At 46.1% G+C, this 104782-nt stretch overlaps 3 protein-coding genes across 6 annotated transcripts; 2 read left to right on the top strand and 1 right to left on the bottom strand.

Annotated features, from left to right (window-relative positions):
- Nucleotides 1-6160: 6160 nt before the first annotated feature.
- Nucleotides 6161-19625, bottom strand: EMP3 (epithelial membrane protein 3 (MAM blood group)). Of its 3 annotated transcripts, none has more exons than XM_063137451.1 (5): nucleotides 19361-19625; nucleotides 14120-14212; nucleotides 9068-9170; nucleotides 8487-8627; nucleotides 6161-6980 (listed from the first exon to the last, which is right to left on the bottom strand). In XM_063137451.1, the coding sequence occupies exons 2-5, from the start codon at nucleotides 14195-14197 to the stop codon at nucleotides 6811-6813; spliced, it is 492 nt and encodes a 163-aa protein (XP_062993521.1). In that variant the 5' UTR covers nucleotides 14198-14212; nucleotides 19361-19625; the 3' UTR covers nucleotides 6161-6810. The 3 variants fall into 3 exon arrangements, with proteins under 3 accessions (XP_062993521.1, XP_062993524.1, XP_062993522.1); XM_063137454.1 differs by lacking the exon at nucleotides 19361-19625 and adding an exon at nucleotides 17668-17691; XM_063137452.1 differs by lacking the exon at nucleotides 19361-19625 and adding an exon at nucleotides 14903-14964.
- Nucleotides 19626-25338: 5713 nt separating this feature from the next.
- ODAD1 (outer dynein arm docking complex subunit 1) lies at nucleotides 25339-58772 on the top strand. Of its 2 annotated transcripts, none has more exons than XM_063137439.1 (15): nucleotides 25339-25466; nucleotides 28204-28286; nucleotides 32168-32261; nucleotides 34221-34410; nucleotides 34889-35011; nucleotides 35114-35227; nucleotides 36080-36147; nucleotides 37725-37912; nucleotides 40263-40388; nucleotides 40784-40866; nucleotides 41837-42005; nucleotides 43985-44148; nucleotides 44815-44918; nucleotides 55415-55493; nucleotides 57130-58772. In XM_063137439.1, the coding sequence occupies exons 2-15, from the start codon at nucleotides 28220-28222 to the stop codon at nucleotides 57235-57237; spliced, it is 1677 nt and encodes a 558-aa protein (XP_062993509.1). In that variant the 5' UTR covers nucleotides 25339-25466; nucleotides 28204-28219; the 3' UTR covers nucleotides 57238-58772. The 2 variants fall into 2 exon arrangements, with proteins under 2 accessions (XP_062993509.1, XP_062993508.1); XM_063137438.1 differs by having other exon boundaries at nucleotides 32162-32261.
- A 6719-nt stretch (nucleotides 58773-65491) lies between these two features.
- Nucleotides 65492-78321, top strand: MYADM (myeloid associated differentiation marker). Its single transcript, XM_063137661.1, has 2 exons — nucleotides 65492-65616; nucleotides 75338-78321. Exon 2 carries the CDS (start codon nucleotides 75349-75351, stop codon nucleotides 76252-76254), a length of 906 nt encoding a protein of 301 aa, XP_062993731.1. The 5' UTR covers nucleotides 65492-65616; nucleotides 75338-75348; the 3' UTR covers nucleotides 76255-78321.
- The last annotated feature ends 26461 nt before the right edge of the window (nucleotides 78322-104782 follow it).

Here is a 104782-nt window from a genome sequence, read left to right as displayed (position 1 = left end):
GTATATAAAAGCTGAAGAGGGTTCCTGTACCCTCAAATGTTTATTGTAAGGGGAAAACGTCGGCGACATGCAGCTTCTGTTACTACAGTGGGTGATTTTAAAATAATAATAACCCGATGCTGCTGTTATACAGTGTTAAGTTGTGCTGCTTTGCATGTTTCTAACAGCTGGTGTTACTATTTATATTTTGAACATTGCTTTGGGTATAATTGTTTTTATAGAAAAGCAGGCTTCATAGTGAATGCCTGAAATACTGTGTTATCTGTACAGCACCATGTACATTGATGGTGCTATATAAATAATAATAATAATAATAATAATAATAATAATAATAATAACCCCAGCACCTCCCTAAGTGCATCCCTGGATACTGTAGTTCTTAAACAACAGGGAACTATTTCATTGCCTATTCTTGTAGGCCCTCTGGCCCTCTAAGTACCACGAGTACTTGAACCCGTAGCCATTAAGGGGGTGGGGTGGGGGTCAAAACACATTCTATTTAAATTCCAGGGGGGAGGATCTGTTGCCCTTCAAATGGACTCCCAACATCCATCAACCCCAGCCAGCATGGCCAGTAGTCAGGGATGAAGGGAGTTGTAGTCCAACACCATCTGGAAAGACACCGGTTGCCCGCTCCTGCTTTCAGTTAAGACTGCTTAAGGTCTGTTGCATGAAGCTTCTTTTTATAATGGAGACGGGCTGAAATTGAATGAACCCTGCAGAAATTTAACAAGGGATAGATTCAGGTAAGCTGCCTCCTGAGCTCCAATAACTCTGCCACTGTCAGCCACCAGAACTGAGTTGTCCGGACATGCTATGTTCACAGTACTCTCCAATGCCAGAGCAACCAAGATCGGGCCAGCATTCAACATTATGATTATGATTATTATCGCTGCACACATGTAGACCCCACAGCAAACACACCAACCGCGTCCAGTATTTGCTTTTCTTCTCTGCCCCCTCTAATACCTTATTTAAAGCAGAAGGTGTCTCTATTTCCCTCTTGCTCTTTGTCCATGTCTCCTAAGTCCACCTACTGCTCCCTCCACCATTAGCAGGAACTGAGCCCCAACCCCTTTATTATGCATTTAACCATCCCCTATGGTGACATTTGGCTGGAAGCCTTGAATTCTGTATGGGGCTTTTCAGTTGGGAAGGAGGAAGCTAGAAGTTTCAGTTCCTGCATCTGCTTAATTCAACCCTCCCCAAGTCAAGACACAAGTCTTTGCTGCTGCTTATTGACAGCACTGTTGGGTTTTGGTGATGTCCCATTTCAACTTCCTTGGAAATAGAAGGTGGAAGGAGAGGCATCTGAAAACTGGCCATATTGACTGGACAGCATTGCTGTTATCCCCTCCTATTATTGATTGATTGCATTTCTATTTCTATACCAACCAATAACTGAAGCTCTCTGAGTGGTTCACAAAAATCAAACTCATAAGTACAATTTAAAGTATAAAACTTAAAACACAATGTAAAAAAAATCCCACAATAGAAAAGTACACCCACAATAAAACTGAGCAGCAATGCAAAGGTTTAAAATACAGATTTTAAACAGGAAAGTTAAAAGACTAAAATAACAAAATGTTAAAATTCTGGGGAAATAAAAAGGTCGTCACCTGGTGTTAACAGAGTATAACGTAGGTACCAGGCGAACCTCTGATCCTAAACAGTGGGAGATCAGAGATAATCACATGTTCTTTCCTCATCAAGGCAAGGATGAATGGGAGAGTTTAAAATTCAGAAGGAAAACAGCCCCGCTCTTAAGGTTGACTGCTCATTTTTAAAATATTTTCAAAACTGCCTTGAGGACTAGAAGCGTGACTCCCAACAATGGTTGATGTTCTGCACCAGATGGATACCTGCTCAACAGCAACATTTTGTGCTTGAAGGAGACACACAGCACGCCCCCTACTGGTGTTTCTACTTTCTTCTCAATTTAATACAGTCCCCGTCCCCTCTTTCTCCAATTGTGTTCCCTCACTGGTACTGTTGCTTATACTGGTACAAGAAGGCATGCCTCCTAAGCAGCTGGTGGGCATTTAAATTCAGATTTCAATGAGATTAAATATGCGCTCATTCACATGCCCAAACCTGTGCATCACCAGATGGCAAATTAGCACCTTTAACAGGCCTTTAAGGAAAGGAAAGGAACCTCTCGTGCAAGCACTGAGTCATTACTGACTCTTGGAGGGATGCCAGCTTTCGCTGATGTTTTCTTGGCAGGCCTTATAGCGGGGTGGTTTGCCGTTGCCTTCCCTGGCCGTTATAACCTTTCCCCCAGCTAGCTGGGTACTCATTTTACCGACCTCGGGAGGATGGAAGGCAGAGTCGACCCGAGCCGGCTGCCTGAAACCAGCTTCCGCCGGGATCGAACTCATGCCGTGGGGAGAGTTTCAGCTGCAGAAACTGTTGCTTTACCACTCCCCCACAATCTGGAAGAGGCTACACCTAGAGGACCGGTGTGGTGTTTAGACTGGCATACCAAGACCACAGAAAAGCAGGTTCATAATGTATTTATTGCATTTATATCCCTCCTTTTTTCCTCCAAAGAACCCAAGATGGTGTACATAAGCCTCCTCTCCGTTTTATCCTCACAACAACAACCCTGTGAGGTGGGTTGGGCTGAGAGTTTGTGACTGGCCCAAAGTCACCCAGTGGGTTTCCATGGCCAAGTGGGGACTAAAACCCAGTTCTCCCGCCTCCCAGTCCAACACTGTAGTCACCACACCACAATCCCAACTTAGCCATGATGCTCACTTGTGGCCGATCAGAGAGCCACCATCGACACTGGGTTTTGGAGGACCGTTAGTCAGTGCACCTTTAATACCGCCCCTCCCTCAGTGAGTCTACCTCCTCACTACCATTGTCAGCAGTTGCTATTGTTTTCCTCAAAAGTTCTACCATTTTCTTGCTTGACAGGCAGAAAGCCAGTGAGCAAGTAGGCCGTGGCATCTGCTGCTGCTGCTCCTCCTCCTCCTCACCACCACTGTCTGGCCAGAATAAGAGGCAGGTGAACAAGCAGGTTGCCATGGTGAAGAGGAGGAGCAACTCCAGGGGGCTCTTGTCAGTGGGCCCCTGATGGAGTGTGGGCTCTGAGCAAGTGGCCAACCATGCCTACCCTTGATGCCGGCCCCAACCCTCTGTCTCCAGCTTAATCCACGTCACAGCTTGTGGTGAGAATATTTTCCTATCCACACAGCTTGTGGATAGGGAGACCTGCAGGTAGGGAGGCGTTTTTCTCCTTCTGCAATACTACTAGAACCCGGGGCGATCCCGTGAAGCTGATTGGTAGGAGATTCAGGACAGAGTAAAAGAAGTCCTTCTTCACACAGCACATATTAAACTATGGAATTCACCACCACAAGATGTGGTGATGGCCACCAATATGGATGGCTTTAAAAGGGGTTTGGATAAATTCCTGGAGAAGGCTATCAATAGCTACTAGCCCTGATGGCTATGTGCTACCTCCAGTATCCGAGGCAGTAAGCCTGTGTGCACCAGTTGCTGGGGAACATGGGTGGGAGTGTGCTTCTGCACCATGTCCTGCTTTGTTAGTTCCCTGACTGACAGCTGGTTGGCCACTACACCAGACTTTCCCCTGGGATCGTCCCAGTGCATCCAAATGACACACAGGGGATCCCAGGAGCAGGCAGAGATGATCCCTCCATTTAATCCTTAGGTGTAGAAAGGGCCTGTGTGAACAGAGTACTGGACTAGATGGACCCTTGGTCTTGATCCAGCGTGGCTTTTCTTATGTTCTTATTTACAGTGGCGCAGGAAGCTTGTATGAAGGGTGAGATCAAAATGTAATAATAATGCAGGTAGTTGGGGGCGAGGAAGGGCCGAATGAAAACCAGCAATTGGGAGTGTGGCTGGCAGAGATGCTAAGAACTTTTTTTTTTTTTTGCCAGGGGGAAGCGTTTTTTATTACTGTGGTTAGGATGTGGGGCTGGACCATCCCTACCCTCACTTGAGCAGAGTGAGGTGACTGCCTCGCAGCAAATGAGAGAAAGAGTGAAGTTTTGAAGGACAATGCTGTGTGAGCTCTGAACCCCCTTGTGCCCATAGATGCAGTGGTGGACCCTGTCCTGCCGCAAGTGATTCAACTGCCAGTCCGGTGGGCTTTTGTCCATGGACTGGGTCGAAGCGCCATCTTGTCCTTCGCTTCAGGCAGCAAAACGTCTTGGGCCAGCTTCGAGTTGTGGGGTGCTGTGAATTTAGCACAGCATGCATGTCCATGCCCAGCCAACCGATACCATTTGCAAACAGATTATTGTGAAGGTGCTGCAAGTCAGGGGTGGGCAACCTCATTGGTCTGAGGGCTGAATGCCCCTCCCCTGGATCATACTGGTAGTCTGGATGATGTAAAGGGGATGGGTATCCACCCCAAAAGCCCCACCCCCTCCCATGAGCCTGCAAATTTTTCCTTTGTGTGTACAGACAGAGACACAGGGAAAGGAACTTGTTCGGTGCTTGCAGGACCTGAGTTGGGCACAGCGCCGCCCCAGTTTGTGATCAGAGATAGCAAAGCTGTGCCCCTTCATGCCATTTGCCCTCCCGCTGAGAAGGCAGGAAGGAATCTCGTTATCTCCAATCACAGATCAGAGATAACATGGAGATTCTTCTTCAACTCCTCCCCAAGTCCCTGGTAGTCTCCGGGCTGGGGGGGGGGCAGAGCTTGGGGAGGGGCCTACAGAGGTGCTGAACCCTCTGAAGGATAAATTAGGAGCCTCCAGGTGTTGGATTATGCCGTAAACCAGAGGTTTTCCACCCCTGCCGCAAGTCTTCAGTGCCCTGTGTGGAGACTGCTGGAACTCCAAATTGCTTGGGGAACAGGAGAGCATAAAGTATAGGAGGCCAAGGCATGAAGGAAAACATGGCTCTGTTGAATTCTGATTATTACTATGTTTTATTCTTAAAATGCATATAAAATATAAAAAGGCCAGGTCGGGAAGATGAAAGGGGACTTTGGGGAAGTTGGCACATACAGTACAGAACGGTTACAGAAACGTTGTAGAAGGTACTGGGTTTCGATACTTGCAAGCAAGCTGCCCGGTAAGGCTATTGCAGGAATAAAATCAAAGTCAATTGCCCTTGTGTGCATAATTTCTAGGACAGACGGTGCCCAACTGGGCACCTTCTGGATGTATTGGACTGCACCTGTCATCATCCCCAGCCAGCATGGTCAGGGATGATGGGAGTTGTAATCCCAACTCATCCAGAGGATGCCAAGCTGGGCATAGCTGTACTAGGAGGTAGGCAGGGAAGATATATCACCCCCAGCTTTAGAAGTGGGGTGGACATATTAGCTTCATCCTCCCACCCTCTGCCACCATTTTTGGAAGTTCAGAGTCGCCATAAACTCATAGTTCGATGGGAGGGAGGGACTACTGCTTTAAAATGGTTGATAGTCGTGGAGGCAAAGAGGTAAGGGGTTATTGATGGTGATCATCCACATCTGAGTTCCTTGATTTAAAAAATAAAAAACAAAACTCATGCTTACAGGACCATTCCAAGCATTACGCAGAGGCAAACCTGGGTTTGCCACTGAGGGTTCACGCAACAGTGAGTTACAGCTAATTGTGGCTCCCTGATCAGTGAACATGATTAGCAAATGCTGTTGTCCCATTTACACTTGACACGTTTAGGCTGCCCCTTCAGATATCTTGGGTGAACACCTAAAAAACGTATTATTATTTTAAAGTGCTTGCAATATCACATGTAAAAATGTCGTTACATTGCAGGGTTGAAATTCAGGGGAATCTTGAATTTTGTACATAATTTCAAGGACAACATTTGAGCTGTGCTCCCGTCACATCTTCTGGTTACCTAATATAACGCTCCAGTGGTGAGGAAGCAAGAGATAGTTTTAGATGTTCAGTTCATGAAAAACTTTTCTGAATAAACAAAGGAATTGTACATGTGCAACTTTCCAATTTCTGCCAATTTTGTTCTTAAAACCTCAAAAGGTTTCTGGACTTCCAATTGAAATTTATTAGGATTCTCCCTGCCCCCCTGCCATTGATATTTTAGATTCCAAGCTGCAAATGATTAAAACGTTCCAAGTCATACAAACATGTTAAGAAATAGATTAGTCAAACTTCAATTTTTAAAATGAGTTTTTAAAAAACACGCCGGGGGGGGGGGGGGAAACCAGCTTCTTTTTTTGCAAACTGGAGTTTTAATTTGGGGTTCTGTTTTGCCAAATCTGAAAATACAGAAATATTTTAGAAATAAACCAGTCAACCCACATGTTTTTCTTTAATAATAATAATAATAAAAAGCATTAAAATAAAGGTTGGTTTCTACAAAGAAAACATTGTTGACCACACTATAGAATATCAAAACATCTGAGATTATTATTTAAAAAAAAACCTAGAGGGGATGTGTGACTCCCCATTTTGGAAACGTAATTCTATTTGCACATGTATATAATTTTTTTAAAACAACCATTTCTAGCTGGGAAACCTAGACATATTCCCTGAATAGGCTTGTACCCTGGAATCATGACATATCATTTTGCCAGCAAAAAATTCATATGCTTAGTGCATGATAATATCTCAGAGGCCAAGGAAAAGCTCTGTGTAAGATGACACACCTTTAACTTGCCGAATCATGTGTAGTACATGATAACATGCAAAGGAGAGGTGATGTCCTCACAATGCAATAACCCCAATGTATCAAGCCACGCATCGTAGTTTGTGCCCATGATGGCCTTCGGAAACAGCAAAGAGTTAATACATAGCTAAATTCAGAGGAGAACAGGCCCCCTTTTTAGGGCAAATAGAGAGATCTCTTAGCTGAGGGTCACTCCTTTTTCCGAAGGTGGATGTAAATGATTCCGCTGATAAGAGCCAAGGGAAAGGAGAGCCACGCCAGCACAAAACAATAGCCAAAGTTGCCCCCCGGCATTCGCCCCTGCTGGAAGACATCCACTTGGGTGGTGTAGATCACGGAAGCTGTGAACACGGAGAGAGCTGGGAAGAGACCCAAACAGAAGAAATTAGCAGTGAGTCCGTCTTGCTGTCCAACGCTGCTTCAGCAGGCATCCTCGGAGCTGCTACATCCCATGACCCTTTGCAACATTATGCAAGATCCTGGGGCGCAAATCTCACCAGTACCAACACTGACATCGGCAGTGTGCATTCCCGCGTTCTTTATGACAGGGGCGCACAACCTTTCTGGCCCCCAGGGCCAAATCGAGTTTTGCCAGGAGTTCTGGGACGTGCACGTGTGGGCGTGCAGAGAAGCGCACATATACACACATACCGGCATGGGGCGGGAAACCCACACACATGTAAAGGGGAGAGGCAGAGACGCATGTATGCACACACCTGCTTTGGGGATGTTGGGGAAGGGAGGGAACTGAAGCGGTACCCTTAAGCAGTGGTAAAGCAGTGATCCTGGCTGGCTGTGGGTTGCTGGGGAAAGGAGATGCCTGCAACCTTCTCCCTTCCCGGCACCCCTGATGTAGGAAGGGATATCCCATCACTCATCCCTTGCTTATAGGGATAGGAAGGGCTGCCGTCATGACAGATGTAGGATGTGTGTGTGTGTCTGGTGGGCTGCCAGAAAAGGCTTGACGGGCCACAAACCGCTCATGGGCTGCACTTTCTGCACCCCTGCTTTATGACATAAAGGAGGATGGAATATAGAATCTTCCAGATTTTCCTGGTAGAGGCACCCTAAAAGTAATCATAGACTAGGTAAATTACTGTGACTGTGGCATGTGGTATACCTGGATGGCAAGGATGCAGAACCACCTGCCAGGGGGGCAAACCTCCTCTGCCAGGATTCCCCAAATGGCCACGCCCCTTTCCCCTGCCCCCATCCCCTTTCTCCCAACCACTTGAGTGTTTGGTTCCCCCCCCCCCTGCCACCCCCTTCTCTCTTGTTTGGTTCCCCGGCTTTCGTACTGTTTCCTCCCCTCCCTCCCGCCCCATTCTAACAGGTTGAAGTACTTCTCCTAAGACTTGGTTACTGCCCTTATATTGTAATATTTCCGCCACGGCTTTTGCCTTTGGACCTGCCCACTAGTGGAACGCAGCCCCTGAGAACTCTGAAATGGCGTTCGGCCCTCAGGCTGAAGAGGCTCTGCACCCTTGCTCTATGGCTTTCTATGTCTCCTCCCCCGTTTCTTCCTCACAAGGGCAGTTCGGATATTGTCTGTTTTTGTTTGTTTTTTATGGTTTAAAATGTTGTATATTTGTTTTTAATGTTCACTGTTTTTAACTTTTGTAAACCGCCCAGAGAGCTTCGGCTATGGGGTGGTATAGAAATGTAATAAATAAATAAATAAATAAATAATTACACTCCACCATAACTATTTTACCTCATGCCAAACTCATAGTTCCCCCTAACCCCAAGATTACGCCCCCTTTCTGGCTCCTACTCTCCGTCTCTCCCTGTGAGATGTTTAAACGTTCCACCACGAGGGACTTAAACCGGATTCTGAACAGAGAATCACCACAACAAGCCCTTACCAGTAAGTATCTGGCATATTCCAGTGGCGTAGAAGAGGCTTCCCCGCTTCATGGTATAGAGCTGCCACATGAAGATAATGAAGGCGAAGCTGGAGAAGAGAAGGCTTAGAACCATGAAGGCCTGGACTGCACGCAGCCACGCTGTGGAGGATCGGATTCAAACAAGAACAACAAGGTTAAGAGTCAGGACGAGACTCGTGTAAATCACGGGTGGGGAACTGTTAGGTCTGTAGGCCAAATCCAGACATCCTGGGGTGTCAGGATGACCATGGCCCCATCCCCTGCCTCTATGCCTTTCCCCCGGCTCCTGATAGTTTGTGGGTTTCCCAAGTTTCCCCCCAGAGTTACTGGCAGTAAGAGAATTAAAATATGATCTTTTTAGTGGTTTGGGCTCCTTTTGCCTTTGGTCCTGCCTGTCACTGGGACTCAGCCCCTGAGGGCTTCTTCAAAATTGAATCCAGCTGTCAGGCTGGAAGAGGTTCCGCACCAGTGGTGTAAACGCAGGCACACCTGTAGTAGGGACTAGGAGTTAATGCGGGGTTTATTCCCACGAGACGTATAGGAGCATCTTGGATACTCACCACTTTCAGAAACTGTGTGGCAGACCCATCCCTTGGTGGTGTTGTCCATCAAGCAGTCATACCAGATGTTAACTGTTTGCTGATCAGGCAGAACCCACCAAGACTGGAGTGGAGGGGAGGAGAGAAGAGGTAGGAGAGAGTTACACGAGAGATTTCGAGGCTGGAAAGCCTAGAAGGGCTCTTGAGCTGTTTTACCTCCTGGCTACAAATAGTCAGGGTATCTGTCTCATTCACATAATGCATTTTTAGTGTACACCAATTAATAATAATACTTAGCATCGATACAGCGCTTTTTAGAGTGTTCATAGCACCACAGAGGCATTATCCTGTTGCAGTCCTTACAACAACCTTGTAAGGTAGGTCAGCAGGGGCTGAGGCTGAGAGAAAGGGAGAGGCCTAAGTTCAGCTTAAAGAATTCATGGCAGGGGTGAGATGCGAATTGAAGACTTTCTGATATGTAGCTCAAGTCTGTTAGCCTCTATGCTACACCATCATTTATTTATTACATTTTTATACCGTCCAATAGCCAAAGCTCTCTGGGTGGTTCACAAAAATTAAAACCATAATAAAACTAACAGTTTAAAAACACACATACAAAATACAGTATAAAAAGCACAACCAGATAAAACCACGCAGCAAAAATTGATATAAGATTAAAATACAGAGTTAGAACAGTAAAATTTAAATTTAAGTTAAAATTAAGTGTTAAAATACTGAGAGAATAAAAAGGTCTTCAGCTGGCGACGAAAGGAGTACAGTGTATGCACCAGGAGGACCTTTCTGGGGAGCTCATTCCACAGCCGGGGTGCCACAGCAGAGAAAGCCCTCCTCCTAGTAGGGCTTGTGTTTTGCATTGCTTTTTGAACTTTTGAGTACTGAGTTCTGGTTCCACACAGGTGCTGGCCATGTAGCTGGTTTATTAAACAGGGTTCTATAAAGATCTCTGACAGGGTCCCTAACACAGGCCTGAGGCAGGGTGTCTCCTGGTTCAAGGAAAGGGCAGGAGGGAGGAGGCGCTGTACTTATGGGGAGGGTGCAGAGCTAACTCAGGGGGGCGTGTTCGAAATATCACAGGGGTAAAAGAAGCCATTGTGTGTTCTCCCCCTGCTCCGATTTGCATGATTACCTGCAATGCAGCACAGGTTGCCGTAACATCCAAACTTGGTGCGCTGCATGGCGGGCGGGCGGGCGGGCGGGCGGGCTTCTTACCACCGCCACAACCCCTACTATAAGCCATGGGTTGTAGTGTGGGTAAAAAGTCACCCCTGCCATGTTGAGTTCAGACATCACAGCAACCCATGCTGCACCGCGTGTAATTAGGCAAATAGCGGTCATGCATGTGTGGGGACAAGGGGAGAAGCCATAATGGCTTCTTTTATACCTGTGATTGTGTGAACTGGTCCACATGATCAAAACCTGGTTCATACAATCAAAACAAGCCATGGCGTTTAAGCCGCCATGGTATATGCCAGGTGTCATTAGCCTGATCACCTCCTGGGTGTGGCTTGTTATGTTATCCAAACTATGGCAACATGGCTTGTTTGAAAGGGGAAGAACCCTTAAATAACTCATGGCCTGTTGTTGGGTTATTTGAGGGATTCCACCTTAAACGAGGCACACTGCCCATGTCCGGATGACATGACAAAGCCATGCCTGAGCGGCTAATGGTGCCTGACACGTGCCACCGATTTAAACAGGTTACCGTGGCTTGTTTGATCGTGTGAACTGGCCCACCGTACCTAAATTCATCTTGGCAGCTAATCGTACTTCGCTTCTTTACGAAGTATTATTATGTCCATATTGCCAATGGGGAACTGAGGTGGAGAAGAGACGGCTTGCCTGACGCTGCCCAGTGAGTTGATGGCCAAGGTGAGATGCCAGGCACCTGGTCAGAGCTCTGCCTTTTAGCCTAAAATAATATAATGTATGAATTGGCCCTCAGAGTGGAACTTCACTTTATGCTGGCAACATGTTTCTCAATTATCAGTCATGCAGAGCTGACAAAAAAGAGAGAAACCAGCGAGTGGAAGGGTAAACATTTTAAACCTTTTCTCCATTCATTGATTCTCTTCTACAACTTCTTTCCTCCATCCCTTTCTTCTAAAATTGGATTCATTTCTAGTCCTGGGTGGGTGGAAAACATGGGGGGGGGGCAATAGCAAAGAGGAAGGGCCACAGGGGAGAGTTTACAGCAGGGGTGCAGAAACTTCTGAGGTCCCCATATGGCCCCACCCACTTTCTCCCAACCACCAATCATTTGGTTTTCCCCTCACTCTAAAATGTTGAAATGCTTCTGCTAAGATTTACTTACTGGCAATAAGAGATTTATTTATTTATTTATTTATTTATTTATTTATTTATTATTTATATCCCGCCTTTTTTCCTCCAAGGAACCCAAGGCGGCGTACATAATCCTCCTCCTCTCCATTTTATCCTCACAACAACCACCCTGTGAGGTAGGTTGGGCTGAGTGTCTGTGACTGGCCCAAAGTCACCCAGTGGGTTTAAGCTACAATATGCCGGTACTTTATGTATTTGGGCCCCACCCCTTTTGCCTCTGACTCCACCCCCTTTGCCTCTGACTCCACCCACCACTGGAATACAGTCCCTGAGGGATTCTCTGAAATAGAATTCAGCCATTGGGCTGAAAGACATTCAACATGCCTGGTTTACAGGTAATAGGAAGCATTAAGCACCCTGGCCAACAGATTTTCCTCTGACCCTAGATAAATTTTATGAAGCAAAAATGGGTACAGTGCAATATTTGGGGGCAATGTTTTCCTCATAACATATTGTTCTAGGCCCAGATACACACTAAAACATTGAAGAATTTCGATACATTTTGGTTTTAACTGTTGCTTGCGGGGTGAGGAGGGAATGTTAAGTATGGTGTCAAATCTGAAGCATTAACTGAATAAAAAAATAATAAATGTAAATTGTCTGTGCAAAGCGGAAGCAAAATTCATGCTTACGGTATAGCCCATAACTTATGTTAATAGGCATGCTGTTCCATTTTCATTTTCAGCAAGCTGTCAGCTTGCAGGGAAGGACTTGTCAGCGCTTAATGAAGACAAGGAGTGTACCCAGACAGGGATGCCAAGTAAATTACATATTTGCCCCCAGCACAGACTCAAGATGCCGCCTCTGGCACAGTTATCCATTCAAAACCAACCCCCAAAAACACCTTTCTTAAGTTGGGAAAGGGAGAGTCAAAAAGATTCCAAGGCTAAGGTTGCCAGATTGGATCGCAAAAATAAATTTATGACTTGAAGCTTTGTCTTAGGACCAGTACGAAGCAGTAGGGAACAGAAATCAATCCTCAGAGTAAAAAATAGATGGTAAAGAAAATTGCCTCCAATTTCTTGCCTAAAGTGTCTTAGGGTGTTTCATACTTCACGTCAGAGACCATCTCGTCTCGCCTGACAAAAAAAGAGGTTTGTTCATTATCTATTGGGAGAGCTCTCCCAAATGATAAACATTATGCCTGGAAAGGAAAAGATACTCCTTATTTGGAAGACGGCTGCCTCTGATGAAAAGTATGATATATGTGAAATGTGTGAGCCAAGAATTCCAGAACTTCTGTGAACAGTTTTCTTTAGCACCTTCCGAAGTTTGCCTCCTTTTTTTTTTACATGGTGGTGGGGAGGGAACAGTATGAAGCAGTCCAAGGCCTCATCTTGTGCCCTGGCCTGGTGGTTGAGGATGAAAGCAGGAAGGTCTAGTATCTGTATTTTCAGGGTGTTCTCTGTTCTCATGGGACTTGTCTATACGGCTTCTTTACCCTGACCTAAATGCGCATATTTGTGTTTTAGGTTACATGATGCAGCTGTCCATTCTCCTCAGCGCTGGATTTTAACTGCAGTAATGCGCATATTTGCATTCACGATTTACCACGACCTTTAGATCGGGTCCAAGTTTGCACTGCATTATGGCTGTGTGTTTTGGGGGGAGTTATGTTGGATTTTGACATGTGGGTGGAGCTTTGAGGGTAGGATAATGTGATTGGCCCGTTTCCCAATTTTGCACCAATCCGCTGCCTCCTTTGTTCGCGTCGATTTTAGTTTGAAGTCTATCTGCAGAGCTCTGCAGAGAAAGCTTCTTAAAACAAATTCATTCATATATATATATATATATATATATATATATATATATATATATATATATATATAATTTCTGGACCACCCAATATGCGAAGCTCTCTGGGCGGTTCACAAAAAGAAAGAGAGGGAAACGGGCAGCCAGATGATGAGACGTGTTCTGCTGCCTCCTTCCTTTCCCTCTGTAGCCTCGTCCGTCCTCCCCCACCCCCCGCCCCACTCCCAGTTCGTGGAGGCTGTTTCTTTGAATTTCCTTACGAGGAGCAATGGGAACAAACAGGAAACAGGCTGCCAGCCTCCTTCCTTTCCCTCTGTAGCCTCGTCCCACCCCCACTCCCGCTCGGTTTGTATGTTATATTAGTTTGCAGAGCTTTGCAGATAAGATTTATAGCTTTGTTGGCTTCTACTATTTATCGTCGTATATGGGACAATGTGATAATGCGCATGTGCGCATTAATAACTCATAATAATAATAATAATAATTCAGGAAATAAATCGCTGTTGCTGCTGCAGTGTGACGCTCTTTACCTACATTTGAATCAATGAAAACTTGGGTTTTTATTTAATGATGAGCTATCCCACTGTCGTATAGACGAGGGCATGACCAGGTCCAGGAGCTAGTACTATCTGAGATGGGAGGGCTCTGTAACAATTTGGCATCACACTGCTAGGTGAAAGATCCCTTTGAGACAGGTAGGCCGCCTTTCTCAAATGGGCCTGAGGTAACGAGGCAATCAAAAGTATATGACAAACACAGAAAGATGGGATGCTTCTTTTTCTTGCAAGTGAAACAGCAAGTAAAATTATTCACCGCACGTTGATTCACAATTTAGTAGGCCCAAAGAACATAGCTTCTGGGGGCCAGATCTGGCTCACAAGTCACTAGCTGAATGATCCTGAAACAAGAAGGTTCAAACAGGTGGGGCTGTGAGCTCAAACTTCTGGGCTCTCTCACCTTGTCCAATGTGGCTACGAAGAGTAAGATGAGGATGAGGACATGGAGAGCAGTGACTGCGAAGAGGAGGAAACTCATCCTGTCTCCTGAATGCTGGGGAGAGAAGGGAAGGCAATATTAAACATGCAAAGGAAACCCTTTGTTTTCCTCACTTAAGGTGCTTCCAGACGAGGCTTTTATGGCACCATCACTCACTCTACTTCATTCACAGAATTTTATGGGGGAATCCAAATGTCGTCAACTTCCACTCCTAGCCCTCCTGTGTTTTCCCACTGTTCTTCCATGTCTTTCCATACCATGGAAAATCCATTAAGAAAAAAAAGACGGAATTGCTGCACGATGCCTTCTGGATTGTTTTAGTGCTAGGAGCACTTTGTCTGAAACACCCATAATCTCAGAGCTCGGATTTACAAAATGCTTATTCTTTAACAAGGTGGTCTCCAAACCTATGTCTCCCACTTTTGTCTTCAACCAGAAATTCTTCCAAACCCCAGTCTAAGCAACAAGACACCACTGTCCTCCTGGAGAATGTAGGTCCCCTGGTTTCCAGCCGTTTCCCTGCCTCTGAAGCGTAAATCCCACATCCATCCCCAAATATCCTGACTTCCAGCAGCCCCCTCTCCCCTACCACAGCTCATGATCTGACTTAGAGAACCCAGGAGTCCTGTGCTTCAGAGACCCCCCCTGTTCTATCTCATTAATAACTATGTCCCTCCCAGAGGACCCCCGAGTCCCAAATCTTAAGTATATATCAAATATTTCTGTCCAAACCGTTACTCAGACCTCACTGAGTTTGTTCCAAATTGTCCCGGGATGTCCGGATCTCCAAGCCCCTCCTTGGACTCGACGTATTCCCTCCCACCTCCACACCAGAGAAGCCAGGATCTGGGCTCATCCACCCAGTTCACATTCCTGTGGGTTTAAGTCTTGCTTAATATGATCCAGATGTTGCAGAGTCATGTGAGCCCTGGGCAAGCCAGGGGTGGAGGAAGCAACAGCCGGGCTGCGTTGCCGCCACCACTGCCACCTCCCTCTCAGTCCTATACAGGAGGCCCCTCAAGTGGCCTGTCAAAAGAGCGAAGACGGAATCTGGGTGGTATAAAAAAAAAACTGAACTGCAGCCAAAGGCAAAAGACAAAAGAAAGTTGCAGTCCAGGAATATGGGGCCAACCCCCCCCCCCCCAAATCTTTACAGTTTCTCACTGGACTTTTCTGCCCGCCTTAATTTCTAAAATTAAAAAAGAAGAAGTGTCACAGGACTGAATCTCCCCTCATCGTGGAGTGGGGTGTGGCTACACAGCAGTCAAAGAAATAGATGTTGTTGCTCAGAGAGTCTTCGGGTTCTTTCACAGCAAACTCAAGTTTGCCACTACATATAAAATTGACAGGGAAGCTCAGCCAATTCTGCCTCTCCAAGGAGGATCCCTGTGTGATGTATGTGCTTGCAAATACATGTTTGTTGTATCCACATTAGCAATTTAAGATGTACACACAGCACACACACACACACACAGAGAGATATGCATATATATTTTGGGTTGGTCCAGATTGAAGCTTGGTCAAGCTTCAATATATTTCCATAATTGAAATTCTTTAATTCTTTAACTGCGCTGACAGAAGAGGACTTCCCCACCCTCTCCTTCCCAGGGCAGCTTCTCCAGGACCCTAAAAATCCTACACAGAAAGTCAGCAGACCCTGCTGATTTGGGTGTGCTGTGGTGAAGAGGAGACCCCCAGAAATAAGGTGGAGGGCAGTTCCAGGATGAAACTCAAGTGTACACATAAAAAAACCACATATGTGACAGCCCAATGTTTCATAGGCAAGCCCTGGCAATGAAACAGGTGCTGGGCCAAATCCTGGCTCAGATTAAGCCCTAACCATAGAATAGTAGAACTGGAAGGGGGCCTATAAGGCCGTTGAGTCCAACCCCCTGCAGGAAACCACCTTAAAGCATCCTTGACAGATGGCTGTCCAACTGCCTCTCGAATGCCTCTAGTGTGGGAGAGCCCACTACCTCCCTAGATCATTGGTTCCATTTTAGTACTACTCTAACAGTCTGGAAGTTTTTCCTGAGGTCCAGCCAGAATCTGGCTTCCTGTAACTTCAGCCCATTATTCCGTATCCGGCATTCTGGGATGATTGAGAAGAGATCTTGACCCTCCTCTATGTGACAACCTTTCAAGTATTTGAAGAGTGCTTCTCTTCTCAAGGCTAAACATGCCCAGTTCTGGCTGTTCTTTTTCTGGAAGATCCATTGAGTCTTTCATCCTCTTGAAAAAGATCTTATCTCAGGAAACTCAAGAATCTTGGCTCCCAGCTCTTCCAGAATCAACCCATTAAACCCCACTCTTCTCCCAGAGGATCCAAGAGTCCTTGATCTACTTAGCCTTCCCCAACCTGTTGCCCTCCAGATATATTGGGCTATCACTCCCAGCATCTCTGACCATTGGATATGCTGACTGGGGCTGATGGGAATTGCAGTCCAAAATATATAGAGGGCAACAAGCTTGGGAAGGCTGAATCTTATGCTCCTAACTGACAAGACTCATTCTGTCTAACTCAAGGCCATTCCTAGCCCTAAGAAACTAGGAACCCAGTTCACTCACAAGATGTGGGGGAGGGGGGGGAGAAGAAAGCCAACCCTTTCATTTTATTTTAGAATAATAAGGATAACCAACAAGATGGGCTCATAAGCTAAAAGATGACATAAGATATACCAATTCTGAGAAGCAGGGCTGCTATATTTGGGACTCTTATCATTCACCATGTGGTTGGTGTTCACTCTGTTCTGCTTCCTCTACAGTGCTCCAAATGCTGGTTATTATTAGTAATAGTTTGGGTGGTTTCATTTCCTTAAGGCCCTATGTATGTTTAGACAGAAAAAAGTCCTACAATTCCCAGCATGCCCTGGCTGGGGTATGCTGGGAATTGTAAGACCTTTTTTCTGTCTAACCATGCATAGGATTGCACCCCACATTTGTAAAATGCCCTGACCTGGAGTTGTGTGGGGCTACAACTCCTATCAGCCTCAGCCTGCACAGTCACATACCTTGCTGGCTGGGGGTGATAGGAGTTGTAGTCCAAAACATTTGGAGGGTGCCAGGTTGCAGAAGACTGGGCTAGGCAACCTAAAATTATATATGATTATTTCTGTTTCACATGAACAACATTTGGAAGTGATGCATTCCAGAGTAAAAAAGCATCCCCTCTCCTGTGAAATTATCCCCCTCCTTTCCATGAAGCTTCTTGACACTGACAATTAGCACCCTGCTCCTGTGCAAAAAGGGCCAAGAGGCTGCACGGATAGGCGATGTAAGCTGTGAAAGGGGTTGAGCTGCCGGATCAAAGCAGAGCTCAGTCACGAGATACTGCAAGGAGACTTAAAACAGCATAATTTTAAGCTAACATTCAGAAAACTTGGTGGAACTCAGAAAGCAACCTGCTTTCTGAGTTCTACCAAGTTTTCTGAATGTTAGCTTAAAATTATGCTGTTTTAAGTCTCCTTGCACTGCAGCCTTCCAGCACAATCCTGCACACGGATATTTACTGAGCAGTGTCTGGACTGGATCCACACTTCGGCGCGTAAGGCTAGGCTGGCGCAAGGGAACATCCCTGCCCCCTCCACCCCCGCACAAAAATACTATGCAGAGGAGCAAGCGAGGTAAGCTGTGGTGTAGGGGTAAAGGAGGAGGGATTCCCTGAAAACCGGGTAGAGGCATCTTCCGTGGGCAGAGCTCTACTCACGGAAGATGCCTCCGCCCAAATTCCAGGGAATCCCTCCTCTCCTTCTCCCCCTCCCCCGCTCAGCCTTTCCCATTCAGCAAGGCCACCTGTAACGGTATGTGTGCGGGGTGGGGGAGGGCTCCTGCGCAGAGGGGTGGGCGGGGAAGCCTGCTTCCGCCAGCTCAGTCACAACACGACTAAATCTGGATCCAGCCCTCCTGCGTTCAATGGGATTAACTTCTAAATACATGCGCACAGAATAGCAGCTCTATGCATTTTAACTGAAGGCATTAAAAATAATAATCTTAAACGTATTTTAGCTGCATCACTCAAGGGCTCTTCAAAAGCCTTTCAGCCCCTTCATTTCTGCCACGTGTGAATGTTGCCAATGGGCGTGAGGGTGGGGGGAGTTATACACAACAGACGAGACAAGGAATGGACGGTCTAGCCAAAAGCAGGTTTGACTTTTGCCTCATTTGTGAAAAACACCCTCAAAATGTATCTGGGGATTGACTTTTGTCAGCTGGGTAAGGGACGCCGGGTATGATAAAGGGGCTTGAGCTACATCTGGAGAAGAGGATGGCACCCCAGGAGGCACAGAGCCTATGAGGCAGGCTTTTCCAACCAGGGCCCTTTTAGATGTCTTAGATGACGACTTCCATCATCCCCAGCCAACAGGGGCCGGAGGTGCCCCCAGTTGGGTTAGGCAGCTGCTATAACGTTTCACTCAGTTTCCCCAGTGCGACTTCTGTGGGGTGGGGTCAGCATCTAAAGATCTGAGAAGTCCTCTTACTCCTGGGAACCCTGCTATTGAAGGCAGTGCTCTGTTGGGGAAAAGGGGTGCGGAGGAGGCCTGCCCCCTCCCCTCCCTGATCCCCCCAGCTCCTGTTTTAGAAGACTGTTGGGTGTGTGTGTCACGATTTGGCTACAAATGGGGGTGGGTTTGGATTTCATCAGAGGGGGCCCCCTACCCGCCCCCCGCCATAATTTGAGAACCCAGTGAAGGGTTGAGGGGGACGCCATAATTTGAGAACTCAGTGAGGGGGTTGTCCTATACATATATATAGTGCTAATATTAGCCAAACCTGGGAAGCAGTGAAAAAGCACAGCTTGAGAAAGCTGGCTGCGATCGGGGTCTGGGAAGCAGGAATGCTGGATTGTCTTGGAGGGAAATGGATTATCGGGGGGGGGGGGGCGATTGGGGAGAGAATGTGGGGTCTATTGGGTTAGGGCAGAAGGAGGGGCTGGCGAGCTGATAAAGCGATGGATTCGCTGCTTCTCTTCTTCGCCCCCCCCTCGCCCCAACAGCCTGATGCGTCAAACTGACGCCTCTCTCTCTCAAGCCTTCTTCTCTCCCCCAGGAAACCTGGCTGTCAGCTCTCCCAAATCTTGCTGAGCTTCGCTACAGGATCCCAGCACTCTGCTCTCAACCCCCCCAGGTTTCCCTTCCTAATCGCGCCCTCGGGGAACCCAGGAGTTCTGGCACGCGCCTCCCCCTCCCCGCTTTGGACGGATACCTGCTGGAAGTGGTGAGGGAGGATATGGCTGGGGTGCAGGCGATCTCCCTGCTCCTGAAGTTTCCTCTTCTGTCTCTCTCCCCCCACCTTCTTTCCTCCTCCTCGTCTTCTTCTTCCCTTTCCTTTTTTTAAACCAATTTAGTTGATCCACATCGCACCGCGCTCACCCAGGAGCCCTGCCCTTGGCATCTGGCCACGTGGGTGGGACCAGAGAGCGCGTGGCTGGCCTGATGCCCCAAAGAACGGAGGTGGGGGAAAGCTAGGTTTGTCATCGGGGAGAGGCCCGGCGGCGGCTTCGTGCACAGGATGGCGCGCCCCTCCTCCAGCTTGGCGTGTGCTCGCCTCTCTTTCTCGCCCCTTTGCTTCCTGGCAAGGCGCCACCCGCGCTTTCACAGCTGCACGGAAGGCAGAAACTTCAGACTTCCCCATGGTTTCGACTCCATGCCACAAAAACAAACAAAACTTCACCTGTCGGATTTCTGCCTGCTTATCTCAAGACACAGAAACACTGGCAGCAAAGCGGGGGTGAAAAGGATAAGCCCTAAGGTTGTTTCCCACGTTAGTCCTACTTACATGTTTATTATTTATTATGTTTCTATACCGCCCCATAGCTGAAGCTCTCAGGGCGGCTTACAAAAGTTAAAAACCATTAAAATACATTATACAAAGTGTAAAACCGTTTGCATAAAAACATTTAAATAGGTGACACATACACAGACTACAGATGTCTAAAGCAATTTTAAACAAACAACCATAAGAAATTCAGGACTTGATTTAAAAAATCATGATACGCTGCCAAATGCCTGGGAGAAAAGAAAGGTCTTAACCCGGCACCAAAAGGATAACAATGTAAGTGCTAGGCAGGCTTATCTGGGAGATCATTCCATAATTCAGGGGCTACCACCAAGAAGGCCCTCTCCCTTGTTGCTGCCTTCCAGAGCCTCCTTTGAAGGAGGCATGAGGAGGAGCTGGGTGGAAGAGAACATACCATACCTCCATCTGCTCCAGCATCCCGTTTCTGACAGAGGCAAGGCAGTTGCTTCTAAGAAGCTCATAACAGAGCATGAAGGCAAGAGCTTTCTCCTACTGTGGCCATCCAGGAAGTGGTACTAAGTGGCAAACTGCCTGTGAATATGAACGTTCCATTTAGCCACCATGTCTAATATGACCAGTTATGGGGCCCTAACTACATCTTGCGGCAGTGAATTTGATAAATTAATTCAGGTGCTTCCAGTAGGAGGGCTGCTAGGGCTACCAATCAGAAGACATTATGCAGCAATTCTGTCTATTCGTTTTCCTTAATAGATTTTCTACAGTAAGGAAAAAGATAAAGTGGTGGGAAAACACTGGAAAGATACGAGTCCAGCAAGGCGATGACCTCTAGATCCCCCATAAAATTCTGTGAATAAGGCAGGGTGATGGCAGAATAAAAGCCTCGTCTAGAAGCACGCTTGGACATTGAATAAAGAAGTGTTTTATTTAATCTGTCCTGAATTTAGGGCTATTTCATTTCATTGGGTGGTCCCAAGTTCTTGTATTCCTAGAACAACTTAAAATGCACCGGAAATGGAATTCCAGCAGAGCAGCAAGGGTTAAATTTAAATCAAGGCTCAACCACAGTTCATTCCCAGAACCTGAGTCCAATGATGGGGCCCCAAGCCCCAAAAGTCATAATTAAAAAGAGAGTGCCCCTACGTACATGTTGAGGGCCTTTCCCTCACCACTGGACCATCCTACCCAGACCCCACACTTCTGTGTCTCAAATTAACAACTTTTACAGGGGTGCACCAAAAGCAGGTGAGAGACACGAAAACTCTTTTATTGTCATGTGTGCTGCTGAGTGAAGAAGATGAGATAAAAGCTGCAGTCCTAAAATTGTAGGGAGAAAGCCCTATTTTATTCCTTCTGATTAAACATGCATAGGATTGTGCTGTGAGCCATTGTACACTGCCAAAAAATTCTTGGAGGCAGAAGACCAGATACAAATATGACAAATATTTATTTAGATTTCCTAGACTGCATATTTGCTATCGGGCTGTCTAAAGATTGGTAAAAAAAGAAGAAGATTTTATCCACTCTTTTAGTTCATGCTTGTGGATGAATTTGAAATTCATAGTTAAACTATGCGCATAGTTAAAAAATGGAATTTGCTACCACAAGACGTAGTGATGGCCAAAAATTTGGATGGCTTTAAAAGGGGGTTAGACAAATTCATGGAGGAGGAAGCTATCAAAGGCTACTAGTCCTGATGGCTATAAGCTGCCTCCCATATCAGGGGCAGTATGCCCATCGGCATCTTTGCATACCTTTACCAAGGTGTCTTCTTCTGGGCCCTCTTTTATCGTGCACTTAGGGGGCTCGAGGAACTGCTGTAGGAAGGGGGGCAGGGAAGTCCATTTCAGCCAGTGCAGTTGATCCAGCTTAAATCTGGATATAAACTGTTAACTGTGCTATTTACTTATTTGATTTCTATCATGCCTTTCCATCCAGAAGAATCCTAAAGGTGGCTTACATAAAAATTAAGTCTGTTTCCATCCATTTGGACACTTTAATAATATCTGACATTTTAAAAATATCCATCTTAACTTTCTACCGAGTAGGCAATCAAGACGGTTGTGAGTAAGGAACTACAGTGTGGCTGGTAGCTGCAACAGAATAATTAACCTGGAGTACAAGGGTGTGATTGTGTGTATGGTTTTTGTGAGAGAAGTGAGAAGTATTGAGAAAGTATTTCTTCACAAGAGAAGAAACCGAAAACTGAGTGCTGGATTAACTGAGTTCTCTTTGTAAGTATTTATTTATCCAGAAAGTAAAGACAAGCTCAAGGGCAGAAATGGAAATCGAAGTGTGGGTTTAAAAATAGTCTCAGAAGGATTCCTGCTAATTGCTAGCCTTACACTGGCAGCATAAGATGGTAGAATCCAGATGTGGACTGTACCACATCTGGCTACATGTGGGAGATACCATTTTTATGAATCCTCCACAATGACCAAACACCTCCCTGCAAGTAAAGAACAAGTACCTCAGGAAGAAACAGTCTAGCTCAGCCTGCTTCCTCCTATGCTATTTTTCTACTTGCAGGGATTTTTTTTCCAAACATAGCAGTAAAAATGTGATCCACCAGCTGCAGCCTGAAGTAATACAGGCCATTCTACATTTCAGGGCAGTTTATTTATTTATTTTTATTTATTTATTAATTACATTTCTATACCGCCCAATAGCCGGAGCTCTCCGGGCAGTTCACAAAAATTAAAACATTCAAAGTACAAAACAACAGTATAAAACCATAATATAAAATACAATATAAAAGCTCAACCAGATAAAAACAGCAGCAATGCAAAATTACAAATTTAAAACACCAAGTTAAAATTTATTTATAGACTGTTAAAATGCTGGGAGAATAAAAAGGTCTTCACCTGGCATCTAAAAGCATATAATGTAGGTGCCAAGCGAACCTCCTTAGGGAACTCATTCCACAGCCGGGGTGCCACAGCAGAGAAGGCCCTCCTCCTGGTAGCCACCAGGAGGAGGTGGCTACCAGGAGGTGGCTATCACTTCATTCTTCTGCATGTGTAGACTAGGTGTACCACAGTGCTCATCAAATGTTACCCCTAATTTCAACTGATCCCCTAAACAAAGCAGTTACTCCAAATTACCAAACCCAAACCTAATGTCTGAACACACAAAAAAGCCATGTCCAAAATAAACCAGAGCTTCAGATTTAGTCTCATTATAATAATGAGACTAAAAATTAGCATTGTGAGATTGATATGATGACAAATATATTTTGCTGCTTAACCTAAACCTAAAGGATTTACATTTAAAGTCATTTTAAAAACAATAAAGATACCATTTCATCATACTTTTTTAGAACCAAGGTTCAGACTTACCTCAGATTTCTGCTGAACCAGGGTTGAGCAATGGGAGCAAAAGGTCAGCAGATGAGATGTGCTACTCTGTACTCTGTCACCATAATTCAATCATACAACCTTTTAGGTCAACGTTGCAGGAGATGTATATACAAAGGATCTTTTATTTTAAAAGTCAAGGAGTTTATAAAGGACTGCCTCAGGGCCACAATACTGTAAGCTTGAGAACTTTCAATGTCATGAGCTTCCCCACAGCAGATCTCCCCGTTTAGGGACTCCAGTGCTCTATTCTATAACATACCCAGCTATATCCGCAGTCAAAAATTGCCCTCCTATGTTAAACTGATTCTGGAGGGCAGGCACAGGAAAAGGCTTGCTTATAAAGTTATGGGTGCAACTGTTATATCACCTCCTTGCTTTTAAAATGGCATGCATTTTCCTCAATTTTAATAATCCCCCCTTGCAACAGTGTGGATTAGAAACTATGTTTTAAGTTCAACCACCACTATTTTCTCCTTCCATAACAATGACGCCTGGAAACAAAAATGGAATCCAACTTTCTCTCAGGACTGTATCAAGAAGACTATATCTATCTACTATCTGAGATTTATATCTTGCCTTTGGAGTCTCAAGACACCTTCACCACAATAATATACCATTATAACACCATAATATTCTATGTAGGAATGGAAGGCAACGAAAGAGATGTCAGTGTAGTATATTTTGTCTGTCAAGATGAAAATCTAAATTTTTGGTCACTTCTCAAAATTTCCACTCAAAATCAAGGGCGGGGGGGCGGCTGGTGCTAAATCCCCCCTTCTCTATAGTATTCTTCCTGCCCCATTCACAGCCTATCATCTTTCCCTCTTGCAGCGCCCCATAAGCTCCCCCGCCTTGCTAGCTTCTTTTCTGCAAACCGTTTCCATGGTAACCATCGGCAATGGGACAAACTGAGAGAGGGATGTGGTTTTGCATGAGGCTTTCGTGATGGAAAGTTGCCATGGCAACGCTCCCGCGTCGTCGTTGTCGTTGTCGTCGTCCTCCACACACCCCTCCTTCTCTCGGCAGCTACGAAGACTCGCACTGCGCATGAACATAGAACTGACCGGGAAGGGTGGGGGGAGAAGAGAGGCTTGGAAGGGAGGGGGAAGGAAGGAACTGTTAGGCTCGCACATGCGCAGTGGTAATGCAGGCCTGTAAGTTAAGGGGAAGAGCTTACTGGAAGGGGTGGGGCTTAGGGGCTGCTGGGATCCTCAGTTGTGGTCTGAATAGCACAAGAGAGGTGGTGCTTTGGGGGCAGTTGTGAGTTGGTAGGACCTGTGAGCACACTCATGGTCACCTGACTGTGCAGGGCTTCAGTGTGGCCTTCCAGGACCCTGTGGGTTGACATGTTAAAAGGACTTTGGCATGACTTGTAGAGGCTGTGGTGTGCCTGAGCCCCAGGACGGTGTGGCTACTTGGGGCTTTGGCATGACCTGCCAGGACCTTGGGGGGCCAGGTGAGCTGGTTCGGCATTGGCATGAGGTGCAGAGCCACATGACCGCATAAGACTTTGGTGAGGTCAGGATTTGAGATCGCCTGCCAGGACTTTGGGATTAGTGTGAGCCCCCAAAGGTCTATTTGGGCCCTTGGTGCTGCTAAACTTTATGTGCCCTCCTGGGATCTTCCTTTGCCCAAACCATCTGACCCCCGTTTTCCAGCTTCGGCCCTCTGACTATCCCAGGCTGCTTCCAGATGAGATTTTCTACCGCGCAATCACTCGGTCTCATTCACAGAACCTTACAGGGAATCCAGACAACGTTGCCTTCCACTCGCAACCCTCTTCTGTTTTCCCACCACTTCTTCCCATTTTTATTTCCAGTACACAAATATCAGTTGAGGAGGGGAAAGTGCACCATGTCTTTTGATTGGTAATGCTAGCAGCTGCCTGTCTAGAAGCATCTCTGTTTTAACTGGCTTCTTAGGTTACCCTCTTGGAGAACCCAGGGGTCCCCCCTAATGCCTCTCTGTTGTGTGTAACCCGCTCTCGTTTTACTCCCTCCCTCCCCCGTCATCTTTCATCAGGATTGGTGGAGAGTGGATGCATTTCTTAGAGATGGTTGCTAACAACTGAGTTGACAAAGGCAACGGGTGATGTTGGCAAGAGAGGCCAGGAGGTTGCACCAGAGCATACCAAAAACGGACTGCCTAAACACTAATTGTATATCTGCCATAGCGATTCTCCAGTAGAGAGCAAGGTACTTTTAGTTTTTGCTTTTGTGGGGGCTGATCTAATTTAGGTTGTAGAAACTGATAAAGCTGAAGTTTTAAAAGATTTGGATATCAAGAGTTTTGCAGAAGGCTTGGGATGAGTTTGTGTAGAAAGTTTTTGGGGGCTGTAGTGAATGCATGGAGAAGGTTGTGGTTTAGAAGGAGAGGCATGGGTGCAAGTTTGCGGCAATAATTTAGGGATGGAATGAATTCTAATCTAATCTGCATGGCCCTTGGTGCCCAGCTAATGTCCTTCAGACGTTTACTATGGGGATGAAAGTCTTTGAAGATGTGGGACATTTATTTTTTATTTAAAAAAACAAAACATGTCTGTCTGCTAGGCACCAAGTTTTTCTTTTTTGGAAAGGGCGGTAGGACTAAGAAGTTAAAGTACTGATTTTTAAACTGTAGTCTTTGAACTACCTATGGACCTAGGTGGCCTTTCAGGTGGTCCATTAGACTGCAATGAAAGTAGGAAAGGAAAATGCTATGTTCAAACCACTTTTCAAGTTAAATCTTTAAACATGAAATGAAAAGTGGCTTGTTTCTTCAGCCACACAGTCAACCAGTTGAATTGTCAGAAACTGCCAGCTACATGTGTGATTTTTCAGCTAATCAAATGAACCTATTAGGAGATTTGAGCATGTTCTGTTTTGCTAAGACATTTACCAGTCAAGATAGCACTTTTCACAGCAGATTATTAGCTGACAGCTGTTGCATATGGTAGCTATAAAGTTTGAGAACCTTTTGAACAGGCAGTTCATCAACATCACATGGAGAATCTGTCAATCCTTGCATTGAGCAGCATTGCAAAAAAGAAAAGAAAAAAAGACTGGGTTCAGACAACACGATAACCAATGCTGGTTTAAATAGTCAATGGTTGGTTATTTAACCCACTATGCATTATCGTGTTGTGTGGAGGGAGGTTTTTTTTAACCAACAGTTGGTTATTTGGCCAAAATAACCATTGCAAATAACCAGTGCTGTGCAGAGTTGGCTATTTGAACCACCAATAATTATCGTGTTATGTGGAGGGGCACCGCTGGCTATTTCCTCAGTCACCATTGGTTATTTCGTCAGCCACAGAGTTGCAAGGCAAGAGCAGTCAAAGTGATGGCTGCCACTCTAGTCCAGCTGGCAGGATAGATTTTCAGCAGCAATGGCTGATGGGATACTAGAGGGAGGATTGAGGGGGGAAAGAGGGCGGGGGATGAGTCAGTCTACTCAGCATGGATTAATAGTCAACTCAATGCTGATCTTAATCCACACCACGGTTGATTATTACCATGTTGTGTGGAGAGTACCCCCTAGATAAACAACTGTTGAGCTGATTATTACCCCACCATTGACTATCATGTTGTCTGAATGCACAAGTTTCTAGTCCACAACATTTTTACTCTACCATCTGCCCACACTTAATTATCTTTTCACTGCTGCTGGCTTTTATCTTGCTCACTGCTTTGGTTTTATTACGTTTTAAACTACATTTTATTATGTTATTGTATTTTATAGTTTTAAGCTGCCCACAGGGCTTTTGCTAATGGGCAGCATAGAAATAAATAAGATGTGATGCTGACATGAAGACAGATGGGTGATTTCTAACCTTTGTAAAGCTACCCCTTCCTATTCACCTAGAGGTAATTGTTAGCCATCACAGGCAACCAGGGCAATTGTTATATTTACAAGCCTGGGCTGTTGAACATCATGGCTACCTGAGATGTCTTTCAAGAGACTGTCAATGGAAGAAGACGTGGTCTTTAATGCAACAAATAAAAGGAGTCAGTCATATAGCAAAGTGTACAGATTGCTGGGTTGGAATAAGGATTAGAAGCATTCAGCTGACTCCTTTTAGAATGTCAGAAACTGACATTCATCCCTTACAATAACCATTTCCCCAAATGTGTGCACTAAATAAGTCAGTTTCTGGGAGGAAAAGTTGAGGTTGTCATCTCATTCTTTTGTGTTTAAAATTTTCTTATTTACATTTTGACTTGCTTTTCCTTCTGGAACAGCCTTCCTCAACCTGGGGCACGCCAGATGTGTTGGACTGCATCTCCCAGAATGCCCCTGCCAGCTGTAGCTTAGGGCAGTGCACACAGGCCTCTTTCCCTGCTTTCTCCCCCTGTTCTTTTATACTCGCAACAAGCCTGTATGGTAGGTTAGGCTAAGAGATAGTGGGACTGTTCACTATCTGTTCACACAACTGTTCACACAACACACTAACCTACATTCAGTGATTGAGTGTGGGTTGTTGTTGAACCGTGAGTTAGTGTGTTGTCTGAACCCAGACCATTTTCTACAGGGTAGCTTATTAACCATGCAGTGTGGTTTGTTAACTATGCTGAAAATCCAACAACAAACCATGTATTCTCAGGGTGGCTTGTTTGAGAAAAATAAGCCACACTGCAGGGTTAACAAGCTACCCTGTGAAAAATAGCCTGGGTTCAGACACCAGCTTAACCCATGGTTCAACAAACAACCCACGGTTTAGCCACTGAGTGTGGGTTAGTATGTTGGGTGAAACCAGTTAGTGACTGGGCTGAGGTTACACTGAGAAATTTCATGACCAAGCAGAATTCGAGCTCAGGTCTCCCTGATCACAATCTCAAGATTTTATCCACAACATCACTCTGACTTTCTTGAAGCAGTTATTTCAGAAAGTGACACAAGGATTCTCACCTACTAGTTTTTCCCCTCTCTCTGTTTTCTGATTCTTTCCATCAGCACAAAGGAACTGAAGATGCCGTTCTTCAAATCTGCCTCAAGCCTCCGCTCAGATAGCAGTGATGTTGACTTGGACGGCCTCGGTAACTTCCTAGGGAGGGAGGGAAAAGGGATATTGCTTTAGGGACATTCACATTGCCAGAATCCACATCTGGGAAGAACAGCGGCTTGGGAAACTTATAATACAAGAGCCTCCGGATGGAGCTTGTGGTATGATCCCAGTGCCCACTTTCTGTATTCCACTTTGTACTTAGAATAGAAAACACACACACACACACACATACAGAGGATTGGACCAACTTTATCTAGTCCAGCTTTCTAACTGATAGCCAGATGCATCTGGAAGCTCACAGGCATAGCATGAAGTTCATGGCTTTTATTTGGCCCTCAGGTTCTGGCGTTCAGTGGTCCGAACTGCCTCTGAACATGGAACTATCACATTTAGCTGTTGTAGCTAATGCCTGGATTTGGTGAGAGTCTGTGGTAGTTTTGCCTAGCTCACTGTGATGTGGTTTCCTCCAATGAGACTGTTCTGGGCTAGAATCAAAGTGTCTACAGTTATATGGTTTTAGCATCTGCCGCTTTCTTCCACAGTTGTAAAAGCCATCATTCCTCTGCCTCAAACTTTGAGAGTGTTTCTGTTGTTTTGCAGAATAGTTACACTTCTGAAATTTAGGTTTAGTAACGGCTTCCCAGAATCAGTGTGTATTTTTATGCGTTGCCATCACGTGGGTATTCCACGGAGGGCGAGGCAAACTTTATTGTGGTAAGAGAACTTCCTGCGGCACCTCTCAGGCTAAATCTGCCTTAAAATACCCGTGTCATCAATTCAGTTGTACACCTTGAGAGTTTTGTAAAGTTATTTTGCAGGAAGTATTGCTGTGGTCTCGCTCCAGATGTGCTAATGTGGGAAGTTACGAAGCCAGCAGCAAGAGAAATTCTGGTCGAGAACATTTGTGCTGAATCTCTGCAGTGAAATGCATTTAACTAAATCAGACTCTCACTGAATCTAGGCCCAGTTGATGCAAACTGGAGGGCACAGGCCACACTGCAAAACTGACTGCACAAAATAAAAATAGAGCTAAGAGGTTTTTGGCTTCTTTGACAAATCCAATCCAACTTTTCCCTCAATTTTTGCCAGGAAGTGTTTGGGGGATATTTCTCAAGCCAAGCTAAAATGCTGCTAAGGGAGGCAGCTTTTGAAAGAGAACAGACAATCAAGAAACAAGGCCTTTGTCTCCAAAGAATGGGGCCAAAGAGACAGAGGCGCTTTGGCTATTTTCCGCATGCTTTGGTTAGCTTTTATGTGTTACTCTCTGAACCAGGCCTCTTCAGTGAATACTGGCTTTGAAATACAGCAGGGCCTGAATTAAAATTGCTGAGGTACAAATTGTCCAAATCCTTGCTAGCATACGGGGGACACATGCTGGTATGAGTCAGTAGCTCGGTGAGGATCCAAGGAGTGAGTCATTAAGTCTACTGGGACTGAGAAAATGTGGTAGTCCAGAAACTATTATAGAGCTGGAAAAAGTGCAGAAAAGGGCAACTAAAATGATTAAGGGGCTGGAGCATCTCTCCTACGAGGGAAGGTTACATCAACTGGGATTGTTTAGCTTGGAAAAAAGGAGGCTAAGGAGAGACATGATAGAGGTGTACAAACTTATGCATGGTATGAAGAATGGGGATAGGGAGACATTTTTCTCCCGCTCTCAAAATACTAGAACCCATTGGGGTCATCCCATGAAGCTGATGGGTGGGGGATCCAGGACAAATGAAAGGAAGTCCTTCTTCACACAGTGCATAGTTAAACTGTGGAACTCACTACCACAAGATGTAGTGATGGCCACCAGTCTGGATGGCTTTAAAAGGGGGTTGGATAAGTTCCTGGAGGCAAAGGCTATCAATGGCTACTAGCCCTGATGGCTGTGTGCTATCTCCAGTATTCGAGGCAATAAGCCTGTGTGCACCGGTTGCTGGGGAACATGGGTGGGAGGGTGCTGCCCACCCATGTTCCCGGCTGACGGCTGGTTGGCCACTGTGTGAACGGAGTGCCGGGCTAGATGGACCCTTGGTCTGATCCAGCATGGCTCTTCTTATGTTCTAATCTAAACCAAACGAACGGATGTCTGTTGCCAAGGACAGGAGTCCATGAGACAAGATGGAAGCAAGTTTAGGTGGGGAAAAGAAGGGAATGTCCAGACAGTAGCTTTGTGCCTTCTTGGTTTGGTGCTGTAGCACATGATCAGTAATTCAGAAAGCGTCCTGGGGAAAGTCAGGTATCATCCAATGGGATAAGGGAGCCAGGTCAAAGTTTTGATTCGCGCCCATGATGCCCGTCATCTGCGACGCTCTTCAGGCTTCCCTGTTCCCTCTGAGCTAGCTGCAGTCCTCACAGCAGCTGGGGAGAAATGGATTTTCCCAGCAACAGTATACAACAGTGAGCTATCGCTGTGGTAATGCAAACTATTTTGGCCTGGCTGAGTGGGCAATTAAGACCCATTAGCTTTATACTGCCCTTTGCCAGCTCCCTATTCTATCACTGTTGGCTGATCCTAAGAAACCCAGTATTATGCTATGTACTGCTGCTCTTTGGTTGTGTGTGTGTGTGTGTGTGTGTGTGTGTTGTGTATGTAATATATATATATATATAGCGAAAGAGAGAGAGAATGAATGTGTGTGTGTATTCTAGACATGCGCACAACACACACAGACATAGATCAATGCAGCTGCCTGCAGTTTTGGACTCTCCTTCAGGGCATGCCTGTAGGGGCATGATGAGCATCTGCACTTCAAAATGAATCACCTAGGGTGACCACATGAAAAGGAGGACAAGGCTCCTGTACCTTTAACTGTTGCGATGAAGAGGGAATCGCACCAAGTGCTGCATGCATACCAATGGCACCTGCTGAAATCCCCTTTTCTCTACAACTGTTAAAGATACAGGAGCCCTGTCCTCCTTTCCCTATGGTCACCCTAATCACTACCCCACTGGATATTGCTACCTCCTTGGCTGGCTCCTCTCTGAATGTGGGAAACCCAGCTGTGTCAGGTTAGCACACTTCTCCTGTTCCTCTCACAGTCAGTCTCTGGCAGCTGCCCTGACTGGCTGGCATCTGCATAGGCTAAATCACCCTACATGGTTGGGTTGCCTGGACTGGGAACACCGATTTCCCGCAAACTGCCCAAGACCTGGGTGCCACTTTAGACCAGGGGCGAGGAGCATCCTACAATATCTGGAGGGCTATAGTAGGCTCCACACACAGCCCTGCTCTAGCCACAGAAAACTGGACCGAAGGATGGCCTAGTCCAGAAACTTGGCCAAAGAAACCTATGATTTGGCTTCTACCCAGAGGTCAGAGGCGATGACAGGCTGGAGAAAGCCAAATAGTTCCCTCCCACCCCACCCTAGAACTGGAGGCTGTTTAAGAAGGGATGTTGTTCGTCACGTGTCCACTCAGCCTGCTTTCACCTCTGGCAAACTGGTTTTCGGGGACGGGGATGTTGCATCTTTGCAAAAAAAGAAAAAACCTGCACAACCTGTTTGATCAGAGGCGACCGCGGCACGAAAGAGAGATGTGCGCGTGCGTCGTGGGAACTGAAGCGTCTTCCCTACTCCCTTTGGGCTCTCTTAAAAACAAATGTCTGTCTCCTCCCTAGTGGTCAATTGGTGTTTATTACACAAACGGAATACCACTGGTGTCTGTTAAGTGGCCCTTGATTGTGTGCCACATACAATGGGAAGTTCCCTTCTTTCCTGGACGGTTGACTGTGATGGTCTCTACCGCAGTTTTTGCTGCAAGCGTGTTGGATGGGGTGTTCATCAGGGCCTCACACTCTGTCCTTCTGAGAAGAGGAAAAGCCCCCAGCTACAAGGCTGCCATGGTGGTCTTTCAAATCACCTTTCCCCCCCTCTGTCTCCCCAACCACCTTTGTTGACACTGCCTTTGTGTTCCACCAGTCGAAGGCGAGTTGGCCAAGCTCCAGCGCCAGTTCCGTCTCTTAGAAGGCAACCGCCATGCCTACGCCTTGGAATCCCGCGAAACCATCCGCAGACAGATGTACGTATTCTCCTGACACCCTTCACCAAAAATCTGCCTCCCTGGAAATTCGTCTTAAAGCACACGAAATGTGTGTGCTGGGGGGCGGCGGCGGGAGAAGATACATTTTCCTCCTTCGTTACACCATAAAGTTATAGTCTTACTGTCTTGCCTTTTACACCGGAAATAAACATAAGGGCATTGGTTCGGGTCCAGGTTATTTGAAAGAACGTATTCTCCCTTATGAGCCTGCCCGTGCTTTGAGATCTTCTGGAGAGGCCCTTCTTTCAGTCCCACCTTCTTCACAGGCACGCTTGGTGGGAACATGGGAGAGGGCCTTCTCGGTGGCTGCTCCGGTGCTCTGGAACTCTCTTCCTGGGGAAGCTAGGCTGGCTCCCTCCTTGATGGGCTTTCGGAAGCAGGCTAAAACTTTTTTGTTCCAGCAGGCCTTTGGAGAATAATCCAGCCCTCCATCTATGTTAATGTCTTATAATTTTGTTGTGTATTTTTTAATTGTTTATGGTTTTGTTTCCCTCCCCCCCCCCATGTATATTTTAAACTTTGTAAGGCCGCCTTGAGGCCCAGCATTGGGCAAAAGGCGGGATACAAATAAATATAATAATAATAATAATAATAATAATAATAATAATAATAATTGAGAGTGGTTTGGGAAAGACTTCACTTCTCTTGGTGTATGCGTGCGTTTCTTTTTGTCTTGCTCCAAAACTTTGTCCGACAAGTTTTGGAAACCATGCAAAAACCTGCCCAAAAGGTTCTTTTTAACCAGAGGCAGGAATCACAGACACACATACCAGAAGCAGTGATCCGTCTTTCAAATTGCCTTCAAATCTCTGCTGGGGGAAGGCAACAACACCCTGCTGTCTGTCTCCAGCCTTAATTTGCTTCAATTGGCTCAGTTCTCACCTTCTAGTTTTCACTCCCACCACAATTTCATGGGCACCTGGAATGCATCGCATTGACGAGTGGTATCTCCTGGCCATCTTTCTTGGCTCAGAGGTGGGGGCTGGTGCATATCCTTTGAATTCCATCTCTTGTTCTGAAATTCTCAGTTTGGGATTTGGCGAGGGTCTGGATATTGTTCCTCCTGCGGCAAGGAGACAGTTTTTAACTGAATATTGAGCAGGCCATCCATTTCCTCTCCCTCCTCTCCCCCCCCCCCCCCCCCCGGTAGCATGCTGGTGTTGCTCTTGACATAACACAAGTGCTCATGGCAACGGATAATGCTCCTGGCAATACACAGTTGGTCACCCCAGATGCACATGGAGTTGGGTGTGCATCGCAGCTGCCTTGCTTCAACGTGGGTGGCCATACGCCTCATCTCACCCTCTTGTTTTGCACATGAACCTGCATGTACAAGATGTCTGCAATTCAGTGCGCTTGCACACTGAGGCGGTTTCAGATGTGACATCCACGATTCTGTGCATCCAAGCCCTTATGGACCCTTCAATCCACTCCATCCCCTGAGAATCCAGGGCTCCAATCTTCTTTCTTCTTCTGGTCTATGCCACATAACGTTACTTGCCACCCGGAAAACCCTGAAGTCCTGGCCTTCTACCCTGACCCACAAACTTGCCTCCCCCCCCCCATACACACTTCGTAGGGAAATTAGGATTTTTTTGTTGCCAACCTTGCTTGTTTCACAGTGACAAAAGACTTGCACAGACTTGCAGACCCGGAAACAATTGGGCCCTGGCGTAGGGATTTCTTAATCCTCTTCCAGTGAACTGTTCAAGCCTGATTCTGTAGGGTCTGCCCTAATCCCCCCCTCCAGCCATCTCACCCCAGGCACCAGGCACCCCTGTAGCTGCGCTTCTAAAAAAGCGCCTCTGAGCTGGCACTGCCACCAATCCCAATCAAAACTCACCACTGCCATGACGCGCCCATCCCTGCCCGCCTGGCAGCATCCCGCCGTGTCATCCTGCCGCCCCTGAGAGCCTCCGAACCTCTTCTCTCGGGCAGAGCGGAGGTGAAACGCCTGGAGAAGGAGAACGAAGACCTGCTGCGCAGACAAGCGGTGGCCGAGGGCCGCGCCAACCTGAGGCAGGAAAAGCTCAGGGGCGACACACTCCGCTCCTTGCTGGGGCAGCGGGACGAAGTGAAGGAGCAGATCGTCCAGGAGAAAGAGCGGATAGCCCAGCTCGATAAAGAGGTGTGGAGAAGAGGGCTGGGAACCAAGATGCTTGGGGTGTTGAAAGGCAAAGTGGGTTGAAGCCCTGGGATTGGGATTGGGAGCCAAGGCCCCCTGAGGCTTTCTGGAAGGGGGGTGGGGCATCACAGGAAAGAAAAGCACAATGGCAAGTGAGGGCCTGGCAGCAGAATGGCAAGTGAGGGCCTGGCAGCAGAATAAAAACATCTAAGAATTATTGTCTCTTCCCCCCCCCCCCACATGCTTTCTTTTCCATATCCTGGTAAAACGAAATTGGAAATTGTTGGAAGAGAATCTGAGAGGGAAAGCAGGGTCTTCTAGATCCGAAATGGGGACACAGTTGGCAGCTAGAGCTCCAGGGTCAAATTTGTAATCCGTTAGGGCAGGAAATGGAGAACCAGGATTCTTCAGTCCTGCCCCCAATAATAGCTTTTCATATCAAGCCAGCTCCCCTCCCCTGCCCCCATGTCTTCTCTGACAGATCCAGACCTGGCAGAAACGTCTGGCCAACCGGAGACAGGTGACGGGCAGCGAGACCCTGATCCAGGAACAGAATGTCCACTTGTTGAGGAGGATACAGACTGTCGAGAACCAGCTAGATAAGGTAAAAATAAATAAAAATGGTTGTGAGTACCCAGGCTTGCTGAAACTAGGACTCCTGGGTTGTTTCCAAAAAGTGGGTTGTCACTCCACTTTTTATTTCCAGGCCTCCTCAGAATTCAATTCTCAGCTCGTCGTCAATTCACAGCTACGTGAGGATCTTGAAATTCTCCAGGTTGGACATGATCGCTTTGAACAGATTTACAAGAACCTGGAGAAGGTAGGTTCACACGGGGGGAAACCAGAGAGAGATGGTCAGGTGGGATTGGCCAGCAGAGTTTCTGAGAGAGACTGGAGTCACGATATCAGCAAATGAAGGTTCTGTTACAGAACTCTGGGATCTGGTTGCTTGGTGAGAACTCCAGCACAGAATGGAAGGATGTGATTGGCCGTTGAGGGTGGTGTTATAAAATCAAGCCTTTTTATAGGCCGAGAGAGTATCATGAATCTAAAATCAATCATGCAATGTGGGAAGATGTTTTTCTTGATAAATCTATGAATGTGAATTGGCCAGCTAGATTCTGACACAGAAATTATAATGCCGCTGCTGTATTTATATGCTGCTAAACTCAAGAGTGTCCGCTCAAAGGCCACTGAGCTGATCCACAAATCTGCAGACGTGCTAAACGGGACCCTGTTGATTCAAGTGATTTGTTCATAATTGGCCAGACTTTAAAAACAAACAAACTCCATACTGCTAAATTGGACAGGGCAGACGGGTTGTCTGAATCTGCAATTTTCCATGCCGTTGCAAACCACCCGTATGCATGAGCTGGGGGATTGCTTCAATCCAAGCCAAGGGGAAGTTAAAAAACAACAACAACCCTCTTGAATGAATGACCGATGTGACCGATTGAATACTTGCAGGTTCATGTGGGGTTGGGCGGAGAAGAGGTGAGGAGGAGAATGTTTGAATGGACTCTCTGCTGTGGAGTGAGTGATGGTGGTTTGGAGAGAAAGGAAGGGCGGTGATTGGGCTACAAAAAGCAGAACAGAACTTTGTGAACAGGATGGGGAGGATGTGTTGTAATAAGGATCTGAAGGCTTCCTCTTTCTCTCTCTCATTCCTCAGGAGCTGCTGGACACCCGCAAAGCTGTAGGAGCCGTTATCAGCACATCCTCCGCAGCCTACGATGCAAGGTTGGGGGAACAGGGGACCTTGCGCTGGGCATGGGGGCCCCAGATGCTGCCTGATGTTGCTGAGACCTCACTCACTCTTCTGGCTCCCCTTAATTCTGGATTGTTTCCTAAATGCCCTGCTGGCCCCACAGAAGCATTGTGGGCAGCACTCCTCCACCCAAGTCTTAACTTCCAACCTTGGCTCTGGCCTGTGGCTGCGTCTCTCCTGCATGTGGCAGAATGAATGTTCTGCTTCGAGGATACCCAAATTCCATGCCAAGAAACGCGGAATACTGCACGCAGTATACATTTACGCAAACTTAATTTCGTGTGCTTATTTTTGCATTGCTACCTTTGCTAAGGGTAGGCAGGGCCAAGGAGCTGCCCGGAGCGCTCAAGACCACTCCATGATCTCCCAAATCATAAAGTCTCCCCTTTAGCGACAGAGTCCCCCCCCAGACATCACTCATGGACATTTCTGCAAACATAAGGACTAGAAACTTGATTTAAGTATTCTCAGTATGCTCTTTTTTTGTTGTTATTTTGCCCAGTTGCACATTTGGTGCTCCCCTCCTCCCCCATGGGATGACTCACACGAGTTCACAAAACCCACCCGGTAAAATGGAGCAGCTAGGCTTTTGGATTCCTAGTTCTTTAGAAGTGGATTGGGATTTCATTTGACTTGAACACGTTCTCAGTGGAGGAGTGTGGTTCAGTCGCTTTGAAGAATGACACGTGTGGCAGCCTGGCTTTGGTTCTGAACAGGTGAGACGGTGTCCGGCCCTTGGTCTGTCTAGCACAGTGCTGTCTTCTTCCACCCAGTTAGGACTCTTTTCCACTCCTGCTAGTCGTAAGAACAGAAGAAGAAGAGCCACGCTGGATCAGACCAAGGCTCCATCTAGTTCAGCCTTCCTCAACCTGGGGCGCTCCAGATGTGTTGGACTACAACTCCCAGAATGCCCCAGCCAGCTCTGCTGGCTGGGGCATTCTGGGAGATGCAGTCCAACACATCTGGAGCACCCCAGGTTGAGGAAGGCTGATCTAGTTCATCTCTCTGTTCACACAGTGGCCGACCATGAACCCACAAGCAATAGCACCCTCTTGCCCATGTTCCCCAGCAACTGGTGTATATGATACTGGAGGTAGTTAGGAGCCTTTTCACTTGATATTGGGATTGAACTGGAGACCTTCCGGATGCAAGCTGTGCGCTCCGCCACCGAACAGTGGCTCTTTCCCATAACAGCTTCTACTTATATTGAACCATCTACTAGCTCTATATTTCCTATTCTGACTTGCAGCAGCTCCCCAAGGCCCCGGGTGTCAGTCCTGGTACCTGAGATCCCAACTGGAAATTAAACTTGGGACCCTTCTGCATGCAAAGCATGTGCTCGACCCAGTGAGATGAGGCATTCTCCAAATGCCGGGGTGAACTTTGAACCCAGGACCTGCAGCTTACAGCTGCCATAGATTTCCAGGGGGAAATGGAAGGAGTGCGGCTTGGAGTGTGGAGAAAAGTTTAGAATTGGGAATCCTGGTTTCTCTCTCTCTCTCTCTCTCTCTCTCTCTCTCTCATATTGCCTGTACTGGGGTAACTGCAGGGATGAGGCCCAGACCCGCCTGAGCCAGCTGAGGGACAAGGCAGAGAAGGATGTACGACAGTACGAATCCGAGACGAAAGAGCTGGACCGGATTCTAGAGAATGACCGCCGTATGACAGAGTTCATCGCCATCAAGCTGCAGGAGAGGACGCTCACCGAGGAGGCGTTGCAGGCCAAGAAAAAGAAAGGTACACGGATGGCGGGGGTGCGATGGGGAGCCAGCAGGCCCTTTGCCTTTGGCAGGGGAATGTCTCTCGTGGCTGAGAGCGGGGGAGACTTGAGCCAGGACTGCTGGCTCCTCCGGGAGGAACTTCATGATTTCAAGCCCAGGAGATTCTGGGAGCTCACATGCCCAGATCCTGTGTAACGAATCCCTTTTAAGTAATCATAGAATAGTAGAGTTGAAAGGGGCCTATAAGGCCATCGTGTCCAACCCCCTGCTCAACACAGGAATTCACCTTAAAGCCTACCTGGCAGATGGCTATCCAGCTGCCTCTTGAAAGCCTCAAGTGTGGAAGAGCCCACAACATCCCTAGGTCATTGGTTCCATTGTCGTACTGCTCTAACAGTCAGGACATTTTTCCTGATGTCCAGCCGGAATCTGGCTTCCTGTAACTTGAGCCCATTATTCCGTGTTCTGCACTCTGGGAGGATCGAGAAGAGATCCTGGCCCTCCTCTATGTGACAACCTTTCAAGTACTTGAGTGCTATCATGTCTCCCCTTTAAATTATCTCACTAGCTATTCTCCAATACGTTTTAATTAACCCTTTTGTACTCCTAATACAAGTAGCCAAAGGAGAGGGCTGCAGCCCAGTTAAAACCTTTTGAATTGATCACGGCATGCGTGTTCTGTCTATGAACTCTTGATTGAAATTTGCCTGTGGCAGGGCTTACAGCCGGTCTGCCACTGTGCAGGCACAATGCTGGAGTAGGTGGACCCTTGGTCTGATCCAGCGTGGCTCTTCTTACATTCTCTTCCAGCCCGGGGACTGAGTTCCATTTCAGAGAAGTTCTCGTGTGTGTGTGTGGGGGGGGGGCATTCCAGTGGTGGGTGGGGCTGAAGGTCAATGGGGTGGAGCCCACAACACCAACCTGTTTTCGCTTAAAGCAGTTACTGCTAGTAATTCGGCCTTAGGAGGGGCATTTCAACCTTTTTGAATGGGGGGAAAACTTCACAGAAGCCAGGAAACCACTAACCAAGAGGTGGTTGTAGGAAAAGGCTTAGGGCCCAGTCAGGGGAATCCATAGGCATAGAGCCAGATTTGGCCCCCAGGTCTGAAGCTCAACACCCTTGGCGTATGGCTAAAAACAATATTTCTGAAGCAAGAAGCATATTTCATTTGCTTCTAGCGGTGATGGGTGCATGTTTTCGTAGGCATTGCTTTAGAAAATGCCTCTCCTCCCTCTCCAGCCCCCTCTACCCTCATGTGAGAGAAAAGGCCGAGGGCCTCTTCAAAGACGAGGCTCACCATCTGTGGGTTGTGTCAAAAAATAAATGCTAGTATTAAATATTAATAATGATCAAGCTTGGCTGCCCGATGAATTGTGGGGGCACCTTTTGAATGGCTTTGGCTGGTTTGCCAACTGGAGCCGTTCCTGGGCAAAAGGATAGTTTGGCTACAGCGATCTGCCCTCTGGAAACCTCCCGACTGGATTACTAGGGTCGTGCACTATACACGGATCCACCCTTGAAGATGACGCGGAAGCTTCGGGCAGTTCAGAATTCAGCTGTTTTAGCCAGCTGGACCCACGTTATACCAATCCTTAAGGAACTGCACCGGTTGCCGAGTTCAACTGAAGGTGTTGGTGCTTACCTTTAAAGCCCTAAATGGCTTGGGACCCAAATTCTCCTTCTGTACCATCCTGCCTGTATATTAAGATCTTCACAGGAGGCCCTTCTCTGAGGAATATCAATCAGTGAAGTACGCTGTGCTTGTACAAAGGAGAAGAGCATATATATATATATATATATATATAATTATTTTTTATCAAATAAAGCAATAAGACAACTTGGGAATGCATTGACTACCATCTGTCACCAACGAGGAGAGGGCCTTTTCTGTGGTGTCACCCAGACTTTGAAACTCTCTCTCTAAGGAACCGAAACCAACGTTTCAAATATTTTTGCGGCAGGTTCTTACTTGCCAAAGCATTTAAAATTGGTTTTTATTGCCTCTGTCTTATGTTTTACGGCTGTGTTGCCTCCGCGCTTTATGAAGGGTGATGATATATGGTCTTGATTATATTATTGTATGCTGCCCTGGAATCCGTTAGGATGAAAGGCGTTTTCAACATTAAAAAAATAAAATAGTTGGTTAAAAGTTGGGTTTTTTTTTCTTCAATCAGTTGATCTAATCATACACTGCAGCTTTGCTGAAGAAAGATGAAAAGTATGGGGTTGTCTTTGCACTCGTTTTAAAGCATGAAAACGGATTCACATGATTTTGAATACAGCATAGTTGGGAATAACATGGGAAGGAAGTGTGAGGTTGTGGGAGGTATTGGGGCTCCTAGACGCTCTTGCTTCCTCCCCTCAGAGGAAGAGCGCAAAAGGAAAGACCCTGAGGAGGAGCTGATTGAATCGTACAGCTGCGCCTTGAATAAAATCCTGGAGCAAACCGGCTCAGCAGACCTGGATGTCTCATTGGAGAAATACGTTAAAGGTAATGTACATGGCAGGGGCCTGCTTGGAGGAAGGGACTATACCTCTTGAGAGCAGGGATGAGGAACCTTTTCCCTGCTGAGGGCCCTAATAGGTTACCTTGGTCAAAACCTATCAGGGTCCATATTCCTGGTGGGGCTTCTGGAGTGGACATGGCTTCTGGACTGGGCTGGGATCCACATGAAACTAGGCCGAGGCCTGCCTGTGGCCTTCCAGCCGCCAGTTCCCCACCACAGCTCTAGAATGTAGTTGGGTCTGCTTGACTCAAGGAGAGCATCACAGAATGGGAACTGGGTCTTTCTCCTCCAGGGCCTTGAACCAATTTGGGCACTGGCTGGTTCAGGCGATTGGATGTGAATCGAAATAGGCCACTGACTCTTTTCTTTCCCACCTCAGATGAGGAATGGAACTTTGCTCAATTCAACTATGTGAATGAGCAAAACAGTCAGAAGGAGCTGCTATGGGACCAAATCATTGAGGTGAGTGAAGAGGATCAGAGGACCTTTGCTTGTTCATTTTTCTTTCTTTTCTTTTTTTTTAAGAGTGGAGGCCGTTTTTGTGTGTGCAGCTGCCCCTGTGGCATCAGCACACACACAAAAAACCAGCATACAGTTTCTGCAACTAGGAAAACGGGCCTCTGTGTTGGGGAAGGAGCAGGGCAGGGCAAGGTGGAGCAGACAGTAGATTTGATCATTGAAATATATGCTTATTAGCTGAACTGTGCCACTTTGTGCAGAATGCATGTCAGCCTGATGGCAGAATTTGACCTAACTCTTAGGCTTCCCCCACCTCCGGATGAGGCACATCAACCCAGGAAAATGAGCTTTGTCAAGGATTTCAAGGAGGGGGACAAATGGATGCCATGCTTTTTACTTGGGGCATTAGGTTAGCATATGGCAAATCGTAGCTTTCATGTAAAAACAAAACACCATGTTACTAGCCCTTAAGGCAGTGAAGTCATGCATAGGCAATGCCTGAGAAGGCCGTCCAGCAGACATGGGTTGGGGCACTCCATGTGATCTTCCCATCTTCCTAATCATGACTTTGACCTGAAAACTTCTCCCTAGTTTTGTTCCTTGGCCGTACTCTCAGACGTCTGCAGTTGTTGCGAAAACGGGGGATGGCTGCTGCGTCCCGCTGAACGAAGCCAAAGTTGACTTCCCAGTTCCTTATTCATCAGATTCATGCAGAAGCAGACTGCATCAGGAACTGCCCTTTCCACACCTCCGCTCCTCAAATTGCACGCGCCCGCTATGGGGACTCTGCCCTCTTTCAAGATGTCCCCGCTGGGTCTGACCCGAAGTGCGGCTTTTGTGCAAGCTCCTGCTGACCTCCTGGAGGAAGTTCCAGGGCCCATAGAATGGGGGGGGGGGGCAGCACACACACACCCCTTTCTCTCTCACACACATCCTTGCCTTCTTTACCCATCCTTGCCCTCTTTACTTCCAGCTGCGCCGTGAGATAGAGGAGGCTCAAAAGCAGGACAGCCAGAAGGAGGCGGAGCAGTTGTCGCAGCTACAGGAGGCCGAAGCGCAGGATGAGGCTGCTGTGCAAGAGGCGAACCAGGCGGAGCTGACACTGAAGGGCCTCTGCAAAATTTGGGAGCAGCTCAAAAACGGTAAGCAAAGCAGCAAGAGAAGAGGTTTCCCTCCCCCAGGAAAGGCACCATCACGGAAACCTCGACAGCTGAGAAGGGAGAGCCACAAACACGTTCCGAAGCGGTTTTCCTCCGCAACCTTGAGGTCTAGGGACTTGTTGTCTTAAAGTGAAAGCTGAGATTCTTAGGATGCCTCATTCCATGACAGAAGTTGAGGTTTCACAGCAAACTTGCAGATGTGGGGGGGGGGGGAATCCGACAGCACATCTTGAATGGCTGGCCAGCGCTCTTCAGATGGTGGGATGTCCCCTGAGCTACCGTCCTGGGGTGGGCGGGCCTTGACTTACGCTATGCCATGCCTCTTCCGCTGACTGTGAATGCTGGTGCCCAAACCCTGTCCATGCCATACTGTTGGGTTCACCGTAAGACAGGGGTGGGTAACTTTGACCCTCCAGATGTTTTTGCCTGCAAGTCTCTGTTGAGTTATGGCATAAAAGTTGATTAGTTATGGCTCAGACTTGGATTCTGGCACATAACCTTTTTGTATTAAGTCTCTGTCTGGGCATCCTAGAGACTAGCAGAGGATGCAGTGGTTCTCAGCCAAGAGACAGCAAAGACATAAATTAAGTCAAAGGATTCTTGTAGGTTAAAACAAACCCTTTGCTGGCAGATACATATAATTTAGTTATGGCAGTACAGATACAAATACTTACAAACGGTCAGTCAATACAGCACACATCAAGTGGATGGAATGAAGGAAGGAATGATAAGAACATGCAAAACACATTTACTTTTATAGACAACCTGTACAATGATGCAACTCTTTGCAACCTTTAATTGATGACAATCACTTAGACAATAATTCAATTATTACACTTAATGTCCAGTTGGAAAGTTGACCTTTAAGTTTCTGCTGAGTCCTCTGTTCTTCCAGATCCTCAGAAATTAGCAAAGCAATGGAAAAACAAAACCAAGATCCATTCCAGGATCCAACAGTCCCATCAGCCCAAGCCAGCAGAGTCAATCATGAGGGATCATGGGACTTGTAGGTTTAAATATTTGGAGGGCTGCAAGTTGCCCACTCGTGCCGAAAAGAAACGAAAAGTGATGGTTGCTCGGCAATAATAGCTACTGGAGCAGCCTGGACAATGGTGATGAAAGGGGTGGGGGAGCCCTCATAGGCTGGAAGTAGCCAGGGGACTATCTGTTGAGGAGCAGAGTGATTGGCCACTGACACAGCTGGTCACACAGACCAGCACAGATCCTGACTATATGGACAGGGAGCGGAGAGAGGCAGATGGATGGGCTTGCAGGGATAGGGCAACCTGTAACCCTCCAGGTACTGGTGGACTCCAGATCCCATCAGCCCTAGCCAACATGGCCAATGTTCCAGGGATGACTGGAACTGTAGTCCAACAATGCCCAGAGGGCCACAGCTTTCTCACCCCTAGTCTGAAGGTCACAGGGGCAGAGAGAGAGAAAATATGTTCTTTTTTCAAAATGGGAGAATTTGGCCCAGTGCAATGGAATTGATTAGCAAGAGGCTTGGGACAAAACAAAGGAAGTCTCCCCACCCCCTTCGCCCCAGCCTCCCCCACCCCGCTGCCATGAAACATGTAATTAAGGCTGGAGACAGACAGCATTTAAGAGCGCTGAGGGTTTCAAAGAGACTTTGCTTCCTTTGGTGTCTCCTTCTTTCAAACTGCTTTCATCTCTCTGGGAAAACAAACCAACAAAACGATCACCTGACTCCAGCCTGTCTTTTGGAATTGCTAGTCGCAAGATGGGCTGATGGATGACCAGCGGAAGATGGTGTTAAAAGGGGATTAGGCAAACCCACAGACCTTTTGCTGATCAGGGGCTCTTCCCCATCAGGGTGGATGGAGGTTGGACTCGAGATCTCTGGGTTCTCGGGGAGCGGAAATTAATGTTCAGAGTCTGGAGCTTTGTGGTCCAGGATTCATTCATTTTGCTTTCCCTCCTCCTCCTCCTCCTCCAAGCCATCGAGTCCCTCTTTTGGAAACTACAGTGCGACCACTCAGTGCTGGAAAAAGTGCTGGGAGGAACGACAACAGCCCGGGATGAGAACGTTGCCGTCTACCTGGGCTTGATTGAGCAAAAGACGAACGAACTATTGGTCATGTATTCCTACTCCATTGCTGAGGTACGCAGGGTTTCATATTTCCAGCCTGTCCGTTGTGGAGAAAGTATTTGTTTTTCCCCCCTCAAAGCCCTAGAGGACAGGAAGAGGCAGCCTCCTACTGACTTTTCCCAAGCTGCCCAGCCCAGTCTTGCTGTTGTAATTCACATGTGGAAAAAAGTTTTATTGGACCTGAAAACACATGTCGACTTCGCAGGGAAAGTGTGGATCTTTCCTGCAAAACATTGGTGTAGATTTTTCCATTCCAATCTAACTGTTCATGCGTGGCCTGAGTAAATGCCCCAATGTGTGTGTGTGTGTGTGTGTGGGGAATCCAATTCTTTGAAACTATACCCTGAGACCCACAATACTTTAAAGCATAGCGTTATTTTTGGCTTTTCTTGTGTCATTTCCAACCCCTGAACAGTTTACATGTGTTTTTTTTTCAAATGCAATTTCTGCAACCATGAGAGTTAGAAACTTTCCTTTTAATTGAGAGGCAAATTTCTCATAATAGCTGCACCCGTATTTGCCATTCTGTTTCGATCTAGTAGAATGGATTGATCTGGATTAATAGATGGGGCAGAGTAGTTAACCTCTACAGGATTAGGGCTGTTTTGTTTTAAATCTCAACAGGGAGGGTGAACAATTGATCTCTGGCCTCTAACTTTAAACTCTGTCCCTTCTCAGGAAAAAGACCAGCCCTACGACACTGTGGAGACAGCGCAGCTGCTCCTAGGGCAGACACCTGAGGTTCGGCCACTTCCGGTCAACCTCCGGCCGCCCACTACTGGGTAAGAGAGTGGCCTACGCCCACATGAACCGGTCCATATGTTAAGATCTCCTACTGAGCCTCTGTTCTGTGTGCCCTTCAATATTAAATAGATTTGGTATTAAAGTGGGGAGCCATGGAGGGCAGGACCTTTTCTGTGGTGGACCCTGGACATTAGGAAATGTAATGATACATTTATATTATTAATTATAATAATTAATTAAATATAATAAGTAATTAGGATACCTGAGAAAGCGCCTTCTCCCTTACCAACCTGCCCGGTCACTGAGGTCATCCGAGGGCCTGCTCCTGGTGGTTCCACCTAGATCCATCCTCCGATTGGAATCCACCAGGGGAAGAGCCTTCAGCGTGGTGGCGCCCCTCCTGTGGAATTCCCTGCCTCTGGAGGTCAGGCAGGCTCCGACCTTGTACTCCTTTCGGCGCCTCCTGAAAACATCTTTATTCCAAGAAGCCTTTCTTTAACATGCAGCCTTGGATTTCTGTGTTGTTGTTGTTTTGCTTCTTTTTAAATTTTGTTTTAACTGTTTTATTCTGTTTTTATTTTCATTTTACATTGTACACCGCTCCGAAATTTTTTCAATGAGGAGCGGTATATAAATATTCTAAATAAATAAATAAATAAATAAATAAAGAGCATAAGTTACAAGTGGGTAGATTTAGGAGAAATGTTTTGGTGCTACGAGCAATTGAACAAAAGAACCAGTTACCTGGCAGGTAAGTTCTTCCATGCTCGAAATCTTCAAGTAGAGTCTGAACAGTCATCTATTTGAGTTTTTTCTAGCTCTAGATTTTCCGCAGTGAGCACGGAGTTGAATTAGTTGGCCTACAACAAGGGTGTGGAACCTTAGGCCTAGGGCCCAAATCCAGCCCACCAAAGGACACCCCCTTCCCCTAGCCCATCTCCTTTTCCCCAACCTAGGGTGACCATATGGAAAGGAGGACAGGGCTCCTGTATCTTTAACAGTTGTAGAGAGAAAAAGGAATTTCAGCAGGTGTCATTTGTATGCATACAGCCCCTGGTGAAATTCCCTTTTCATCGCAGCAGTTATAGCTGCAGGAGCTATACTAGAGTGACTGGATACAAAAGAGGGCAGGGCTCCTGCAGCTTTAACTGTTGTGATGGAGAGGGCATTTCACCAGGTGCTACATGCATACAAATGACACCTGCTGAAATCCCCTTTTCTCTACAACTGTTAAAGATACAGGAGCCCTGTCCTCCTTTCCATATGGTCACTCTGCCCCCACCACGGATTGTTTGGAGGTTTCCTGACTTGTGTGCAGTGGTTTTCCCATTCTAAAAGGTTGCAAAGCCTCTTGTAAGGCTTAACTACTGGCAGTGAAAGTGTTAAGCTAGCATTGGCCCCACCCTATTTTGCTGTTGGCTCCGCCCATCACTGGAATGTGGCCTCTGAGATCTTCTCTGGAATGGAATTTGGCCCTCCAGCTGAAAGAGATCCCTCCCTCCTGGCCTACCAGGTTCCCTCCAACTCTATGATTCTATAAAACACCCTATCTAGATTTAGAGTGTCATCAGACGAGGGTTTTATTGCATGCTCATTACTGGCCGCTCACGGCTCCTTTTCATGATGCTGTCTGCCTCCCACGTGTCTCCTACTAATTTTACTGTAAAAAAAAAAAAAGACCCGGAAAATCTGGTTTTGGGGGGCTGTAATGAATCTTGCTTCCCTTTCCTGCTGTGTGAAGGAGAAGCAGTGTGATAAAAATGCCCACTGAATGGGCCATGTGGTCGTTGCTTTTCCCCTCTTTCTTCCCTATGTGAAGAAAGAGGAAGTTGTTCGTCCCTAATGAGGGACAGCAGCAAGCGGCAAAGCAACGGTAGGGAAACGCGATTTCCCCCCATCTGATGATGCTCGTATTCATCAGCTACCTACATGATTACATATCAGGTACCCATTATAAACATTCTTGTTTGCTCAGGTTTTGGGAGGCATTTGGACCAATTCCCTGGTTTCTTTGTCATTGTTCTTTGCGGACAGGCTGCTGTGTGTATAAACAATTTAAAAATTAATACAGCGAGAGAGAGAGAGAGAGAGAGTGTTATGGTGTAATATTTTTAATTGTTTTATGGAAGTAGGCTGTTTTCAATTATATTTTAAGACCTCCTTGTATGCCTGTTTGAGCTAGAAAGCCAGGATTAAAATGTTTAAAATTAATAAGGGGTGGGGTAAAGCAAAATGCAACCACAAGCAGCTTGGTTTTGCCCACACACAGTCATGGGGTGGAGATATCAAGTAGGTTTGGGATTCAAGGAAGTCGGGATCCTTAGGAGCAGAATGGGGCCTACTGGATTAAAGAAGGGTGACCATATTTGGGAAACCAAAAAAGAGGACACCTAGCGTGTGTGTGGGGGAAGCAGCTTTCTGAGTCCTGCAGAAAGTACATTATTCCCCCGCCACCTTAAAGAACCCGATTGGAGTGGAGGAGGGGAAAGGATTTCATTCCGCACCACCACCATCCACTCCAATTGGGGCCTTTTCTATAATGCCCACGAATGACCCACTTTCCCCTTTAAGACCTCAATTGTAGCTCGGTGTGGGGGAATGATGTGCCTCAAGAAAGCATGTCATTCCCTCCTGCCATGCTAATGGCAGCCTTAAAGGGGAAGGTGTGTCATTCCAGGACATTATTGAAAATTATAGAAAATCCCCCCTGACACCATGGAAAGAACAAAAACCAGGACAAATCTGGGGAAATCCTGACAGTTGGTCACCCTAATTAAAGACGTAGAAGACTGTTAAGGAAGGGAGTGGGACGTAATGGGTTAAACCCATCCCCCATCCCCGGAAGGTCTCTGTTAATTCTACAACAGGCAGAACATTCATCAGGTGCAGCTTCCCTACTATTCCATCTGCGTGCCAAGAAGTGTCGTCTTTGGCTCTCAGAAGCTGCTGTTCATTCAATGCAGGGGTTAAGGGATCCCCCTGCCCCGCTGCACTGCCAAATTTGCCAGAGAAATTTGATGGTGCAGCGGCCGGGGGCGGGGAATCTCTCCTTTTAAAAAGGAAAAGCTGCATTTTGCCGCTGAGCGTTTCTCTTTTAAAAGGAGCCCCTTTTAAAAAAACTCTGGCGTGGAGGCAGCGGGTACAAAAAGGGACAGGGGTGCCACACATGGGCCAGAGATTACCCCAACCCTGATTTAATGTTATTTATAGAACTCCATCAGTGTGCACAGCATTTTACAGAGGACAGGTTGGAAATAACCAAGGGAAGTAGAGGCAGGGGTAAACGGGGCAAAAAAAATAATGGGATTGTTCAAATTACACCTGCTTAGGCTGGGTTACAGACTGCTGCAGTGAGAGCTGAGCCAAAGGCTTTTCCAGGAAAGGTGGGTTTTGAGGAGGGGTTTGAATGAAGTATGGAAGGAAGCCTCCAGAGCAGCTTCAGTCCTTTCCCCTGAGAGCGTTTCAGGAACAGGAGACCTTCAGCTGGCAGAGGGTGGTGGAGGTGGAGGAGGCCAGGTTAACGGAAAGGGTGTATTGCAGGGACGTGGGATCTCCAGCCCGCGGGCCTAATCTTCCTGTGGCGGTTCTGAATCCGGCATGCAGAACCTCCTTCAGGTTCTTCCAGGGGGCCAAGCCCCACCCCTGGAGGAGTCCCTGCTGTTATCTCCGATCAGAAATACGAGCTCACGGGACGAACGTGGATGGCGGAAGACCCAGCCGACATCGGGAGGAGCAGCTGCTCTTCCCAGCGCCGCCTGAGTAGCGTTGTGTGGGGTTTGCTGGCTGGAGCCTGAGGATCTCTTCGAGCAGCAGCCAAGCCCTCAGTGCCAGCTGCTCCTCCCAATGCTCACCAAGCCAAAATGGGCAGTGGAGGGGCAAAGGATGATGTCAGTGGGTGTGGCCACCCCATTGATGTCATCTGGCCTGTAGAGGGCTTTGTGGGGGGTGGGGGGGTGGTATTCCTGCATCCCTGATATAAGTGCAGAGAAAGAAGGGGGAGTGGATGAGGCAAGTCATGGAGGGCTTTGAAGATAAAGCCAAGGAGCTTGGAATGGATCTGGGAGCAGAGAAGAAGCCGGACGGTGTAGGGGTTTAAGGAGGGCATCGCAGGAACAGGGTGACGAGGGAGATGAATCATTGTGGCAGCAGGCTCTTGGCAGCAGAATCGACATGAGGGGACCTATTAAGGGGTGCGATCCTATGCATGTTTAGACGTCCTACAACTCCCAGCATTCCACAGCCAGCATGCTGGGAGGTGTAGGATGTCTTTCTGTCTTAACATCCATAGGATTGTGCCCTAAAGGGCACAGAGGTGGTTATAGATGAATTGGAATCTAGGACTTTTGGGATTTTTGAGGAGAAATCCTACTTAGTTTTCTTTCTAAAACCCCCTTCATTTATATTCAAATCTTTGACTCAAAATGGGTCCACAAAACAGCCCACCTACTCAAAACAAAGCAATGTCCACAATTTCAGAGCAAAACAGGAAAAGTACAGAATCTCTGACTAGAGTGAGTTCAATTAGAGAAAGAGAAGGATTAGAAACTTGAACTCCTAGGAGGAACATGGAATTAGCATTCCTGCGTTCTCCAGCATTTCAAAGGGATCACTGGGTTTTAGAACAACAGGAAACAGAGTCATTCTGCTTTTGAAAGGACTGGTTCTTCATCGTGGTCTCTATGCATCACACATATGGGCTTTGCGCCTGCGCAGAGACCAGACCGGAATCTCCAATAGCTTAGGGAAACGCTTTTGGGCGGGAACCCCTCCCCCACGCTACCGCGCATGTCCACGGGGTTCCCGCCCTTCCCTCAGTTTTTTCGTCGTCCGCCATCGTGCACAGACGTAGAAACCGTGTTCTCTCCAACTTGTGTAGTACTTACCTTTTTTTGCTTCGCTATCTGACTCTTTTTTCTGCGCTGTTCTTCTTTTTCTTGTCTATCTGAAAAAAAAAAAATATATATATATATTATTGTTGTTTCATACTCTTTTTCCAGCGATCTTTGATCGCTTTCGGCGCCTGAGGCGCATGGCCGTAAGGGCCCCCTTCAGGAAGTGCGTTAAATGTGGCGCTAAATTGCCACCTAAGGACGGCCATTCCCTGTGTGTGTTGTGTTTGGGTGAAGCGCACAAGGTTCAACAGTGCCACCACTGTATGGCATTTACCAAACAAACACGGAAAAATAGATCAGATAGACTGCGGTCTATACTGTGGGAAAAAGCTCTGCGAGCAACTGAACCTTCGCCTCATAAGCGTAAGGAGCAACACTCCTCAAGGGCAATGGAAAAACCTCTTAGCCCAGAAGTCCAATCAGTCGTTATTGGTGAGGAGTTGATGGCGGATAACAGGGCCATACCCCTGACGCCAGGCCGATCCCTAGCGGTTTCCGCAGCCAAGAAGATTTCAAAAAAGGCTCGGACCCCTAAATCGGCGGAACAGCTAAAGAAAAAGAAGAAAAAGAGGAAGGACGCAGAAAAATGCTCCACCTCGAGGGTCGATACCCTATCTTCGATACCCACCGAGCCTGCCAGGTCGGCGCCGACCTCGGTATCGACGCAATTGCCGACGCAATTGCCGATACCAACACCTTTACCGACTGCGAGGAGTTCGATGTCGGAGGGTGAAATTCGGGACTCCGTATCGGTTGCGTCCATACCATCGGCTCAGGTACCGTGCACGACTGAGTTGGAAGAGCCGACTAGGCTTGTTCCACATCGGCGGCACCGATCTCCTGGCCCGGACTTCGATCGAGTGTCTCAATACTCTGAATATCAACGGGACTACCCTTATGATTGGGAGTATTATCGGCCTCAGGACTATTATCCTTCTGAGCGCAGACGTATTGAGCATTTTGCACAGCCTCCTCCGAATTCAAGAGTCTTGCAAATTCCTCCAGATCCTCGATCCTATACACCTCGCAGCCGTGATAGCAGGACTGAGCGTATTGAACACCGATCGATACCGACTGCAACTGTCGTTGCGCCCTCACCTCAACAAGCTCTGCAGCCAGTGCATCAAACGGTGCGGGCGGTTCAAGAGTCTCCTGATGAGGACTATAGGTCTGATTCAGACTCTATTGTGTCCGTAACCCCATCTATGCCTTCACCTGACGATATTGTAAATAGTAATGAACCGGTCTCCGCCTCAGAAGATGTGGGGAAATTCTCTGACCAGGTACTCCGAATGGCCAAGTCCCTAGGTCTCGACATCGATCAACCAACAGAGATCGATGATGACCCAATCTACGATGTGACTCGAACGGAATCTAGCTCGACCATCGCGATTCCCTTCCCTCCTACACTACGGAGGACTGCACAGATCTCCTGGAAAAACCCGTGTGCAGCACAGTCGACATCAAAAAGATTGGAGTCAATGTATAAAGTCAAGGAGGCCAATGCCGAGTTTCTATTCCAGCACCCGAAACCTAATTCGATAATTGTGGAATCTGCCCAGGGAAGATCTCAGAAAGTGCATTCAGCTCCTACCGATAGAGAAGGCAGAAAATTAGACTACCTCGGCAGAAAGGTGTATGCCTCGTCTTCTTTAGGAATAAGAACCTCTGCGTACGAGGCAACTATGGCCAGGTACCAAATATTCATTCTAGAAAAATTAAACTCTCTCTCTGACCATCTGCCCGAAGATAAGAGGGAGTTGGCGAGGATTTTCCATACCGAGGCAACTGCAATAGCCCATCTGCAGCTCAATTCTGCAAAACATCAGACGGATTCCCACTCCAAGTCGATGATGGGTTCTATAGCCCTTCGACGTCATGCTTGGCTGAGATCAGCCAACTTGACAAATGAGACGAAGACTAGAATAGAAAGTCTGCCGTTCGACGGAGAGGGGCTATTCAACAATAAGACCGACGAGTCCTTAGATTCGATATACAAGGCTCGCACGACTGCCAAGAAGATGGGTTTCTCACAACCCCAACCACAATTTAAGCAAAGGCGCTGGACTAGACAACCGTACCAGCAGATCCAACAGCGTCCTCAGTTTGACAAGCAACCTCCAAAACAACAACAACAGATGCAGAGAAAGAGACCTTATCAAGGTCGATACCAGCAAAGCAGACATCAGCCGGATTTCTCAAAGAGGCAGCGGCTTTGACTTCTCCGTACCAGGCCTACTACCCTTTACAGACCGTCTAGCACCCAAGTACCATCAATGGGAGTTCATAACATCCGACTCCTGGGTGCTCACTATCATCAAGACGGGTTACGCCATCGAATTCGATGCCCTTCCTTTCTCTTCGGGAGTGAAGATAACAGCACCATCCCCTCCTCTGCTGCTCGAGGTACAGACCTTACTATCGAAGGGAGCCATCTCTCCCGTACCTACAGAGGAGCTCAACCAGGGATTTTTCTCCCGTTACTTCACGGTCCCGAAGAGAGATGGAGGTCTTCGACCGATCATGGACTTAAGACAACTGAACAAATATATCACCCCAAGGAAGTTTCGTATGACAACAGTCACTTCTATTCTCCAACTGTTGCATACAGGGGTTTGGTTCGCGGTAGTAGACCTGAAGGATGCGTATTTCCACATCGCCATCAGGAAGTCGCATCGAACTTACCTACGTTTCTCCATCGGCGTCGAGCAGTTCCAATTCAACGTCCTCCCTTTCGGCCTCGCGACGGCACCGAGGGTCTTCACGAAGGTGATGGCTGTTGTGTGTGCCCACCTGCGAAAGAAGGAAATACATGTTTATCCATACATAGACGACTGGCTCCTGGTTGCGGAGGACAGTCACACGCTCCAGGAGAATATAACCACGACTCTAGAACTTTTAGAATCCCTTGGCCTGTGGGTCAATCAGGAAAAATCTATACTGACTCCTCAGCGAACGATAGACTTCATAGGAGTGACTCTGTCGTCTCGAGATGGAAGAGCTTACCTCCCGTTAGCAAGGGCAAAAACACTTCGAGACCTGATTCTCGATGTCGAAACCCAAGCAAGACCTTCGGCATGGACAATCCAACGATTGCTGGGGTTGATGGCGGCGACTACCGCTGTCATCAGATTCGCCCGATTGCGAATGAGGATTCTTCAAGGGTGGTTCTTGAAGACCTTCGATCTTCGACGCAACGCTCGCAGGACTTACCTTTCGATACCGAGTCAGGTTCGGGCGTCGTTGAAATGGTGGCTCTCGATGGGAAACCTCCTGGAAGGGATTCCTTTTCAGCAAGGAGCACCGTCGCTTACCATCACGACAGATGCTTCTCTCGATGGATGGGGAGCTCACTGCAATTCGCTCACCGTCCAAGGTCGATGGTCCCCTCGGCAGAAAGGGGATCATATCAATCATCTGGAACTCTTGGCTGTGGAAAATGCTTTGAAAGCGTTTGCCCAGATCATCGAGGGCAAGGACGTTCTGATTGCAACAGACAACACCACTGTTGTCTGTTACATAAACAGGCAAGGGGGAACGAGGTCATACCCCTTAACCCGCTCTGCACTCAGGATTTGGAATTGGTGCATAAAGAGACAAACTTACCTGACTGCGATCCATGTAGCGGGGAAGGAGAACATCGTAGCGGACTCCCTAAGCAGGTCCTTCCACGTCGATCACGAATGGGAGCTCGATATCGAAGTAAGAAGCAACCTCTTTCGATATTGGGGCGATCCGTCTGTCGATGTCTTTGCCACTGCAGAAAACGCAGTTTGTACCAACTTCTGCAGCAGAGCAGGAAGCGGAAGGAACTCGCTAGGAGACGCCTTCGCAAGAACCTGGACAGGGGGACTACTATACATTTTCCCACCGTTCCCACTACTGACAAAAGTCGTGGCCAAGATAAGAACAGACGGCACAAACTGTATTCTGATCGCGCCGTGGTGGCCTCGACAACCATGGTTCCCTCATGCTCTTCGACTGTCGAAAGGGGATTACATCGAGCTACCATCGATACCGAACCTTCTGTCTCGACACCAAGGCAGAGTTCGACACCCAGACCTTTCGACTCTCAAGATGACGGCATGGAGAATACTGCCATAACCTCCGGCATCGAACAGTTGACGGTACAGAGTGTTTTGACTGCATCGAGAAAACCTTCGACAAGGAAATCATATGCGGCTAAGTGGCAGAGGTTTTCTAAATTTGCGGTGCAAATGAATCACATCGCTGAGGCTTGTCCCATGTCTGTGATTCTAGAATACCTACTCTCACTGTTCCAAGGAGGCTTAGGACTTTCGTCCATCAGAGTCCATTTGGCTGCCATCACGTTTTTTCATGAAGGTGTAGAAGGGTTCTCGCCTTTCACCCATCCTACATCCAAGGAATTTTTAAAGGGTTTGAAAAACACCATACCGACTACTAGAAACATTGTACCATCATGGAGCTTGTCGGTGGTGCTCCATGCATTGATAAAGAAACCTTTTGAGCCCATGGCTACAACGGACTTAAGACTCTTGACTCTCAAGACTGTGTTTCTGGTAGCCATAACTTCAGCAAGGCGTGCAAGTGAGCTTAGAGCTCTAAGAATTGATGCGCCATATACAATTTTCCATAACAACAAGGTCGTGTTGCGAACAGACCCATCCTTTTTACCCAAGGTCGTGACACCCTTTCACTTGGCTCAGGACATTATTTTGCCAGCCTTCTTTCCAAACCCTACAACGTCTGCAGACACTGCTCTCCACATGCTGGACGTCAGAAGAGCTCTTTCTTTCTATAGAGCTAGAACTGAAGGATTTAGAAAATCCAAACAACTATTCGTATGTTATGGGGAGCCTTATAAGGGACTCCCGGTGTCATGCCAGCGATTGTCACGCTGGATAGTAGAGACAATTGAACTTGCCTACTCTATCTCTAAACTAGAGGTACATCGACCTGTGACAGCTCATTCAACCAGAGCGATGTCGACGTCGGTGGCCTTCAGCAGGGGTGTTCCACTTCAGGACGTTTGTAAGGCTGCGACTTGGTCCACCCCTTCTACATTTGTCAAGCATTATAGCTTGGACACTCGATCCAGACATGACTGTTCATTTGGAAGGGCGGTGCTCTCGGAAGTGTTGAAATAGTACACCAACCCACCTCCAAAGGTATGTGAGCTTGTTACTCGCCCATATGTGTGATGCATAGAGACCACGATGAAGAAATGCAGGTTGCTTACCTGTAACTGTAGTTCTTCGAGTGGTCATCTATGCATTCACACAACCCACCCACCATCCCCTCTTGGTGGTGTGATATTTAATAATGACATGATTGGCTATACATTATATTTTATCTTATTTATTGAATTACACTCATGTTTATGGGGGCACGATGTCGGACTCCTGTAAACTGAGGGAAGGGCGGGAACCCCGTGGACATGCGCGGTAGCGTGGGGGAGGGGTTCCCGCCCAAAAGCGTTTCCCTAAGCTATTGGAGATTCCGGTCTGGTCTCTGCGCAGGCGCAAAGCCCATATGTGTGAATGCATAGATGACCACTCGAAGAACTACAGTTACAGGTAAGCAACCTGCATTTTATAGTGATTAATGCAAGGGAGTCTCTCTTTCCCTCCTCACCTTATCAGATTTTTTGCCCTCCACAGACCTGGCCACGAGCCAATAACAGAAGAAGACCAGAGACCCTTAACTCATGAAGAGCTCAAAGAAAAAATAATGAATGATGTGAGTTCAAGAGATTGGGCAGACTCCCGGGCTCTTGGGTGGGTAGGTGGTGTTGAAGTAGAGCTTATATGTTGGGTTAACAAGGGAGATGAAGAGCTCCATCACACCAGCAATTTATTGCACAATCGCCATTCCTGGTATGTGGTTTTGCAGCATGGTACTCACATGGCATCGTCCCTGTCCTGCACTCATCTCACCCCTTCTCCCCCTTGCATTTTATTTGGTGCGGGGAAAGTCTGGATTATTTTCCCCTCGTTTTTTCCTTTGTTGGGGGGCATGTGCTAATGGAGCCTTGCTGACGGAAGGGGAGGGTGGGGTGGTTCTCCTCCTCCAGCACGGTCATCGAAGGGACTTGTTAGTCGGTTGAATGGACTTTTTACTGCTCCAACCCCCCCTCATTGCCCGCAGAAATGGAGCCCAGAAATCATAAAAGTAATCACTAGATAACAAAGCCAGAGCTTTGGGAAGTGTGGGAAGAGCCCACGCTCATCAGAGTACCAGAACCAATGAACTGGAGGAGGAAGGAGAAGGGGCGGGGTGGAGTGGAGTGGAAGAGCAAACTAGCGAAAACCCACATGAAAGGGACCGTGTGTGATGGAGCCCTTGACGCGCTTATGAAATGGAGGTAAAAAAAAAAGCAGAGACAAATCAGAGGAAAAAATAGGTGTGATGGAGCCCAAAAGCTTGTGCTCCTGGATGCTTTGAAAAATGCGGGGAAGGTCTTTTGGAGTATGCGCTTCATTGGTATACTCTGCATACACACACGTGCATGACAAGAAGGATCTTGTTCAGTAAAGTCATGCAGCGTTCCCAAAATTCTCTTCTTTGCTTTCCACAGAGGAAGGAATTCCCTCCTCCTCCCCCTTGAAATGGGTGGATCAGGGCCCCTCCTCTGCAAACGTTTTCAGGAACGAGCAGTGTGAGAGTAGGAGTGTGTATTCCTCAAAGCAGTGTGCATATTTTCTCTCCAGCTCCCTGTTTTGACTCCTTCTCTCGGCACATATATCAGTTTATCTGTCTCTGCTAAAGGTCATTGCGGAATGCAAGTGCTTGAGCCATAAATTAGATCCATAGACAAGAAATCCATCCTCCCTGTCGCCCCACCTCTGCAGCAGCTAAGAGGGAGAACAAGGCGAGTGTGAAGGATGGTGGCTCCTTCTCACACATGTCATTACACGTGTGCTCAAAGAGGGCAAATGACCAGACCACAGCGGGGAGCAGCATGGCCAGGAGGCACCTCTGGGCCTCAGCAAGCACCCATCAATGCCAGCCCTTGATGTCAGCCCTGCATACAGTAACTGATTCAAGTATTTTGATCTCAGGGATACACACGCACACATAATTTTACATATAAACCTGCACACGCATGACCAAATAGTGTTCTGACACTTATTATTTACTTACTTACTTATTTGTTTATGTAGCACCATCAATACACATGGCACCGTACGGAGTAAATCTATAAAACAAGAAGGCCCTGCCACAAAGGCTTACATTTCGATAAAATCACAAAATGTAGCCAAAAGGAAGGGGAGGGAATGCACCAAACGGGCACAGGAATTGCTGCAGAAATAAATCGATGACTGGTTTTGTTGCACGGAAGTGACACGATGGCTTTCTCTTCTCCCACATCCAGGTCCTAAGCAAGGCGGCAGCTCTTTCCCTAAAGAAAAACACCCCGACTGATGTGGTGGCTGGGCGTTCCGGGTCAAACGCGAACAAGAAACAAGTTCCGGCCTCTTGACTTGAGCAGGAATATATTCGCAGTCTGGCAAAAGGCAGAAGCCAGGATGTCACTGGCAGGGTTGCCGTACGGTATGGTCCCTGCATCGCTGCTCTTGACACTGGTGCCCTCTGCAGCTTTGCTCACGTTGGGGGTGACTGGCATGCCTGGACTTACCCTCCGCCCTGCAGGAACGTTGCTGCCCTGTCATTCCTAGAAGATCTCTCTCCTCCTGGGGAATTGTCCCTCTTTTTGGCTGCTCACTCAATCAAGACAGACGTACTGTGTCAATGACGCATAACACAGAAGCCCAAATCTTAACAAAGCTCTTCGCTCCTTTCCTGCCTATTTGCATAAATTCCTTGATTTGACTCCAGATCCTCTTGCAGAGAGAGAATGCCTCTTTAAAAGAAACTTTGCCTATAGTCATGGTATGTCTGGCTGCAACTTCTTGTATAAAGGAAACTGTCCCATGGTTCTCCGGTTTAGTGAACTGGTACTTCTGGAAGCTTTCTGGGCAAAAACGCCCAGCTCTAAATGCCTTAAAAAAGCCTGCCGTTGTACTTGAAACAGATGCCTGAATTACCCTCTGACCCACTAGCAGCCATCTTGTGCCAGAAAACCGGCATGTTCGCTCCCCTGTGCTATGATATTTGCTGGTGTCTTCAGAATAGGAAACTCACATTAGCTCTCAGACAGAGCAGATGAGGCCCGAAAGGGGGCACACAGCATATTTTCTGATGTGCGAGTGTGTGAGGGAATTGGGCGTGTTTTAAAACACTTGGCCACTCTTTTTAACTGACTTTTTTTTTATATAAAACCAAACGACCGGCATGTTCCTCAAGAAAGAGTGTGGTTTTGACCACGTGGGCATCTAATATGAGGCTTCGTCGGTTCTGCTCGGAGCTCCTGTTAACAGTTCCAGCTGTAGGCCTCGTGACTGGTGTACGCGAGAGTTTTGAAGACGACGCGTGAAAATGTACATGGAATCTGTACTCTCCGTGGTGCATGCATGGGGGGCACTTTTCCCACTGTGGTTTTTATCCTGTTCTCTTTTAGCTCTGATTTTAGCATGATTCCCCTCCCAAATCCTCAATTATTTCATCAGAGATGATACCCCTTTCATCGCCTCCTTGCCCAGAACCTCCTCTGTAGTGTCCCTATTTCATCCTTCCCTGACCTGGTGTCCTCCAGATGGCTGGGAATGATGGATGTTGTAGTCCAACACATCTGGAGGACACTAGGTTGGGGAAGGTTGCACTGTTTTATTCTTCCTACGATGTCCCAGGGAAGAATCTTGGGGAATACGTTCTTCTCCTGAAGAACAATCATCATGGTTTTTTTTAAAAAAGATCTCGATAGTTTCACTGAAGGAAAATGGATGCGTCTCCCAATTCCACCATTCCCGTGGGCATGGAAACGTGTGCGTGGGAGGGGTACAGATGGGGCGGCCTGGTGCCAGTTGAGGCGACACATGCACAGTCCCCGCGACAGGTGAAAAAGGCTATTGCGTTGTTTTTTTATTATCAGTGTAAATTGGAAACTTGATTATTAAAAATGTTTAATTGCCAAATATCATGGCTGGCTTGGAGTTTTGTGGGGGAAAGGGAAGAGCCCCCCAAATGTTGGACATTTCTGAGGATTGGGCAGAAGATTATCGATCCTCCACATTTGTAGAAGTGTGTGTCTCTGATGCGAGAATGGGGACGTTCCTTTCTGCCAAAAGGTTCTGCAGGTCAGAGGGAAAGAGCAGCAAGATTATTTGGTCCTCGTACGCATGTCCATTACTTGTAGGAACACAGGAAGATTCTGGCTGGACATCAGGAAAAACTTCCTGACTGTTAGAGCAGTACGACAATGGAACCAATGACCTTGGGAGGTCATGGGCTCTCCCACACTAGAGGCATTCAAGAGGCAGCTGGACAGCCATCTGTCAGGGATGCTTTAAGGAGGATTCCTGCATTGAGTAGGGGGTTGGACTCAATGGCCTTATAGGTCCCTTCCAACTCTACTATTCTATAATTCTATGACAGTATTGTTGACATTGGCTGGCAGCAGCTCCCCAGGGTTTCAGGCAGGAGCCTCTCCCAGCCCTACTTGGGGATGCCAGGGAGGGATTGAGCCTGAGACCCTCTGCATGCAAAGCATGTGCTCTATCACTGAGCTATGGCCCTTCCTGGTAGTATTGTGTTATGGGTTATTGAACAAAGGAGACAACTTGTTTCCATACTAGCCCTTTTATCTGGAATTTTATTCTTTGTTCACTCCTATCTTTGTTTCTATAAAATAAAAGAATAATGCAAAGAAACCACCATTTAAGGCACGCCTCCCACACAACTGGGAAACGAGCTGCTCTATAAGGGGCAATTCAGGGGCAATTCACCACTAATCTCTCTGCTGTGTTAAAACAGGAAGCAGTAGAATAGCAGCGCTTACAAAAGGAAGACACTTTTATTTAACATTGCAGGCCACCTGTGATGAACGGGACTTACTTATGGGTAGATGTTATGGAAGGCACATGGCCATGGCAGAGAGCTTTATTGGATAATGCATCACTATATTAAGAGTTGCACAGAACATCCGTTTTAATTCTACTGCCAACTTCATTGCAGAAAAGCAGCCCGTCATCAGTGTGAAAGAGCTTTAGTGTGGAAGCTGCCATATAGTTGTGGGGACATGCCTTGACACATTGTGGAGAAAGATTCAACCATGGAAGTACTGCCCAAGCTACTGGCAGAGCCATTTGTTAGCCACAAGGTGTCAGCAGTGTCCTAAAAAGAGAATAAGTGTACAATTAGAGGAAACCGCAGAGTTGGGTGGAAAGTAGGGTGCTGTAGACTGGAACTGGGGAGGTAGGAGGACTTTGATTAGTGGGAAAACAGCAGTGTGCAATGGCTTAGAAAGCAACCAATGGCCAGTAGTTAAGATTCGTGAATTTTCAGTGACAAAATCACCTGACATTAATCTGGAGCAAGTATTACCTCTGTATATTCTGCGCTATTGCAGATTAGAATTCTTGAAACATGCTCATAAGCAAGTCTGGGGAAGGGTGGAAAAAACAACCCTGTTCTGCCGTGAGATGAATAAGGCTGCTATGGGGTAATTAATCTGTGTTTTACATAAACTTAGAGTGGGTGTTGCACCCTCCAGTATTCGAGGCAGTCAGCCTGTGTGCACCAGTTGCTGGGGAACATGGGTGGGAGGGTGCTGTTGCACCATGTCCTGCTTTGTTGGTTCCCTGGCTGAGGCCGCTGTGAACAGAGTGCTGGACTAGATGGACCCATGACACTTCTTACATTCTTATGTTCCCATCTTGGTGCCCTCTAGATCTTTTGGACTACAGTTCCCATTAGCCCCAGCCAGCCTAGCCAATGGTCAGGGGAGTTGCCTCCAAAACATCTGGAGGGCATCGGGTTGGAAAGGGCTGCTGTACTGCATCTGTAATATTTAGAGAAGAGACAGCTTTTCGGATCCTTGGGTTGCTCATAATGGAGCCAAGCATCCCCCCCCCCAGAGATGCCCACCCCCTGAGAGGCCTCCTGAGCCTTTAAGAATGTAAGGAATGGGGAATTGTGTCCAGACACTTCCAATACTTCGATGGAAGAGGAGGCGTAGTGACAGCATTAAGGTGCACCAGAATAATATACTTCACCTTTGTATAGCGTTTTCAGGTATAAAAAGTGCTTCACATGCAGTAGCTACTAGTTGCAACCCTTACACCAAACGTGTGCAACTTGAGACCCTAGATGTTTCGGCCTACAACTTCCATAAACCGTAGCCAGCATTGCGGATGGCAATGGATTATGGGAGTTGTAGGTCAAAACCTCTTTGGTGCCCATCGGTGCCTTACACGAACCCTTTAAGTTAACAATTTCTTGTGGGGTAGCTATGTTAGTCTGTCCTAGCAGAAGCAACAAATCTTGTGACATCCTAAAGACCAGCACCTTTACTATAACATGTAGTGTGTCTGTCACACACGTCTGGAAGGCCCAAAATTGGGGAAGGCTTGCTGTCTTATGCTATAATAAATGTGCCAGTCTTTAGGGTGCCACAAAACTCTTGCTGGTTTTTGCTTGTAAATATTTATTTATTTGTTACATTTATATACCACCCCATAACCGAAGCTCTCTGGGCGGTTTACAAATATTCTCCGGTGTGAGAGGCAGTGTGGTGTAGTGACTAGAGTATTGGACTGGGAGCCGGGAGATCTGGGTTCTAGTCCCCACTCGGCCATGGAAGCTCATTGGGTGATTTTGGGCCAGTCACAGACTCGCAGCCCAGCCTACCTCACAGGGTTGTTGTGAGGATAAAAATAGAGAGGAGGATTATGTAGGCTGCCTTGAGTTCCTTGGAGGAGGAAAAAGGCGGGTATAAATGCAATAAATAATAAATAATATTGCAGTTTGTACAGGTAGGGTCAGGAAGGGAGGAGACCAAGGCCAAAAGAGAGGGGTCTACTTGCCAAAGGCCACCTAGTTGAGTTCATGCCAGTTTGCTGAACCTGGACTTCCTCGATTCGTGGTAGCTCAATCTCTAAACCACTATGTTAGACCAGTCTTTAAAAAGGACTTCTGTTTGGTTCCTTGTTCTCGTATTTATAAGAAGAGGCCATCTAGTTTTAGTTCACACACACACACACACACACACACACACACACACACACACACACACATATATATATATATATATATGAATGAGAGGGGCGAGGCTGAGCATGAAAGCACCCTCTGTTCTTCAGAGAGGGACAGTGGGAATAATGCAGGAAGTGGAGGAGGAGACAGGTTTGCTGTAAAGGAATCAAAACAGTGGGGTGGGTGGGAGGCTAGCCAGGGTTTCAGTCTGGGCAAGGCCGTCTGTGTACTCTGGAAGCAAAGAGTACACAGACACAAAGGGCAGGCCGTTTTTCTTTAGGAAAAAAGACCAAAGCTGGAAAAGGTGCCGAAAATGCCAGCCAAAATGATCGAAGGGTGGCAGAGGTTGGAGAACATTCCCTGAGAGGGAAAGGCAGAACATTTATGTGGATTTTCTAATTTAGAGGGAAAAGGTTACCAAAGTAGGAGTTGGTTATAAATGTTAATAAAATAATGAGTCATGTGTGGAGAGACTGAAGGGCTGGGTAGGGAGGGATCATTTCTCACTCTCTCTCGTAATATAGTGTGTATTTATTTTTAAAAAATTATATCCTGCCTCTTCCTCAGAAAGGGAACTCAAGGCAGTGAACAAAGTCAGCAATATTTAAAACCTCTTAAAACCACAAATAAACAACAACAAAAATAAGTTTCTAAAAACAGGAAGAGTTTAAAAACACGCACACACACACCCAAAAAAATCAGTCAAGGGCTGGTAAATGTGTAAACTAAATGCCTTCTTAAAGAGCCATGTTTTTACAATGCAGCCTAAAAGAGTCCAGTGTCAGGGCCAAATGACACTTTGTTGGCAGAAAATTCCGGAAGATGGGTGCAACTCTAGAACAGTGGTTTAAAAACTGGGGCCTGCCAGGCCATTTTTGGTGGCCCACAAGATCCCCGATTTTTCTGCCCCTCTGGCATTGTGGCTTTCCTTGCTAGCCCCAGCATGGGAAGCCCTGCCTTATTTTTGATCTCTGATGAGAGATTGGAAATTAGGAAGGAAACTCTTTCCCTTATCCCTTTCCCTCACAGAGTTCAGAGATAAGGGAAGGGGTTCCCATGGCAGCACTAGCCAGAGAAATCTCAGGCTTTTATGCCGACCGATGCGTCCCTTGGGGCCGAAAAGTTTGTGCACCCCCACTCTAGAAGGCTTTGTGGCTATTCGCTTCATAAGGCTGGGGATGGGGTCTGAAGTCGTGCCCCAGATGACTACTGGCGCATGTAGGGAGGCACATATGGAAAGCAGAGCCTTTCCCTGGACCAGAAAGGTTTTGGAGTCTGCTGATGCCCAGTGCCAGGCAGTGCTAGCATCCCTCATTAAGAGGGGAAGTGGCACAAAAAATAGAGAAAGCTTGGGCTGTTAACCTGAGTTGCCCAATCAGAGATTATTCCTTCCCATCACAAGGGAGGGGACTTTTTGGACAATGGGAGGAGGTGGGTCTCACAGAGGGGGAAGGCTAGCTGACTGAGCGGCAAATAAATGGAGTAGGTGGGCTCTGCTGGCCAGCTGGCAAGTCAGTGGCCCATTAGAGCCACTTCTAGGCCAGTTGAGCAGTCCAAGCCCAGTTGAAGGGAGTGAGTTGAGTGACTGATGCACACTGGCTGCTTCATTTCCACTCCATTCTTCTTCATGTGTAGAAAGGGGGAGGAGAGAAGACTCAGAATCATAGAATAGCAGAGTTGGAAGGGGCCTACAAGGCCATCGAGTCCAACCCCCTGCTCAATGCAGGAATCCACCCTAAAGCATCCCTGACAGATGGTTGTCCAGCTGCCTCTTGAATGCCTCTAGTGTGGGAGAGCCCACAACCTCCCTAGGTAGCTGATTCCACCGTCGCACTGCTCTAACAGTCAGGAAGTTTTTCCTGATGTCCAGCCAGAATCTGGCTTCCTGTAACTTGAGCCCATTATTCCGTGTCCTGCACTCTGGGAGGATCGAGAAGAGATCCTGGCCCTCCTCTGTGTGACAACCTTTTAAGTACTTGAAGAGTGCTATCATGTCTCCCCTCAATCTTCTCTTCTCCAGGCTAAACATGCCCAGTTCTTTCAGTCTCTCTTCATAGGGCTTTGTTTCTAGACCTCTGATCATCCTGGTTGCCCTCTTCTGAACACGCTCCTGAACAGAGACGGTGACGATTTATTCATATTTATACTGGTATGTTTAAAAATCCTTCCTTTCTCTGTTTTGGATGTCTGGAGAAATGTATGGGTGGTGCTGGGGTGTAAAGCGTAACAAAATTCTTTGTTCCCATCTTGCTTAAAACATCTCTCTCCTCCTCCCCCCCCCCCCCCAATATTGGGAAAAATGCAGTATTTAAAATGATGGCAGCCTAGTGCTACAGTTTTGCCATTAAACGGCGCTGTTCGGTTAAACATAATAGCATTGCCAAGAGGGGAAGTTTTCAATTCAAAATCACGTGGTCACTATCTAAATAAGCCAATCCTAAATACAGAAAGACTCCATAAGAAGAAAACCTGTTAAGGATGGGGTGGGGTTTTTTTTCTTCAACGAAGAGACGCCCGAAGACTTTGTATAGGAAGAGATTTGTGTAGCAATTTAGGTGTCTTTAGCACCGCCTGTAGTTACCCCCTTGGTTCCGCCCCACCTGTGGGATTGCCCTCTAGCCTCCACTGGTGACATAGATTATTATTATTATTATTATTATTATTATTATTATTTATTTATTTATATAGCACCATCAATGTACATGGTGCTGTACAGAGTAAAACAGTAAAAAGCAAGACCCTGCCGCATAGGCTTACAATCTAATAAAATCATAGTAAAACAATAAGGAGGGGAAGAGAAGGCAAACAGGCACAGGGTAGGGTAAGCAGGCACAGGGTAGGGTAAAACTAACAGTATAAAGTCTGCACATAGAGCAGGGTGGAGTAGGCTTATAGCCATAGAGAGGCTATAAGCCTACTGCTTTCCAGTGCTGCAGCTAGTTTAGACCCTGGGCGTAATGCTCTTAGGCTGCAATCCTATACATATTTAGACAGGCAAAAAAGTCCTAAGAGTTGGAGGACTTTTTCTGCCTAAACATGCATAGGATTGTGGCATTATGGGGACTTCCTTTAGATGGCTGCGTATATTGCTTCTTCAGTTATGAAGCGCGCAACCAAAATCTCTCTTCCACTCCATGCTTTGTTATAACGTCAACCCGGATTTAAAATCGTCGTCATCGTCTGAAGGTGTGCTGCTTTGCATTTTCAGCGCCGTCACGGCTGCAGGAATCAACTGGAGTTTGCTGCTGCTGGCCTCATCACTTGGCGCCAGTCTCTGGCTGGCCGTTTGGAGGGGGCCCCTGGGCTGCAGGGCCCTGAATTTAGGCCCCAAGGTCCAGTTTTAGGGCTGCACCTCAAGGTCTCGGAAGCATCCGCTTGTCCAGCGTGGGCAAGTTGAATGCTGGACTCTTTTGGAGGAAAGCCCTGTTCTGATTCAGCAGGGCTCTCCTTACGGGAAGGAGGGGGTGGGTGGGTGGGGGGCTGTTGTGTATTTTTCGCGCCGGGCAACGGCAATAACAAAGCCCCACTCAGCCCCCGCTCATATCCTCCTCCTCGTCCGCCTCCCTGTCCCCGCCCACGTCCCACCCTTTCCCTCCTCCGGCCCGAGGGTTTCCCCCCTCCCTTCTCAAGTACCACACCCAGCTCCCCTCCGGCCCCAGCCCCGAGCTCCTCTGCAGCCTGAACGTCTTCCCTTGGTCGGAGCATCACTCTCTGCTCCCCTCGCCTCGGGGGTCTCCGTTGCCGCAGCGTGCCTGCCCCTCCCCTGGAAGTAAGTCACTTTAAGGAGAAAACCTGGGGGTGGGTGATGGGGGTCGGAGGCACGCTCTGCTGGACAAGAGGGCTCTGGGGACGAAGGGGTTAAAAGAGCAGGCGCAGTTTTTATTCCTCTGTTGGGTATTGCGTTCCTACTTTGGCCGTTTTACTGGAGATATACCAAAAGTAGATCGGTTATAGACTTAAGAATTACAGTTAGTGCATTCCTTTGTTTCTTTAGTGTTCTTGATTAATTATTACGCGTGATCTTCTTTTTGTCGCCTGCAGTTTGTTAACTTTGTTTTTTCAGAATAAAATAAAATTTCATAGGTGGGGGGGGGAGAATTCCTGGGTTCTTTCGGAGAGAGAGGAAAGAGTTAAAAAAATGCCGAGAAAGTGGAAATCAGGAAATTAACACGGGTGTGTGTGTGTGTGTGTGTGTGTGTGTGTGTGTGTGTGTGTGTGATTAAGTTGTCCCGACACCTGAGGCTGGGGATGTCGGAGAAGAGCGTGTCCCGATTTAGGTCTGTTTGCAGCGCTCCTGTGGCATCGCGCCTCTGGTGTGTCACACCCCCTTGATAAGTTGTTTCTCTCTCCCCCCTCGTTCCCATTTTTTTTAAAAGAATGTGCTACGTAATGTTGAATTGCTTTCCTGGGGTAGATGTGGGGGGCTTTAGAAGTCGCTGGGATTGAGCTGCTGTCTGCTCCCAACTCCACCCCACCCACGCGCCTGCCCCTATATACTCCCCTTTTAAAAATGGAGGCAACGGAATGTATTGCGAATATAATTTTGGCAGCGCTTGCGGGGGTGGGGGTTGAGAGTGAGCGAGCGAGTGTTTGTGTGTACGTGCCGATGCTCGCCAATGAGATGCATATCTATAGTAAGCAGGTGTGTTAGTGGAATAACAACACCACGAGGAAAGTAAAAACAACCAAGGCTTTTAAGGTGCCTCCAGACTTGGAACCTGTGATCCTATTAATATGAAGTGAAACCCCCATTGAATATGGTGAGACTTAGGTTAAATTAACACTCGGAGGAGTGCACTTTAATAGGTTTATTGTAGCAGAAAAAGTTGCATCAGATGGAGTAGACCCATTGAAATGAATGCGGTTAAGTTAGTCTTGGCTAATTTGTCCCACTAGTTTCTCTAAGTAGGAATAACATTGGATACAGTTGTTAGGTTTGCAGACAAGCATGCAGAACAAGAGATGAAATGGTCAGTAATCCATGAAAGCCCATTTAGTGATGGCTAAATAGAAAAGATCTCCATCATCAGAGGCATTTTGCCTTTGAATACCAGCTCCTGGGCAGCAACAGCAGAGAGGAGCAATTGCTTTCATTCCCTGCATTGGGACCTTTGCAGAACCACGTTGTTGACCAGTGTGGGAAATACACGCAAGTTCTTAAATCTTTCAGATTTTAGGGTGCTACAAGGCTTTGAGTTGATCATAGCAACAACAACAATAAAAAAGAACACGTGGCTGTCTTACTCATAGATGAAAGTATGCAAGAGAGGCTGCAATCGCCTGTAGTTTTAGTTAGGACTAACTAATTTGTTAGTTAGGACTAACTAATTTGACTTTTCTCTGTGTGAATTTGCATCAGATCAGACTGTGCATCTCTTTGGTTTGTTGGATCGGATGTAGTATGTACAATAGCGCACATTTGTGACAATAGTGCATGTGTTCTGACCTGGGAGGCATGGCTTTGAGAGTGTGATGCGTTTTTGAAAGGGAGAGAAGTCTGTAATATGGGGGAATGTGTGCATGTGTGAAGTGGTGGACATCTCCATGGATATGTGTTATCATATAATCGTGTATGTATGTGGCACGTGCACACAATGGACTAGATGCTTAATGGGAGGAAGTAGCATGTGCAATAACAGTACTTTGGTATTTCCCTAGAATACTCTGTACTTCTCTTAGATACGTTTTTTTTATATACCATTGGCACACGCCCTGAATCTCTGGCAGCCTTCTCAAAAGCCAGCACAAGATACTCATACACAGTGATTTTTACTACTCCTGGGGTCTCCAACATGGTGCCCACCAGGCCCATTTAGTGCCCACCAGGCTCTCTGCCCCTCCTGGCTTTAATTTTATTATGTTTTTTAAAAAACACATGCGTTATGCAAAGCAAAGTGTTGCTCTCCAGTGCCATCTTTATTTGAGTTCCAAACAGTGATTTTGTGTTCTGAAGTTCAGACCCCCACCTCTGTGTTCTGCTTAGGTTCTTGGGCAAATTGCTTTTCTTTTTGTCTTCCCAGTTTGCCTTCTGGGAAATGAGTGATTTGTGACTAGCCATGCCCCCCAGGGCAGCCATTTTATCAATGGCCAAGCCCCCAAGGGCAGCCATTTTGCAGAGTGCCAATGAAACACTGAAAATTCCAGATGTGCTGATGAATCTAAGGTGGTCTATACCGTTGTTATTTATTCATGGCATAATAACTTCGGGTGGGTGGATGGGAAGGACCGGGGTTTTTTTTGGCTATTCATTATACTGTCCCTGGGCAACTGGAAAAGATTCTTACTCACCAGAGGTGACAGAGGATACTGTTATTTGGAAGACCAGGCTTTCAGATGAATTGGCACTTAAAAGAACAAACAGCAACTGCAATGTCATTCAAATATTTAGTTCCACAGTGCAGTACTGACGAATTTTGCCTCAAATGTTATAAAACGTCAACCCTTACTTTCTTCTCCCCCCCCCCCACGCCCCCCCTAAAGTATCCAGTTGCCCAGACAGGTCCCTTTTTCAAATCCATCACCATGTTTTGCAAATTGAGTTTAAAAATAATATATTTTTGTATTTTATTTGTTCACCGCTCCAAAATCCTCGGATAGGGAGGTGTATATATAAATATTGTAAATAAATAAATTAATTTAGTTTCAGCAGTTATGGTATGAAATGTTCAGACTATTTCATGGCTGTTAGAGAAGGGGAGTTAATATGCAAACCTACAGAGATTCCAGGATTCCCCAAATCTTATGAGCCCTGAACAATCCAAATGCGCCAGAACACTCGGAGAATCCCAAAACGTTGACTCCCAGGTTTACCCTGTTGTTATAGCAGGGGTGTGGAACTTCTTCCAGCCCACGGGCCGAGTTCCATTACACAGCAGCTCTCTGGGGCTGCATTCCAGTCATGGTTGGGGCCAAAAAAACAAACCCAAATACCAGCTTAATGTAGTGTAATGTAAGTAAGTTTGCCTTAGGAGAGGCATTTCGATCTGTTAGAAAGCAGAGGAAATGCACAAAAGCCAGGGAACAACTGGACAGGGGTGAGACCAGATGGCGTGGCCATCCTAGTGAACCCCGGAGGTCCAGGTAGGGATCTCAGTTGGTCTTGGTTTGTCCCCCAAGCCTGAGGTTCTGCATTCTTGCGTTTTTATGCAATGGGTTTTTCTCTGCATCATATATTTTGAGGCCCCAAACCTGGGTGGCTTTGGCCGAGAAGGGAGGGAGAGAGACAACCAGGTCTCCTAGCAGTCCTGCCTCTTGCACCCCTCTGTATTTGAAGCAGGGCTGTCCTTCTGCCCTGTAGTCTAGCTACATCATCTCAGCGCTGTCTCTGTGCCCTGGGCGTTTCCACGTCTTGTGCGCTCAAGGTTTCATGCTAAAATGGGGGACGTTTCACTGACTGATCTCTTGATAATGATCTGTCTTGCTTGCGGGAGCTGCACAACTTTTTCTTCCTTCTTCCAGAGAGTGTCTCTCTGATTGCTTAAGCTAGACAAGGTTGCTTAATCTAGACAAGGTTAACTTTACATCATGCTTTTAATTGTCACCACTTTGAATGATAAATTTCCCTTTAAATCTTGCTTCGTTTGTGAATTTGCTAGGCCTCTTTCAGTAAGCAGCTATCCTCTCCGTCTTGGATTCTTAATTTTCACATGGAGAGTAATTCTGTTGTGCCTTACACCATCCTTGCAGAACAGGGTGCCCTCCAGATGTCTTAGACTACAACTCCTAGTAGGGTGACCATATGAAAAGGAGGACAGGGCTCCTGTATCTTTAACAGTTGCATAGAAAAGGGAATTTCAGCAGGTGTCATTTGTATATATGGAGAACCTGGAGAAATTCCCTCTTCATCACAGCAGTTAAAGGTGCAGGAGCTATACTAGAGTCACCAGATTTCAAAGAGGGCAGGGCACCTGCAGCTTTAATTGTTGTGATGAAGAGGAAATTTTACCAGGTGTTGCATGAATAGCAATGACGCCTGCTGAAATTCCCTTTTCTATACAACTGTTAAAGATACAGGAGCCCTGTCCTCCTTTTCATATGGTCACCCTAACTCCTAGCATCCCCCAACCAGCCTGGAGGGCACTGATCTGCCTTACAGTGTTCTCATGATTACTGCAATAAAGTTATGTGAAGAGATTTGAAGGCTTCCGTTTCCTTTTTCAAACTCTTAAAGACTGAAGTGATGGAGTTTAATCATGTTAAAACCCACACTGTAAATGATTGTGAAGTGCTCTTGGGAGCATGCTAGTTAATTTAGGATTGTAAATCATTGGTCGTGCAATTCATGTGTTCAGCAGAATCAAGGAGAAACTGCCTTTTTCCTTGATTGTTCCACTTCAGAGTGCAGAGGGGGGAAGAGTTACTGCCTCATGGAAAAGGTTCTTGCACACAGAAAAGCAGTGTGCCAGTAAGAAGGGCAGGTTAAACTCTTCTCTTTGTGGTGTTAGTTTTCTAAATGCAAGGATTTAGAAAATGGGGAGGAGCAGAGGAGCATTCAGACATGCAGGTCATCTCCTGCAGTCTGAAGTGGTAGTAACTGTCTAGGAAAGCCAAAATAACTAACACAGCGATATGAGTCTGGGCAGGTCCCTTTTACTAGCAACTAACTCTTGGGGTTTGACTGGCAAAACTGCTTTAATTACCCTTTTGCAGTTGCACAATCAATCAGTGTAGTGACCACAATGCAAAGAAGGTAGATACCTCACGGGGGTGGGGGTTGTAGGACGCACGATAGGCAGGGTTTGAAGCCTGCCGTTTTATGATCCTCTCCCCTTTCCGCAGCCTCTTCCCTCCGTCTTTATCTCGCCCCCTTTTTTCTTCTTCTCCGCTCCCTCCTCATCTTAGCACAGCTAGTCCTGAGGGCCGGGGCTGCAGGGCTAACTCTTAAAGCGAGTTGAGCAAGGAGAGGAAGTTGTAGCTCCTCAATCCTTTTGGTGGGGTAACTGGCCTGGAGGGTTTACAAGAGAGAGGAGGGGGGAAAGACGCTGTGACTGTTTGGGCGGTGGCCCAGAAGGAAGACAGTGCGGCTGGCTGTGAGCCCAGGAGGAGCGTTTCTCTCCCACCCACCTCAGCTCCGAAGTGGAACATGATTGAAACCAAATGTCCAACTTTGGATAAAGAGGGGTTTTCTCCTGGCCATATATGGGTAACAGTGCAAAAGAGCTCTCACCCCTCCCACGTCCATATCTCCGCCTTTCCCAGCTCTCACCGCTGTCTCTGCAGGAAATCCAGAGGAGGAAGCGTCTTCTAGCAATAAAGGCCGACAGCTCTTTTGCTCCAGAGTTCCTGGCGCATGTTGCCCGTAACCAAATTTTAACGCACTGGAAACGCTTTTCAGAGCCCCATGTGTTCCGCCCCCAGGAACTCCCATCTGCCCACCCAGCGCACTGTAATCACTTATGTCTAGGTATATGGAGATGTTGTTATGGCTCAGTGGTGGAGCATGTGCTTTTCATCCAGAAAGTCACAGGTTCGATTTCCAGCGTATCCACATAGGGCTGGTAATACGCTGTCAATCGTTGTCAACAATAGAGGGCTTGATGGTTTGCATAAGGCAGCTTATGTTCCTATGAAGTGATACTAGCAGTTGTGGTTAGACACCGTGCCGACTGTGGCAAGGGTGGGTGAAATACCCAGCACAGAAAGGAAACTGCCACAAAGCCAACCTTTGCAACAGTTCTTGTGATCTCTGTTTATATAAAAGATGTATATGCACACACTCTTATTATGTATGCAAATCCGAAAAACAAGTAGTTCAATCAAAGCAAACGTAACGCCAGTATGCTGCCCAGAGAGCTTTGGTAATGGGGCAGCGTAGAAATATGGTAAACAAACCAAAATGGATAAAACACCAGAAAAAAACCACCTTGATAGGACATTAACATGTTTGAAGAAGTAAGACATGTTTTGCCTGGTATTTAAAAGATCATGGTGTTGATGCCAGAGTGCTATATAACATTTTTCACTGAGTAGGGAGGGGGAAAATCATACACATCCTTTCAGCAACATTCTGCCTCTTGGTCCCATCTTGGTTTTTAAAACCCACGTTTATATTTTATTCCTAAAACTGAGGAAGAACTGCTCAGAAATCCTGAATCCTTCCGGTGAGCTCAAGCAGATGCAGGTATCTTATGGTTACCTCTATGGATGTTTTGCTCTCCCTCGGTCTAGTGCAATAACCCAGACGTCACCAACGTGGTGAATTCTAGCTACATTGGGCTTCAACTACCATCATCCCCAGCCAAACTACTGGCTGGAGAAGATCAGAGTTGAAGTCAAATGTATCTGGAGGGGACCAGGTTGGAGAAGGCTGTTCTAAGGTGATGTCTCCCAGCGTTGGGTCTCATCATCCCCAGGTCCCATCATCCCCAACCAGTATTCAAAGTATGAAGAGCAATGTTGTTGCCACCGTGTGGGCCTTTTTTTCTAGTCTTGGGATGCTCTGGAGCCATACCTGTTCCGCCTTACCCATCTTTTAAGATCAGCAAGAGGGGCCCTTCTCATTTGCCCATCTGTGAGAGCAATTTAGGTGAGTCATCACACATGAGAGGGCCTTCTCTGCAGCGGCCCCACACTTTTGGAACAAGCTCCCATCGGTGGTCCGCCATACTCCGAAATAGCAGGCTCTTTAGAAGGCCTTGAAACATATTATTTTACCATGGCCTTCTCTTGATGTGACTGCTGTTGTTTCTGCTATTGCCATTCTTCCTGTTTTTATTGCTGTTTTTTATTGGGGGAAGGTTATTGCCATTTTATTGTGTTAATGTTTTTACTGCTTTTAATCTTTTAACTGTTTTAATCTATTTTATTGCTGTCAGACGCATTTGGAGGGCTTCTGCCCTGAAAGGCGGCCAAGAAATGTTTTAAATAAATAAATATGTTCCCCAGTCTGGTGCCCTCCAGCTGTGTTGGATTGCAACTCCCATCATCCCCAGCTAGCAAGCTCTGTGGTAATGGGAGTTCCAGTCCAGTACATCTGGAGCATGGCAGGTCGTGGAAGACTGCACCAGCCCCATGTGGAAGGATGAATTATTTCTTTGACTCACTTCCTGCTTCATTTCCTGTGGTTATATTCCGGATGGCCTCCGGCAGTCGTCCCCCATCCCCACCCCCGAACAAGCTTCCTGGTAACAGCCTTGCCAATAAACAAACCGTTGCTGTCCCCAATCATATATTTGCCATTTTATATTTTGGTAGGCTGCAGGCTAATACTGTTCAAATGTGCACCTCTCTTTTTGATGTTTATTTCACGCCGAGAGCAAAGTTGATACCCGACTCTGTCTCTGGTCATTCTGATAGATGCCCCGTTGTGGGACATTGTTAATACTCCCAAGTTTGACAGATGAGGAAATTTGAAGTGGAGAGGATTTGAGTGACATGCCCAAGGCCACCTGCTGCATTTGTGGCTGAGCAAGAATTTGAATCCAGATCCAAGTGAGAGTGTCTACCCACTGATTCAGAATATGTGGCCTCTACCACATTGGGACTCTTTTTGATGGTTTCCGTATTGATTACTTGAAGTATTTTTATCCTGCTTCTCAGCCAAAAAGTCTCCTGGAGAGGGTTCATTGCAATCAGTAAAAACAGGATAGACCCCACCTGCTGTCTTACAATTAAAGGAGACCCGACACGGAAGGAAAAAAGTGGGGAGGAAAACTTCCAAGTCCTCTTTCAGCAGGGCTGGTGAAATCACCCTACTTCCTGTCTCATCTCCCTCTGTAGCCCGTTCAGACAACACGCTAAACCATGCTGCTTAACCACAAAATGGTTCCGTTAACCATTTTGTGGTTAAGCAGCATGGTTTAGCGTGTTGTCTGAACGGGGCCACAGAGGGAAACTGAGACGGGAAGTAGGGTCATTCCACCAGCCCTGGAATGAATGGAAGTAGGGACAAAGAAAATAATTGCCTTGCTGGATCAGACTGTGTTCCAGCAGCCTGTTTCCAACAGAGGCTAGTCAAATTAGAACACCAACATGGCAGCCTTTACCTGTGCTTTGTTCCTAACCCTGTTTTTCTGAGATATACTGCCTCTTGAGATAGAAGCCCCATTGAGCTGTGCTGGCTAATGGGTATTAGTTGGCCAGACCTCCACAGGAATTGTTGAATTGTTCTAAAGAAAAATATGCCATTCTAAGCTGTCACCACATCCTTGTGGTATCAAATTCTGTTCTTATTATCGGGAATGAGGCTCAAGACAGTCAGCTTTGCTGGACGACCTCAGTTTCTTTGATGGTGTGTGTGTGTGTGTGTGTGTGTGTGTGTGTGTGTGTGTGTGTGTGAGAGAGAGAGAGAGAGAGAGAGAGAGAGAGAGAGAACAGTCCTGTTAGGTTAAAGTATGCCACAGACGGGGGGGGGGCTTGCATATATGCCCTGTAGATTCCATGGTGGCTGCACAGTGGCACTGCATTGGTTATGTGGCACAGCCACCACAGGCTTCCCCCCCCCCCCAAACAGCCCTCTTAAAAAGTCACTGACTTGCCTCGACTTTTTCCTTTACTCCGAGGTCACCACCATCTTTGCTGTGTCTGTTACTGGTGACCTCGCTCCGGATTGAGGCTGGGAGCAGTCAAGGGTGAATCGAGGTCCGGGGTAGCTCAGGGGATGTGCAAGAAGGCCGGGCAGAGGGAGGGCTCGATGAGCCGAAGGCAGCTTTGCACTGCCTGCAAAGCTGTGGAGATTTGCCGCTTCCATGCAGCTGCAATGCTGTGGGATTTTGAGGGAATGAGCAGCAAAGCGATGTCATCAAGACACTCCCTGGGTAAATAGGTTGTTAGACTTACTACATTTTTATCTTCCTCCAAGTACCTCAGAATGGTGTACATCAGGGTGAGGAATCTTCCCCCCCGCCCCCAAGAGGTCATGTTCTCTTGCGGGGTCATCTGTTGAGGTGGGTGCGGGCCAGTGGTGGGTGGGCTGGGTGGGGTTCCTTTCTTCCATTTTTATACTCATCAGAGCCCTATGAGGTAACTTTGGTTGACTGACGGTGACTGGTCCAAGTTCACCCAATAAGTTTCATGGATGATTTAGGGATTTGAATCTGGGTCTACTCTGACCACTAACTCAGGGGTGGAGAACTTCTGGGCCTTCAGTTGATGTTGGACTATGGCTCCCATTATCCCTGACCACTGGTCATGCTGGTTGGGGATGATAGGGGTTGGAGTCCAACAACAACAACTGGAGGGCCACACAGATTCCCCATCCCTGCTCTGTACACCACACTGCCATTCTAAGAGGCAGTCACATGTGAGACAGCCTTTTCCAAACTGGTGCCCTCCAGGTGTGTTGGGATACAACTCCCATCACCCCCAGTTGGCATGTCCATTGACCTGCTGGCTGGGGACAATGGGCATTGTGGTTCAACACAACTGGAGGGCACTAGGGTGGAGAAGGCTGATATAAGGTGAACCAGTGAGTGAGATGAGGGTCCTGTCCCCCTTCCCCAGAGCCATGTACAACTTGGATCTTAATGATGTATCTTCATTCTTCTCCCTAGATCTTTCCACGATGCCGGTTACTCGCTCCAAATCCGTGGGCAACACCAGTGCCCTGACTTCTCAGCTGGGCATCGTCCGCCTGTTGGAAGTCCTTTTCACGTGCGTTGCTTTCAGCCTGGTGGTCCACCGGCGTGCCTGGAGTGGGCATGACGGCGACTGGTGCCTGTTCTCATGGTGCATTTGCTTCGCCATCACTATCGTCGTCTTGATAGTGGAGTTTGCCGGCCTTCAGCACCGCATCCCCGTCTCCTGGAAGAACTTCCCCATCACTTTTGCCATGTACGCCACCTTGATGTGTCTCTCTGCTTCCATTATCTACCCAGTATCCCATATCAAGAACCAACCCTACCTTAGCAGAGAAGAGCGTGGATACCGCATTTCTGCCACTGTGTTTTCTTGCCTTGCCTGCTTGGCTTACTCCACTGAGGTCACCATCACCAAAGCCAAACCAGGAGAAGTCACTGGCTACATGGCCACAGTCCCTGGGCTGCTCAAAGTGGTGGAGACCTTTGTTGCCTGCATCATCTTTGTCTTCATCAGCGATCCCGTTTCTTACAACAGCCAGGAAGCTCTCCAGTGGTGCATGGCCGTCTACTGCATCTGTTTCATCCTCTCACTGGTGGTCATCATCCTTTGCATCGGCGAATGCACCGGCTGGCTGCCGTGTCCATTCAACAAGTTCCTCAGTGGCTACACTCTTTTGGCAGTGCTCATGTACGCAACAGCCACAATCATCTGGCCCATCTATAAGTTTGACAGAAAACACAGTGGAACTCCATCTCGACCCAGCTACTGTCAAAACCAATTCTGCCCGTGGGACAAGTTGGTGGCCATTGCCGTGCTGACAGCTTTCAATCTGCTGGTGTACCTTGCTGACCTGGTGTATTCCGCCCGGCTCATATTCATCCAAGGGTAGACGGTTGTTGTCAAGAGAGAGGAAAGAAGGAAGTAGGCAACAGAAGGGGAAGGAAATAGATACCGTATTTCAAATTGCCTTTCCCTCTTCCCTTTCCATTGTCCTTTTTCTTTCTTTTTTGCTTTTGTCCTTTCACCTCTTCTTCCCTCCTTTCATTTCCACTCTCTTCTCTCCCTCTCTTTCTCTCTCTCAAACATTCCTTTTTGCCAGGCTTCCCAATAACCCTCAACGCCATCTCTTCCTTTCTCGTTCCACCTCGCACGCTTCATGTACTGCATGCCTGTTCTCTGCGCCCCCGTTCCGTGCCCATTGCACGAGCGCTCTTTCCTTCTGCGCATTGCTCGGGGGTCTTTCCTATTTGAGTTGTGCGCTTGTTCTTTGCTCTCCCTGTACATTTGCAAGGTGTAGCTACATGAGAGCTCCCAAGATTCCAGGGCACGAGGGTGGCACTATTTAAATGGGTGGTAATTGGAGGTCCATGTACCAGTAGGGAGAGAAGTATGTAGGGGGTGCTATCCTTGAATGAAATAGAATGCTGCCATCCGCCATTTGTTACAAGCCAGGACATTCTCATCTGACATACACCTCCCTGAATTCTTCTTGAATATCTGTTGCCTAGTTCACAGACCTCTCTTTCTCTACCATTGCATGTACACTCCTTCCATATCCCATGTTCTTCATCACCTTCTGGTCCTCATGTCCCAGTCACCACTGTCTTACAGTTGTTAGTTGCTTCAGGGCTGGAGAGTCGAAGTGGGAAGAAATCAAGCTTATTCATATGTATCTTTCCAGCGGACAGGTAACCCTGCCGGAGCTCTGCTCTGTTCGCAGGAAGGAAGAGTCCCCTTTAAAGAACATATTAGTCTGGCAGTTAAAAATAAAACCAAAAATCCAGCTCCCTTGTCAAGAACCTTAAAGTCAATGGGATTATTTTCTCACTTTCTAAAAGAACACTGTACTTTCTGGGGCTTTCCTAAATGCACTTCTTAGTCATCAATTAATTTCCTAGATGCAGCTCCCATTGAAATGAATGGGGGCTGCATAGGAGCAGTGCTACATTGGGTAGTTTAATTTGGTACTTCAGTGAAGAGTTTATTCTGTTTTAAGAAGACGCCATTCAAAATACTGTATGGAAAGTAAAAAATAATAATCATGCCTTCTTGCTGAAAGAACCGCCCAGAGAGCTTCAGTTATTGGGCGGTATAAAAATGTAATAAAATAAACAAATAAATAAATAAATAAAGATTAAAGGTAATGTGTTTACTTCTGGCTAACAGCTTTTTGTGAGAGAAAGCTATGCAATTCCCAAAACGATTTACGTGGGAGCTGCTGATTCTGGCAGCGCCAGAGGTAGCTTCCAATTGGGTTTAGGAAAATAAACAGTATTTTCTTGGAGGTTAAAAACAAAATGATTAAACTTAGCGGCTTTAAATGGTACACCATTGCCATGCCAAAAAACAGTATCTGCATTGGAGCAGCACTTTAATTATTACCCTAAGGATTAAAAAATCCTTGCCTGCAATGTTCTAAAAGGCAGTGCCTTATACAAAAGGCAGCTTCATTCATAAAAAAAGTACCTTGCCTTTTAAAATTTGGCACTTAAAAAAAAAAAAAAGCCTGCCGTTGAGCGTCTTTAAGACAGCTGCTTTAGTTTTTCTTGCTGAAAAAAATAACATCACGAAACTATTCCGTGAAGTGTTAAATGTGTAACTTTGCCCTTTTTTTGGTTGCTGATCCAGTATTTAAATACAAAAATATTCCAGGGGAGATGACTTAGACAACATTACTTCCCCACTTGATGGTGTTAATGATGGCAACGTTCTCTTCCCATCAGTTCAGTGCTAGAACTTTGTTTTATGTATTTTTTAAAAAAATGAATTTATCATACTGTTCTTTTCATTTGCCTTTTTATACTTCTAAACATGATGTAACATAGACAGAAATAGAGGCTTTCTCCCCTGCTTCAGTTATCCTTAAGTCAATTTTACCTTAACTGCAATGCTGTTTGTGAGTGTATTTTTTAAATAAAGATACGTGTATAAAATAAAGGAGCAATGATACAATAAAGTGCTGTGATGCCCTTTTGTTTTAGTTTCTGCTAAGGCACGCAGAAGAAATCCAGCCATTGAGAAGGCTGGGTGGTTACAATAAGAACAGAGCTTCTGTCTTTGCTAGCCTTACACGGATAAGGCATATCTAAAGCTTGCAGCTCTATAATGCAACAAGCTACACCCATGTGCTAAATTTTTCTCTTCTACAGGAGCTGATGTCTTATTTTGCATCTCTTCACTCTAAGCAAAGTGATTTGTCTTCTGTAATTTTGAATATACAACTTTATGTAGGGCTGGTGTTGGTACCTGGCGTCTTTGGGCAGGTGCCAGGACACTGACAGGCCAGCTGCTGATCCATAACCTCAAACCCCTTTACTCTTTTTTTTCTAGCTCAGCACTTGAAGCATTGCCATGTTGCTGAATCTGTCCACCCTTTCAATTTCCTACAATGCCCCTGAGCATCGTTCTGAGGCATTCTGGGAAATTCAAAGGGTGGATAGCCACAGTGGCTCAACGCTGCATGGAGGGCTGCCACCATAGCTAGATAAGCCTCCAGGGCCCACTGACTGAAGACTGAGTCCTACAGAAAGCCTTGGTCTTTCTATGTGGAGTCGACCCTGCTTTTGTGTATGAAATCTAGTACCTGGTATCAATGTGTATGTGGGATAGGGGTGTGCCTTAGTTTTGTAGTAAAGGAGAAGTTGAAATGAAAGGAGCTCATTTGTTACTATTAAAGAAATAAATGCTGCAGAGTTCCAAATTCTGTATTGGCTCCGTTCAGAAGACACCTTAAACCACGGTGGTTAAGCCAGAAAGCCGGGCTGTGTTCAGAAGACACCTTAAACCATGGCTTTAACCACGGTTAAGCCAGAAAGCCTTATTCACCGTGGTTAAAGCCATGGTTTAAGGTGTCTTCTGAACACAACCTGGCTTTCTGGCTTAACCACCGTGGTTAAAGCGTCTTCTGAACGGGTAGAAGAAAGAGAGGCGACCTCTGGTGTGTGTAAATAAACAATGAAAGTTTTATTTTTGTAACGACATAAAAATGCTCAACGTTTTGGATTCAGAAGAATCCTTCCTCAGGAGCTAAAACAAATAGGTTACAAAACCGTTATTTAATATAAAAGAAAAAGAAAACCTATCGGTTTTGTATCCTAGAGTAATGAAGGAGCTAGCAGAAGAACTCTCAGAACCTTTGTCTATTATCTTTGCAAAATCATGGATGATGGGTGAGGTGCCGGATGACTGGAGGAGGGCTAACGTTGTCCCTATCTTCAAAAAGGGCAAAAAGGAGGAACCTGGGAACTACAGACCAGTCAGTCTGACATCCATCCCTGGGAAAATTCTGGAGCAATTATAAAGAAGTCAATCTGTAAACACCTTGAAATCAATGCAGTGATTACTAGAAGCCAACATGGATTTGTCAGGAACAAATCCTGTCAGACTAATTTGATTTCATTTTTTGATAGGATAACCTCCCTTGTGGACCATGGGAAGGCTGTGGACGTCATATATCTTGACTTCAGCAAAGCTTTTGACAAATTACCACATGACATTCTGATTAACAAACTAGCTAAAAGTGGGCTAGATGGAACAACTATTAGGTGGATTCACAGTTGGCTACAGAATCGGACTCAAAGTGTACTTTTCAATGGAACCTTCTCAAACTGGGGAGAGGCAACGAGTGGGGTGCCGCAGTGCTCAGTCCTGGGCCCAGTGCTCTTCAACATTTTTATTAATGATTTGGACGAGGAGGTGCAGGGAACACTGATCAAATTTGCAGATAACGCAAAATTGAGTGGGATAGCTAATACCCTGGAAGACAGAAACAAACTTCAAAGTGATCTTGATAGGCTGGAGTGCTGGGCTGAAAACAACAGAATGAAATTTAATAGGGATAAATGCCAAGTTCTACATTTAGGGAATAGAAACCAAATGCACAGTTACGAGATGGGGGACACTTGGCTCAGCAATACTACAAACGAGAAAGATCTTGGAATTATTGTATATCGCAAGCTGAATATGAGACAACAGTGCGATATGGCTGCAAGAAAGGCAAATGCTATTTTGGGCTGCATTAATAGAAGTATAGCTTCCAAATCACGTGAGGTACTGGTTCCTCTCTATTCGGCCCTGGTTAGGCCTCATCTAGAGTATTGTGTCCAGTTCTGGGCTCCACAATTCAAGAAGGATGCAGACAAGCTGGAGCGTGTTCAGAGGAGGGCGACCAGGATGATCAGGGGTCTAGAAACAAAGCCCTATGAAGAGAGACTGAAAGAACTGGGCATGTTTAGCCTGGAGAAGAGAAGATTGAGGGGAGACATGATAGCACTCTTCAAATACTTAAAAGGTTGTCACACAGAGGAGGGCCAGGATCTCTTCTCGATCCTCCCAGAGTGCAGGACACGGAATAACGGGCTCAAGTTAGAGGAAGCCAGATTCCAGCTGGACATCAGGAAAAACTTCCTGACTGTTAGAGCAGTGTGACGGTGAAATCAGTTACCTAGGGAGGTTGTGGGCTCTCCCACACTAGAGGCCTTCAAGAGGCAGCTGGACAACCATCTGTCAGGGATACTTTAGGGTGGATTCCTGCATTGAGCAGGGGGTTGGACTCGATGGCCTTGTAGGCCCCTTCCAACTCTGCTATTCTATGATTCTATGAATCCGAAACGTCAAGCGTTTTTATATCATTACAAAAATAAAACGTTCATTGTTTATTTACACACAGCACCAGAGCTCACCTCTCTTTGTTCTACCTCCTAACTGGTGCCGACTCCCTTCACCTACCACAGTCTTCTGAACGGGCCATTGATTCATTCTTCACCTCCATTTTGGCATTTATCTCCCCCTGAACAGGTCCGGTGGATGGTACAGGGAGATGGAAGAAGTGTTAGGGGAGAGCTACAAGTGGAAGACAACGTCTGGACCTACCATAGCATTCCAGGAATGAGGCAGTACGATTGCACAGTAAAAGCCTCATCTGGAAGCACCTTCAGTCTGGTCACAGGCAAGCTACATCTGTCAAATCACTCTGTGCTCAACTCTTTATGGGCCTGTTCAGACAACACACTTTGCCATGGTTCGGCTGCCAACTTCGCAGCAAATGATTAGTGTGTGTGTTTAAACTGGTTATATAGCCACCATGGTTAGGAATGGTTCACATGACATGCTAAGCCATAATGTTTAGCTCAAAGTGCTTAACCACCATGGTTTAGCATGTCATCTGAACAGAGTTGTCATGTTCAATAGAAACTAGAGGTATAACTTTTCCTGGGCTAACACTGTTTTGTGAGGCGATGGGAGTTGCATGTCATCAATGCTGCTTCATATACCTTGTACATTCTATTTTCCTGTTGGCCTGGAGTCCCTCATCCCTGCTCCTTAAAAGATAATTCAGCATACAACTCTGAATCAGAACACTGAAGTCCCAAATCACACCATTTGATTTATTTTTCAGTGGTGCAGGTAAGTAATTTTAGACCCTAGACTTAATAGTCTTTCAGGGGCTCCCCTGTAGTGTTACTTACTTCAGCTTCAGAGCACACAGCTAACATTGATCTTCTCTTCGCAACACTGCAGTTCCACGCTTTAGAACTGCATTCCTGATAGGTTAGGCCAAAACCAAACAAAAAACAGTTTGCTAACCCTGATAAGAAAAAGAAATATTTGGAGGATGTGCAACTTTGAGCTCACTTCAGTCATGATACCATTATGATTGCAGGAATAACGGAATTTGCTCCTGCCGCTTGACACATTTACTTAAGAATAAGCACTGTTTTGTTGCAAAAATGGATTATATATATTGAAAGTAAAAGCAATAAAATTAACTGTGAACAAGCACATGCCCAGCCAGCCCCCCCCCCCCAAGTTTTAAAAGAGAAACAATGCTGCGGTGTGCAGCATCAGCTGTGTTGGGCCTCAGCCTACCTGTGAAGGCTCAGGTATTTCGCACCACCCCATCACCTGCTGCTATGGGCAGTTATTTCTAGGGGTGGTGGTTCAGGGTGGGCCATGAGGTCCTGGAGTTCAGTCTCTGTCCTAGCTGCACTACTGCGGTTCTTGTCTAAATAGTTGCTGTTTTGATCCAGATTGGAATTGCAGCCTGTGTGGCTAACTTGTTAGCTGAGGAGGGCTGAGGAAAAGGGAACAGCCTCACATGGTCAGAGAGAAAAACAGTCTTTCTTCCTCTCTCTCTCTCCCCCCTGCCTGGAGCTTGTGGTTAGGGCAGAGTTTGGCTAAAGAGAAGGGCGGCTTCACGCGATGGAAATTCTCGCTCACTTGCTGAGGAGTTTCCGCCTCAGAGAGCCGACTGAACGCAGCTGCTGTTCGTGGGACGTGCCGGGCACATGTACAAGTTATTAGGAGATGGGGAAAAGCCTTGGCGTAGTGGGGTGGGGACATACGCGCATGTGTACTTGTGTGTGGAAAAAAAAGCTTTTAGCATACCCACATCTGGATCTTCTTTGTGTAAACCGGGCCTGTCAGTTTTGTGGCCCTGGGCAAAACAGTGACAGCCCCTCCCTTCCCAGATGCTTCTATAAGCTATTACTGTGACACAGCATCAGGCCTAAGACCCTGGTCTATCAGCAACAACCAGGAGGCAGTGCCATCTCCAGCCTGACCAGTGATCTCTGGAGAATCAGCTGGTTACCATCCCATCCCAGAGAACTGCCTGGAGGATCCCTTCAGCCTAGACAGCTGCTTCCTCTCCCGCGGAGGCTCTGGCTGCACCTCAGCTTTGGGATGAGGTCATGACTATATATATTTCTATATCTGGCAGGAATGTGTTTTCCCGTCTCTGGTGCTCAAAGTGGCTCATCCTGAAACCAGGCCCACACCCCAGGCTGAGAGCTGGCTTTCAGGTCTCTGGGTGTGCGTATAGGAGAGAGAGGGACTCTTTCCTCATCGCTCCCATTGTTGATTATATAAACAGCTGCCTGTGTTTAGCCCCTGGCCTTGAGGTGGCTTGGCTTCCCTAGAAGGCATTAAAACTTGGGACCAGGATACCTGAGAGAGCGCCTTCTCCCTTACCAACCTCCCGGGTCACTCAGGTCATCAGAGGGCATCTTCCTGGTGGTTCCACATGGATCTATGGGTCGATTGAAGTCCACCAGAAGAGGTCCACCAGTGTGCTGGCCTCATTCCTATGGAATTCCTTATCTTTGGAGGTCAGGCAGACACCAATGTTGTGTTGCTTCTGGTGCCTCCTGAAAACCATTTTGGGAAGCTTTCCTTGAGTGACCAATCACGGTTTTACCAGCATTCCATTTTATCAGAACTCTGTTTCTTTTTTTAAATGGTACTTTTTAATATGGTGTTTTTATTCTTCATCCTCTCTGTTGTTCACTGCTCTGAAATTCTTTGGATGTGGAGTGGTATATAAATAAATTATTTTTAACTCGCCATATCGATTGATTGATTGATTGATTGATTAGCTTTAGATATACACTAGTGAACGGACCTGCTTTTGTACAGGTTGGAGTAGCCCTTAGTTTGATACAGCAAAGCCTTCAAGTAAACTTGCACAGCTGTCAGAGTTGGACATATTCTGGTCACGCCCCCTGGGGCTGTGATCTGTCCAGTTTATTCCTCTGAGAGGAGTCTGCCCCAGAGTTATGGCGAGGGAGAAGCCATATAACATTATCTCTAGGTCTACTAATCTCACCTGACCACAAACAGTATGGACTGTAAAGCTAAGTGCTGGTTAAGTTTGCCACCTAGTGACTGACAATGGAACTGCAAGCTTCAAGCACATGGACACATTAAAATTAATTAAAATTAATGTGTTTTAAAAACAAACTAATACAACATGTAGACCCCCCTAAACTCGCCTTACTATGCATTCCAAATTTCAGGCATCTAGGTTTCACAGGTCTGGTGCTATGGCACTTATGGATGGACAGACAGACAGATATACATCCTCTTTTTTATATACCGTATTTCTCAAAGCCTATTTGCTACTGGGCCAGGTTTAAGATTTTGTTATTGGCATATAACATCATAAACAATTTGGGCCCAGGATATTTGTGAGAATGCCTTCTCCTTTACCAGCCTGCCTATTTATTTATTTATTACATTTTTATACCGCCCAATAGCCAAAGCTCTCTGGGCGGTTCACAGTGTCTAGGCACAGATGTCATCAGATGAAATGCTCCTGGTGGTTCTACATGGACCTATAGTCTTGTTTGGAGTAGAGCCTTCAGAGTGTTGGCTGGTCCCTCCCTGCAGAACTCCCTGCTTGTTAATCTCAAGCAGGCACCAACATTGTTTTATATTCGGTGCCTTCTGAAGACACTTTTGTTTAAACAAGCCTTCCCTGACTGATTTTATTAGCATAATCTGATTAAATAGTTCTGTATTTTTATTCTTTTACTTTCTTTGTTTTTACTGCTCAGGAATCTTGCCAGACACAGAGTGGTATTTAAATCCTGCAAATAAATCAATAAATAAAGCAGCTGGCAAAGTTAAACCAGATGAAAACTTCACTAGATTTTCACATGCTCTCTCCTTTGAATCTTGTAGGCCTCATTGGGAAGATGGTATTAATGCTCAGGGGCTGCATTCTAGTGGCGGGTGGGACTGAAGGCAAAATGGGGTGTGGTCAAAGCTCCAGCCTATTTCATCTTAAAGTTTACTGCCAGTAAATCAGCCTCCAGAGAGACACTTCAACCTTTTAGAATGGGAAAGTCCCAGAGGGCTATGGGATCCTCAGATGGTTCTCCACCCTGCTATTAATGTATTAATTAGGGGGTTGTTGGCTGTCAGGGGAAACAGTGGGGTAAAATCTCCTCTCCCAGTTCTTCTGATTGCTTTGCCAGGCCTACAACGGCCCCTGGAGAATAACCTCTCTGCCTTAGAAATGCAGTATGGAGCATCAGGCCCAGGTAATAAAATATGTTAGGGGGCAAAGTAGATGTGGTGGTTAATATGCCAACTAGAAGCACATCAGTTATTAAAAATAAAAATAATAGCAGGTGGGGGGCAGTTTTCATCAGATGTGCTTTGGCCCTTCCCTTGCACTCCCATGATCCCAACATGGTGACCCTATGAAAAGGAGGACAGGGCTCCTGTACCTTTAACAGTTGTATAGAAAAGGGAATTTCAGCAGGTGTCATTTGTATGCATACAGTATCTGGTGAAAATTTCTCTCCAACACAACAGTTAAAAGTGCAGGAGCCCTGCCCTCTTCTGTATCTGATCACTGGGCAGGGCTCCTGCAGCTTTAACTGTTGTGATGGAGAGGGAATTTCACAAATCACCTGCTGAAATTCCCTTTTCTAGACAACTGTTAGAGATACAGGAGCCTTGTCCTCCTTTCCTAGATCTGCCTGACCAAGCTGTGTTCTGACCAAAGGCACTTTAAAAAAAAAAGAAAAAGAGAGATGCAGTGGATGAAGATGGTTTCAAAGCGACACCCTTTGATCTACCATCATCTGTTTTCCATGAAGAGAGCCAAAGGGAACCTCCATATACAGGAGCAGTTGATCTCTAAATCAAAGTTAGGGAACCTGTTGGGAACAGTTGTGGAAAGCCACCAACTTTGTGCCCAGCTTCTGGGTACCCAGATGTCTTTGGATGGCTGCAACTGGAACTGGGATGTTCCGCTAGATAGGCCTTTGGTGCATCTAGACTCTAGGTTCCAGAGCTAGTGTAATATAGTGGTTAGAGCAACTTCCACTGACCTGGTGCTCTCCACTGGCCATGCTGACTGCAGATTATGGAGGTTGTAGTCCTACACATCTGGATGGTACAGGGTTGGAGAGGGTCAGACCTGGGAGACCTGCTTCAGCTAGCAGAATAAAAATATAATTTATATTAACGCTCTGACCCAGCAAGGCCACTCTTATATTCTCTCTTGGCCCCCTCGGACTCAGCTGTTCCCCTAAAGCAAACCAGCATCTTCGCCTTTGGTTTCATTAAATTAAAGACTTGTGAGACAGAGCCTTCCTCAATCATACATTTTGATTCAAACTACATTTTGGGTACAAAAGAGCTCTTCTTCTGGTTTCCCAAATTCTGTTAATAAAGAAGGGGAGGATCCTGCAACATCACCACAACCCCGAGACTCGGATAATGCAGGAGGGTTGTGGGTGTGGTGTGGTAATAAAACGCAGCTGACTGTGAAAAGAAGAGTGGCTGTTGTTTTGGGTAAGGCTCATAGTAACAACAGTGCCGTAGGACAGTTTGCAGCCACCAACTTGGCTTTAGTAGTTCAGGCAGCCCAGTTAAGTAAAGGATAACTTGTGGATTAAAAATTGTCCTCCCATTAATCTGTGGGGCAAATACCTTAGGGTAGGAGGTCAGCTACTGGTGGCTCCTGGACCAAACTAGACCAGCTCAGAAGGAAAGAAAAAAGGCTTGAGCTGCAGCAGTGGAGACAGAGCCATTGAGAAGTGTGTCTGCAGGCTGGGCCTTGGACTTCCTCCCTTTAGTACCTTCTAACCGAGGTTCACCATCAAAACCAGTTGCCAACCAAGGCTCTAGGACAGGGGTGGGCAATACCCAGCCCCAAAGTACCAGTCGATGGGGCCCCTACCTGTCATACTATGCTGGAGGAATACTCTGTCTCAGAAGAGAAGCTAGGGCTCCAGAGACAAAGATGGCTACTGGTCCATCCATGCAAGAAGAGAGGAGTTCCGCCTCTGAGATGGAGGCTGAGTGACCACCTAGCCCCTGAGAGTGGTGGCAGAAGGATCCCTGTGAGCTAGGGGGTGCCCACTTACAATGGAAGGACCCCTGCCATTAGTAAAAGACTCTTTGTAAGGAGGGCCCTTCTCATGAAGAGATCTTCTTCCAGAAGCCTCTGACTTGCTGCAGTTGAGTCCAGGTTGGGGTTCTGGAAGCTGCAGCCTATAAACTCTCAGTTGAGATCACCTGCTTGCTAAGACATCATCTTATTTCAGCTTCCAATACCTTGCAGCCTAGTGTTCCTGACCTTGCTTCTTGTTTGGACTGGTCTCTCATGCTGTTAATCCCTGGACTCAGGCTAAGACCCTGCTCCCTGGATTTTGCTTGCTTGACACTGCTCACTTGTGCTTCACCTCAGCTTTGCCTTAGGCCCTACTTTGAACTGCCCCTTTTCGTGACTGGTAACATTGTGTTTCTGATCTATGCCTGCCTTCTAATCCCAGTCCCAATCTTTGGTAAATCACTCAGTGTTTCCAGACGGAGGGATCGTAGCATTAACAACCAGAAGGCATTTTGCAGGCATTCTGTCTTTCCCTCCTTAACAGATGAGATGGGGCTCATCTACACCAACCATTATATTCCACTATGAAAGTGGTATATAAAAGGCAGGGGCCACACTACTGCTTTCTAGCTCTATTGGAGTGCACTGCAGGATCTACACTACTGCTTTATAGTGGTACTGAAGTGCAGTGACAACTGTTGGGGCCTATGACACACTACACCAAAGCAGGACATAACACTATGAAAGTGGTGTGAAAGCGGCATATGGTATGTGTCACGGGCCCCAACAGTTGTCAGTGCACTTCAATACCGCCGTAAAGCAGTAGTGTGGCTCCTACCTTTTATATACCACTTTCATACCGCTTTTATAGGGGAATATCCTGCTTGATGTAGATGAGCCCAGGGAGAAAGGCTTCCCTCTACTAATTCCCTTGGAGTTGAAGGACTTTTTTCTGTCTAAATATGCGTGGGATTGTGCCCTAATAATAAAATAAAATAAAACAAAACAGAAGCTTTAGAAGTCCTTCCTGGTTTCCATCTGTGAAATGTTGGAGCGTATGAAAAAAATATTTTCAAATCGTAGGAGGTAAAGATAGTCCACATTTTAAATTTGCGTCTCTTTGGGGGATTTTGTATGGCAATGCCTGAGTGTATTTCTTCTATATTGTGAAGCCCTTTCTGCTAAATGGTTGATGCCTTTGTAATGCCGCCAGTTTGAGCAGCAAAATACACTTTCAGCTCTTGGACTCTGCCCAGGGTAGCTTCCAGATAAGGCTTTTATTGTGCAATAAGCCCTGACTCATTCAGGGAGAATTTTACAGGATGTCCAGTCGTTATCTTCCAATTGTAACACTTGCATGTTTTCCCTCTGCTTTATCCATCTTTTTTTTTTTAACGAAAAATCAATTAAGGAGGAAAATATGGAATTCCTGCACAATGCCTTTGATTGGGAGCACTAGGGTCTTTCTTCACAAGCCTGTTAATCAGTTGTTAATCTTCTGTATCTACTTTCATTGCAGAATTGAAATCAGAGCACTACATGAGGAGCATTTCCTTTCTCGCTTTTCCACTATGTTGCTTCTAGGTGGCACTGCAGTACAGTGGAGTAGCACAAATACACAAGAGGAAAACATGTTTTCTTTCACGTTCACAGTTAAATGCTGCAGTTTCTCTGCTCTACAAAAACTTGCAGAAAGTGCTGGTTCAACACAGAAGTGAAACTGGAGGGTCACGATGTCATCTTAAGAACAGCCATGAGTAGGGAATGATGAACACACAATAAACGCCTCGTGACGAAAAACCCTAGGAGTCCACATATGCAGCAAAATGAGGCACACATGCAATAGCAGAATAGACTATCCCACTTCAGATTGCAAGAGGGAGATATGGCTGTTGAATGCTGTCACATGAAAGAAACTCCCTGTGCATAGGAAACTACCAGCATCAGTGAGAAATGTTTTAGCTTAGTGTCTTTCCTTCAATATTATTTTTCTATTTGCAGAGTTTTCTTTCTTTCTTCAGAGGGGAGCTTTCAGAAATGAGATCCCCCCTCTATAGTCTGAAGTGGTGCAGTCTGCACTACAGAACATCCCCTTAGGGATTCAGAAATTGCCTATTCTTGATCTAGAGTATTCAAGAGGTGTGTTCAAGCTGCAAAAGTACATTGGCTTACTGCTCTGCACCTGAATAAATGGAAAAGACGCCAGTGTGGCATAGTAGCTAGCGTGTTGGACTGGGAGTCGGGAGATCTGGGTTCTAGTCCCCACTTGGCCATGGAAGCTGACTGGGTGACTTTGGGCCAGTCACAGACTCTCAGCCCATCCTACTCAGAATGGACCTACTAAAATCAATGGGACTTTAGTCACAGTAAGGTCTATCCTAACTGTGACTAAATTCGGATCCAACCCCTCGTCTAGAAGCACCCCTGTGTGGATGCAAAGCTGGTTGTTGTTGATGATGATAATTAAGTTCATTTCTATACCACCCAAGCTATCTGGGCAGTTTACAACAATTCTTAAGATAATAAAATGCAGCACAAATACAGCATAGAATACAACATAAAAAAATTAAACGTAGAAAATATAAAACGTTTTGCCTACTTGTGGGTTGACTACAATTGCCATAAAAAGTACATCCCAATAAAGCAGTAGTTGGTGTCCACTTAAAATCAACATCAGTACAGTTTAAATCCGGAACTTTCTATAGTGCTGGTGAATGTTGAACTTGTTTTAAAGCAATATCCATTCCCTGTATTCCACAATGTGATGAGAAGGAAATGTTAATGGTGGCTTGTTCTCTTAGAAATGCTCAGTGGCCTTTATTTATTAAATGTCATGTTACTGAAGAGACTATTCATCTAATAAGATGATTTAGGAAGCGACATAACAGAGGTCTATAAAAATAGGTGTTGAGGACATGGGAAGAGGGAAGCCTTTCTCCCTCTATCATGGTTCTAGAATTCAGGGTCACCAGAGGAAATAGATTCGAGCTCGGCTGGATTAATGGGAGTGTATTCCAATGCTTCTGGAGTGCACCAGGCTGAGGATGATGGCCACTAGGGTAGCTGGTTTTAAAATGGGATTACACAAGTTTATTATTTTATTATTTCGTTTCATTTATATCCTCACAACAGCCCTGTGAGGTAAGGTTAAGCTGAGAGTTGGTGACTGGCCCAAAGTCACCAAGTGAGCTTCATAGCCGAGTGGGGATTTGAACCTGGGTCTTGCTATTTGTAGGCTGGAACTCTAACAAACTACCATGGAACCTCCATATTGAGAGGAAATATATCACTAAACACCAGTTCTTGTGGTGCAGGAATATATGCTTTGCTTGTGGACTTAATGCTTTGCTTGTGGGCTTCCTGGAGGCATCTGGACTGGCTGGCCATAGTGGGAACCTGGTTGCTGAGCTTGCTGGCTCTTTGGTTGGATGCAGTGAGCATCTTCCCAATGGGAGCAGTCCAGATTTGTCCTCAGGTTCGAATTCATGGGGACAGAAGTAATATAGCTACAGAATCGGACTCAAAGACTGCTCATCAATGGTACCTTCTCAAATGGGGGAAGGTAATGAGCGGGGTACTGCAGGGCTCAGTCCTGGGCCCAGTGCTCTTCAACATTTTTATTAAAAGGCATCTCCAGTTTATAAAAAAATAGAGATCTGCTATGTTCCCTGACTATTTTAAGGAGGACAGGGCTCCTGTATCTTTAACAGTTGTATTGAAAAGGGACCAGCACCTGGTGAAATTCCCTCTTCATCACAACAGTTAAAGTTGCAGGAGCTATGCTAGAGTGACCAGATACAAAAGAGGGCAAGGCTGTCAAAGTTAAAGCTGCAGGAGCCCTGCCCCCTTTTGTATCTGGTCACTGTAGTATAGCTCCTGCAACTTTAACTGTTGTGATGAAGAGTGAATTAGGTGCACCAAGAGCTCAAATCTAAGGTTCAAAAGATCCTATGCAAAAAATGGCAGCAAGCTTAGACCAAATGAGCACATGTGTATGAATGCTATTGATCAGATGTCATTTGTTTTGCCTGCTGATTCTCCACCCCCATCCCCACAAATAGACGCAGGATTTTCTGTGCATACCCAGCATGCAAATGCTAACACAGCATACAGATAAGGCACAGCCTTGTATGAGACATCACATTTCCTGTTGCTGAATTTATCTGTTCTTTGAATCGTGGTGGGGCCAGTGGTGAAAAGGAGGAGAAATGTTTGGAATGACTGATCTCTTAAAGCTTGAGATCTGAAATTCGGACAACATTTGATGCTAAATGTCCTGGAAACTCAGGAATGTCTCTCTCTCTCTCCCTGCATTCGCAAACTCACTAAGTAGGGAATAAACACCATGCATAGTGGAGTGTTGCACAGTCACTGCCTGTCTTTGTCTCTCCCCTCTTTCCTTTTCCCTGCAAAAAAAGTTCCTTCCTTCCCAGGCTTCTGTCTGGTTCCGCAAATATATGGCTTAATAGAGAAGATTGCTTCTCAGTCCCTGGAGGGGTGGAGTGAGGATGGTCGCGCCATGAGCTAAGAGGGTGGTTCCCTCCCTTCTAGGATGATTCATTCAAAAGTCATTTCCGAGAGAGCTGCTAATGGATTGTGGAACAGAAGAAGTGCTTCCCAGGGCTGCAGTGGGGTGAGTGGGAGGTAGATTGCGGTAAACCATACTGACCAATTTCTGCCGAACCACCAAGTGGCGGCTGGTTATCGGGGATTATTACAAAAAGTGTGCTGGCCTGGCTGGGCTTTAGTCTGACCCTGCAAGGAACATTCCTAGGCAATGCCACATACCTTGGGATTAGGATCGCTTAGCACAGATTGGTTATGCCTTCGGCGGTTTTGAGCTTTGTAAAGATTCTTGACTTGCACATTTAAAAGACATTGGTAGACCATGGAGGATTCTAGTTTTGTTTTTAAAGAAAAAAAGACTGAAGACAGTCCAACCTGAAATTAGAAAGAAGGAAAAATAATAAATAAATAAATAAATAAATAAATAAATAAATAAATAAGTGCACTGTGTGATAACCTCAATGTTTATAAGTCCAACCCCATCCACCCAAGCACCCAATCGTGTATTTATATACATGCATCTGATGAAGTGGGCTTTAGTCCACAACTGTTTATGGGGAGAGGGGGCACTCCAGATGTAGTTGGACTGCAACTTCTATCAGCCAAAGCCAGAATAGCCGAAGGCGAGGGAATGATGGGTGCGACAGTCCAACAACGTCTGACATGCCACAACTTGCTCATCCCTGTCATAATAAATGTGTTAGTCTTAAAGGTGTCACAAACCTCTTCATTGTTTTTGCTTCGAAAGACTAGCCTGGCTACTACCCCTTTGGAAACTGTTGTTACAATTCATGCGTAACCATCAGATTTTGGAGAAGCTACTTGAAACTGACTGACTTTTGAATAGACATGCGTAGGATTGATTTTATTTTATTTATTTTTTTAGAAGCAAGTTTGAGTTCTTGGTTTTTGGATGTAGCCGTGGATTGGTTACTTCTGTTTTGTGTGACAGTGATGTGTATGTTTGTCTTTCATTTTTGGATGGTATTGGAAACTTACTTCTGAAAAACAGGCATAGTATTGTGCTGTGTTGTTTTTTTCTAAGTGGCAAGTGTCCTTCAGTGGAAGCTGAAAGGGAAGAATCCCACTTGGCCTTTGATCCCCCACTCCAGGAATGCACCCCCCCCCCAATCTTTCCTAGATTGGAGCCTTAAATTTCAGCCCATGGGCTGAAAACATTTCACACCTCTGGGCTAAGAGTTAAAGTAGACATTACACACACATGTGCAGTGGTGTCTATTAGCAGGAATACTAACATTATGCCCGCCTTTCTGTCAGAATTCCCATTTAGCTCTGAGCTTAAATGTAATCCTCACAGTAGTTGGGGTAGAAATGAATCCTCCCCACAACAATATTTTGTTCTATGTTGTAATGCAACATATTTTGGGGTGCAATTGGAAATTGTTGTTGGACAACTACAGATCCCAATAATCCTCTCCACTGGCTAGAGAGCTTCGGCTGTTGGGCGGTATAGAAATGCAATAAATAAATAAATAAATAAATAAATAAATAGACTGGCTAGGGCTGATGGGAGTTGCAGTCCAACACCATCTGGAGGGCTCCACATTTTCTACCCCTGGTCTAGGAGAATCCTTGCCACAGGCCTGTATTAAGAGTCCTGCACCAGGAAGCTGTATTGAACCATGTTGATGAAACCTGTTTGCTTTACATGACTTCATCAACTTCCAGGGCCTCTCCCATTCTTTGCAAGTATTTTAGTGGGTTTTTTTTTTTCTAATGCAAGAACTCTGGTATATCCATGAATTGTGGATTGAAACCATTGTGTACTGGTGTAATTCCACTATACCACACCACCACCTAGTGGTTGTGTAGAGGAAAGGTAGAGAAAGAACGCACCCACTCACCCCCAGAAAAATGTCTAAAGGAGCCAATCTTAATCTCACAAAGAAAGCAGAAGCTTTGGTAAAGTGGCAGATTAAAAGCCTCATGTAGAAAAGCAGTGGCATGAAGCAGCCGTGAACCAGGCCACTGATTCATCCACCCTTGTACTGTCTGCTCTTGCTAGCAGTAATGGCCCAAGATTGCATGCAGAGGTCTGTCTGAACCCTGCTACCAAAAAAGGTTCTCTAGTAAAGATATTTCATTTACCTGAGACATCCATAGGCAAAGCATCTCAGCCCTTCCTTTTTAGCTTTGAAAAGATGGAGTTATATTGGGATTGTAACACAGAGATGTGCAGAGAACCTGAAACTACATCTTTGCAGTGTGTTATCTGGATAGTGTTGAGGGGTTATCCTGCCTTTCTTAAAAAATTCCAAAGAAGTGGAAAGAATGCATGAATCCCATCACAATCCAATAGGCATGATTTCAGAATCATCGTCATGTTGATTAGGGGCAGGGATAGATCATGATTGGCTTGGGATAACTCACTGTTTTTGCAATTACGGGGAAAGAAATATTTTCGTTTGAAACGCTTTGTTTTATCAAACCTTTTCCCTCCATATGAAAAACATAGAAAAATCGCAAATGTGAAAATAAAAGAGAAAAGAAAATGTAGAGAGAGCAGATATCACCGTGTAAGCTGCTGTTCCGAAAAGTGACAAATAATATCCGCTTTAATTTTTTTTAATAAAATGTTATATGAGGGGTGCATCCAAGAAATATGCTGCATACACATTGCCTTCAATGTATTGCCTTCAATACTACATTGCCTTCAATGTAGCACATTGACCTTGCTACAATATCTCATATGTTATTTTATATTATGTTACAAGATGTTATACAAAGTCCTTGTTTCCATTCTGCTAATAGATGGATTTTCCTGATCCAGATACCCACCCACCGCTTGGGGGGGGGGGGGACTTCATCCAGGCCCCAAATCCTCATCTTCATTCCTTGTCTGTAATCCATCCTTGTCATGTACTGACTCTGTACACCTTTATTTACTCTACTCAGCCATCATCGTGAAACTTGTGTCAGTAGCACCATCTGCTGGACAGTGCCTCATAAACTGAAACTTTGCATTCTTTGACTGTCACAAGGCAAATCTATCATCCCCCACTGCTAATCTGCATTTAGGGTGGTTTTTAGAGGTATTATAAAAGGTGTAACCTTGCACAAAATAGGGACTACACACCACAAGAAAGGAACCTGCACATGTGCAATGTCAAGTGGATTTCCAGCAGTGCCAGTGCTCACTAAATGGTTGTATGAAACTTGGAACTGGCCCCATCAGGTATTAGGGTGACCATATGGAAAGCAAGACAGGGCTCCTGTATCTTTAACAGTTGCATAGAAAAGGGAATTTCAGCAGGTGACATATGTATGCATGCAGCACCTGGTGAAATTCCCCCTTCATCACAACAGTTAAAGCTGCAAGAGCCCTGTCCTCTTTTGTATCTGGTCAAGAAGGCAGGGCTCCTGCAACTTTAACTGTTGTGATGAAAAGGGAATTCTACCAGGTGCTGCAAGCATACAAATGACACCTGCTGAAATTCCCTTTTCTATACAACTGTTAAAGATACAGGAGCCCTGTCCTCCTTTTCATATGGTCACCCTAAATAAGTGTTCTCAAATCTACTTACTTTGGGGTGTCTAGGGGTATGTAAATAACTCCTCCCTATTCATTCAGTGCACATGGAGCATTCACTGGAGAGCCAGTATGATGTAGTGGCTAATGTTGGGCTAGGGGCGGGGAGAGCCAGGTTCAAGTCCCTGTTCAGCTATGAAGTTCACTTTGGGCCATTCACTGACTTGCAGCCTAACCTATGGCACAGGGTTGTTGTAAGTATGAAATGGAGGAGGCTCATGTATGACTCCTTGGGCTCCCTTAAAGAAAAGGCAGGATATAAATGCCACAAGCAAACATAACAAACGTATGAGGAAAGGAGCGGCATTGGGCTTCTTTCCCAACTCAGTGCTGGCCACATTCCCAGCAGGTGTATATTTGACAATAGTCTGAAAGAATACTTATGCATTCTTTAGGTTAGGTTAGGTTTTCCTGGGTGGATTCCTTCATGTACAGGAGCATTATAAGCAGACATTCTTGTACCAGGTAGGTTCCCTTTGACACTACTGCCAAACATGTGGCAGCAGTGGGTGTGGCCATTGGGCACATCAGTGTCAGGCGGTGGCTAGTTTCAGACATAGGCCATGAGGGTGTCTCTCTTGTCCATGCCCCAGTCTTAGGCCTTGTCTATTCTTGCTGATATTGTAGAATTCTGGACTGTACCACTTCAGACTGCAGGTGGGAGAAACCATTTTTCTATTATTATTATTATTATTATTATTATTATTATTATTATTGGTCACTCACACATTTTTCTAAGTACTGCACAGAGATTTAAAAATAAGACAATCACTGCCCGCCAGTTCACAATCTAGAAGTCATGATCAAAAAGGAAAAAGAAAGAAGAAGGTAAGCAAATTCAGGCACCAGTTCTTGGCATAATCTCAGCAATAGCATCTAATCTGGACTGGTGAGGCTCCCTGCCTTTTACATAATATGCAGACAATCCAGAGAAAGCTTCCCTTCAGGTCTGCAACTAGCAACTCTGAGAATGCAATAATAAACTAGTACATCACGGAGAGGACTACAAGTTTGTCTTCCTGATATGCTAGTTTACTAGATGCAGACATCTTTCTTTCTTTTTTCTTTTTAACATAGGCGAGCATTAAACAAAATGCCCCACCCACAGTCTTAAGTCGTAGTGTCCACACACCATCTCAGGACTCTGCTAGCTCATGTCTCCCTCTAACCGCAAACTCAGGTGCTGCGCTGGCACAAATGGTGCCAAAATGGAGCCGCTCGGAAACAAGAGGGAAGAGCCAGCAGGCTCAGGGGAACCCAAGCTTCACAGAAGTATCCCCTCCAAAGGCTTTTAAAAAGAAGTGCATGTTGGGAGGAGGCCTCACCAAAAGCTCAATACTGACTGAACATGCTCATTAGCCATGGGATGTTGGGGGTCAGCTAGAAAAGAGAAATAAAAGGAGGCGGGGTGGTTTGAAATGGGATTGCCTGTGCTGGCTGGAACCCTGGACAGGAACATTGCCATTAGGAGGTGAGAGTACACTCCAACATTTTGTTGCAGGTCCCAGGTACTAATAGTACATTTAATCTTCGAGTGTAGATCCTTTTGTAGCTAAACAACACCTTCCACAAGAGAGGGGAAACAGCAGGATCAAAGTTTGCCAAAATACAACCCCCCCTTTATTAAAACAAAATAAAAAAGCTGAGTGGAGGAGGGGGAAATTAAAACAGACCAATGAGGAGCGCACATGTTTAGTGACCACAAAATGCTGACTGATGGTTGAAACCCCTTCCCCAGAAAATCAGTGGAAGGGTTGGGGGTGGTATGGCGTATCCTAAAAAACACATTGATGGCTGGAACACAGAACAGGAGCACTCCACGCTGCAACATTTTCCAGCAGATTCCAGTTGTTTCATTGAATTCTGTAGCTTATATAGACTAAGCTGTACTCCTCAAACTCCCTGCTTGCCACACTATTACCATAAGATATATGCACACACTTGTAGTTGAACTGAGCATTTCCTGCCTGAATCTGCAACTTGAGTTGTTTATTCAACCCACATCTCTACGGAACATTTAAACCGTTTTCAAACTCACTCTCAATCCACAAACCCTGAGAGCAAGTTCTACAAAGAATTTAAGGCATTCAGAACAAAGCCTCCCAAACTAGTTCCCAGAGATTTTGCAGGGGAAACCATGATAGGTAACGTTTCCTTACCTGGTCACCTGAGGGGGGACACGGAAAGGATTGACAGATTAATAGCTCTTTCTTGATTCTGTGGTGTGTGTGTGTGCATGGCCGTTCTTAGCTGGTGGAGCGATTTGTCTGGTTAATTCCGATAACGAATGAGACTCTGGCATGCTAACTAGTTGTGCGACCCCTGAGCTCTGGTTGAGCTTTTATATTGTATTTTATAGTATGGTTTTATACTGTTGTTTTATACTTTGAATGTTTTTAATTTTTGTGAACCGCCCAGAGAGCTCTAGCTATTGGGCGATACAGAAATGTAATTAATAATAAATAAATAAATAAATAAATAAGTGGCTATTTACAAGCCTGGTTTTACATTTGTAATACAGATACAGGAAAAGCCAAAAAGCTGCTTCTTTTTTTATGCCATGTGTGAAAGACCTCTTCAAAATTGACGGAGCCTTGTTGCTTCTTTGCTTACATGTACCCGGAACTCTCTTTTTCCCTGACTCTGCAAGAACACCCCTTACCCGCCCTGTGCTGTGGGCCTCTAAGGCTGCCCATCCCCTTACTCAATCAATGAACATAGCTGCTGCCAAAGTGGAGATTGGCTGTTTATCCAGGGATTCCTCTCCGGAGGCCAGGCTGGACTTTTCAGGAAAACTATCCACAGAGTTCCTGGGATGTGTGCCCTTGGGCAAGGCAGCCACCAGTCCCTCGATCCCCACTGTCTTCACACTCTGTTCCTTTGCTCACAGCTTGCAAATCATTAATAAATCCAAGGACGCAACAGAAAGGACAACCACCAAAGGCTTTGTATCACCCAGCATCATACAACAGTCCAACAAGAGCCAGGAGTAGGCTCTTTTTCATAATGGACGGTGCCCTCCAGAGGCATTGCACTGCACCTCCCACATGCTGACTGTGGATTGTGGGAGTTCTAGTCAGATTTGGAGGGCACTGGGTTGGAGAAGGCTGATGTAGGAGCTGATGTTTCTGCCTGCTATCAGATTAATGGATTCTATCGCACTCAGAAGTACCTGCTGCTAAGCCTCTCGGCCTATGAACCTCACCTCCATCCCATTTGGCTAACTATTCCAGCTCTTGAGAGGGGAAGTGTCAAGTATAGAAAGCTCACAAACAGGGCAGCATAAGCATTCCAATGGCAAAGTGGGAAGAATGTCAAGAGGACCAGGGTGAGATAAGCCAAAATCCTGTGGCTGTCAATGAGACAGTTGACCTAGCAAATCCAAACAACATCTGGCAAAGCATGGGAACTTGCACATTTTAGAATGTGTGGCATGGAATTGTGTCCCATCAAAGCATCCTTTGGAAAGCTGTATTCAGAGCCTTTATTTATTGCAGGGTTTGGCCTGGGAAGTCATGTTGCTCTAGGTTCGCATATAGCTCGAGTGCCAAGTTATGCTTGGGTGATTTCCTCCTGTGTCTCCAGTTCTCAGGTTTTCTCTGCTCTGAGGGTCCCCTTCTGTGGTTCACCTATCATCCGCTTATCTGGATTGCATAGACTGATCTATAGATGGCAAGAAGAAGAGCAGAGGAAAGTGGGCTCTGTTTGCAACAAGACTCTAGTAGCATCGCCCTGGTTCTAGTTCTGTTAATGTGTCATCCAGAGAGTGTTAATGCTGCTGTTCTGCAAGGAGTTCCAGGGATGAATGCCAACATCATTTGGAAAGGATGAAAAGCAAATGATGTGTTAGCCTAGGCAGTTACATGCGTATAGGAGCAGATCCAAGGGCCAAAAGCAGATTACAGTCATCGGAGGGAGGTATGACACTTTAACTGGTTGTCCCATGGAATCATAGAAACAGAGCTGGAAGGGACATCAATGATAATTTACCCCAACTCCCTGCCGGTGTAGAAAATCCATGATCACATCACCCTTGATAGGTGACAATCTAGCCTCTGTTTAAAAACCTCTAATGAAGAAGAGTCCCCCATCTTCCAAGGCATCTGCTGCACTGTCAAATAGCTTGTGCGTTCACGTTCTTCCTAATGTTCAGCCTAAATAGTTTTTCTTGTAATTTGAACCCATTGGTTCAACAACAGAAAACAAATTTACTCCTCTTCTAGGTTGACAGCCCCTCAGATATCTGAAGATGGCTATCACATTGCCTCTTGCCTTTTCTCCAAGCAAAACATACCCAACTCCTTCAGCCTTTCCTCATAGGGCTTGGTCTCCAGGCTGCTCACTGTCTTTGTTGCCCTTCTCTGTACATATCTTCTGAAACTGCAGTGCCCAGAACTGGACACAGTACTCCAGGTGAGGTCTGACCAAAGTGGAATAGAGCTGTACCACATGACTTCTCGTTATCTGGACACTATATATCTGCTGATGCAGCCTAGAATTACATTAGCCTTTTTAGTTGCTGCATTGAATTGCTTGCGGTCTACATCCTTTTTAGATTACTGCTGTTAAGTCAGATGCCACCCATCCTGTATTTGTGCATCTGATTTTTCATCCTAAATGCAGACCTTTATATTTACTTCTGTTGAAATTCAGAAGTCCCGATTCCCATCCTATCCCCTCCAACATTTCACAGATGAAAACAGAGATATGCCCGTAACACCCCCAATTCTCACGTTAAGTATCATTTTGCCAGGCCCACCCCTCCACAGTCACATGTTACTAAAGGTTCTTCAGCACCAGCAGGATATTAATAGCCCTGTGCTCCTAACATCCGAGGGTGCTTCCAGATGTACAGTTCCTAGCACTGGTAATCAAAAGGCACTGTACACCTGTTCTACCTTTCCCTCCTTAATGGATGTTTTTTTTTTCTAACAAGGGAAGAGATGCAGTGGGAAAATACAGGGAAGTTACAAATGTAAGATGTTGGCTTTTGGACCCTACATAAAATTCCATGAATGAAACAGGGCGATTGCACATTAAAAGCCTCATCTGGAAGCATCCCAAGACAGTGACGTCTGTTTTTGGTTAAAGATATTGTAATGTTTATATAAGCAACACCTCCGACCACCAGGTGGTGCTGACCCATATCCTTAGCACTTAGCTAAGATTCTGTTGCCTTGCGGTCATTTTGTCTTGACTTCTTGTTTTGCTTTGGGAAACTTTATGTAAAATGCAAGACTATGGTGGGGGCCTGTGGGCAGATTTGTAATAAAGTCTGTTTTTTAAGCAAGTATTACAATATATGTGGAAAACATAAATGTCCTACAATACGATATCAAGTATTCAAAACTTAAGTTGGCTGTGCAATGTATGATGGCCTAGTTAGGGCCATCATCTGAAGGGTTGTCAGAGGACAGTCCTCTATTTGAAGTCATCCTCTGAAGGGCTGCCCAGTCTAAGTCTGGTTTAAAAATAAAGAAATTAAGAAAGGGGAGGGAATTGCCCATCAACAGTCCCTGGACAAGGCACAGAGATCAATGACCGCAGTCTTTTTTTTACTATGGTTAGAAGTATTTCAATAAATTATACTAATTATTTCTAATGCTTCTCATATAAATTAAGATGTATGTCTTCTGTTTTGGTGATGCATTTCCTCTTTTTCGTGATGTGTACGTCGCCACCTTATGCCTTAGTGCTCATGCTTAGGCATTTACATGCATCTGCACTTGAGACAAGATGCATTTATTTCCCCTCTTGGAGGAATGGACGCTGTGGCCGCTTCCCTCCTGGCAGGAATATGTGTGTGTGTGTGTGTGTGTGTGCGCGATACTTGTTGAGACTGCAGTGCAGTGAGAAAGAGTTAAGTCCATTGTGCTGTGATCCAAGCCTGAATTGTGTTTCCTGCTCCCCTCTGCTGCTTTCAAAACAACAACACAGAGATAAATGAAATGAGAAGGGAGCCAAATGCTGAAGAATTGCTAGCAATTCACACTATCAACATTTTAGCAAGGCATCCTCACAAAAGCAAAAATAGGGACAAAAGAACAGAAACATTTATTTACCAGGGACCAGATGCAAGGAACTGAGGGCTATTTCAGTTACTCACAAGAGCAGTCACCTTCATCAGATGGCTGCAGTGTATGTAGAAGGAGACTCATAAGTTGTGGTGAGTATTCTCAAATGTTACCTCCATGATGGGGAATTGTGCACCATGGGGAGGCTGTTTTTGATGGCAACCAGAACTTATCCTCTGGCCCATTGATTTGGCATCTGGCAGACAAAAAGTAAAAGAAAATCCTTCTTTCGTCAATAGTGGCCTTCACCTCTTTCTTTTTTTCTTACACATACAGTCAAACATAGTATACACAAACAGTGACAGAGATATTTTTTTTCCTGGAATAAAGCCTTGGGTATTTGACCTGTGCTGAATGTAAGCAGCTATCCTTTTGCATATCAAAACCACATGTTTATTTATTTATTTTTAAAGTGGAGATGACCAGAAAGAGTAACTTCTTCCATCCCAGCCCCCAGCCATTTGTGCACCTTTTGTTGAATTTTATCTATTAAAAATAAATAAATCTTTAAAAATTATATACTCCTCTCTCTTTTGGTTTTGTTTTAGTTGTTTTTATACTGCCAACCAACCATTTTACCAACAGTCTTGGTTGTGAATAACAATACACATATTTGAATGTGGTGGTTATGGAAATGTTTCTATGTAGTCAGTCAAATGATAAGGTAAGTATCCAACTCTGTTCTGCAATTGTACATTATTTTCTCCCAAGTAGTCCAGTCCAGATGTCTCCTCAGCCCAACAGTTGGATTTTGAAGCAGATGTGTATTTCCAAGTTTCTAATACTATGGGCTCATCTACACCAAGTAGGATATTCCAGTATGAAAGCGGTATATAAAAGACAGAATCTGCAGTACTGCTTTATAGTGGTACTGAAGTGCACTGACAACTATTGGGGCCCATGACACATACCATATACTGCTTTCGTACCACTTTCATAGTGGAATATCCTGCTTGGTGTAGTTGTATCATGGGCCCCAACTGTTGTCAGTGCACCTCAGTACCGCTATAAGGCACCAGTGTGGCTCCTGCAATGCACTTCAGTACCACTATAAAGCAGTAGTGTTTAGATCCTGCAGTGCACTTCAATACCACTATAAAGCAGTAGTGTGGCTCCTGCCTTTTATATACAGCTTTCATACCACTTTCATAGTAGAATATGTGATAAATTATATGCTTCAGAAAGCCAACATCACCATCCTAGAGATTCCTCCTGGGGAAACTCAGTCTGGCTGAATTGCTGCTTGCTTTTCTGAGGGCAGTAACAATTTGTTTGGCCCAGGTCTGGCTCCAGGTTTGAGAGGGCCGTTTGCAAGACTCCTCCAGTAAGCCCTAGCAAGCATATCTGGCTGGGGTGGCAGTGCTCTAAGCAGCCCTGCCGTGCTGAGCCGCCCTTTTAATTTTCCAGAATGACGCTAGATCAAGGGCATTGTAGGCAATTAAAAGGGTGGTTATATCCAGCTGCCTGGTGCTCTTCAAAGTGTTTTGCTAGAGAGAGAAAAATATGAGGGCCCAGGGTGGGCATAAGCCTAGGGATCTGCCCAAAGAGTCAGTGTAGCCTAGTGGTTAGAGTATTGGACTAACACTGGGGACTCCCAGGTTCAAGTCCCCGTCCTGCCATGGAGCTCACTGCATAAATCAGCTGAACCTAACTCACAAGGTTTTTGTGAAGAAACTACGTATATGGCATCTTGAGCTCTTTGAAGGAAAGGTAGAATAGAAATGTAATACATTACATGTATACATGTGAAATGCTGAGATCCTGGCCTTGGGAGGCCTTTGGGACAAGTGCAAACAGACATATTGCGGTTAGGGATATAATGTTATATTTTTGACTATTGGTTGCTGTTTTTTAAAATGCTATTTATAACATTGATACTGTGCCAGCTGTCCTGGTTGCTAGCACATTTCTGAGCCGAGTTTAAAGTGCTGGGCTTAACCTTTAGATCAGGTTAACTTGGTTTTAGACTTCAGCCCCAGCTAGCCTGGCCAACGATTAGGGATGCTGGGAATTGTAACCCAAAACATCTGGAGGGCACCAGATTGGAGAATGCTGCTTTAGAGCCTTCATAAATGGTTACCCAAGTTACTTGAAGGCCCACCTGCCCACACTCTGAGGGCACTTTGCTTGTCATTCCCAAGGGGGGTTAGGTTTACGAGTATATCAGAGCTCTTTCAATAACGGCCCTGAAGGTCTGGAAGCTTCCATGGGGGAAAGGTCTGGGGGTGTTGTCAATCTTTCTTTGCAGGCCTTCAGGAAACCTCTGAAGACCCAATTATTCTTTCTGACATTTTCTTGAATTGTACTTTTTGGGGCTACTGGTTTTACGTATTATGTACACCACCTTGTGAGGGATCCATCCTTAAAAAGTGGCCTAAAATATTTTTATTAATATGTTAAACCAAATAAGTTGTGGCTGCTTTTGGATCTGTGGGACTTCTTGATCTGCAGCCTTCCTGTTCCACACATGCGATGTACTGAGGTAAAATCCTATCCTTGCTTACAATTACCATTCCTCTGTTAATCCATTGAAAATATTTTGAGGCCTTCAACATTGTGGCCATTTTGAGACCTTCAGTTGAGACCCAAATTGTCCCTAACAGGCCCCATTTTCTCTTTTCTACTCAAACGTTTCAGGGTTGGTGTCATCCCCTCACCCCGCCATGCCATCCCCATTGCTGGGCTTCAGGGGGAAAGAAGTGTGTTGCCTAGCAACTGCCAGAAAGTGGTTGGGGAGCCCTTGGCAAGAGAAAGGTGACTGCTAAATGCTTCCCATATCTATTTCTTCTAGCTGATATCCTGGTCTTCTTGCGTAGAATGTGGAAAGGAGGACAGGGCTTCTGTATCTTTAACAGTTGCGCAGAAAAAGGAATTTTAGCAGGTGTCATTTGTATGCATGCACCTGGTGAAATTCTCGCTTCATCACAACAGTTAAAGCTGCAGGAGCTATACTAAAGTGACCAGATCCAAAAGAGGGCAAGGCTCCTGCAGCTTTAACAGTTGTGATGAAGAAGGAATTTCACCAGGCGCTGTATGCATGGTCACCCTACACAAGAAGAGAAGGATATCAGTTAGAAGAAATAGATATGGGAAGCATTTGGCAGTCACCTTTCTCTTGCCAAGTGCCCCCCAACCACTTTCTGGTCACGCTAGGCAGGGCTCCTGCAACTTTAATTGTTGTGATGAAGAGAGAATTTCACCAGGTGCTGCATGCATACAAATGACACCCGCTGAAGTTCCCTTTTCAATACAACTGTTAAAGATACAGGAGCCCTGTCCTTCTTTTCATATGGTCACCCTGTTCTTGTGAGGAGCTTAGAATGGTGCGCATATAATATGGCGTTCCCTTTCACATATTGGTCAGGCTCAGTCTTTCTCTCAGCCTAGATTTTCTCTCCCTGAACTGGCAAAATGGCTGCCCGAAAAGCACGGAGGGGTTGTTAGGGAAGGGGAAATAAATGCTGGCTGAACCCTGCTTTGCTTGTCCACATCCCCAGTTGTTTTTTGCACCCCAGTATTGCTCATGTGCTTTTAACAGCTACATAAAATGTAGAAATTCAACAGGTGCAGCCTTTTCCCTGACATGGAAATGCAGTAA

This window comes from Elgaria multicarinata, chromosome 11, assembly GCF_023053635.1.
Source record: "Elgaria multicarinata webbii isolate HBS135686 ecotype San Diego chromosome 11, rElgMul1.1.pri, whole genome shotgun sequence".
NCBI lineage: Eukaryota > Metazoa > Chordata > Lepidosauria > Squamata > Anguidae > Elgaria > Elgaria multicarinata.
This window is presented reverse-complemented; position numbering and strand designations above follow the sequence as displayed.

What these genes read in the sequence shown, in the direction of transcription:
- EMP3 (XM_063137451.1), bottom strand. Translation starts at nt 14,197, where the DNA reads ATGAGTTTCCTCCTCTTCGCAGTCACTGCTCTCCATGTCCTCATCCTC. An exon ending in TCGTAGCCACATTGGACAAG is followed by an intron (nt 9,171 to 14,119) that starts GTGAGAGAGCCC and finishes CCTCCACTCCAG; the next exon opens with TCTTGGTGGGTTCTGCCTGA. An exon ending in AATATGCCAGATACTTACTG is followed by an intron (nt 6,981 to 8,486) that starts GTAAGGGCTTGT and finishes GTCTCTTCCCAG; the next exon opens with CTCTCTCCGTGTTCACAGCT.
- MYADM (XM_063137661.1), top strand. Translation starts at nt 75,349, where the DNA reads ATGCCGGTTACTCGCTCCAAATCCGTGGGCAACACCAGTGCCCTGACT.
- ODAD1 (XM_063137438.1), top strand. Translation starts at nt 28,220, where the DNA reads ATGCCGTTCTTCAAATCTGCCTCAAGCCTCCGCTCAGATAGCAGTGAT. An exon ending in TCGAGAACCAGCTAGATAAG is followed by an intron (nt 35,012 to 35,113) that starts GTAAAAATAAAT and finishes TTTTATTTCCAG; the next exon opens with GCCTCCTCAGAATTCAATTC. An exon ending in GCAGGCCAAGAAAAAGAAAG is followed by an intron (nt 37,913 to 40,262) that starts GTACACGGATGG and finishes TCCTCCCCTCAG; the next exon opens with AGGAAGAGCGCAAAAGGAAA.